Source organism: Staurois parvus, unplaced genomic scaffold, assembly GCF_062004578.1.
Source record: "Staurois parvus isolate SC_StPar_1 unplaced genomic scaffold, SC_StPar_1.0 ptg001590l, whole genome shotgun sequence".
NCBI lineage: Eukaryota > Metazoa > Chordata > Amphibia > Anura > Ranidae > Staurois > Staurois parvus.
The window spans coordinates 619,727-763,905 of NW_028319386.1; the positions used below are offsets into that span (position 1 = coordinate 619,727).

Consider the following 144,179-nt stretch of genomic DNA (forward strand, 5'->3'; position numbering starts at 1 on the left):
CATTCCTCTTTTTTTCTTTTTCTTTCTTCTTGTTCATCCCTCTTTCTTTTTCCTTTTCTTCTTCCTTCTTCTATTCTTCTTTCTTCTTCTTCTTTCGTCTTCTTTCTTCTTCAAAAAATCAGATTATAAAAAATTGGTAGCAGGTAAAGCTTTGTGTGTGATGAGGCTCTGTATGTCATTTCAGACATAAAACCTCTTTACTTGTCTGCTGTCAGTTTTTTGTTTGCAACGATTTTAAAGTGGGAATAAACTCCTTTTTTTTTGCTTTGTACCTTCAGGTAAGCCTATAATAAGGTTTTTCTATAGATACTGTAAATATTGTGCATGTTTAAGAGATATTTAGATGTGAAGCAGACAGTGACATCGCCTGCGCATGCGCACTGCATGCCGTTCATTGAGAGAGCTGTGCCACGGCCGTGACTACTGTGAGCATGTGCGGGATTGATGTCATCGTGGATTGGCCATTCTAGCGTCTGGAGCTGGCAAATCTGGAAGGAAGACCAGGTGAAAACGGATTCCCTGTCAGCGGTGGCAGGGCGCCGCTGGAGGGATTCATTTCACGGGTAAGTCTGTCATAATAAAAAAAATCAAAATCAAAACCAGCGCTCAGGTCTTCCTGCACCACAGGAACACGATATCCATCACTCTCTGGGGTGCAGCCCTCTAAAAGATCGGGGAATCTTGATGCTAATAAAAGAGAACACAAAGGGTGCACTCTCCTCGTGCATTACAATGATAAAAATGGATTTATTAAAAAATAGACAAATGAATACTCACAAACCAAGGGTCATGTGAACAAAGAGCGAAAGGTGACAGTCCCAGGTCGTGGAAGTCTGAGGAAGGGAGTTTGACTCCCGAAACGCGTTAGCATACTCTGTCATAGGACCTCTATTGCCTGGGACTGTCACCTTTTGGCTTTTTGTCTGTTCACATGACCCTTGGTTTGTGAGTATTCATTTGTCTATTTTTTAATAAATCCATTTTGATCACATTAATGCACGAGGAGAGTGCGCCCCTTGTGTTCTGTTTTGTTAAGTCTGTCATAATGGTCAAGTACAACCTTTCTCAACCAGGATGCCCTGGCACCCTGGGGTACCTTGAGCTTTCTTCAGGGGTGCCTTGGCAAAATATCCAAAAATTGCCCAAAATTTGTACACAGGCCAGCGATGGAACAAGCCTGCCTTCTAGTTACACAAAGCCACAGGTTTTCATTGTGCACCACTATCACCTTCTAGTGTTGGCATTCTGACAACTAATGACATTATCATTTGATAAGGAGGATGTCAGCTGCCTGTATAGCAACCTAGTTTGACCCTCCCCTGCCCTTCTCCATCTGTGCTGGGGTCACATCATTTTTCACATTTTAGAATGCGGTGCCCTTTAAAAATTATGGACAGTCTGGAGGCACCCCATTTTTAAATGGGGTGCCTCGGGACTGTCCCATCATTTTAAAGGGTGCCTAAGGACTGTTCATCATTTTAAAGGGTGCCTCAGGACTGTCCATCATTTTAAAGGGTGCCTTAACTGAAAAAAGGTCGAGAAACACTGGTCTAGTATGCAGTGCATGCTCACACATTATGACTTTACCCTGCATGGGGATCAGTTGTTTTTTTTTTTTTTCTCAAACGCAGTTTACTCCCGCTTTAAATCTGACCTCTGCCTTCCCTTCAGTCTTACACAGCTTTACAGGCTCCTCTCCTGTACTAAAGTAGCTTACTTAGACTTCACCGCACACTGTGAGCTTCATCTCTCAGTCTAGTGCTCTGCAGGTGAGAGCTACACAGTAATAAGATCTGACACATACACAAGCAGACAGAGCAATGAACAGAGAGCTCAAATCACCATGCAGTCTTTCATCACATTAGCACTCCCACATTTGTGATGCAATACAGAGGAAGTGGCAAGGCATGGATTGGACAAGAATTTGTCTGACCCTTTAGTGAATACGAACAAGATAGGCAAATTAATACGTGGAGATAGGGGAATCAACCAATCAGACACTATAAACTGCAGCCACAACAAGTATAAAGACTAAAGAAATGAAAGACTGGAAAGATAACTAATGCAGCCCCCACATCTAAGGACTGGTAGGCTGCAATATATACACTTTAACACTGACAGACCTTACACTGAAGGTGCGCCAATGGACGGGGTTAAATATGGGTGGATATTGCTTTAACAAATTGCAATCCTACATATCGTAGGAACTCTACCATCAGTTCTATATCTGTAAAAAGTTCTGCTGTCAGATGATTAATTGTGAGCTCTTTTGTCCACAGTGTGTGGAAAGCCTTCGAATCCCATCACCAGACATGGCCGCATTATCAATGGTGACAGCGCAGAACTGGGGAATTTTCCTTGGCAAGTGTTACTGCGCACAACTGGGCGTGGCGGTGGCATTCTGATAGGAGAGTACTGGGTGATGACAGCTGCCCAAGTGATAAATAAAGATGAAGAAAACCCAGATGGCGTCAACAACATATATGTTTTCATTGGTGACACGGATGTGGAGAAGCTAATCAGTATAGGTAATTTAGCAGTTCGGGAAGTTCATGTTCATCCAAGTTACATCCCTGGATACCATGACCATGACATCGCTTTGATTCGCCTCAAAGAGCCCGTAACCATGAATGAGAACACCTCTACCATCTGCCTCCCTGAAGACGGTGATGAGTCCTTGTATGATGCCGGTACTGTGGGGTATGTAAGTGGATTTGGAATGACGGAGCGGCGCAGAATTTCAAATATTCTAAAATCTGTGGCTTTGCCCATGGTTCAAAGGGACAAATGCCAGAAACAGCTAGTGGAAAAACAGAGAAACATGGGTCAAACCAGTAGAATCAAAAAGGAAAAATTCACAGACAACATGTTCTGTGCTGGTTATGCTGAAGCTAATAAATTGCAGAAAGACTCATGCCAAGGAGACAGCGGGGGGCCATTTGCCTCCATAAGCGAGGACAAGTGGGTGGCCACAGGTATCGTGTCTTGGGGCATTAGTTGTGGTGTTGGCTATGGGTATTACACCAAAGTCAGCAATTACATTGATTGGATAAAAAGCCACCTGAACAGTTAAAGTGTATGTAAAGCTGAAACTTTTTGGGATTAAGACAGAGAAGGAATTGAAAGCTTTATAAGTTTTTTTTTTTTCGTTTTTTTGGGGTTTTTTTTAGCTGCCTTTGCCATCTTGGGGAGATCTCCTTTTACTTCCTCTCCTGGGGATTGCACAGGAATTGAGAGGAAATCACCCCAAATCTTCACTGTTGGCACTTTGTGTAGGTACCACTCCAGAATTGCAATACAGGGACCAGCCTTCATCCAAAATCCACAACACAAAGATTAAAAAGATTGATGTGTTTCGCCCTTTACAGGAGTTAGATATTGGGCTACCTCTATGACTAACGCGTCAACGCCTGTGTCTGACAGGAGACACATTCACCTTTTCCATAAATCATTGATCTATGGAATTCAGCGATGGTGCATCTTACTTCTTCCTTGTTGCAAAATCACCCCAAAGTGAACATAATTCCCATCATAAAAAGCGTCCCAAATGGGGGACTCTCCTCACTTCTTGCTCAGGTTACATATCTAAAATTTTAGGATTTCCTGTCATGGTCACCAGAATAGATAGGGTAAATTTCCAGGGTGACTTGGATAGCAAAAAAACAGCTAATGGGTGATAGAGCCTTCCCCAATCCTGCTAATAATAGGTGTTTTCATTGATGTTTCTTTTAGAAAGGTTTCCTTTCTTCTCCCGTCTCAGTGACAACATTTTTACCAGAAAGGACCACCAAACCAAAACACAATGAAAATTGTCAAGTTGTTGCTTCATGTGGAGAACATAGATCTGTGAAGTCTGTTTTCCCTGAGTCCACCCAAGTTTTATTCTGTGTGGAGCCCTAATGAAGAGGAAGTGGTATTGCCCCCCAAAATGTTTTGCATGTAAATTATTAAATTTTTTTGCAGTAAACCAAAGAAGCAGAAGCTCCTGTAGCGTATTAATGTGCTTTACTTTTACTAAACAAGAAATATAAATGACTGAAAAGTTAATAAAGCTTGGGTTATACAGTAGTTCACAATTTTTGTAACAAACAGGATGCACACTACTCAAGCGATTTTTCCAGGAAACCAGGTGCTCTTGTAGTGTATATTCAATGTCATCCCAAGTGAAATTTCTTCTTTGGTTCTATGAAGTCTTCTATGGCACAGACTTTCCTTGGTGCTGTGGGCCCTTTCTGTCTTAGTTCCTCTCGGTGTTATGGAGCCCCTTTTCTTCTAGCCAGGTCTTCTTCTAGGCTCCCCCTCCCATGGCTATATTATCTCCTTTCCTTGCCATCACCACTTCCTGTTTTACTAGCTTTCATGAACCAGTTAAACAAGTTAATTAGCATTTGAATAAAGGAAGCCCTGCTTCTAAATTTTAGACGGAAGCTAAAATATAATATTTCATAAATTATGCTTTAAATAAAGCCCTAAACTAGCGATGGCAACACAGAACTGTTGGCTGTTTTATGACTTTTTTTCTACCAACAATTAAAACTATCCTAGACTCTTTCGTCTGCTTTTGGTCTGATACTCCTTTCTGTATTTCTATAGTTTGAACTACTGTTGGGTGGGCATTGAAGGAAGCTTTGTTATGTGGGAGCTGCCTCAACAGAGCTGTTGAACTTTTTTGAAGTTTTCCTTCATTTGGCTACACATGCAGGTCTAACATTTCCCTTAGCATCTTTGAATATGTTCTGGAGAACATTTTCACCAGGACAGGTAGTAATAAAAATCCCCTGAATGGAGCCACAGATAGCAAACAAAAGTACTGACAAGGGTTCTAACCATATCTTACTCTATTAAAATGTTTTGCCTAGACATATACACTCACCGGACACTTTATTAGGTACACCTTGCGAGTACTGGGTTGGACCCCTTTTGCCTTCAGAACTGCCTTAATTCTTCATGGCGTAGATTCAACAAGGTGCTGGAAACGTTCCTCAGAGATTTTGGTCCATACTGACATGATAGCATCACTCAGTTACTGAACATTTGTTGGCTGAACATCCATAATGCGAATCTCCCGTTCCACCACATCCCAAAGGTGCTCTATTGGATGGAGATCTGGTGACTGTGGAGGCCATTGGAGGACAGTGATCTCATTGTCATGTCCAAGAAACCAGTTGGAGATGATTTGAGCTTTGTGACATGGTGCATTATCCTGCTGGAAGGAGCCATCAGACGATTGGACACTGGAGTCATAAAGGGGTGTACATGGTCAGCAACAATACTCAGGTAGGCCGTGGCTTTAAATGATACTCAATTGGAGCTAAGGCTGGCCATACACTATACAATTTTCTTGAGAATTTTTGCTTTAGATTTACCAAAAACCATATAATATGAGGTCAAACCTAAACAACACTTTCAGTTGTATCCAGTCAGGCAGGCCCTTGCACTACATAGTTGAAGGTAAATCCAAAGGAAATTGGAAGAAAATTGTATAGTGTATGGCCAGCCTAAGGGGCCTAAAGTGTGCCAAGAAAATGTCCCCCACACCATTACACCACCAGCCTGAACTGTTGATACAAGGCAGGATGGATCCATGCTTTTATGTTGTTTACCAAATTCTGACCCTACCATCTGAATGTTGCATCTGAAATCGAGACTCATGAGGCCAGGCAACATTTTTGGTATCTGGCTTAGTGTTCCAGTTCATCCCAAAGGTATTCAATAAGATTGAGGTCAATAGATGTGTTCTTTAGGAAGGCAAGGATCAATGTACAAAGAGCAGTGACCAATGGCAATAGCCATCCTTCATTGTTCAGCCTGGCCTGATTGCATGCTAGGAGCTGCTGCCCACAATTGTTCCCTTGTACTGCCTTGCAACACCACTCAGCTGTTTTCCTCCAATTTGCATGAAGTAAGGTACGGCTTAGCGCTCTGCTGGTTGTACCCTACTGTGTAAAAGTTCAGTCGGTGGATTCCTGTAACCATAACACACCCATGTCACTGAGCCAGGATGATAAATCATCTGCTTGTTATTGAACCTAGTGGAAAATATACCTTCCAAGCTATGGATAGAAGGTGAAGGGTCACCTCACCGGTAAGTGAGAAGAGGGGAGCATGAGTCTGAGTGATTCCAGGGTCAGCCAATACAAGTGAAGGGATGGACGCTGCTCAACTGACCCCGGAAGTCCAACGTTGAAGAATGGCCTCAGCCAGCGTTCTGGCCAAGCTCTCTGATGCATTTTGCTCCGCTTGGTCACAGAGGTCTCTGTGAGGCTATTCCTCAACATTGGACTCCTGGGGTCAGTTGAGCAGCGTCCATCCCTTCACATGCTTGTTATTGAAGGCCCCTTCTTAAAGTGGAATTACAGCCAAAACAAATTATTTAGGTTTAGATATAGTTGGAAAGGGTTAGAACCTCTGAAGGGTAAGCACTGCTAAAAAAGCATGAGCAAATGAATGCTGAAACTCCTGCGCTGGACGATGAGCACCACAATGTCAGTAATACCACATGGAGTACTTTTTGGGAATGTAAGCCTTGCTGTCCTCAATGGACCAGGGAAATCCAAAGAAGCTGTGTGCAAAGAAACAAACACAGGGCACACGGGCCTAGTGTATCACCTTCTAAAAATGAGATTTATTGAATAAAAAGTAGCATACTCACAAAAGGATAAAATCAAAGGCACATTACAAAAAAGACAGCATGGTCCAATCTTCCTAGATGGTGGCTATTGGGAGACTGTAGGCTTCCAAATGGCTGGCGCATTTGGAGGTAGAACCTCTTCCTCAGAGCCAACAAGGAGGAAGAGGTTCTGCCTCGAGTATACTACTTTTTATTCAATAAATCTCATTTTTAGAAGGTAATGCACTAGGCCCGTGCGCCCTCTGTTTGTTTCTTTGCACACGGGTAAGGACTGCTGTCTGTATCCCTGCTCAGAAGAATCACCGTCACTTCCAAGTACTGATACTACCCAAAACACAAAATGACGGGAACATTTCTCCAGTGGGGACCTCATGGAGATTCTAACTCTTCCCTACTCTGTTCAAAACAAAGAAAAGGCTGGACTTTTATGTATTTCAGGAGGGTAACCACTAGAACACGCTTTGCAAAATTCAGTTATAACTATACAATATGTAAAACTACTGTATTTTGTGCTTGGATGTACTATATGGAAGAAAATAACAAAGTTCAATAAAACTTTTGGCCTCAGCCAGGCAATGAATCCTGTTCTGAACAATGTCTGTCACTTGTTGGTTCTGGACAGCAAACCAAACATGACGTATCTGAGAAGGTTCCGCTAGGTATAGGAGTGACCGTGCAAGCCAGGCTCCTGATTTAATATTGCCTGTCATTGATCAGACTGAAATATGCCGACCTTTCCTATGAGAAGGACAGACATTTTTCAACTTAATGGAAATTTCCAGTGTAAGCAGGTACTGATAATTCTCCACTGTCAGAAAGAATGAAAGAAAGGTATGATCCAGGGGCGGACTGACAACTCATGGGGCCCCCGGGCAATAGGGGATCATGGGGCCCCTGTGTCCTTGCCCAAACTCAAAAAAGCCTGTGAAAAAGGTACCAGGGGCATCTCATGGGGCCCCCTGCTGACCCCGGGCCCTCGGGCAGTGCCCAAGTTTCCATATGGTCAGTCCGCCCCTGGTATGATCACTCTTGTACCTATGTTAGAACATTACTTGTTCTTGGTGGGACATCTGTTGCTTCTACATTGACAACTTTAACCCCTACATACCTGAGGGTAAAACAAATCTAAATGCCTAAGCACAATTTTGCAACGTTGACTTGTGTTAGTAAAACTGTCCATATCATCACAACTACTTTGTACATCCAGGTGGATTATACCGCGTTTTTTTCAGGACACATTGGGCTTTCATTTGGTGGTAAATGGTAATGGATATCTCCTGATTTTTTTTTTTTATTTTCAAAGGAAAACTGGCCCAAAATAGTAAAAAAAAATCATTTTTTTTATTTAGCTGTGTGTTTCTTGTTACTACCATACCCTACCACCAAAGAAAAATTCTCCAGTTCTTGACGATCGCAGCGATACCATATATTGTTGACACATTTGCTGACTTGTGTAACCCGGAGGGGAAAGCCTTGCGCTGATCCTGACAGCAACACGGACGCTGATTTTATTACATGAAGCTCTTTTTTGCTGTATAGAATGTGTTTTCTACTCGCACGAATATGATTTCTCCAGTTACAAGAAGAGCAAACAGGAGGGTGCAAACGCCTAGTGCGTGACCAACGATTTATTATTCAGAAAACAAAATTGATGCCAAATGGATCCTCAGAAAAGTGGAGAATAAAATTGCATTGCAATCACAAGACGCCACAGCGTTGTTTGTCGCCTATCGACAAAACGCTTGAAAAAAAGTTCATGTTGCAATTTTCAGGCGTTTCCATTGAAGTTTTGATACAAGGACTATCCGGTTGCCTGACTGTTAGTGTCAGATTGCCCGCCACACTATCACAGTTCCACTATAAGTCGCTAATCACTGCCATTACTAGTATATAAATAAATAAATAAAAATCGCAGTATATATACCATTTGTAGACGCTATAACTTTCACTCAAGCCTATCAATATACACTTGTTGGGATTTTTTTTTTTTGCCAAAGACATAGCAGAATATATTTTGGCATAAATTGATGAAGAAATTAGATATTTTTTTTCAATTTTTAATGGATATTTATAGGTAAAGTTGATCCAGGGAATAACCAATTGCCTCTTGGGGGATCAGGAAGGAATTTTTTTCCCCTGCAGGAACAGATTGGATCGTGCTTTGCTGGGTTTTTTGCCTTCCTCTGGATCAATTCTGGGTGTAGGATTATAACTTTTTTTTTTTTTCTATGGTTGAACTGGATGGACTTCTGTCTTTTGTCAGCCAGACTAACTATGTGTCATAAATTTAGGCCAAAATGTATTCTGCTACATCTTTGCTAAAAAAAGAAAAAAAAATCCCAATACGTGGAAATGAATTGGTTTATGTGAAGGTTATAGCGTTTACAAATGGCGGTATAGATAATGGAATTTTTTTTTTTTTACTAGATCAGCAGCTTATAGCGGGACTGCGGCAGACATTCTGACTCTGGAGGGGAACTGACTTGGTGTCACTGACATCCCCAGTGACACCGATGCAGTGATCAGTGCTAATAAAAAACACTGACACTGTACTGGTGGCACTGGGCAGGAAGGGGTTAACATGTGGGGCGATCAAGGATCAGGGCCCTCCTAACCCTCTTGTATTGAACTGTATTGATGCTGTATTGTCTCCCTTTATATTGTAAAGCGCTGAGCAAACTGTTGGCGCCATAAATCCTGTATAATAATAATATGTATATGTTACTTGTTTGTACCCGTAGTACAGCCCAGAAACAATAGAGCACATTTTGTTTTTGTCTATTTTTACCTAAAACACACTGACACTAACTGACACTGATAGCAATTTTTTTTTTTAATATAAATCCTGAACTTTGACCCTGACCTTGACCCAAACACCTACCCTGGCAGTGAACTAGATCAAACCTTGATCTAGGTATTTTTTATTTTATTTTTAATATTTATTTATCTTTTTTTTCTTTACAAAATTTTTTCCCCTCTATGCCAGGAGTTAGAGAGATACAATGTATCTCTCTCCTCCATTCATAGAGAGAGAAAAAAACAAGGGGGCTGGGCTGTACAGTGACTGATCACTGTGATAGCCAATCAGAGGCGTGTCTTTGTAACTTCATGTGCACCAAAATTTTAAGCAATTCTCTACTTATGTTCTATGAACTACACAGCCTGTCCTCCCTATGTAATGGAAAAAGAGAGAAGAGGAAGCATATGCAGTCCCCACCTGGAGAGTAGCCTGGGTTCGCATCGCTGGTTCTCCATCAATAGAGTGTAATGGTTAAAGCGGAACTCTGGGCAAAAACCTCTTTACATGTCCTTGTTGCTGATTTCCTACCTTCACTGAATATGTCATCCATCTTCTGGTTCAGTCAGTAGTTGCTATGAAATAACTGATTCATTTTCAGATCAAACCATTCATTTTCTTTGGTTTCCTGTTTGTAAGACCAGCTTCCGCTATGCGTCCTATTCTCCCAGCCATCGGTCTTGGCACATCCCTTCTGTAGTTCTTTCTTCAGGAAGCATCGATGTAATTCAACCCCACTTGCAGTGGTGGGTGGACCGAGACTCTCAGACACAATCAACATGTACATGCCTAGTGTACCTGCTCACATTCCCTGTGGATGATGGGAACTGTAGTTTCCTTTTACTGCAGAGAGAAAGGAGAGGATATGATGTAATCCCAACTATTACGCCTCCTTGGCAGAGCAGGTGCTGTTTTATCTTTTGAATTACAGAGATGAGGTCATGAAAATTCAATTAGTCTTTTCTTATAAATGGTACGGATTTTCAACATTTTATTAACTGTTTAGTGTTCTGTGTAGGGGGGGGGGGTGTACTATTGAGTGATATTTTTTTTTTTTTTGTGCCTATCTTGAACTTCTTCTTTAACCTCTTCCCGTCTGCCCTATAGCAGAAATGGCGGCAGGGCTGCGCAAAATCACTTATATATACGTGATTTTGTATTTCCGGGTAGGGGGCGTGTGCCCCAATCCGCGCCACCGGCTGTCGATCACCGGGTCCCGGCCAGTGATTCCCCTTTGGCACCCGGCGATCGTGAAGTGTCACTGACGGGGGAGAGATCTGTATGTAACAATACAGATCTCTCCCGTCAGCTCCAACATGCTGCTTTGTATGGCTCTAGATAGCAGTGTGCTTACATATTAAAACACACACAGCACACAGTTAACCCTTTGATCACCCCTCATGGTAGCCCCTTCCTGCCCAGTGCCATTAGTACAGTGTCAGTGTTTTTTATTAGCACTGATCACTCTATTGCTGTCACTGGGGATGTCATTGACAGTCAGTTCCAACCCAGTGTCAGAATGCCCACCGCAGTCCCGCTATAAGTTGCTGATCGCCGTCATTACTAGTATAAAAGAAGAAAAATTCCAGTATATATCCCGCCATTTGTAGACGCTATAACTTTCACGTAAACCAATTAATTCACACGTATTAGGATTTTTTTTTTAGCAAAGACATGGAGCAGAATACATTTTGCCCTAAATTTATGACCAAATTTTATTTTTTTAATTTTTTTACTGGACATGTTTTATAGCAAAAAGTCAAAAATATAGTTTTTTTCTCAAAATTGTCAGTCTTTTTTTGTTTATAGCGAAAAAATAAAAACCGCACAACATTCAAATACCACCGAAAGAAAGCTCAATTTGTGGGACAAAAGGACATAAATTTCATTTGGGTGTAGTGTTGCATGACCACGCAATTGTCGGTTAAAGTAACGCAGCGCCATATCTCAAAAAATGGCCGGGTCAGGAAGGGGGGGGGGGGGAATCTTGGAGGGCAAGTGGTTAAGCATTGTCTCCCTGGGGCTAGTGTTGTGTTGCTGGCAAGAATTACCAGTGGCTGAATGGATTATCCAAGAAATGAAGGAAAAATACGCATGTGCTGCTGGTGCACAGTAAATCAGTGCACCTTTAAAGGGTAAGTTCACCTTATGTAACATGTTACACCCATATTCAGCGTGGAACATGTTATCAGCGAACCGGCCCCCGCTCCCCATTGTGACAGACTAGCAGGGGAACCTTCTCCTCCCCATTAGCTATCACAATATAAAAAAAACTGTTCTGTGAATGAATGAACTACAAGTCCCAACATCCTTTACTGCTGTCGGCTTGTGGCTCTCAATGAACTACCACAGCGCTGTGGAGCTCCGTGGTAGTTCATTGATTCTTCCTGTCAGTATATCTGCTTGCCCGTACATCCCGTATAGGCAAGGAGATACACTGACAATTCTGCAGGAGACCTGCATGGCACCAGCGATCTCCTGATCGCTGGTGCAATGCTTTAGAGCAGGGGTGTCAAACTGGCGGCCCTCCAGCTTTTGAGAAACTTCAAGTCCCATCATGCTTCTGCTTTTGGGAATCATGCTTGTAACTGTCAATCTTGCAATGCCTCATGGGACTTGTAGTTTGGCAACAGCTAGAGGGCCGCCAGTTTGACAACTGTGCTTTAGAGGCTCCAGAAAGAAAAAGTAATAAATGCACTTTTTTTTTAACCTGCATTTTATAATTTTGTAAAAAGGTGAACTTATCCTTTATGCTGGCTGTGCAGTTGCTGCTTAAAGTGATTCTAAAGGCTTTTTATTGTTTAAGAACAAAAAAAACAAATATGTCTATACTTACCTGCTGTGTGCAGTGGTTTTGCACAGAGCAGCCCAGATCCTCCTCTTCTCGGGTCCCCCTCCGGCGCTCCTGGCCCCTACCTCCTATCTGGTGCCCCCACAGCAAACAGTTTGCTATGGGGAAACCCATTGCTTTGTGTGTCCATCCACACACCGCCACGCCCTCTCTCTCTTCTCATTGGCTCACTGGCTGTGATTGACAGCAGTGGGCGCCAATAGCTCTCGCTTCTGTCTCTGCCAATGAGATAGCCGAGACTCCAGTGTACATCGCTGGATCAAGAGGGGGCTTAGGTGAGTATTAGGGGGGGGGGCTGCTGCACAAACCAGGTTTTTTACCTTCGGGCATAGAATGCATTAAGGTAAAAAAAAAAAAACTTTGAGCCTTTAAAACCGCTTTAATGCAACACAAACCATAATTTCACCTTTTATTAATCTAACCACAATCTAAACACAGCGTTCAACGATGGCCATTCACACATCCATGTTTCATGCAAACAATTGTTAGATCTGATCAATTTAATTGGTTAGATGTCTGAAACAATCCTCAAATGCAACACAAACAGAACATGGACTTTTACAATCAAACATTTTTTGGAAAACGCAAATAAAAATCAGGCAATCAGATGAAAATGTTGCATTCACATTCATCCTGAAGTCCAGATCTCCATTGCACCCGTCTGATGACCCTTATCTTCATCCTGGATTTAGGCATCAAGTCGTTCTGTTCACTAAATCCCTTTTTCTAGTAGTATCTTTTTTTTTGGCAATGGACTTCAGTCCCAACCTGCTAAAATTCAGACCGATGGTCCCTGTTTCTATGCAGTTAGCAGTTGCTGTATAAACACTGTTTCTTTCTTGTTCATTGAGGGACATAGGAGGTCTTTCACCCTTGGGTTATGGGTTTGGACAATGGCAAACAAAAAATAAAATTACTGCAGGAGCGCCCAGGATAAATACTCCTACTACCAGCTAATGTTCTAGAATGCCTTGTCTTTAGCTTTGCTGTGTGAAACACTTTCCCATTGCACCAGTCATTGCAACGCTTTTTTACATATTATTATACAGGATTTATACAAGAAGGTTAGGAGGGCCCTGATCCTAGGAGCTTACAATCTAAGAGGAAGGGGCTGGTGGTGCAAAAGGTAATAACTGGGGGATGGACTGGTAGAAGAAATAGAAGATTTCATTATGAGCTGAAGGCAGGATAGACTTCCCTGAAGAGATAGGTTTTCAGAGATCACCTAAAAGTGGGCAGAGTAGGCGATAGTCTGATAGATTGGGGTAGAGAGTTCCAAAGGATGGGGGTGGCTCTGGAGAAGTCCTGGAGATGAGCATGGGAGGAGGAGACAAGGGAGCAAGAGAGCAGGAGGTCATGGGAGGAGTGGAGAGGACAGTTTGGATGATATTTGAAGACAAGATTGGTGATGTAAATTTGGGGAGTTGTAAATGGCTTTATACGTTGTTGTTAATGTTTTGAATTGTATTCGTTGGGCAATGGGAAGCCAGTGGAGGGATTGGCAGAGAGGGGTGGAGGACACTGAGTGGAGGCCAGTGGAGGGATTGGCAGAGAGGGGTGGAGGACACTGAGTGGAGGGATTGGCAGAGAGGGGTGGAGGCCAGTGGAGGGATTGGCAGAGAGGGGTGACAGATATGGAAAGGTTAGTAAGGTGGATGAGTCTGGCAGCAGCATTCATGATAGATTGGACACACGCTAATCACCTGTTTGCTTGTCTCAATGCTTACTAGACTTGCAACTCTATAGGGAGGCTTTTGTACAAATGTGGTCTGCCCCCATTGTGGATCCAGCAGTGTCCCATCTTAACCAAGGCACCACCATACTGGTGGAGGATGCACCTGTCTTTAAGAACCCAACATATAAGAGATTGGAAGCCCTCTTTAGAACTCTGTTGCTGATGGGTCTTGTTCTTCACCCTGTCTTTACTTTGCCATGGTTTAGCACTTTACCGTGCCAAAACGTGGCTGACTGGACAAAATCTCTTAAAGGATATCTTACCACTGCTGCGGTTGAGCCCTTGAGTAAAGAACGCATAGAGCCAATGGCTGTAACTTTAAACTTCAGTTGTGATAGCCTGCTGGAGGCTTCCTGGCTTATTTTCCGTGTAAATCTCCTGTCAGTACACACAGGTGAAACTCAAAAAATTTGAATATAGTGCATTCATTCATTTATTTCAGTGCAGCAACTTAAAAGGTGAAACTAATATATGAGATAGACTCATTACATGCAAAGCAAGATAGTTCAAGCCGTGATTTGTCATCATTGTGATGATTATGGCTTACAGCTCATGAATACCCCAAATCCACAATCTCCTGAACAACAAACAACGTCAGAAGGGTCTTACCTGGGCTAAAGAAAAACAGACCTGGTCTGGTGCTCAGTGGTCCAAAGTCCTCTTTTCTGATGAGAGCAACTTTTGCATCTCATTTGGAAACCAAGGACCCCGAGTATGGAGGAAGAATGGAGAGGCCCAAGGACCCCGAGTATGGAGGAAGAATGGAGAGGCACAAGGACCCCGAGTATGGAGGAAGAATGGAGAGGCCCAAGGACCCCGAGTATGGAGGAAGAATGGAGAGGCCCAAGGACCCCGAGTATGGAGGAAGAATGGAGAGGCCCAAGGACCCCGAGTATGGAGGAAGAATGGAGAGGCACACACTGCAAGATGCTTGAAGTCCAGTGTGAAGTTTCCACAGTCTGTGTTGATTTGGGGAGCCATGTCATCTGCTGGTGTTGGCCCACTGTGCTACATTAAGTCCAGGGTCAACGCAGCCGTCTACCAGGAGATTTTGGAGCACTTCATGCTTCCTTCCGCAGACGAGCTTTATGGGGATGCTGACTTCATTTTCCAGCAGGACTTGGCACCGCCCACACTGCCAAAAGCACCAAAACCTGGTTCAATGACCGTGGGATTACTGTGCTTGATTGGCCAGCAAACTCGCCTGACCTGCACCCCATAGGGACTCTATGGGGCATTGCCAAGAGAAAGATGAGAGACATGAGACCGAACAATGCAGAAGAGCTGAAGGCCGCTATTGAAGCATCCTGGTCTTCCATAACACCTCAGCAGTGCCACAGGCTGATAGCTTCCATGCCACGCCGCATTGAGGCAGTAATTGCTGCAAAAGGGGCCCAAACCAAGTACTGAGTACATATGCAGCTTCTACTTTTCAGAGGTCCGATATTGTTCTATGTACAATCCGTGTTTTATTGATTGCATGGAATATTCTCATATTCTGAGATTGTGGTTTTCATGAGCTGCATTCACTATATCCGCTCTCCCCAGACCCTGCATACACTATATCCGCTCTCCCCGGACCCCGCATTCACTATATCCGCTCTCCCCGGACCCCGCATTCACTATATCTGCACTCCCCGGACCTCGCATTCACTATATCCGCTCTCCCGGGACCCTGCATTCACTATATCCGCTCTTCCCGGACCCTGCATTCGCTATATCCGCTCTCCCCGGACCCTGCATTCGCTATATCCGCTGTCCCGGGACCCTGCATTAACTATATACACTCTCCCCAGATCTGCATTCACTATATCCGGTCTCCCCAAACCCTGCATTCACTATATCCGGTCTCCCCGCACCCTGCATTCACTATATTCGGTCTCCCCGGACCCTGCATTCACTATATCCGCTCTCCCCGGACCCTGCATTCACTATATCCGCTCTCCCCGGACCCTGCATTCACTATATTCGGTCTCCCCGGACCCTGCATTCACTATATCCGCTCTCCCCGGACCCTGCATTCACTATATCCGCTCTCCCCGGACCCTGCATTTACTATATTCGGTCTCCCCGGACCCTGCATTCACTATATCTGCTCTCCCCGGACCCTGCATTCACTATATCCGCTCTCCCCGGACCCCGCATTCACTATATCCGCTCTCCCCGGACCCCGCATTCACTATATCCGGTCTCCCCGGACCCCGCATTCACTATATCCGGTCTCCCCGGACCCCGCATTCACTATATCCGGTCTCCCCGGACCCCGCATTCACTATATCCGGTCTCCCCGAACCCTGCATTCACTATATCCATTCTTTCCGGGCGCTGCATTCACTATATCCAGTCTCCCACAGTACACAACATGGAAATGCAATTATTTTAGTAAATATAAACTGCTATATACCTTTTCTCATCAGCAGTTAGAGCAGTCTGGTGACTTCAGCAGAGCACTGGTTAAAGCTTGTAGGAGGAGTTTTCTTTCTGCTCTAGGAGGATGTGAAACCCCTGAACCTCTGGACAGTGCTGATTGGCCCTGTGCTGATCACATGCACCCTCCCAAGAAAAAAAAAACCTCTTTAGCAACACACACCAAACTGAGCATGTACCTGTGATTCAGTCTGTATCAGGTGGTCATTTCAACAAGAGGATGGGCAGAGAAGACAGGATCAAACAGCCTTTTTACACAATGCGGAGGATTAACCCCTTTGGCTCCACAGTGAGTATAACCAGCATGCTTTCCTGTATATAAGGACTGATTGTACTGTCGTGGGTTTAGGAACACTTTTAAGTCAATGCTTTCCTTGGCCACGCTGTATTTTTCTATTTGTACAGCAGAGGTCAGCAAAGGACTGAGGGACAGAGACTGAAACTCCAGCAGAGATTTTGGCTCATTACTGTTCTGGGCACCCCTCTGATCTCCTCCTCTTCTCCACCCCCTCCCCCCTTCCCGATCCATCCGCTGTTTGCTGCTGAAACTTTCATTTCTAAGGAATAAACGCGCAAGAGAACAGAGAATGTAAGTATTACCGGCAAGGAGCAGATATTTATTATTTACGATTAGCGTGGATGAGATGCAATAGAATGCAGAACAGAATAGGATGAAATGATCTGTTCAGAGGTTCCATCGGTGTAGCTACCAGTAGTTCCAGAATTTAGGAATTTCAGAAATCATTTGTCCAGAAATATCCCTGACTTTGAACACCGAACGCTGTCCTTGTGTTCAAATGATACAATTATATCCTAATGTTTATTTATTTATTGTAGCTTTTTTAATAGCGCCAACAATTGTTTTATGCAGCAATTTACATATCATACCAGTCCCCGCCCTCATAGAGCTTACACTCTCCCATTCGTAGTTGGTAATACGTTTTATTGTCTTTTAAAGGTAGAACATTTTAGGGAAGGGCTATTAATGCAAAATTAAAAGTATTTTATAATCCTGTTTAGTAAATGAGCTGTAAAATCTCTGCCGGTAAAACTACAGCCATAGCAGATCATGTAGTGCTATGGGGCCCAGCAATACAGGGGACCCAGTACTGGCTGTTTCAGAAAGATTTATCCCTGTATTAAAAATATTCAGTCTATTTGTAGATATGAAATATATAGTTTAGATGCCTCTAAGATCCCTATAAAGTCACCTGGGGGTTGTTAACATGTGAGACTATTATTTCTGCTCTTCCAAGTTTCCAAATGGTCAGTCCGCCTCTGGTCATGGGGTGCATAGGGGTCAGTAGAGACACAGGATACTTTGGGATGCAATTCAGTCATGGGGTGCATAGGGGTGAGCAGGGATCACTAGAGACACTGGATGCTCTGGGGTCCTCTGGAGTTACAGGGGTCAGTAGAGACACAGAATGCTCTTTAGTACACTGCAGTCACGGGATGCATAGGAATCACTAGAAGACACTGGGTGCTCTGGCCTCCTCTGGAGTTGCAAATGTTGCACAGGGGTCAGTAGAGACACAGAATGCTCTGGGGTACACTGCAGTCATGGGGTGCATAGGGGTGAGCAGGATCTCTAGAAGGCACTATATGCTCTTGGGCACTCTTGAGTTGCGGGGTGCACAGGAGTGAACAATGATCACTAGAAGACACCACATGCTCTGGGGTGCACTGTAGTCATGGGGTACATAGGAGTACACAGGGATCACTAGAAGACCGCATGTTCTGGGGTGCACTGTAGTCATGGGGTGCACAGGGATCACTAGAAGACACCACATGCTCTGGGGTGCACTGTAGTCATGGGGTGCATAGGAGTGCACAGGGATCACTAGAAGACACCGCATGCTCTGGGGTGCACTGTAGTCATGGGGTGCATAGGAGTGCACAGGGATCACTAGAAGACACCGCATGCTCTGGGGTGCACTGTGGTCATGGGGTGCATAGGAGGGCACAGGGATCACTAGAAGACACCACATGCTCTGGGGTGCACTGTAGTCATGGGGTGCATAGGAGTGCACAGGGATCACTAGAAGACACCGCATGCTCTGGGGTGCACTGTAGTCATGGGGTGCATAGGAGTGCACAGGGATCACTATAAGACACCACATGCTCTGGGGTGCACTGTGGTCATGGGGTGCATAGGAGTGCACAGGGATCACTAAAAGATGATGCATTCTCTGGGGTGCTCGGTGTCAGTAGAGACACAGGATTCTCTGGAATGCACTGCAGTCATGGGGTGCGTACGGGTGAGAAGAGATAAGTAGAAGACACTGGATGTTCTGGGATGCACTGGAGTCAATGGATGCACAGGGACATGCTGGATTAAGTAGATGACATAGGATGCTCTGGCGTTCACTGAAATCTCAGGAAACACTGGATTCAGAGATATTGTGGACTTGGACTGCTGAGTTGGAACAGAGAAACACGCTAAGGGCTGGAGGCAAGCACAGATGAAGCACCCGGACACTGGAGCAGTGGAACTAAGGAGGCACGAAGACTGAAGTGGCAGGTTCCAAAGATAACTGGCACGAGGATACAGCTAAGAACCAGCATGGGGCTGGGCTTGGTGCATTGCTGGAACACTAAGCCACATGCTCCTTGAAATGAATGCCATTCCAATCAGGAGAGCTGCCAGGTAAAACCCAAAAGTGCCAGCATTCATGGGGAGAGAGAGCATGACAGGGACAGAGAAAGCAGAAAAACACTGTTTTTTCATAAGTGGGAAATAGTTTGAACGATTGTTTTTTTTATTGCTGTCTGTGTCTTCCTGTCCCGGTGGCACCTTCCCACTCATTTCTTGCCCTGTTGTCATATATGTGAGGGGGAGCTTCCCAATGACAGCAATAAACTGCTAACAAGTTCTTCCTTTGTGGCACAAATCATAATTGTTGCAGGTATGAAACCTTTGCCTTTGTTGTCTAGGTTCTTTTTGGCGCTTCTTCTTCTTGGAGGTATCTCTTGTTCTCCAGCCAAGAGATCTCAATATGGGCTCATCGCGTCCCCCAATTACCCTAAAACATATCCCAACAACAATCACAGCACCTGGAATATTGCCGTCCCCGATGGATACCACATCTCTTTGAAGTTCCTTGTATTTGACATCGAGCCATCAGATGGTTGTACCTATGACTTTGTTAAGGTATCAAAGGCACATATACATGCTAAGAAATGTGTTTTCCTTATTGTTTTTATTAATAATATTTACAGTCCAGGAAGAAAATGAATGTCTCTACCACAATCCTACAGACACACATTTAGGGCCATTCAGGTAGACACTAATCAAACTACCATTATGTTCTTGGGTTATGGCCAGAAACCAGTGTGTTCTTGTAGGAACCCCAACCAAGCATGGGAGAATTCACCAGCTTGCACACAGGACCCAAGTGCTGCTAGGTCAAAATGTTCATCATTCCTGTCCCCAGATATTTTACTAATTGGGGAAAGTGAAAGATAGCTCTGGAACTGCAAGGTTATCTTATTTGTATTACTATACATTCACAGAGCTCCACCCAAATTCTTCCTGTCAATTTCGAGTACTCGTTCCCGCTGCAGAAGTTGTCTCCTCCCTCCCCATAGTCTTCTGGAACACCTGCTGCATCGCAGAAGACTACAGAACCATTCAGAAAGTGCAGTGCTACTCGCGCATGCGCAGCGGGCACACGGCTGTGAAGCCACAAGCTTGCCCACACTGAAGATGCTGGAGCCGAGAACACAGGGCAGCCAGTAAAATGGGCTGTGTGGATGACACCACAGGATCGAGGGACATTTGAGTGGCTGTTTTTTTAAAAGTCAGCAACTACAGTTTTTGTAGCTGCTGACTTTCATTTTTTTACAGATTGACTGGAACTCCGCTTTAATGTAAGGATGTTGATGTAGGTGATCTGGTTCCTGGGCAGGCAGCTTCTACACTCCAGAGGATCTGCTTGGTCTCCTCAGATTGTCATGTAATGTGCATTTGTTTGCAGGTAGTAGAGTTGGATTCCCTTTAAGGTGACCTCCTCCCCCTGGGAGATAAGGCAGGACCAGGAAGGGAGGTGAGGCAGATGGAAGAGACAACATCTATTTGGGGCAGGGTACCCGGGGCTCCCCATCTTAACCCCAAGAGAGGAGACAACTACAGCAGGTCAGTGCAGGCCTAGAGAAAGACGTTGGGGAGTTGGTCTATCCCTTGGTACTTCCCCTCCTTTCCCAAGAAGAGTAGCAAGCCTACTGAGAGTGAGAACCTTCCTTCAGAGACACGAGCAGCCACCGGCAGGGCATAGGACCAAGTGTTCCTTAATACTGTTGAACTGTGTTGGGGTCTGTGATCCACGAAGAGCCATGTAGTTTATTGAACTTTTCAAGTAAAGAATATTCACCACATTCAGGCTTGTGGTTCCTTTATTCAATCAGAATGCTGCTTAGAAGAGAGTGAGAGTTCTGCAGGTGTCCCCTGGCTGTTGAGCCTGAGAAAGCTGAGGCCAGTGTCTGAAACCCCTGAGAGTGAGGGGGTGATGCTGCTCAGCCGGGGGGTCGGTCTCCGCCCACCACCCACACATTGGACCGTATTGTGGGCAAAGGTATCATATTGCCCAAAAGGTCCGTTAATTTTGGGGGTCAGCTCGACTGCTCACTATGACCACGGCCGAGGCAGCCTGCCACCCATCAACTAATTGAAGTGCCACACAACTACTAAAAGACCCAGATACTAGTTTATTCCAGTAAGGGTCAGGGGGACAATCGAAAGAAACGCCAAGGGTCCAAAAACATTCCTTTCATCAGGATTTGAGATGTATGTATTGGAAATGGATTAGTTATAAACTGGACCTTTCATTTTTTTTTTTCAATGTGATTATCTGCGCAGGTCTTGTCAGCCCTAATATTTTACTTCTTAGACATGACTTCTCTGTTGAACAACTCCTGAGATAACAGGATAAACCACAGCAACTGTTTCAGTTAGGTTAGTCTGTGTGACATAGGATTGCTCAGCATTGCCAGTCTACCTGTCTACCTCCTCAATTCTGTTGCTGCCAGACAACCTGACTTAATGAACTTTCTATCTACAGGTTACTGCGAATTAAACCCAAACATTACCCAACTCTTGATAGACTCACTTTTTGTGGCAAACAAATATTATGCTGTATCTAGACCAATCCCTATGGCTTGGTACTAATTTCACTTCACATACACTGACTCTCCCAGGGAACCTATAAGAGTCCCATCAGTCATAAAAGAGCTGCCTCAGTAATCAATTAATTCCCTTGAAACATCCACCAATTTTGAAGTCCAACACCCTAACTCAAGGTGAGGTTCAATTTAAATAAGTGAGAAAATGCAGAAATTACTTTTTTTGAAGTCTTCACGTTTTTGCAATCAGCTTCATACTTTGCACTCACCACTTTTATCCCAATCTTCTTTCGGCAGGTTTGGGCAGACAACAAGGAACTGGGGCAGTTCTGTGGCCCACCAAAGTCTAAATCTCACCCTGGTCATCGTCTTTTTGTCTCTGAAGGCAAACAAATGAGACTTGAATTCCAGTCTGACTTTTCCAATGAGGAGCATGGCTCCACCATCCTTTACCCAGGATTCCAAGCCTACTACCAGGCAGTGGGTAGGTAGTGGGCTTCTGCTTAGGTTTCCTTGTGGATAATCTGATTTTGTTCCTTACACCTCTCTGGTTGTGCAGACTACATAGTTGATTGGAGTAGTTGGTGATTTGCATTTTGTCATGGTCATACCATCTTCTCAAGGCAATATTTAGACATTACGCTGCTTTAGACTAATGATGATGTTGGACTTGGACCCAACATGGGTTCATCTGAACCCGGAAGACAGCTGTCATTCTTGGGCCAATCATTCCCTGATTGCAGCTGAACATATACAAAGAGGAAAGAATGTTTGTAACGTCATTGACATAATATGGCACATGGACATATTGGGGTTGATTTACTAAAAGTGGAGAGTGCAAAATTTGGTGCAGCTCTGTATAGTAACCAATCAGCTTCCATGATTTATTGTCAAAGCTTTACTGAACAATCTGAAGTTAGAAGCTGATTGGCTACCATGCAGAGTTGCGCCAGATTTTGCACTCTCCACTTTTTGTAAATCTTCCCCATTAGGTTAATGACATTGATGTAATAAGGCCATGTGGCCATATTAGATTAATGATGTCACAAACATTTCAACTCCTTTGTGTACGTGTATTCCTCTTTCCACAGCTCATTGGCCCGGCACTGACAGTTGACTTCTGAATTTACCTGAACTTGGGGCCAAACCCAAGCTCATTCCTACTCTGGACACAAAAGGATGATGAAGACCTTTTAAAGAAGCTCCATTCCTAGTGTCATGTGATTATTAAAGTAAATACTAATGTTAAAATACATTTGAAAGCAGTATGAGGTCTGCTTTATATGCAGAGCTATATTCCTAACAAAAAATGGTTTCACGTTTGCTGAACCATTAAGAGTCTTCTGACTTCTCAACATCCTATGTACCCCTTTGCCTCTACAATTCTATTACAGAATTTAGACAGAATTGTTCCAAGGTGGCCAGAAAAAGCACACAACGTAGGGAAAGCTAAAACAATTTATACATTTCAAGGCTCAGTGCTACCTCCTACAACCTTCTTGGCCTAGGCACTGGCCTACAGGCGCCATTATAATAAATATAGCCCTATGTCTATCAACAAAACTTGAAATGAGCATGCCCAGGGATATGGATGGAAGAACAGACAGATTTATAACACCTTCACCCTTATGTCAGCAACGATGATTAAAAATACCCAAGTCTGCTATATGAGAACACCTCTCAAGGGGAAAGTTGTATAAACATTTGATAAGCATTCTAAGGACAACCAATCCCTGCTGTGGTGTGTTTCTTATCTTCCATTTGCATGCTTTTTATAAATTTATTGCAATGTTCTAATTTTTCATCTTGCACCCTCTGTTGTCCCCCTATAGACAATGATGAGTGTGCTCTTCCCAATGATATCAGTGCGTCATGGACCCCACCATGCCAGCATGTCTGCCACAACTATATAGGGGGCTACTTCTGCTCCTGTCTGCCAGGATACAAACTACAGAATGACAAGAGAACCTGCAAAGGTATGTCTGATATCAGTGATGTTCAGCTTTGTTTAGACAAGACCCCAAGTTTCATTGTGTCATTGTTCTGGGACCTCAAAGTGTGTCATTGTTCTGCACCCCCAAGTGTCATTGTGTCATTGTTCTGGGACCTCCAAGTCTGTCATTGTTCTGCACCCCCAAGTGTCATTGTGTCATTGTTCTGGGACCTCCAAGTCTGTCATTGTTCTGCACCCCAAGTGTTAGTGTGTCATTATTCTGGGACCTCAAAGTGTGTCATTGTTCTGCACCCCCAAGTTGCATTGTGTCATTGTTCTGCACCCCCCAAGTGTTAGTGTGTCATTATTCTGGGACCTCCAAGTCTGTCATTGTTCTGCACCCCAAGTGTTAGTGTGTCATTGTTCTGGGACCTCAAAGTGTGTCATTTTTCTGCACCCCAAAGTGTTAGTGTGTCATTGTTTCAGACCCCCAAGTGTCAGTGTGTCATTGTTCTAGGACACCAAGTGGTAGTGTGTCATTGTTTTGAGACCCCCAAGTGTCAGTGTGTCATTGTTACAGACCCCCAAGTGTCAGTGTGTCATTGTCCAAGGACACCCAAGTGTCAGTGTTTCATTGTTCTAGGACACCAAGTGGTAGTCTGTCATTGCTTTGAGATCCCCAAGTGTCAGTGTTTCATTGTTAAGGACCCCCAATTGTCAGTGTCTCATTGTTCTGGACCTTGAAGCATCAGTGTGTCATTGTTTTGGGACCCCCAAATGTCAGTGTGTCATTGTTCTGCACCTCCAAGTGTCAGTGTGTCATTGTTTTGGGACCCCCAAGTGTCAGTGTGTCATTGTTTTGGGACCCCCAAGTGTCAGTGTGCCATTGTTCTGCAGCCCCAAGTGTCAGTGTGTCTTTGTTCTGGAGCCCCAAGTGTTAGCATGTCTTTGTTCTGGAGCCCCAAGTGTCAGCGTGTCTTTGTTCTGGGACCCTTAAGCTTCTTATGGAACATTGTAAAAAGGATAATAGATGGACAGTTCTGTATATTGTGTCTTCTCATTCAGTGGATTGTAGCAGTCAGCTGTTCACGGAGGAATCTGGATACATCTCCAGCCCAGGATACCCCAAGCCATACCCTGCAGACCTCAACTGCAACTACAGCATCCGCGTGGAAGAAGGGTTCCAAATTTCCATCTCTTTCGTGGAAACCTTTGACATAGACTTTCACCCGCGGGCTCCATGTCCCTACGACACTTTAAAGGTGAGGCTATAATTATTTCCCTCATTACATTCCAATGTTACTGACTAAAGGTGGCCACTTAACGTGCAATATTACTTTACAAGCTCAGTACCTACTCAACATTTACCAAGACCTGAGCAGTCCAATGACCTATTTAAATAATCAGGCGAGTCCTTATGCTACAAAGCTGTTGGTAAAAATAATGGAGATTGTGCAATCAAATTGGAAGATGTGTGACCAGCTTTAGGACCACGTTTGAGCAGGACCTCAACTGTGGAAGCTGTTCTCAAAAAGGCAAGAAGAGGGCAAAGGAATAGTCAATAATATTTCCTATGGCCTTCCTACTGCTGATGCTCCCTCATTACTGACTTGCCATACTTTGCTCTGTGTGGAGGCAGCCATCTTTAGTAGAGGCAGGGTTTTGCTTCCTCATGTCAGAGCTGTCTATTGATGACTGGATAGCTAAAGACTGGTAAGAGAGTGGTCAAGAAACAGCAGGTTTTGTTGAGGAAGCCCAGATCCACAGAATAAAGCAAGGAGATCCTTGTACTACAAGTCACCAGGAACAGCTTCCTCTCCAGCAAAGAGAACAGTGATCATCAGAATAGTGATATCCCCAAAAAGAAATCCAAATTTCCTGAGACTATCAGACAGAGGCGTCAGTGCCTTAGATCATCTCACACTGCAGATATGCAGCTATGAGGATCAAGGCACAGGAAGTGCACTGCTATTTTTCAGGAGAAATTTAGGACAAAAGGTAAAATTTTCAGGGTGCTGCTTAACAGCACAGTGCCAGGTAGATGTGCCCTATAAGATAGCAAATCAGTTGAGTTCAGGTCCTTATTAAAGGGTGTACACATTTATTTTTCTAATGTATACCTGTTGTGATTTTGACATTTTTACACATTTGAGGCTTCGTATTTTATCATTTGTAGTACATATAGTTTTGTGGGGTTTCTCCTCCGTGTCTGTATTCTATCCAGTCTGACAAATACCCTCATTTAACAAGTGCTGATATAATATAACGTATTCAGAAGAGGATGATTCATTAGGGGGGTATTGATAAAAGAATTGCATAGCGCTGAATGTAATAAAACTGCATGTGAATTAGTTCTGGGTAAATTGGGCAAAATCAAATGGTTTTTAAAGTGGAGCTCCACCCAAAAGGGGAAGTTTCCGCTTTAAAGACTGGTCCCCTGCTCCCTATTAAGGATTGGCACCTTTTGGGGAGCGGGTATCCGAAATTGACAGGTACCCGCTTTCACTTCTGCTGCGATCACCTAGGCAATCGGAAGCAGAAGTTGTCCTCCCTCCCTCCCTCCCTGTAGTCTTCTGGGGCACATGACAGGTCCCAGAAGACTACGGGCCCATTCAGGAAGCGCAGCGCTACTCGCGCATGCGCAGTGGGCACCCGGCTGTGAAGCCGCAAGCTGTCAAAGCTGGGTTCCCACACGCTGAAGATGCCAGTGACTGGAACACCAGGCGGCTGGTGAAACGGGCTGCAGGGAGGACACCGCAGGATCAAGGGACAGGTGAGTGGCTGTTTTATTTTTTTTTACAGAGTGAGTGGAACTCCGCTTTATGCAAAATTACCACATTATGGCCTCTAGATGGTGCAGGCTATAATAGAAAATAACTATGCTCCTCAGCTCCATCTGATGGCCTTATTGCTGTATTTTCTGCATTTATACATTTAAGTTGCAGATGATGTAGCCTAAGAACATTAATTTTGCCGTATTTGCAAAGAACAAATTTACATGCAATTTTATAAATAGGCACCTAAGTGTTGATTGTTGTAAGAGAATTACATTTTTGTGATATTTTAAATTATAGTGCCTGCTACTGATTTATCAGAAAATTGGAAAGTTATTGGTCAGTAACGCATACGAAAGCTGTCCAGCTTAGTTACCTATAATCCTTGGTATATGGAGGGTTGCTGGGGAAGCTAACAATCTTGGTTGTATAATGCTACATACCATTGTTGGCTTTGATCTTCTGGGTCAGCTGCTGTGAGTTCTGCTGCCAGTACAGTAATGATAGGGGTTGCTTGCTCTTTAACTCCTCTATTCAGAAAATGACTTGTATCCTTGTCACAGAATACAAGGCTTTATCTGAATGGACAAGCTGAAGATTCCACAGCATATTTTAAGCTACTAGTACACTGTAACTTTACAGATTGGTATGCAGTGGAAAACGTTTCACATACAATATGTTCTCGTCTGGATCAGCCTTTCTTAAGCAGAATTCCTCCAGTGCTTGTGGCTGATTTACCTCCCAGCTGAGGGTGTCTGTCTAAATACAGGTCCAACACTACTTTGCAGATCTTCTTTCTATAGCTGTCTATAGAGGTGCATTCTTTCCACTAACCACCAACGTAAGGGGTATTCTTGTCAATGGCCACCAATGTAAGGGACATTCTTCCCACTGATCACCAATGTAAGGGACATTCTTCCCACTGATCACCAATGTAAGGGACATTCTTCCCACTGATCACCAATGTAAGGGACATTCTTCCCACTGACCACCAATGTAAGGGACATTCTTCCCACTGATCACCAATGTAAGGGACATTCTTCCCACTGACCACCAATGGAAGGGACATTCTTCCCACTGATCACCAATGTAAGGGACATTCTTCCCACTGATCACCAATGGAAGGGACATTCTTCCCACTGATCACCAATGTAAGGGACATTCTTCCCACTGATCACCAATGGAAGGGACATTCTTCCCACTGATCACCAATGTAAGGAGCATTCTTCCCACTGACCACCAATGTAAGGGACATTCTTCCCACTGATCACCAATGTAAGGGACATTCTTCCCACTGATCACCAATGGAAGGGACATTCTTCCCACTGATCACCAATGTAAGGGACATTCTTCCCACTGATCACCAATGGAAGGGACATTCTTCCCACTGATCACCAATGTAAGGAGCATTCTTCCCACTGATCACCAATGTAAGGGACATTCTTCCCACTGATCACCAATGTAAGGGACATTCTTCCCACTGATCACCAATGTAAGGGACATTCTTCCCACTGATCACCAATGTAAGGGACATTCTTCCCACTGATCACCAATGGAAGGGACAATCTTCCCACTGATCACCAATGTAAGGAGCATTCTTCCCACTGACCACCAATGTAAGGGACATTCTTCCCACTGACCACCAATGTAAGGGACATTCTTCCCACTGACCCCCAATGTAAGGGACATTCTTCCCACTGATCCCCAATGTAAGGGACATTCTTCCCACTGACCTCCAATGTAAGGGACATTCCTCCCACTGACCACCAATGTAAGGGACATTCTTCCCACTGATCACCAATGGAAGGGACATTCTTCCCACTGATCACCAATGGAAGGGACAATCTTCCCACTGATCACCAATGTAAGGAGCATTCTTCCCACTGACCACCAATGTAAGGGACATTCTTCCCACTGATCCCCAATGTAAGGGACATTCTTCCCACTGACCTCCAATGTAAGGGACATTCCTCCCACTGACCACCAATGTAAGGGACATTCTTCCCACTGACCACCAATGTAAGGGACATTCTTCCCACTGACCACCAATGTAAGGGACATTCTTCCCACTGACCACCAATGTAAGGGACATTCTTCCCACTGACCAATGTAAGGGACATTCTTCCCACTGACCACCAATGTAAGGGACATTCTTCCCACTGATCACCAATGTAAGGGACATTCTTCCCACTGATCACCAATGTAAGGAGCATTCTTCCCACTGACCACCAATGTAAGGGGCATTCTTCCCACTGACCATCAATGTAAGGGGCATTCTTCCAACTGATCACCAATGTAAAGAGCATTTTTCCCCTTGATTGCCAATATAAGGGGCATTCTTCTCACTGACCAGCATTGTAGGAGATGTTCTTTCCACTGTCCACCAGTGTAAGTAACATTCTTGCCACTGACGACCAATTTAAAGAACATTCTTCCCACTGACCACCAATGAAAGGGCTTTCTTTCTAATAACACCCAATATAAGGGGCATTCTTCCCAGTTACCAGCAATGTAGGAGATGTTCTTTTCAATGACCACCAATGTAAGAAGCATTCTTTCCACTGACCATCAATGAAAGGGGCATTCTTGCCACCAACCACCGATGAATTAATTTTAGCCCTTGAAAGTCACTTCAAGGGTTCCTCCTAGGTCAACAAATGTTGAGTCCTGGATGATGCCTGCAGACTTTGTCAAAAGTGGACCTAAAGTCAAGGACTGGAATGTATGGACCATTAGAATAAAAAAGGGAATTAGGAATGTACATTTGATAGAAGCTAGTTATAAGGTCCTCTCACGTTGGTACCTAGTCCCAGCCAGGCTACCCAAAATGTCCCTCGAGGTGTCCTCTAGGTGTTTTCGAGGTTTTGGCCAGGAGGGAACAATGCTCCACACATGATGGACTTTACGTAGGCTTAGGCACTTTTGGACGAGAGTGTAAACTTTAATGTATTCAGTGACAAAGATCAATCTTCCTAAAACAAGCTCATGTAGCTGTTCTACACGAACCTGTGGACAGCATTCCCAAATACAATTTGATGGCTAAAATTTCTGTTGCCAATGCTTGGAAGATCCCTATGATAGACCTATCTATAATAAAGCCTAAACCTACCTGGATCATGTTGCTTGAAAACCTAGTGTCCTTTGGGATAAACATGCCAAACTTAAAAAAAAATGGGATCCATTGTTGTGCTGCTTGTCCAATGTCCATCTTAGTCCATCTTGTGCAATGTCCATCTTGTGCAATGTCCATCTTGTGCAATGTCCATCTTAGTCCATCTTGTGCAATGTCCATCTTAGTCCATCTTGTGCAATGTCCATCTTAGTCCATCTTGTGCAATGTCCATCTTAGTTCATCTTGTGTAATGTCCATCTTAGTCCACCTTGTGCAATGTCCATCTTAGTCCATCTTGTGCAATGTCCATCTTAGTTCATCTTGTGTAATGTCCATCTTAGTCCATCTTGTGCAATGTCCATCTTAGTATGCTGGTCGGTGAGTAGGGGAGTGTGGGATTGTGGTCAGGCATTTTACCCTTTTTACCATTCTTTCTTTTTCTATTTTCCTAATTCTTTACCTACCACGCCTTTTTCATAGTCTTTGAATTGTTTTTATAAGGGCACCTAATGGCTATTATTCTGGATAAGTTGGGATGGTTCTTATGAAGGGAAGAATTAGGTTCTTATCCTTATTTTTCAAAGTTACGTCAGGTTACATATGCATCTCTCATGAGATACTTTTCAATTCTATGTTTACTTGAATTGTCTTGGATATCTGTCAGGGTCCTTGTGTTTCTGTCTACTTATTGGAACTTACCTTGTATTGTGGTGCCTACTTGGCATATACCGTATACGGCCTATATTATGCAGTCATATGGACATTGTACACACTGAATGTTCATATTTTGTATATTTTTTGTCTTCTTTTCTTCTTTTTTTGTGCTAAAAAACTTATTGAAGGATAAAAGTGGACCAAAATTCGACAACTAAAATAATAAGTGAAGGGACAGGCTGATATTATGTTAATAATTCTTTCTAAGGCCGGAGTTTTTCTTTTGGGAGACAGAACACAGAGTCAAGTATCAGGGCCACGAAGGTCGCAATTCAATAAACAAAACAGTTGGTGAATATTTAATTTCCATTGCACATAAATGGACGCTGGGTCAGGTCTGGTTTGATGAACTTGCTCGGTGAAAAACAATGAACGTGAAATCTTTCAGGCGAATTGACAAATAAAAATGATTAAATTAGATGGAAATCCTAACTGGACTACATTGTTTGCACCTTGTTAGCTCCCTTGTGATAGTAAAAAAGGTTAAAAAAAATTACGAAAAAGAATGACATAAAATAAAGAAAAAAAAATTAAAAGTACCCCTGTCACCCCCACACATATCCCATATAAAAAGCTTAGCGAAGGGCAAGCACGTGTATGTAAATAGCAATTGCGCCACACCTGTGAGGTATCGTGAACGGCGGCGTGAGAACAATAATTGTGGGGCTATCACTCTTTTGTTTACTCTAAACTGATGACCTGTAAAGGCTTTTAAAGTGTTGCCTATGGAGAATTTGGGGTACCATACCTTTTTCCAGTTACATGGACATGTGCAATTTTCAGACTTGACATATTTGGTATCTATTTACTCGATGCAACCCCATCTTTTATATTTTGTCAAACAAATTGGTGTAATGTGTTTTTTTGCATTAAAATCCATTTTAGTGTATTTTATTTCAGAGAATATGAGTTTGATAAATAACTGGTTGGCTGCATTGCCTTCAGATGACCCCTGGTGGCCATCTTAGGTCAGCAGAGCCTTTATAAGTCCCTGCAGCTAGGATCTGGCATGCATTTTGTGAGGTGGCCAGAGTAGGAAAAGAGGATCCGTCTGTCAGAGAAAAGTGATTAATGGGAAGGAAAGGTTCCTGACGTGTGAGAACAGGATAAGGACACACAATCCTGCATGGAAGCCTCCCAATTGGGGCTGGACAGGCCGCATTTTACCCCCTTGAGACAGACACTGTCGGTGCATCTTTACCAGCTGCATCTATACATTATACAGCACTGTGAGAGGTTACCCGGAGCGGAGCTCTCCCGCTGGGGTTGTTTATAATTGAGTATTTTCTGCAATACAAGTTTGAGTTATCTGCAATCAGCCTCTGTGTCATTACTGCTGCCACACCATGCTGCACCTAGCCACACACATCCTCTACCTTACTCTGTTGCTGTTTTCTACTTCCATCTAGCAGTGTGCCTCCACAGTAACTATTTCCAATTTTTGTATGTAATATGGCACCAACAGTGCTTCACAGAGTACCCTGAGAAATTCACATCAGCCTCAGAAGAGTTGAAATTCTCATAAAACACAGTCATATAAGTGCACAACTAAGGGCTTAGTTAAAGAGAGTGGTGTCCCTGGTTGTAACTGAGCCTACAACCCCAGTGCACTAAAGTAGGTGATAACACTGTGCTGTGCTCTATTTGGCTCTAACATTCTTGTCCCTGCTCTCAGGTGTTTGCCGGCGGCACCCTGCTGGGTACGTATTGTGGACGGAAGTCTCCTGGAACTCTGAAGACTCTGAGCAACAAGGTGGACATCCTATTCCACACTGATGACTCCGGTGACAGCAAAGGGTGGAAACTGCGCTACACGACCCAAAGTAAGACTAGGCGCTGTCCATCCTTCAGCCTCATTATAATTGATTTACCCGCTTCATTATAGTCAAATGCCCCCACAGTGCACCAACTACCAGAGCCATGTCTTGCCTTTAATGGCTTCAAGAAGGCTTTGCCAAAAAGTTTTGCTGAAACATTGTAAATGCTTTACACACCACCGCTCGTCTTCATGTTTCCTTGTGTGTATGGCCAGGAAGGATGAACCAAACTGATTTTCACTTTCCCCAAAGCTTGTTTTCACTTCCCCCAAACCTTGGAAAAAATCAGGAGATTTTGCCATTTTCATGATATGCATTGGACTGGAGTCAACATGGAAGACAAAAATGACGGTAGTTTTACAGGCTGATTCACAAGTCCTGAGGCTTATTCACAAGTCCTACATCGGTGTAGTATCCTGCAGATACCCAAGACTGGATCCCAGCTGCTCAGCCTGTTGGACTCAATGACAGGCTGAAAGGAGCTGTGGCTGTAAGCATATATCTGCATATCCAGCAGTTACCTGCCTTTAGGGACAGCTGTTCAATCCTGGTCACAGGTTTAGACTTTTGTCCCTATCCGCGGTTAATTAATGGTTGTTTGGACACATGATCTTCACATTTGCTCTTCCAGCCCTGACATACATGTTCCACACAGTGCAAGTCCATTAATACCACAGGATGGCTGCCCAGCTCCTCCATGGTCCTCACTGTCCCCTGTAGGTGGGTTCTCCATCAGAGCTTGTTATGGACTTACCCCGAAGGGTTCACTTCCAAAGGCCACAGGCTTACATGTCTGTATAACAGGGGTAGCCTTTTCCCATGACCCTTTGCCTCAGGCTCTTACTACCCCATAACATATAAAGTTACTAACTCCACCCACCATACCCACCCAAGGGAGGGACCTTACAAAAAGTTGAACTAACCCCTGATTGCAAAAAGTAACATCAATAAATATAAGGAAAATACCCGAATCACAGAGTACTTAATTTAAAGTGGAGCTGCAGTCAAAAAGTTAAAAAAATAAAAGTCAGCAGCTACAATTTTGTAGCTGCTGACTTTTAAAAAACAGCCACTTACCTGTCCCTTGATCCAGCGGTGTCCTCACCGCACCCAGTTTCACCGGCCGTCCTCTAACCCCAATGCCGGCATCTTAAGTGTGGGCACCCATCTGTGACAGCTGCGGCTTCACAGCCAGGTGCCCACTGCTCATGTGCGAGTTGCGCTGCGCCTTGTGAATTGTCCCGTAGTCTTCACTTGTTACAAAAGACTACAGGGAATATAGGGGGGGGGACCACTTCAAATTCTGATCGCTTAGGTGATCGCTGCAGAAGTGGGGAGCGGATACCTGTCAAAATCATGTACCTACTTCTCCCCCCGGCCCCCTCCCTACCCCCCACTCCCCAAAGGTGCCAAAAATAAATTTAAACAAATTACAATTCTAAGAAAATAAAAAAATAATCTAAGGACTCAGTTAAATGTGCTTTGCTCCCTGAAGAGCGGTCAGCATTTGGATCACTCCTTAGAGAGCATTTAACAGGCAGTGAGGAGGCATATTGCCTCCTCACCACCTGCTTTAACCCCGCACTAGCACTCTGCTACCACGTGCTTTGCCCACGGATGCGGAGCGCTTACAGAGCAGTGCTAGTGACCTTTGATGGGTCTTGTTCAATGGGGGTATAATTTCTGCCATGGCTGTGAAGCATAGCATTGCAGCCGAGCCATTTTAGCGAAAATATCATTTGATATTGTCGTAGAGGGGCCCTAAGTGAAGTTCCACTTTAAGTAGCTCCAAGACTTATTCCCAGGAAAAGGTAATTATTAAGAACATATCATTTGTAACCTGTAGCAGTTCAGCTCTGATAACAGATTCCTAAAATTTTACTTATTTTCCCCCAGCTGCCAAATGTCCAACTCCCACCACCCTGGATACATTTTCCATTGTCAGTCCTGTGCAGAGGGAGTATCAGATGAGAGACTATATTGTGGTGTCTTGCAAAACAGGATATCAGCTGATGGAGGTCAGTATAACCGTTTGAAAAGCTTCTGGAAATCTGTCTTGTACGGTTTGTTGGGATTTGATTGCATGCATATTATTATTATTGTACAGAATTTATATAGCGCCAACAGTTTGCTCATCGCTTATATAACGGGAGACAATACAGCAGCAATACAGTTCAATACAAGAGGGATTTGAGGGCTCAGCTCCTTGGAGCTTACAATCTAGGAAGGAGGGGCTAGTGGTACAAAAGGTAGTAACTGTGGGGGATGGACTGGTAGGAAGAGTAATAATTCCATTATTAGCTGAGGGCAGGATAGGCTTCCCTGAAGAGATAGGTTTTCAGGGTTCGCCTAAAAGTGAGCAGAGTAGGCGATAGTCTGATAAATTGGGGTAGAGAGTTCCAGAGCATGGGGGAAGCTCTGGAGAAGTCCTGGAGATGAGCATGGGAGGAGGAGACAAGGGAGCTAGAGAGTAGGAGGTCATGCGAGGAGCAGAGAGTCCGTTTTTGTGATATTTAGAGACAAGATCAGTGATGTATTTTGGGGCACAGTTATAAATGGCTTTATATGTTATTGTTAGTGTTTTGAATTTTATCTGTTGGGCAACTGGAAGCCAGTGGAGGGATTGGCAGGGAGGGATGGAGGACACTGAGTGGAGGCCAGTGGAGGGATTGGCAGGGAGGGATGGCTGATACAGAACAGTTAGTAAGGTGTCTGATTCTGGCAGCAGCATTCATGATAGACTGAAGAGGGGATAGCCTGCGATGAGGTCGGCCAGTAAGGAGGGAGTTACAATAGTCGAGGCGAGATATGACAAGGGAGCGAATAAGTTGCTTAGTGGTTTCCGAGGTTAGGAACTGTCGTAACTTGGAGATGTTGTGGAGGTGAAGTCCACAAGATTTGCACAGTGATTGGATTTGGGACTGAAAGGACAGATGGGAGTCTAGGATGACACCTAGTACCCTGGCATGAGGGGAGGGACTGATGACTGTGTTATTGATCTTGATGGAGAAGTCAGGGGAGGGGACACGGGATGGGGGGAATACTAAGGTCTCGTTCACACTTGGCCGTTTTACCAACGCTTGCCAAACGCCCCTATAGTGTTTGGCACGCTCCGCAAACGCCGCATGCACGGTTTAGCGGAAGTTGCTAGGCATTTGCCGAGTGTTAAAAACGCCCCACAAACGCCTATAATGCAGTTTGAATGGTGTTACCGCTCTGCAAACGCGTCGCAACCGCACCGCAAACGCCGGCCGGGCGTTTGTGGAGCGGCACCATAGACTAGAATAGGAGGCTTCAACGCCTCCTGACTCGACCAGAAGCGTCCGTTTTGCCGCAACGCGACGCGATGCAAACACTCCCGTTAGAACAGCACCATGTGCTGTAATGTGCAGAATTGGCAGAGGCGTTTGGGAAACGGTAAAAACGCTTCCCAAATGCCTCTCTGCCGCCTGCACACAACGCTAGTGTGAACGTAGCCTAAGAGCTCAGTTTTGGAAAGATTGAGTTTGAGGAAGTGGAGTGACATCCATGCCGATATGTCATTTAGTAGGTTAGTAATGCGAGAGGAGATTGAAGGGGTGAGGTGAGGGGTAGAAAGATAGATTTGTGTTTCATCAGCATAGAGATGGTAAATTAAGCCGTGCAAGTTTATCAAGTGACCAAGGGAGGAGGTGTAGATGGAGAAGAGAGGGGGTCCAAGGACAGAACCTTGAGGGACCCCTACAGAAGGAGGGAGTGAAGAGGAGGAGGCAGTGTTATAGGTAACATTGAAGGAGCGCTGCGATAGGTAGGAGGAGAACCAGGAGAGAGCGGAGTCTCTGAGGCCAAGAGCGTGGAGTTTTTTGAGGAGGAGGGGTTGGTCAACCGTATCAAAAGCCGCAGAGAGGACAAGTAGTAAAAGTACGGAGTAGTGGCCATTGGTTTTAGCAGTTAGTAGATCATTAGTGAGGTTTAGTAGGGCAGTTTCAATGGAGTGTAGTGAGCGAAAGCCAGACTGTAGAGGGTCAAGAAGTCTTTTGTCGGTGAGGTGGGAGCTCAGGCGATTGTAGACTAAGCGTTCTAGTTTAGAGGTAAATGGCAGCAGGGAGATGGGTCTTAAGTTGTTCAGGTCGGTGGGGTCCAGGGAGGGCTTTTTAAGTATGGGAGTGATCTGTGCGTGCTTTAGAGGGGAGGGGAAGGCACCAGTAGAGAGGGAGAGATTGAAGATGTGAGTAAGGGAGCATAGGATGGAAGAAGAGGGTGACCGTAGTAGTTGTGAAGGGACAGTATCCAGGGGGCAGGTAGTGAGACAGACTTCTGAGAAAACCTTAGTGACCTCTTCGGTAGTAGCGAGGTCAGAAGAGGAAAGTGTTGAGGGAGGTTTAGTATAAGGTATGCTAAGTGGGATGGATGTCTGTGCAGTGGAGATGCCCCTACGAATTGCATCAATCTTGTTTTTGAAATGATTTGCAATCTCGTGAGCAGTGAATGAGGTACTGGGTGGGGGTGGAGAAAGTAGAGAGTTAAAAGTAGAGAAGAGACGACGAGGACAGGATGACAAGGTATTAATAAGAGTGACAAAGTAGGCTTGTTTGGCAGCATGGATGGAGGAATTGTGTGTTAAGAGAGCAGATTTATATAGGGTGAATGCTTGTTGAGATTTGGTTTTACGCCACAATCGCTCCAGCGCACGACTATGTCATTTAAGATTTCTGGTGTCGTCAGTCTGCCAAGGTTGTAACGGTCGTGGCCTGATGCTTCGTGTAGTTAGAGGAGCAAGTGAATCTAATGCAGATAAAAGCGAACTGTTATAGACAGCAGTGGCCAGGTCAGGGCAGGACAGGGGAGAGATTCTGTCATAGAGTTGGTCAGTTGCAATGTGGAAAGGAGCAGGGTTCAAGTTGTGAAGGTTTCTGCGGGTAATTGTTTGCTGCTTGGAGGGATAGGTGTTTGAAGATGAGGAGACTGATGGTGATGAGATTGTGATCAGAGAGAGGAAAGGGGGTGTTTGTGAGGTTGTAGGGAGTGCAAAGACGGTAGAAAACAAGGTCTAATGTATTCCCATCAGAGTGAGTGGAGGACTGTATACATTGTGCTAATGCAAAAGATGAGGTTAGGTTGAAGAGTTGGGATGTAGCCGGGTTGTTGACATTAATAGGGATGTTAAAATCTCTGAGAATGATAGTGGGTAGTTCAGAGGAGAGAAAGTAGGGTAGCCAGGCAGAGAAATCATCAAGAAAGCGGGACACCGGTCCAGGAGGCCGATAGATCACTGCAATCCTCAGAGAAATGGGAGAAACAGCCAGATGCAGTGAGTCTCGAAAGAAGAGAAGGATAGAGAGGGAGGGTTATGGAGGACTTAAAAGGTGCCCAGTGGGGATAGAAGCAAACCAACTCCACCACCTTTGCAACCACTGGGTCCGGGTGAGTGGGTCCAGAGAAGGCCTCCATAGGAAAGTGCTGCGGGAGAAGCAGAATCTGCTGCTTGAAGCCAGGTTTCTGTAATTCCTAGCAGGTTAAGGGAGCGGGAGACAAAAAGGTTATGGACAGAGGTGAGCTTATTACAGACAGAGCGGGCATTCCAGAGCGCACTTGAAAAAGGGAGGGTGGTTTTTGGGAGCACGGGAACCAATATTAAATTGAGGGGATTGCGGCTATTCCCGGAAGAAAGAGGACGCCTGGTGTGGGGGTGAGATAGTGGAGGACCAAGGTTTGGGGAGATATCCCCAGAGGTTAGGAGAAGGAGGGTGAGGAAAGTAAGATGGGAGCGGGATGTACACGAATGCACATGCCTTCCAGTCCTGGTGTTTGGGTCAGCAGGAGAGTAAAGTATCAGCAGGAGGTGATGAGAGCAGTAGTAGGGAGATGTACAAGTTTTGGGGTGGAGCAGAGGGGTAAAGAAGTGAGATTTTGGGACCGCAGGAAAGTAATATGAAAAGGAGGAGTAGATGGGACATATTAAAAAGGTACACAGAGTGGGTCTCAGACTTGTAAGAGATGTTTCCCAGGGTGCTTGCTTGGAGTTTGTTCAGCGTGCAGTAGAGCTTCTTGCTGTTGTTGTATCTTCCTGCTGTTTAAGTTATCCTGCTTTAGTTAAACTGCTATGTTTAACTGCGTCTTAGCACTCCATCAATGGAGCATTCACCCAAAAGCCGCACCCCATCTGTGACTGAGCCCCCCAATCTGTGATTCCCCCCATGAGCTGATCTAACTCCAACAGGGAAACTGCAATGGCAAGATGTACTCCACCTAAAAGTGTTAAGTCCTTCTTATGTCTTCTGTCTTTAGGGCTGCTAAAATAAGGTCACATGTTTGTAAGGGTGGTATAGCTTGCCTACCAGAATTCCTACTTTGACCAATCTCACTATTGTTCTATTGGTGTTGCAACCTCCTGATGGATTCTCCATAAAATAGATCTACCTGTAAGACAGCAGTATCTTTATGATGGCCATATGGAAAACAGTGTGAGACACAAAGTATTTTTGGGAATTCTTGCCGCTGGAGTCTCTGTAAGATTCCCTATACGGCCAAAAGTATGTGGACACCTGACCATCACACCTATGATATGGCCAAAAGCATGTAAACATCCTTCTGAATGACTAGGCTCAGGTGTCTCAAATGAAAGGTCCCATTGATTGTACAGCATACAAAGACGCTTTAGACAACTGTGTTTTTCCAACCTTGTGGTAACGGACCCTTTTCTTTTGCCCCTGTGTACAAAGCCAGTTCCATAAAGACATGGTTCGACTAGTTTGTGGAGAAACTCCACAAAGCCCTGACCTCAACCCTTCTGAACACCATTGGGATGAATTGGAACTCCCAATGGTGAGCCAGATCATCAGTACCATACCTCAATAAATGGGCACAAATTCCCACAGACATTCCAAAATCTTGTGGAAAGCCTTCCCAGAAAAGTGGAGGCTGTTATAATAACTATGGAGAGCAACTCCATATTAATGGCCATGGTTTTTTAGAATGTCCAACAAAGTTGTAATGGTCAGGTGGTCACAAAAATGTGGCCATAATGTGTATATGATTAGTCAGTACCCACCTACAATAAAAGTAAGGCAAACCTAAAGGATAAGTTCACTTTTGAGAACATGTTACATCCATTTTAGGGTGGAACATGTAACAGGCTCCCATAGCCGCGGACACGCCCGCCGCCCCCCTCCCTCTGACAGATAGCAGGGTGAGAAATTTCCCCTTACTATCTGTCAAATTTGAAACAGGGCGGCTGTGCGGGGCTCCACCCACACGGCCATGTCACTCATTCACAGAGTTCTCTGAATGAGTACCTACAAGTCCCGGCAGTGTTTGTGTTCTTCTTTACAAACTCAAACATTCACTATATAAACTGAGAAATGTTTGAAGATTTTGCTTTCCTTTGAATGACTTCATGAATATTTGGTTGTAGTCGCACTGTTTCTGAGAACTGTTGTACATCTGTGTTGCATGGAGTCACCCAACTTCTGGCCCCTGTGATCAGGTATTCCAGCCCAGGATGATTGGACCACATTCCACAGTTCTTCACTATTTCTTGGTTTTGCCTCAGAAACGGCATTTTTGATGTCACCCCACAAGTTTTCTATTGGATTAAGATCCGGGGATTGGGCTGGCCACTCCATAACGTCCATCTTGTTGGTCTGGAACCAAGATGTTGCACGTTTACTGGTGTGTTTGGGGTCGTTGTCTTGTTGGAACACCCATTTCAAGGGCATTTCCTCTTCAGCATAAGGCAGCGTGACCTCTTCAAGTATTCTGATGTATTCAAACTGATCCATGATCCCTGGTATGCGTTAAATGGGCCCAACACCGTAGTATGAGAAACATCCCCATATCATGATGCTTGCACCACCATGCTTCACTGTCTTCACAGTGTACTGTGGCTTGAATTCAGTGTTTGGGGGTCTGACAAACTGTCTCCGGCCATTAGATCCAAAAAGAACAATCTTACTTTCATCAGTCCACAAAATGTTGCCCCATTTCTCTTTAGGCCAGTCAATGTGCTCTTTGGCAGATTATAACCTCTTCAGCACACGTCTTTTTTCCAACAGTGGGACTTTGCGGGGGCTTCTTGCAGATAGCTTGGCTTCACATAGGCGTCTTCTAATTGTAACAGTCCTCACAGGGAACGTCACACCTTCTTTCATCTTCCTGGAGCTGATTGTTGGCTGAGTCCGTGCCATTTTGGCTATTCTTCTATCCATTCCAATGGTAGTTTTTCGCTTTCTTCCACGTCTTTCAGGTTTTGGTTGCCATTTTAAAGCATTTGCCATCATTTTAGCTGAGCAGCCGATCATTTTCTGCACTTCTTTATATGTTTCCCCTCTCCAATCAACTTTTTAATCAAGGTACGCTGTTCTTCTGAGCAATGTCTGGAACGACCCATTTTCCTCAGAATTTCAGAGAGAAATGCACTGTAACCAGCATGTACAATATTTGCTGCCTTCCTTCCTTAAATAAGGGCAATAATTGCCACCTGTTTTTCAAAGAATGAATGACCTCACTAATAGAACTCCACACTGCTATTATTTTGAACACGCCCCTTTCAATGAGTGATTCAATGACACAGAATCAGCAGCATGCATGTCATGACTGTTGGGTCTGTTGGATTTCTATGACTCTACTACACCTGCTAGGAAATTATTTGCCATGTAGAAATATCATTTCCACCAAATACAGTGATTGATCCGGTTAGTGATGTCTGACTGCTATTATTTTGAACACAACTGTATGTTTGCTGTCTCCTTCTCCTGCAGAATGACAAGGAACTGAAGACCTTCACCTCCCTCTGTCAGAAAGATGGAACCTGGCACCGTCCTATGCCCCGATGTCAAAGTAAGACTACCGGTTTATGCTACTGTTGTTGTCAGTGTTAGCTTTGAGCCCTGTTCACACCTTTTCAAAGTCTTGATGTGTATTGACATGTTTAATGAATTTTGCTGCAAAACACAAGAAGGGGCATGCAGACACATGCTAAGAATTCACAGAAATCAGCAACATGTGTTCCTGCACTGGACTCTGGGACACAGCCAGGATCTGCTGAACCCCGAGACTTTGCTTAACCCCCAAGACAGTCCTGCAGAATGCTGCAAAACAACCTCCCCCTGGTACAAGGACGCCTGCGCATGCACAAGAATTGAGCCATTCCATCACACAGGCAATGTGCCGGAAAGTAAACTGAGCAGGCAGGTAGGTTTCTTTTGTTGCAAAGTTCTCACCTTGCCCAAGGCTGGTGTGCCTGTGACATTAACGTATGTCATCACAAATTGTAAAAGTGCACAATTGTAAAGTTTCATAATGACTATAAGGCAGGTTTTTTTCCTCAGAGAATAGGTGCAGTAACTCCCCTTACAAGTCACCCCCTTGTCTCCACCACCTACCCACCTCCGAGCACCATCCCTTGTCTCCACCACCTACCCACCTCTGAGCACCATCCCTTGTCTCCACCACCTACCCACCTCCGAGCACCATCCCTTGTCTCCACCACCTACCCACCTCCGAGCACCATCCCTTGGTTCCACCCCTATCCACCTCAGAGCACCATCCCTTGGTTCCATCCCCTACCCACCTCCGAGCACCATCCCTTGGTTCCATCCTCTACCCACCTCCGAGCACCATCCCTTGGTTCCATCCTCTACCCACCTCCGAGCACCATCCCTTGGTTCCACCCCCTATCCACCTCCGAGCACCGTCTCTTGGTCCCATCCCTTACCCACAGCCCAGTACTGCACCTTTTAGAGAATGCAGAGCCAAGTATCGTTTTGTGGTGCCAAGTAATTTGTATTGAGTTTGTTAATGGTAACAAGAAAAGCAGTAAAATAGATCCCCTGCAGCCAGCAACAATAGACTTCCTCCCCAGCAACAATACATCCCCCCCCCACAGTAGACCCCCCCAGCAACAATACATCCCCCACAATTGACCCCCTTAGCAACAAAATACCACCCAAGCAACAAGAGACCCTCTCGGCAACAACTGACCCCCCCCCCCCCCAGCATCATATGACTCTGTTCCCAGCAATAATAGATGCCCACCAGCAACAATAGACCTCCCCAGCAACAATAGACCCCCATACAACTATAGATTCCCTCCAGTGACAATAGATCCCCCAGCAGCCAACATCAATAGACCCTCCAGCACACCCCAGCACCCCTTGCTATTACATACATACTGCGTTCCCCTACGTTCCTGCTAAAAAAAAAAAGCTCTGCTATAAGGTCACGTGTTGGTTGGTTGATTCATGTTTCGATAATTATCTCCAATTGAGAAAGAAACGCTGAGCCATTCTTTAGAAAGGAATATCTTTCTATGTTATTTTTTCCTTGTGAGCTCCTTCCCTGTACGAAGCCCAATTTGTGAGCGCTCCTGTTGTGGAGCTCAAGCAGAGGTCAGTTGCTAGCGCCCCCTCTATTGTGAGCACCTATCTTGCTGTGCTATGGTCAGTCCTGTGTATGTGCTCCACTGGAACCAGGACAGTCATGCTGTCACGTCCCCTCCCCCACGAATGATAATGGTGCTGGTCTTGGGCACATGCCTGCTGGAGTAACATGGTCGAACAGTGGTGGGAGGAGGAGGAGCATTGTCGACCTTTACTAGCTCAGCATCCACATCAGCCATCAATGTGGGAAAAAGTATTATGTCTTCTTTATACCCGGTAGAGGAAACTATGATGCATATAGTGAGACGTCTTCTTTAGATGCATTCATGCAAAGTAATGTCAACACTTCCAGGCACTTAATACCTCTTACAGAGATCACAATGCCTTCATCTTCCATTCCTTTCCAGAAGGACAAAGCCATCTTTGTTCAGGCATCATCCTTGGTCATCATCTCCTTTCCTGAACCGGGATATTGGCTCAAAGATGGCACAGTCATGTAAATCAGTGGCAGAACTACCAGGGTCACAAAGGTTGCACTTGCAACCGGGCCCTGGTGTTCTGCCACCATGGAGGGCCCAAGACAGCTGCAGAACACGTGAAAGTGGGCAGCACAGTGGCTAAGTGGTTAGCACGTCCGCCTGGCAGTACTTGGGTCGCCAGTTTCGAATCCCAACCACGGCACCACCTGCCTGGAGTTTGCATGTTCTACCTGTGCCTGCGTGGGTTCCTCCGGGTACTCCGGTTTCCTTCAACACTCCAAAGACATGCTGGTAAGTTAGTGTACAAATAAAAAGTGCGCTAATTATTCACAAAACATGCAAGGATAAATAATAAAAATAAATGAATTCATAAATATAAACATAAGTCCAGCCACCATAACAGTGATAGTCCAATATCAACTTTATGTCAATCTTGAAAACAAACACCCCGTGTGCAAATCCGACACCAGATGAAATGAATACACTCACCAGAGCTATATGCTGATTATATTATAAACCAGCATGATAGCATTTTGCTCTGGGAGCGATGATCTGCAGGATATCCCAGTAGAGGAACAGCAACCAATAGTGATCCAATCAGCACATATGGAACAGCTAAGCAGCACATATGGAACAGCTAAGTAGCAAATGATCTTCCAATAAAATGGGCAAAGCTCGAGGAATAAGAAGAGATATGATGGCGCAGTACGTTTAAAACCAGTAAAATTTTATTAATAAAGTATTGCACTCACAAAGAAGGTGTCTAGCCGACACCAGCAATGACAGCCTCTAAAATGCCACATCCACAAGGGAAAAACCAAGGGACGAACCTCCTGCACTGCGATCAAACAGCCGACAGCTGGGAGGAACGTTCCAACGTCACATCCACTAGTGCTCACTCCGCCCCTTGAAGACGTCAAGTGACAAAACGCGTTGGGCCTGGCCTAGTGGATGTGACGTTGGAACGTTCCTCCCAGCTGTCGTCTGTGTTGATCGCGGTGCAGGAGGTTCGTCCCTTGGTTTTTCCCTTGTGGATGTGGCATTTTAGAGGCTGTCATTGCTGGTGTCGGCTAGACACCTTCTTTGTGAGAGCAATACTTTATTAATAAAATTTTACTGGTTTTAAACGTACAGCGCCATCATATCTCTTCTTATTCCTCGAGCTTTGCCCATGTTATTGGAAGATGATTTGCTGCTTAGCTGTTCCATATGTGCTGATTGGATCACAATTGGTTGCTGTTCCTCTACTGGGATATCCTGCAGATCATCGCTCCCAGAGCAACATGCTATCATGCTGGTTTATAATATAATCAGCATATAGCTCTGGTGAGAGTGTTCATTTCATCTGGTGTCGGATTTGCACACGGGGTGTTTGTTTTCAAGATTGACATTAAGTTGATATTGGACTATCACTGTTATGGTGGCTGGACTTATGTTTATATTTATGAATTCATTTATTTTTATTATTTATCCTTGCATGTTTTGTAAATAATTAGCGCACTTTTTATTTGTACACTAACTTACCTTTTTTGGTTAGAGGTGCTGCTTATTTGATTTATTTTGCATTTTCTGTGGCGCTTCTTATATCTGCTACATTATGCTGGTAGGTTAACCCCTTGACGCCGACGTAACACAAATATGCGGCCTCACGGACCTGGGCTTTTTTCCTTGGGGCCGCATATTTGCGTACCTGTCTTTGTGCTGGGAGCGCGCCGCTCGGCGCGCTCCCAGCACCGAGACCACGGTGTCACTGAGAGCCCCGGGTCCCGTTCTAACGATCGGGACCCGGGACTCCCGAATCCGGGTCACGTGATCGCTGTGATAGCCTCTGATTGGCTATCACAGTGATCAGTCACTGTGCAGCCCGGCCCCCTTGTTTTCTCTCTCTCTATGAATGGAGAAGAGAGATACATTGTATCTCTCGAACTCCTGACAGAGAGATAAAAAAAAGTTTGTAAAAAAAAAGATAAATAAATAAATATTAAAAAATAAAGAAAAATACCTAGATCAAAGTTTGATCTAGTTCAGTACCAGGGTTAGTGTTTGAGTCAAGGTCAGAGTCAAAGGTCAGGGTCAAAGGTCAGGATTTAAAAAAAATTTGTATCAGTGTCAGTTAGTGTTAATGTCAGTGTCAGTGACAGTGTGTTTTGTGTAAAAAACAAAAAACAAAATGTGCACTATTGTTTCTGGGCTGTACTCCGGGTACAAACAACAAATAACATACACATATATGGTATCGCTGCGATCGTCAAGAACTGGAGAATTTATTTTGAGTTGTTCTTTGGTGGTAGGTTATGGTCATAACAAGAAACACAGTTAAATAAAAAAAAACGATTTTGTTTTTACTATTTTGGCCCAGTTTTCCTTTAATAATAAAAAAAAAATTAGGAGCTATCCATTACCATTTACCACCAAATGAAAGCCCAATTTGTCCTGAAAAAAACGCGGTATAATTCACCTGGATGTACAAAGTAGTTGTGATGATATGTACGGTTTTACTAACACAGGTCAACGTTGCAAAATTGTGCTTAGGCATTTAGATTTGTTTTACCCTCAGGAGTGAAGGGGTTAATTGGCTCCTGTCTAAATCCTCCCTAGTATGTGTATGTATGAATGTGAGTTAGGGACCTTAGATTGTACACCCCTTGAGGGTTAGGGACTGATGTGAATGTACAATATATAAAGCACTGCATAAATTGACAGCGCTATATAAGTACCTGAAATAAATAAATAAAGTTTCCCACTGTGGGACTTTAATAAAGGGCCCCAGGCACAGAGCTTAGGGCCCCTTGACCAGAGGAAAGGGTGTTGGCTGGGGAAGGGGGGCCCTTCATGTTTCCTTGCACCAGGGTCCTGAAGGTTCTAGTTAAACCTCTGGTGTAAATCCTGGTACCACTGCAGTTCTTAGTTATGTTAACAAATTCCAGGCACAGATCAGCCCCCTGCTGCAGCCTCTAACCGTGTGACTTGCTGCAACATTACAATGCAGCAGTCTCCTAACTGGGGGAGGGGAGACTGAGGAAATGCTTCCTACTGCCTGCAGCAGACTGATGACATCATCTCAGCCTAGGCAATGTCACTGGAATGCACTGCTTTTTAATGATTAAAAGTGGACTTTTGTTTTTAGAAATGATACTTTTTCTGTATACAGTGGCGTGTCAGGTATTTATTCATGCAGACTTTATAAAGTTACTGAAAGATCCACTCTAAGGTGTGAATGGGGCCTTAGTTAGTATATTGTTTATTCTTGTATCTTTTTATATGATTATTTTCATGTTATTTAGGGCAATAGCGTTTCGTGTTGAGTATAATTGGTGGCTCAGATGTGAAAGTTATGACGATCAGTGTCAGCCAGGGGCGGACTGACCATTTGGAAACTCGGGCACTGCCTGAGGGCCCGGGGTCAGTAGGGGGCCCCATGAGATGCCCCTGGTACCTTTTTCATAGGCTTTTTTGAGTTTGGGCAAGGACACAGGGGCCCCATGATCCCCTATTGCCCGGGGGCCCCATGAGTTGTCAGTCCGCTCCTGGTGTCAGCACTGACATGTATGCTGTGGCCTCGGCATTGTTGGTGTCACTCTGTGTTACTGTCACAGTCAGTCATCATCAGTATTACATCTCTCTGTTTTTTTGCAGTCGTAAGCTGTAAAAGTCCGGATGATCTGCGCAATGGTCAGTACGCCTTCCTGACCGAGCTGAACACACTGACGTACCTCTCCGCCATCACCTACAGCTGTAACGAGCCGTACTACAAAATAGTGACTCAGAGAGACAGCGGTACGCACATGGCGGTCAATTCTGTTATTATTATTATTATACAGGATTTATGGCGCCAACAGTTTGCTCAGCGCTTTACAATATAACGGGAGACAATACAGTTCAATACAAGAGGGTTAGGAGGGCCTGATCCTGGGAGCTTACAATCTAAGAGTTATAAGGGGGTTTGGGTGAAGGGGTAGTTATCGGGCTATATCTTGGTAGTGTGGGTCTCTGGCCACCTACAGTATGTCCTGGTATAGGTTTGATTTTCCTGCCGTATTTATAAAGCGGTTTGGGTGGAGGAGACATTATGGGGTGTACATTCTGAGCACCATGCTAGTTGTGTGGCTTTCTGGGCATAAGTTTTTTTTTTCCTTCTGTTATTAAAAAGGGGTTTGGGTCAAGGGGACATTATGGAATCTACATCCTGGGCTCCGTACTAGTAGTGTGGGTCTCTAGGCACTTATGTCCTGGTATAGGTTTTATTTTCCTGCCATATTTATAAAGGGGTTCTGGTGAAAGAGGCATTTGGGGTCTACATCCTGGGCACTGTGCTAGTAGTGTGGTCCTCCAGGCACTCCTGTCCTGGTAAAGGGTATGTTTTACTGCTCTATTTATAAAGGGGTTTGGGTGGAGGGGACATTATGGGGACTACGTCTTGAGCACCATGTTAGTAGTGTGGGTCTTGGGGTACATATGTCCCGGTATAGGTTTTATTTCCCTTCCATATTTCTAAAGTGGTTTGCGTAGAGGGGAAATTATGGGGTCTACATCCTGGGCTCCATGCTAGTAGCAACGGATTTTTGGGTACTCGTCCCTCCCTGTATACAGTAAGTTTTATTTTCCTGCCACATTTATAAAAGGGGTTTGGGTGGAGGGGACATTATCAGGTCTACATTCTGTTCACCATGCCAGTAGTGTGGGTCTCTGGGCACCTATGTCCTGGTATAGGTTGATTTTCCTGCCGTATTTATAAAGCAGTTTGGATGGAGGAGACATTATGGGGTGTACATTCTGAGCACCATGCTAGTAGTGTGGCTTTCTGGACATAAGTTTTTTTCCTTCTGTTATTAAAAAGGGGTTTGGGTCAAGGGGACATTATGGAATCTACATCCTGGGCTCCGTACTAGTAGTGTGGGTCTCTAGGCACTTATGTCCTGGTATAGGTTATGTTTTACTGTTCTATTTATAAAGGGGTTTGGGTGGAGGGGACATTATGGGGACTACGTCTTGGGCACCATGTTAGTAGTGTGGGTCTTGGGGTACATATGTCCCGGTATAGGTTTTATTTCCCTTCCATATTTCTAAAGTGTATATAAAGTGCAGCGCTATAATGAACCAAGAGATTGTTAAAAACAATATAAAATCAATAAAAAATAGTAAATCAATAAGATAGGATGGGTGTAGATAAATGATCCTTAGTAAATCTAGAGCTCTGTATATATATTTATATATATGAGTTCAAATGGAGATGCGATCCAGAAAGTCAATAAAATAATAGTGCTCAGGTGACATTAAAGTCCGGTATCCATGCAGTAATGATAAGACAATGCGCACTCACCGGACGCGCATATTAAGGCCAAGGGAGTGTAGTTTATTAAGGAGGAGGGGGTGGTCGACTGTGTCGAAGGCCACGGAGAGGTCAAGCAGCAGGAGGACTGAGTAGTGGCCATTAGCTTTGGCGGTTAGCAGATCATTAGCGATTTTGAGTAGGGCGGTTTCGGTGGAGTGTGGGGGACGGAAGCCAGATTGTAGGGGATCAAGGAGGTTGTTGTCGGTGAGGTGGGAACTCAGGCGATTATGGACTAAGCGCTCAAGGAGTTTGGAAGTAAATGGCAGCAGGGAGATGGATCTAAGGTTGTTCAGGTCGGTGGGGTCCAGGGAGGGTTTTTTGAGTATGGGGGTGATGTGTGCGTGCTTTAGGGGGGAGGGGAATGCGCCAGTAGAGAGGGAGAGATTGAAGATGTGGGTGAGGGAGCGTAGGATGGAGGAGGAGGGTTACTGGAGGAGTTGTGTGGGGACAGGGTCAAGGGGGCAAGTGGTGAGGTGGGCTTCTGAGAAGACCTTAGTAACCTCCTCAGTGGTAGCAAGGCTGAAGGAGCGGGAACTCCAGGGGGAAGATAGATTGGACCCGCTTAGATTTGGGTTTTATTGTCTGGCGGGCTGCTGGGGATGCTATATTTTTCATTTGAATTCCATGCTAGATACAGTGTGAGCCTCCGGTCTTGTACAACTATGATAGGGGGTCGCTCTCTCAGCACCTCCTCTATTTAGAAAACTTCTTGTATTAGTAATGAATACAAGGCTTTCTGTGATTGGAGGAGGACAGACCACAACGTTCATCCTTCTCTGTTCACCCCACGTCCCATCACAGAATGTCTTGTATTCATTGAAAAGAATGCAAGACCTTTTCTGGATGGACCGGGTGCCAAGTGAGTGACCCTCTATTATGTACAAGATGGGAAGTCACGGTAGCACTGCCCAGGAGATCATAGTGCACACTGTATCTGTGACAGAATACAACTGCCAATTACAGCATCCCCAGCAGCCCTCTGGATGTTAGACACCAAAACTAAACTAAGCCAATCGAACTTACAAAAATCTTTTCTTTTTTTTTTTTTTTTGCTGGATTTCCACTTTAAAACCATTGTTTCTAGATATAGTTTGACGTTACCTGTGAACATGGTGGCAGCTGTATTCATTCTGATGTATTTACACCTTATTTCTTGCTTTTGCAGCGCTACCCAGTGGTTGTGCCTTACAGCTCTCCTGCACAATTCAAGTCAATGAGATGGCGCTGCTCTAATCTTTGCTAAAAATGATGACTCCAGAAATTCCTGCTACCTGTACTAATCCCATAATGTTTGTATGTTCTCCAGCTAAGTTCACCTGTACAGAGGATCGAATCTGGAAGGATGAGAACGGGGGAGCCATTATTCCCATTTGTGTGCCAGGTAAATATTAGAGTGCAGATACAGTCCTGGACCCACCTCCGGGACTGAACAGGGGAAGGCCAGGTTATACCATCAGGGTTTCTTCTTCCTTCTACTTCTTTCTTTTTTCTTCTATGCCTTTTTATTTCTTTTTCTTCTTCATTCTTTTTTCTTTATATTCTTTCTTCTTTTTCGTCATCCCTCTTCTTTCTTTTTCCTTATTTCTTCTTGTCACTTCTTCCTTCCTTCTTCTTCCTTCTTCTTCTTCTTTCTGCTTCTTTCTTCTTCCTTCTCTTTCTATTTATTCCTTCTTTGTTTTTCCTTTTTCTTCTTTCCTCTTCATCCCTCTTCTTTCTTCTTCCTCCTTCTTCTGCTTCTTCGTCTTCTTCTTCTCTTACTTGTTCTCCCTCTTCTTCCTTCTTCTTCTTCCTTCTCTTTCTAATTCTTCCTTCTTTGTTTTTCCTTTTTCTTCTTTCTTCTTCATCCCTCTTCTTTCTTTCTCCTTCTTCTCTCTTCCTCTTCTTCTTCATCCCTCTTTTTCTTTCTTTTTTTTCTTCTTTCTTTTTCCTTCTTCATTATTTTTCCTTTATATTCTTTCTTCTTTTTCTTCATTCCTCTTCTTTCTTTTTCCTTATTTCTACTTCTTCCTTCTTCTTTCTTCTTCTTCTTCTTCTTTCTTCCATCTTCTTCTTCATCCCTCTTCTTTCTATTTCTTCCTTCTTTGTTTTTTATACTTTCTTCTTCTGCATCCCTCTTCTTTCTTTCTCCTTCTTCCTCTTCTTCATCCCTCTTTTTTCTTTCTTTTTTTCTTCTTTCTTTTTCCTTCCTCATTATTTTTCCTTTATATTCTTTCTTCTTTTTCTTCATTCCTCTTCTTTCTTTTTCCTTATTTCTTCTTCTTACCTTCTTTCTTATTCTTCCTTTCCTTTCCTTTTCCTTTTCCTTTTCCTTTCCTTCCTTCTTCAAAAAATCAGATTATAAAAAATTGGTAGCAGGTAAAGCTTTGTGGGTGATGAGGCTCTGTATGCCATTTCAGACATAAAACCTCTTTACTTGTCTGCTGTCAGTTTTTTGTTTGTAACGATTTTAAAGTGGGAATAAACTCCTATTTTTTGCTTTGTACCTTCAGCTAAACCTATAATAAGGCTTACCTGTAGATACTGTAAATATTGTGCATATTTAGGAGATATTTAGATGTGAAGCAGACAGTGACATCACCTGCGCATGCGCACTGCATGCCGTTCATTGAGAGAGCTGTGCCACGGCCGTGACTACTGTGAGCATGTGTGGGAGTGACGTCATCGTGGATTGGCCATTCTAGTGTCTGGAGCTGGCAAATCCGGAAGGAGGACCAGGTGAAGATGGATTCCCTGTCAGCGGTGGCAGGGCGCCGCTGGAGGGATCCATTTCACAGGTAAGTCTGTCATAATAAAAAAAGCAAAATCAAAACCAACGCTCAGGTCTTCATGCACCACAGAAACACAATATCCGTCACTCTCTGGGGTGCAGCCCTCTAAAAGATTGGGGAATCTTGATGCTAATAAAAGAGAACACAAAGGGCGCACTCTACTCGTGCATTACGGTGATAAAAATGGATTTATTAAAAAATAGACAAATGAATACTCACAAACCAAGGGTCATGTGAACAAAGAGCCAAAGGTGACAGTCCTAGGCAATAGAGGTCTGAGGAAGGGAGTTTGACTCCCGAAACACGTTAGCATACTCTGTCATAGGACCTCTATTGCCTGGGACTGTCACCTTTGGCTTTTTGTCTGTTCACATGACCCTTGGTTTGTAATTATTCATTTGTCTATTTTTTTATAAATCCATTTTTATCACATTAATGCACGAGGAGAGTGCGCCCCTTGTGTTCTCTTTTATTAAGTTGTCATAATGGTCTAGTATGCAGTGCATGCTCACACATGACTTTACCCTGCATGGGGATAAGTTGTTTTTTTTTTCTCAAACGCATTTTACTACCGCTTTAAATCTGACCTCTGCCTTCCCTTCAGTCTTACACAGCTTTACAGGCTCCTCTCCTGTACTAAAGTAGCTTACTTAGACTTCACCGCACATTGTGAGCTTCATCTCTCAGTCTAGTGCTCTGCAGGTGAGAGCTACACAGTAATAAGATCTGACACATACACAAGCAGACAGAGCAATGAACAGAGAGCTCAAATCACCATGCAGTCTTTCATCACATTAGCACTCCCACATCTGTGATGCAATACAGAGGAAGTGGCAAGGCATGGATTGGACAAGAAGTTGCCTGAACCTTTAGTGAATATGAACAAGATAGGCAAATGAATACATGGAGATAGGGGAATCAGCCAATCAGACACTATAAACTGCAGCCACAACATGCGAACCCATCATTACAAGGTGAAGCAAACAAACAACGAAAGCTTTTGGAAGTGTACAATGCCTTTAGTCTTACCAGAAAGGCAGACTTCCTTCCATGCTATCCTTGCTAATGTAATGTAATGGGAGGACAAGAAGAGCATAGCCTAGTGACAACCATGGCTCCATTCATAGATACAGTGCAATGAGTGATTGTTGTCATTCTAGGACATGGAGCACCGGGAATTGATGCAGCACTTTACATATTGCATATTCACATCAGTTGTTGCCCTTTAAAGAGCTTAAAGTCTCAGGTTCCTATCTCCAATACATAGCTGTGATATTTGGGATGGGGGGGGGGGGGGGGGCACTCAAGGCGTAGTGCTTGCCAGTGAGTTCAGATCAGCCAGGAAATACAATTTCAGGGCTTGATGGCTCACTTTTAATAAAGAAAGTAAAAGTTCACATCCAACACATATTAAAAGGTTACCCTTACAGGGGTGTTCAGCATTCCTCCTCAAATGCTATACAAAAACACTGGTGCTTCCTCCTGCCTCCTAGCTCACTCTCGCAGTGTTGCTGCTCTGGCCTCAACCTTAGGCCCTTGTCTGTTCCTTCAGACCACCTCACGGCACTACTATGCTCATGTGCAATGTCTGCACTGTTCCCACAGCTCCATGCTGCATGGGCCCTGAGCTCTGGAGGGACCCCCTGTCTCTCGGGTGGAGCCCTAACCACCATCAGGCCCTTGATTGTAATGTCTGTGCATAGCTGCACACACAGCCTGCTGGTCCCCAGTAAAACCTGGACCCAGTGTTACATGCTTTATCTAAACTCTTTGAAGCCTCTGGACTCCAGAACCCAATCCAAGAATTACAAATGCCAGAGAAAAACAGAAATAAAAGCCAATTTTCTCCACTCAAAACTGACATTCTGGAGTCCCTCAATCTGCATCCTTTGTGACCTTTCATCCTGCTAACATAGTGGCAGGGTACAGCACTGTAGCTATACACATACAAGGGTCAGTTTAGACAGGAGCCAGTGAACCTACCAGTATGTCTTTGGAGAGTGGGACGAAACCTACACAAGCACAAGGGGAACATGCAAACTCTACTCTGGGTTCAGAACATGCATCCTAGTGCCACAAGGCAGGAGTGCTAATCACTAAGCCACTGTGCTGACTGATAAAGTATAAAGACTACAGAAATGAAAGTGTTATGGACCGACCGGCGGTAGCCTCTAGCGCTCCACAGACCGAGATTCCCCAGGGCGTGGAATCTAAGCCCTGACCTGCTTGTTCACCAGAGCCCCTGATGGTGGGGATGGACTTGGCGCAGGCCGAAACCAGGTTGCGGCCCCTGTGTGCAACCAGCTGTGGTAGAGGCACTTGCCGGTGGTACGTAGCAGGTGAGAGCCTGATGTGAGGAGGCGGAGTGAGCGAAGTCAGACAGGCCCGGTCGGTAACGGTGGAGGCAGAACGGTACAATGCGGCAGGCAGAAGGATAAACAGGTCACAGGCCAGGTTGAGCAACAGAAGGTCAAACGTATGGGATAAGACAGGAGAATGGTCAGACAAGCCAGGGATCAGAGCAGGAGACAGTCAACGGACAGTCAATCGCGAATGCGCATGCGCGACCGCCGTTGCGGGCGCCCAGGTCCTAGTGCCTGCATGCTAGTGCGCCCGGCATACCGCATATGCGCAGACTCGCGTGTCACGCTAAAGCCTGAGGTCCCTGGCAGACACTGAAAGATAACTAATGCAGCCACCACATTTAAGGACTGGTAGGCTGCAATATATACACTTTAACACTGACAGACCTTACACTGAAGGTGCACCAATGGACGGGGTTAAATATGGGTGGATATTGCTTTAACAAACTGCAATCCTACATATCGTAGGAACTCTACCATCAGTTCTATATTTGTAAAAAGTTCTGCTGTCAGGTGACTAATTGTGAGCTTTTTTGTACACAGTGTGTGGAAAGCCTTCGAATCCCATCACCGGACATGGCCGCATTATCAATGGTGACAGCGCAGAACTGGGGAATTTTCCTTGGCAAGTGTTACTGCGCACAACTGGGCGTGGCGGTGGCATTCTGATAGGAGAGTACTGGGTGATGACAGCTGCTCATGTGATAAATAAAGATGAAGAAAACCCAGATGGCGTCAACAACATACATGTTTTCATTGGTGACACGGATGTGGAGAAGCTAATCAGTATAGGTAATTTAGCAGTTCGGGAAGTTCATGTTCATCCAAGTTACATCTCTGGGTACCATGACCATGACATTGCTTTGATTCGCCTCAAAGAGCCCGTAATCATGAATGAGAACACCTCTCCCATCTGCCTCCCTGAAGACGGCGATGAGTCCTTGTATGATGCCGGTACTGTGGGGTATGTAAGTGGATTTGGAATGACGGAGCGGCACAAAATTTCAGATATTTTGAAATCTGTGGCTTTGCCCATGGTTCAAAGGGACAAATGCCGTAAACAGCTAGTAGAAAAACAAAGAAACATGGGTCCAACCAGTAAAATCAAAAAGGAAAAATTCACAGACAACATGTTCTGTGCTGGTTATGCTGAAGCTAATAAATTGCAGAAAGACTCATGCCAAGGAGACAGCGGGGGGCCATTTGCCTCCATAAGCGAGGACAAGTGGGTGGCCACAGGTATCGTGTCTTGGGGCATTAGTTGTGGTGTTGGCTATGGGTATTACACCAAAGTCAGCAATTACATTGATTGGATAAAAGGCCACCTGAACAGTTAAAGTGTATGTAAAGCTGAAACGTTTTGGAATTAAGACAGAAAAGGAATTGAAAGCTTTATAAGTTTTTTTGTTTTTGTTTTTTGTTTTTTTAGCTGCCTTTGCCATCTCGGGGAGATCTCCTTTTACTTCATCTCCTGGGGATTACACAGGAATTGAGAGGAAATCACCCCAAATCTTCACTGTTGGCACTTTGCTGGAGGTACCACTCCAGGATTGAGAATACAGGGACTAGCCTAAAATCCACAAAACGAAGATTAAAAAGATGGATGTGTTTCGCCCTTTACAGGAGTTAGTCATAGAGGTAGCCCAATATCTAACGCGTCAACGCCTGTGTCTGACAGGAGACACATCCACCTTTTCCATAAATCATTGATCTATGGGCAAAACGCGTCAACGCCTATGTCCGACAGGAGACACATCCACCTTTTCCATAAATCATTGATCTATGGGCAAAACACGTCAACGCCTGTGTCCGACAGGAGACACATCCACCTTTTCCATAAATCATTGATCTATGGGCAAAACACGTCAACGCCTGTGTCTGACAGGAGACACATCCACCTTTTCCATAAATCATTGATCTATGGGCAAAACACGTCAACGCCTGTGTCCGACAGGAGACACATCCACCTTTTCCATAAATCATTGATCTATGGGCAAAACACGTCAACGCCTGTGTCTGACAGGAGACACATCCACCTTTTCCATAAATCATTGATCTATGGGCAAAACGCGTCAACACCTGTGTTCGACAGGAGACACATCCACCTTTTCCATAAATCATTGATCTATGGGCAAAACACGTCAATGCCTGTGTCCGACAGGAGACACATCCACCTTTTCCATAAAGCATTGATCTATGGGCAAAACGCGTCAACGCCTGTGTCCGACAGGAGACACATCCACCTTTTCCATAAATCTTTTATCTATGGGCAAAACACGTCAATGCCTGTGTCCGACAGGAGACACATCCACCTTTTCCATAAATCATTGATCTATGGGCAAAACACGTCAATGCCTGTGTCCGACAGGAGACACATCCACCTTTTCCATAAATCTTTTATCTATGGAATTCAGCGATGGTGCATCTTCTTCCTTGTTGCAAAATCACCCCAAAGTGAACAAAATTCCCATCATAAAAAGCGTCCCAAATGGGGGACTCTTCTCACTTCTTGCTTAGGTTACATATCTAAAATTTAGCATTTCCCATCATGGTCACCAGAATAGATAGGGTAAATTTTCAGGGTGACTTGGATAGCAAAAAAACAGCGAATGGGTGATAGAGCCTTCCCCAATCCTGCTAATAATAGGTGTTTTCATTGATGTTTCTTTTAGAAAGGTTTCCTTTCTTCTCCTGTCTCAGTGACAACATTTTTACCAGAAAGGACCACCAAACCAAAACACAATGAAAATTGTCAAGTTGTTGCTTCATGTGGAGAACATGGACAAGCACATGGCAGTGAACAATGGACAACCACATGGCAGCGAACAATCCCCACACCAATACACAATACTAGGGCATGGACATTCACACCCTGTACCCCTTAACAGGCACAGGATGGGTTAAACATAATGAAGGGAACATGAGCTGACACAGGGGTCCCCCCACCCCCAAAATTCACTCCCGTCACACAGTAGTTCACTATTTCTGTAACAAACAGGACACAGGCTACTCAAGCGAATTTTTCAGGAAACCAGGTGCTCTTGTAGTGAAGATTTATTGTCATCCCAAGTGAAGTTTCTTCTTTGGTTCTATGAAGTCTTCTATGGCACAGACTTTCCTTGGTGCTGTGGGCCCTTTCTGTCTTAGCTCCTTTCGGTGCTATGGAGCCCCTTTTCTTCTAACCAGGTCTTCTTCCAGGCTCCCCCTCCCTGTGTTTAGCACATGGCTATATTATCTCCTTTCCCTACCATCATCACTTCCTGTTTTACTAGCTTTCATAAACTAGTTAAACAAGTTAATTAGCATTTGAATAAAGGAAGCCCTTTTATTGTCCAGTTTTGGTGAGCCTGTGCGAATTGTAGCCTCCGTTTTTTGTTCTTTGCTGGCGACAGGAGTAGCAGCCGGTGTAGTCTTCTGCTGCTGTAGCCCATCTGCTTCAAGGTTCGACATGTTGTGCGTTCAGAGATAGTATTCTGCATACCTTGGTTGTAACGAGTGGTTATTTGCGTTACTGTTGCCTTTCTATCATCTAGAACCAGTCTGCCCATTCTCCTCTGACCTCTAACATCAACAAAGCCTTCACACAACTGCCACTCACTGGATATTTTCTCTTTTTCGGACCATTCTCTGTAAACCTTAGAGATGGTTGTGCATAAAAATCCCAGTAGATCAGCAGTTTTTGTAATACTCAGACCAGCCCGTCTGTCATAAACAACTATCCCCTTTCTTCCCCATTCTGATGCTTTGCTTGAATTTCAACAAGTCATCTTCACCACGTCTAGTGCCTAAATGCATTGAGTTACTGCCATGTGATTGGCTGGTGAGCAGTTGACCAGGTGTACCTAATAAAGAGGCCAGTGAGTTTTTATTAAATAATGAAATAATAACTACATTGGCTAACGTGTGCCTTACATGTGCTATACTAGATATATAGCAATACTAGATCTGTCACCGACCTGTAGCCAAACCCATAGCTATGGTGGTGAGAATTGATTATCCAGCCATGCATATAGGGTAGGATATCAGGGGTATTTGCCCAGGAAGGACAGAAGACAGGTAGCTCAATGACATGCTGGTAAAAAAAAAAGCCTTTGTGGCAGAGACTTGTGATCACAATATACGCTATTTGACCAAAAGTATGTGCCGACCAATCATAGCTATTAGATATTATTGGACATACCACTCCAAACCATTATCAATAAAACTGAGGTGACTATACCAGTCTCCACTTATCTGGAAAGACTTTCTATGAGATTGTAGAGTGTTTGTGGGAATGTGTGCTCATCAGTCTAAGGAACCTTTGTGAGGTTGGGTAATGATATTTGGTACCTGGCTTGGCATTCCAATTCCTCCCAAAGATATTCAATTAGATGCAGGTCAATAGATGTGTTCTTTAGGAAGGCAAGGATCAATGTACAAAGAGCAGTGACCAATGGCAATAGCCATCCTTCATTGTCCAGCCTGGCCTGATTGCATGCTAGGAGCTGCTGCCCACAATTGTTCCCTTGTACTGCCTTGCAACACCACTCAGCTGTTTTCCTCCAATTTGCAAGGAGTAAGGTACGACTTAGCACTCTGCTGGGTGTACCCTACTGTGTAAAAGTTCAGTCGGTGGCTTCCTGTAACCATAACACACCCATGTCACTGTGAGCCAGGATGATATATCACCTGCTTGTTATTGAACCTAGTGGAAAATGTACCTTCCAAGCTATGGATAGAAGGTGAAAGGTCACCTCACCGGCAAGTGAAAAGAGGGGAGCATGAGTCCGATGGATTCCAGGGTCAGCCAATACAAGTGAAGGGATGGACGCTGCTCAACTGACCCCGGGAGTCCAACGTTGAGGAATGGCCTCAGCCAGTGTTCTGGCCAAGCCCTCTGATGCATTTTGCTCCGCTTGGTCACAGAGGTCTCTGTGAGGCTATTCCTCAACATTGGACTCCTGGGGTCAGTTGAGCAGCGTCCATCCCTTCAACTGCTTGTTATTGAAGGCCCCTTCTTAAAGTAGAATTACAGCCAAAATTACTTAGGTTTAGATATAATTGGAAAGGGTTAGAACCTCTGACGGGTAAGGACTGCTAAAAAAGCATGAGCAAATGAATGCTGAAACTCCTGCGCTGGACGATGAGCTCCACAATGTCAGGAACCCCACATGGAGTACTTTTTGGGAATGTAAGCCCTCAGCCGACCGGGGAAATCCAAAGAAGCTGTATGCAAAGAAACAAACACAGTGCACACGGGCCTAGTGCATTACCTTCTACAAATGAGCCCTCGGTTTCTTTGCACACGGGTAAGGACTGCTGTCTGTATCCCTGCTCAGAAGAATCACCGTCACTTCCAAGTACTGATACAACCCAAAACACGAAGTGACGGGAACATTTCTCCAGTGGGGACCTCATGGAGATTCTAACTCTTCCCTACTCTGTTCGAAACAAAGAAAAGGCTGGACTTTTATGTATTTCAGGAGGATAACCACTAGAGCACGCTTTGCAAAATTCAGTTATAACTATACAATATGTAAAACTAATAATCTAGATCTGTATTTTGTGCTTGGATGTACTATATGGAAGAAAATAACAAATAAAATGCCTCAGCCAGGCAATGAATCCTGTTCTGAACAATGTCTGTCACTTGTTGGTTCTGGACAGCAAACCAAACATGACGTATCTGAGAAGGTTCCGCTAGGTATAGGAGTGACCGTGCAAGCCAGGCTCCTGATTTAATATTGCCTGTCATTGATCAGACTGAAATATTCTGGAATTCCTATGAGAAGTACAGACATTTTTCAACTTAATGGAAATTTCCAGTGTAAGCAGGTACTGATAATTCTCCACTGTCAGAAAGAATGAAAGAAAGGTATGGTCACTCTTGTACCTATATTAGAACATTACTTGTTCTTGGTGGGACATCTATTGCTTCTACATTGACAACTTTAAATATTTAGTTTTTCTCAGGCTACATTTTTTGCACATGCAGAAATAATTTCCTGTTGATTTTGCTGGAATTCCGTGTCATTGTAACTAGATGTGCACCAAAATCTTAAGCAATTCTCCAGTTATCTTCTATGAACTACACAGCCTGTCCTCCCTATGTAATGGAAAAAGAGAGAAGAGGAAGAATATGCAGTCCCCGCCTGGAGAGTAGCCTGGGTTCGCATCGCTGGTTCTCTATCAATAGAGAACCCTTCTGTAATTCTTTCTCCAGGAGGCAGTGATGTAATTCAGCCCCACTTGCAGTGGTGGGTGGACCGAGACTCAGAAATCACCTAAAAGTGGGCAGATTAGGCGATAGTCTGATAGATTGAGGTAGAGAGTTCCAAAGGATGGTGGAGGCTCTGGGGAAGTCCTGGAGATGAGCATGGGAGGAGGAGACAAGGGAGCTAGAGAGCGGGAGGAGCGGAGAGAACCGTTTGGATGATATTTGAAGACAAAATTGGTGATGTAATTTGGGGCAGTTATAAATGGCTTTATATGTGATTGTTAATGTTTTCAATTTTATTAGTTGGGCAATGGGAAGCCAGTGGAGGGATTGGCAGAGAGGGGTGGAGGACACTGAATGGAGGCCAGTGGAGGGATTGGCAGAGAGGGGTGGAGGACACAGTGGAGGCCAGTGGCGGGATTGGCAGAGAGGGGTGGAGGACACTGAGTGGACGCCAGTGGAGGGATTGGCAGAGAGGGGTGGAGGGATTGGCAGAGAGGGGTGGAGGACACTGAATGGAGGCCAGTGGAGGGATTGGCAGAGAGGGGTGGCAGATATGGAACGATTAGTAAGGTGGATGAGTCTGGCAGCAGCATTCATGATAGATTGGACACACGCTAATCACCTGTTTGCTTTTCTTAATGCTTATTAGACTTGCAACTCTATAGGGAGGCTTTTGTACAAATGTGTTCTGCCCCCATTGTGGATCCAGCAGTGTCCCATCTTAACCAAGGCACCACCATACTGGTGGAGGATGCACCTGTCTTTAAGAACCCAACATATAAGAGATTGGAAGCCCTCTTTAGAACTCTGTTGCTGATGGGTCCTGTTCTTCACCCTGTCTTTACTTTGCCATGGTTTAGCACTTTACCGTGCCAAAACGTGGCTGACTGGACAAAATCTCTTAAAGGATATCTTACCACTGCTGCGGTTGAGCCCTTGAGTAAAGAACGCATAGAGCCAATGGCTGTAACTTTAAACTTCAGTTGTGATAGCCTGCTGGAGGCTTCCTGGCATATTTTCCATGTAGATTTCCCATCAGTACATATGTGTAGGATACTTTAGGTAACTTTCTGGACTGTGCAACTTACGTCCAAATAGCCTCTGATAAGTATGGTCTTTGAGGGACAAGGCCTCTTCAGATCTTATCAATATCAAGGACGCTACTGGTGGCAAGAGCACCCATCTTCCTCAACAACAGAAGCCTAAGGAGCAGCCTGCAAAGTTTGTTCTCTGTCTCTCCTTCTCTGTTAAGAAATGAATGTCATGATTCTCCACTCTGGTACCCTTAATGTCAAAACCCTCCAATCTTGGCTCCCAATCCACTCTCAAGCTCTGGGGCTCAAAGTACGCCAAATCCTCAGACAAGTCTTCCTCGGCATATAGGTGCACCCTCATTTTCCAAAGTGGGGGGATGATTGTATAGTCCTGCCCTCATTGGGGCCGCTGTGTTTCCAGATCTCCCTAAGCTCCACACAACCAGCCAACGCGCATTTTCCACACTTGCATCCACAGTCAGTGAACAGTCCTTGAACTTGGTTTTAGTTATTTTATTAGGGGAAATAACTTGGATAGGGTAAAAGGGATTATGGGATGCCCAATTTTTCTAAATCAGTGCATGAGGACAACTTCCTTCCTATTTACAGAAACAGATCCTGGACTGTTCTTTTTCCTGGAAAGCCATCAGTCTTTGCCGATCAGCAGCAACTGCCCCTTACAGGCTAAGCCCCCCTTGAAAATTGGCTTAGCTTGCTGCAAACTACATGCAGAGATGTCTCCTCTGCCCAGTAGGACTGTTCCCAGCTCAACAGCCTGCAGACACTACCAGCCCTCCTGGCTGCTCTGAAGATCTCCCAGGACAAGGATAAAGGATTAAGCACAATGCTGACATGGTCACCAACAATACTCAGGTAGGCCGTGCGTTTAAACGATGCTCAATTAGTACTGGGGGCCCAAAGTCTACTAAGAAAATCTCCTCCACACCATTACACCACCCCCACCAACCTGAACCATTGATGGATCCATGCTTCCATGTTGTTTACGTTGAATTCTGACCCTACCATCTGAATGTCACAGCTGAAATCATGAATCATTAGACTAGGCAACGTTTTTCCAATCTTCTATTGTCCAATTGTGGCGAGCCTGTGCGAACTGTAGCCTCCGTTTCCTGTTCTTAGCTGACAGGAGTGGTACCCGGTGTGGTCTCAGCTGACAGGAGTGGTACCCGGTGTGGTCTCAGCTGACAGGAGTGGCACCCGGTGTGGTCTTCTGCTGCTCTAGCCCATCTGTTTCAAGGTACGATCTTCTATTGTCCAATTGTGGCGAGCCTGTGCGAACTGTAGCCTCCGTTTCCTGTTCTTAGCTGACAGGAGTGGTACCCGGTGTGGTCTCAGCTGACAGGAGTGGCACCCGGTGTGGTCTTCTGCTGCTCTAGCCCATCTGTTTCAAGGTACGACGTGTTGAGTGTTCAGAGCTGGTATTCTGCATATCTTGGATGTATGAGTGGTTATTTGAGTTACTGTTGCCTTTCTATCATCTCCAACCAGTCTGCCCATTCTCCTCTGACCTCAACAAGGCATTTTACTTCACACAGCTGCCACTCACTGGGTATTTTCTCTTTTTGGACCATTCCAAAAAGATTAGCAATTTGTGTTACCAAGCAATTGACCAGGTGTACCTAATAAAGAGGCCAGTGAGTGTTTATATAAATATGGTCAGCAGTACAAGACAACCAGAGCTCTACTGCATTGCCAAGACAGCCTGCCATCTCCAAAAGGAACAAAGTGGTTGTAAAGTATCTTTATTAATAAACACACAAATCTGACATGCAGAAAGATGCTTGTTCATTAATGTTTGCAGCCTTTGTCAATATTGTAATATTATTATTGTTTACATGAATGTACTTAGATTAGTTCTATTACAGTGAAGGAAATGCGTATTTGCTCCCCTGCTGATTTTGAATGTTTGCCCCTCACAAAGAAATGATCGGTCTAAGAATCGAATGTTCGGTGTATTGTAACACTGAGAGACAGAATAGCAACAAAAACTTCAAAAGAAATGCATGTCTAACAAATTATGCACTGATTTACATGTTCATGAGGGAAATAAGTATTTGATCCCCTATCATTCAGCAGGATTTCTGGCTCCCAGGTGTCTTTCATACAGGTAACAAGCTGAGATTAGAAGCAGTCTCTTAAAGAGAGTGCTGTTAATCTCATTTTGTTACCTGTATAAAAGACACCTGTCCACAGGAGCAATCAAACCATCAGATTCCAAACTCTCCACCATGGCAAAGACCAAAGAGCTGTCCAAGGATGTCAGGGACAAGATGGTAGACCTACACAAGGCTCGACTGGGCTACCAAACTATTGCCAAGCAGCTTGGTGAGAAGGTGACAACAGTTGGTGCAATCATTCACAAATGGAAGAAACACAAAACAAGTGTCAGTCTCCCTAGGTCTGGTGCACCGTGCAAGATCTCACCTCGTGGAGTGTCAATGATCATGAGAACAGTGAGGAATCATCCCAGAACTACACGTGAGGATCTTGTCAATGATCTCCAGGCAGCTGGGACCACAGTCACCAAGAAAACAATTGGTAACACACTACGCCAACAAGGACTGAAATCCTGCAGTGCCCGCAAGGTCCCTCTGCTCAAGAAAGCACATGTCCAGGCCCGTCTGAAGTCTGCCACTGAACATCTGAATGATGCAGAGGAGGACTGGTGGGAAGTGTTGTGGTCAGATGAGACCAAAATCGAGCTCTTTGGCATCAACTCAACTTGCCATGTTTGGAGGAGGAGGAATGCTGCCTATGACCCCAAGAACACCATCCCAACTGTGAAACATGGTGGTGGAAACATTGTGCTTTTCTGCTAAGGGGACAGGACAACTGCACCGCATCAAAGGGATGATGAACGGGGCAATGTACCATCAAATCTTGGGTGAGAACCTTCTTCCCTCAGCCAGGGCATTGAAGATGGGTCGTAGATGGGTGTTCCAGCATGACAATCACCCAAAACACACGGCCAAGGCAACAAAGGAGCAGCTCAAGAAGAAGCACATTAAAGTCCTGGAGTGGCCTAGCCAGTCTCCAGACCTTAATCCGATTGAAAATCTGTGGAGGGAGCTGAAAGTTCGATTTGACAAACGTCAGCCACCAAACCTTAATGACTTGGAGAGGATCTGCCAAGAGGAGTGGGCCAAAATCCCTCCTGAGATGTGTGCAAACCTGGGGGCCAACTCCAGGAAACGTCTGACCTCTGATTGCCAACAAGGGATTTGCCACCAAGTACTAAGTCATGTTTTGTGAAGGGGATCAAATCCTTCTTTCCCTCATGAACATGCAGATCAGTCATCATTTGTTAGACGCATTTCTGCTGAATTTGTTGTTGCTATTCTGTCTCTGTGTTACAATACACCAAACATTCGATTGTTAGACCAATCATTTCTTTGTGAGGGGCGAACATTCAACATCAGCAGGGGAGCAAATATGCATTTCCTTCACTGTATCTGCAGATCAAAACAGCATCATTTATCTACACATGCCCCGTACACATGATAAGAAAATTGTACAAAACATTTTGCGGAACCATTGATCGAACGATTTTCTCTTCGTTGATGAGCAGGATGTTTTAACCGATAACGATATTGTGAACGAAAAAATCCGGTTGAACAACAGTGAAAAATTTTGCCGTTTCACATACGAACGACCGATTTTCTATGCGGCAGTATGATGACCGTACGAAAAAAAATCTATCAAGCGCTATCACGCATGAGCGGAAACAGAGGATGACCCGGATGTTCATGTCCGAGGAATCTTCGTAAACAAGAACGAAAAATCCAAATGTTAAAAGTAGATCGGCCGAATGAGATGATGAAAGCAGAATTCTGCGTATTATATTTTATGTATCACTATTTATGTATATAGATCATGGAATAAACTATATTATAATTGTGTAGATCGCTCATTCTGGCTGGAAGGGCGTGGCGACAAGGTCACACGCACACCGCATCACTTCCACTTGGAAGACGTCAACACTATGTATTGCCCGACGAATGATTTTTTTTTTTAGACTGGTCAATGTGGGCCACGATTTTGACCAACGAACGAACACCTCTCGGTCGTCAGATGACCGATCGGTCGATTTTCTAATCGTGTATTCCCACCTTAAGTTTCAGCAGTCTTGAAAGCAGAAAAAAAGTTTTTATGTAATAAAGATGAATCCTTTGTAATCTCTACCTAATCCTAATTATTGCTAGTTTCCCCTAATTTACTCCCTTTTAATCTTACTTCATGTAAAATGTGTTTTAATTATGTTCACTTGTATTTTTTTTAATGGGATAGTATAAAATAAAACTTTGTATGCTTCATCGAAAGAGGAAATGTGCTGCCCCAATAAACGTGTCTGTTTCCCTATTTACCCCTCTTGTTTGTAATTCGCTATCACAGCCTCTAGATACCACTGTCAGTCTCGCACAGGGGCGGACTGACAACTCATGGGGCCCCCGGGCAATAGGGGATCATGGGGCCCCTGTGTCCTTGCCCAAACTCAAAAAAGCCTATGAAAAAGGTACCAGGGGCATTTCATGGGGCCCCCTACTGACCCCGGGCAGTGCCCGAGCTTCCAAATGGTCAGTCCGCCCCTGGTCTCGCCCTCACCTCACCCAGTGTTCCTGTCCATATAGAGTAAGGCTGGCCATACATTATACAATTTTCTTGAGAATTTTGGTTTAGATTTACCAAAAACCATATAATAGGAGGTCCATGCACTACATAGTTGAAGGTAAATCTAAAGGAATTTGGGCAGAAATCGGACAGACAATTGTGAGAAAATTGTATAATGTATGGCCAGCCTAAGAGGGTTTTTTTTAGAGAAATATCTTTTCACCCGCAAGAAACAAAAAAAAAAAACATCACCCCCAGACACAGTGGAACACTGATCATTGTACGGGACCTCTGTGCGAAGTCCCGATCATGTGATCGCTGATTGGCTAATCAGCGATCACATGAATAGTAATAAGCAAGATGTCACTTCTGACATCATTGCTTACTACATGTGAAATCTGTGAATGATCACAGAGATCACATGGTACAGGGCTATTCACAACAGCTTTGTACCATGTGACAAGCTGTGACCAATCACAGCTCACACAGTATTTCTCAATGGCTTCAAGAATCACATCCTATCAATCCTATCACATCTGAGCAGCCCATGTGCCTATAGAGTCACATGTGTGGGTATATTTACAGTGGTAAAAGACAGCCCGCTCCCTCTCTCTTGTTCCATGCCCACTAACCAGCTAAACACAATGGGGTCGGGATATTACATCTTGATTGACGGAGGATTCACCTCCCTCTTATCCAAAGACACAGGCTGAAGGGCTGTGACACAGCCTGCGACTGACAGAAATTCATCCATACCATGTTATTGCCAAAAAAATAATAAAGATTTGATTCCAAATATATATATATATATATATATATATATATATATATTTGTATGAAGGTTTAAAACCATTTATTGATCTGAATTATTTATATTTAATCTGCCCCAAAGGCTTTTATTTTACTTTGAACATGTGACCAGTAGCAGAGGGACTAGAAGCTTCTCCTGCCACTGTTTCCCTGTAGACAGGCTTGGAAAGAGCTGGGTCATGTGACAGCTATATATCGACTAGGATAAAAGGTACTTAGATTTTTTTTTTAATTAAAATAATTTCGGAGCCATCACCCACATACAGAATGTAATGTATGTTTAGTATCACTTTAAGTGCAATATTTCAGGGCTGCACAGTACCCCTTGGTCGGGCATGTCTGATCACTGCCTGATGAAGGGGTCCTGCATGGCCCCGAAATGCTGCACTTAACACTGTGATGTGATCACCAAATTAATGTTTGGATTTTATTTAACCGCCTCCATATAAGGAAATGACGGGCGCAAGGCGGTTCTCTCGTTCTAACCACACATACGCGGCTCCGGCGATCGGTGGTGCGCTGTATTCTCAGACACAGCGGATCACCGATCAACAGAAAGAGCCGAAGACATCGGCTCAGTCATGTGATCAGCTGTGTCCAATCACAGCTGATCGCATGTAAATAAGGAAATGCCGGTTATCGGCATTTCTCTCCTCTCGAGCTGTCACGCTGACAGAGGAGAGGAGAGCTGGTAATCTGCATTACTCAGAGGGGGCATCTGATGATCAGTGTAGCCCCATCAGTGCCACCTGCCAGTGTCCATCAATGCCACATATCAGTGCCCATCTGAGCTGCCTTTCAGTGCCATCTATCAGTGCCAGTTAGTGCCACCTATTAATGCCAGTTAGTGCCACCTATCAGTGCTGCCAGTGCCAACTATCAGTGCCAGTCAGTGCCGCCTATCAGTGCGCATCAGTGCCCGTCAGTACTGTCGATCAGTGCCGCGTGACAGTCAGTGCCGCCTATCAGTGGCAGTCAGTGCCATATATCTGTGATGCCTGTCAATGCCCATCAGTGCCACCTACCAGTGCCTCCTCATGAGTGCCTATCAGTGCCCATCACTGCAGCCTCATTAGCGCACATCAGTGAAGGAGAAAAATCACTTATTTACAAAATTGTATAACAAAAACTAAGAAAAAAATTTTTTTTTTTCAAAATTGTCTGTTGTTTTTGGTTTGTTTAGCAAAAAATAAAAAACCTCGAGGTGATTAAATATGACCAAAAGAAAGCTCTATCTGTCTCAAAAAAATGTTAAAAATTTCATATGGGTACAGTGTTGCATGACCGCGCAATTGTCATTCAAAGTGTGACAGCTCTGAGAGCTGGAAATTGGCCTGGGCAGGAAGGGGGTATAAGGGCCCAGTAGGCAGGAAGGGGGTAGAAGCGCCCGGTGGGCAGGAAGGGGGTAGAAGCGCCCGGTGGGCAGGAAGGGGGTGGAAGCGCCCGGTAGGCAGGAAGGGGGTGGAAGCGCCCGATAGGCAGGAAGGGGGTAGAAGCGCCTGGTAGGTGAGGGGTTAAAGGATCCTTGGTGTGCTGGTCACAAATACTTTGGCTATACGGTTCCGGTCTCCAGCTGGCAGTTGCCGCAGCACCTGATTGGCCTTTTACAGGAAAGTGTGCTAACACCATAAATGACACACACAACATGTACAATATGTAACGCACTACGACAATGATTGGAGCCATAAATACCTGAAATAAGTAAAATATATATCGATTTTATTGTGATGATAATTTTTGGCTTTGTGCTCATATATCCCATTTCATATTCATCATTTGGACAGGAAATGATGTCACTTCCTGCGTTCCATACCATTCTACTTACAAATCTTCAGTAGTTCGGCCTTCTGCTCACCATCTTCCTTTTCGGTCTCCTTTATTGTCTCTTTGATCCACTCCACATAATTCTTCACTCTGGTGTACATTCCGAACTCTCCACATTTAAGGCCCCAGGAGACAATACCGCCAATATATAATTTTTTCTCCTTAACGTCTTCTGACTTATATCTGAACATGAGCGGACCGCCGCTGTCACCTTGACAACTGTCTTTATTGCTTCCACCTGCGCAGATCATGTTTTCGGTAAAGACTTGGTTGGTGACTTCTGAATTCTTGCAGTCTTCGGTTTTGCGGACAGGAACAGGAACGTACTGCAGAACTGCCGTTTTCAATCCTCTGAAATTATCGCTCTTCCTTCCCCAGCCTGCCACGTACCCGACTTCATTTATCTCTGGGGACGGGTCCGTTATAATTTCCGGCAGACATACCGGAGATATGCAGGGACCCATTTCAATCCTACGATTCAGCTGGACAAGGGCAATGTCATTGTCATAATTCATTCTGTTATCATTATTTCCTACGGTCCAGTTGGGGTGGAGAATGACTTTCTTGGTCAGCAGCTCCTCTCCTTTACGGTGGGAGACATCTCCGGCAAGTAATCTGGGTTGGAGATGGTCTTGGACCACGTGGGCAGCTGTGAGGACCCATTGATCAGATATGAGTGACCCCCCTCCAAGGTCTCCTGATGGAAAATGCATGACCCAAGGGAAGAACCCGTTCTCTGCTGCGGAGCCACCATATATTCTGGATTGAAACTCCAAGGTGGTTTTGCCACAGACTAGAAGTAAAAAGCAGACAGATATTAAGGAATTCTTAAAAAAAAGCAATAAAGTGATGCACGGTCATTAATGTCATATCTTTGGCATTGAGCAGGCAATTACCATGGATGCAATATATACAGTTGTGTTCAAAATGATAGCAGTGTGTTGAAAGAAGTGAATAAAGCTGAAAATCCTGCTAATGGCTTTTATTTCCATCCACACAAATGCATTGGGAACACGACACATTCTATTCCAAATCACAACATGAAGAAAAATACATCAAATTTGTGTTGTTCCTCTAAAAAAAATGGAAGAAAAGTGAATATTAGACGGTTCAAAATAATCGCAGTGTTTGTATTCTTCTTTACAAAGTCAAACATTCACTATATAAACTGAGAAATGTTTGAAGATTTTGCTTTCCTTTGAATGACTTCATGAATATTTGGTTGTAGTCGCACTGTTTCTGAGAACTGCTGTACATCTGTGTTGCATGGAGTCCCCCAACTTCTGGCCCCTGTGATCAGGTATTCCAGCCCAGGATGATTGGACCACATTCCACAGTTCTTCTCTATTTCTTGGTTTTGCCTCAGAAACTGCATTTTTGATGTCACCCCACAAGTCTTCTATTGGATGAAGATCCGGGGATTGGGCTGGCCACTCCATAACGTCAATCTTGTTGGTCTGGAACCAAGATGTTGCACGTTTACTGGTGTGTTTGGGGTCGTTGTCTTGTTGGAACACCCATTTCAAGGGCATTTCCTCTTCAGCATAAGGCAGCATGACCTCTTCACGTATTCTGATGTATTCAAACTGATCCATGATCCCTGGTATGCGATAAATAGGACCAACACCGTAGTATGAGAAACATCCCCATATCATGATGCTTGCACCACCATGCTTCACGGTCTTCACAGTGTACTGTGGCTTGAATTCAGTGTTTGGGGGTCGTCTGACAAACTGTCTCCGCCCACTAGACCCAAAAAGAACAATCTTACTTCCATCAGTCCACAAAATGTTGCGCCATTTCTCTTTAGGCCAGTCAATGTGCTCTTTGGCAGATTGTAACCTCTTCAGCACACGTCTTTTTTCCAACAGTGGGACTTTGCGGGGGCTTCTTGCAGATAGCTTGGCTGCACATCGGCATCTTCTAATTGTAACAGTCCTCACAGGGAACGTCACACCTTCTTTCATCTTCCTGGAGCTGATTGTTGGCTGAGTCCGCCCCATTTTGGCTATTCTATCCATTCCAATGGTAGTTTTTCGCTTTCTTCCACGTCTTTCAGGTTTTGGTTGCCATTTTAAAGCATTTGTGATCATTTTAGCTGAGCAGCCGATCATTTTCTGCACTTCTTTATATGTTTTCCCCTCTCCAATCAACTTTTTAATCAAGGTACGCTGTTTTTCTGAACAATGTCTGGAACGACCCATTTTCCTCAGAATTTCAGAGAGAAATGCACTGTAACCAGCATGTCCAACATTTGCTGCCTTCCTTCCTTAAATAAGGGCAATAATTGCCACCTGTTTTTCAAAGAATGAATGACCTCACTAATAGAACTCCACACGGCTATTATTTTGAACACGCCCCTTTCAATGAGTGATTCAATGACACAGAATCAGCAGCATGCATGTCATGACTGTCGGGTCTGTTGGATTTCTATTACTCTACTACACCTGCTAGGAAATTATTTGCCATGTAGAAATATCATTTCTACCAAAAACAGCGATTGATCCGGTTAGTGATGTCTGACTGCTATTATTTTGAACACAACTGTATATAGCACAGGGACTTCGAACTAACCAGTATCATGGAAGTCAGTTATATTTGTGGGGGCGCAGGGTGAATTATCGCACTATATCTGAAGTCTACACCTGTGGAGAGATGCTGTAAATTGGAAAAAGACTTTACATGTGAACATGTTCCCAAACTATAGTACATACAATTTCTTCTTGTATGTGTTTTTATGCTGTGTTTGTTATCCACCGCTGTTCACACCAGTGCAGGGTGGCCTGTAAGACTCTATCCCAAACAGTTTGGAGGCTTGGGGGTTCCTCACCTCTTATGGTACCATAGGGTGGCACAGCTGACCCAACTGGTACAGATTTACTCCAATAATTACAGGTCAGAATGGATGAAGCTGGAATCTCAAGCTTGTAGGCAGGTGCAGTTTACTCCCTCCACTGTAGGTGGCGCTCAGCCATAGTGGCTCTGCAGCTGGAGAGGAAGCCATGAGGAACATGATTCCTCTATGGTTTCCTGGGTCACTGGGGCAGCAATCCGGTAGGAAGCTGTTGTGCCATGTGACTCTGGCAGCCATCTTGGGTCAGGCAGAACCTATTTAAGGCCCTGGCTCCCACACTTGGTGTGCATTTTCAAGTTGGCAGGGTACCTGTCTGTAAGGGACAGTACTAGCTTTAGGGAAAGGTTCCTGAAGAGGAGGGAAACCCTTATGGACACCTTCCCGACTGGGCCCGAGCTAGCCAGGCTGCATTGTGCCCCTCTCAGCAGATGCTGTCAGTCCGGCCAGTATCTGCTTTGTTCACGTTGCTAGAAACCATGAGTGCACCCGGCTGGGTAGACTTCCCATTGGGTTCATTTTGAACTGATGCTGCGTTACTTCAATACAAGGTTACTTTGTACCTGTCTGTGTGAATTATTGCCCACCTACAAGCTGTCCACCCTCTACCACTTGACCTCCGTATGTGGATACCATTTAAACATTACAAGGCCATTCTATGCCCCACGTTGTCACTCATAGTGAGTTTGGGGCACAGTACTGAAAACCAGTTGCACCAATCTTCAATAACCCAGCGTTCCCTCTTGGTCTGTGCCCACACTAGTTCACCTAGTGGATGAATAAAGGCCTATACTGCATTGCAGGGGAATTCACTCTCCGGAATACTTCTGCCAGACGCTTGAGATGCCCCCCCCCCCCCCCCCCGGAATCTTTGTGCCTGAATCAAATATTCCACTTTCTATGATCTCTAAAACAATCTACTGCAGATATCACCACCAGAACGTTATATGAAAGCAGATGCTTGTGGGACACAGACCCTCAGGGAAGCTTCTCAACTTTTATATCAGTTTTTCTCCACCTTATCAGACAAATTAGCCCACCAGCGGGTTTGGGAAGCAGACCTAGGGGAGGAAATTTCACCTGAGAGCTGGTCCAGTTGGACAGTTAGACTACACCACAAGGTAAACAAGGCATTTTTCAGGGGGGCAGCACCTTCCCCCCAGAAAAAGGGATGAAAGAAGGGACATGGCACCATAGGAACCAGGTGGGATCCAAGAGAGGCTGCTTGATGGTCTATGTAGAGCCTGACTCTCATTCCCAGGGATGTCCGGAGCTGTGAAGATGAGTGTCTCTCTCAGTGGTGGACTGGCAACTCATGGGGCCCCCGGGCAAAAAGGGATCATGGGGCCCGTGTCCTTGCCCACACTCAAACCACACCCAAAAAAGCCTATGAAAGGTACCAGGGGCATTTAATGGGGCCCCCTACTGACCCGAGTGCCGGAACGGTCAGTCCGCCCCTGGTCTCTCTATCGCCGGGGTGGGTTTTGGAAGGCTCTCCCAGGTGGGGGGCAGGGGTGTTGCTGGTCACTGTCAGGCTCTTTGGGGTGGTGTTGGTCGATGTCCATGGGAGCAGATGATTATTGTGTTGCCTAGGGCAGCACAAAACCTAAATACACCACTGGACTACACACTGGAGTACTCAATACAACCCTGGTTGAAGGGAACTATAAAATGTCCTATTGGTACCTATCCAAGATTTATCCTGACACGTCTCCTATTGCAGGGGGGCAATATGTTCCATGTCTGGTGGACTTGCCCCAAAGGGGGGCAGCACCTTCCCCCCAGAAAAAGGGATGAAAGAAGGGACACGGGCGCCATAGGAACCAGGTGGGATCCAAGAGAGGCTGCTTGATGGTCTATGTAGAGCCTGACTCTCATTCCTGGGGATGTCCGGAGCTGTGAAGATGAGTGTCTCTCTATCGCCAGGGTGGGTTGTGGAAGGCTCTCCCAGGTGGGGGGCAGGGGTGTTGCTGGTCAATTTCAGGCTCTCTGGGAGTGGTGTTGGTTGATGTCCATGAGGGAAGACGATTTTTGTGTTGCCTATGGCAGCACAAAACCTAAATACACCACTGGACTACACACTTGAGTACTCAATACAACCCTGGTTGAAGGGAACTATAAAATGTCCTATTGGTACCTAGTCAAGATTTATCCTGACACATCTCCTATTGCCGGGGGGCAATATGTTCCATGCCTGGTGGACTTGCCCCAACGTCAAACAATTCTGGACTAGAGTGTTCACTATGGCTCTTACGGTGACTAATGTGAAAGTCCCCATAACTGCCAAAATTGCACTTTTGAACGAGTCCCTGGAGGACATCCCTAGGCATACACAGTCCCACATATTTTACATTTTTCTGGTGGCTGAAATGACCATCACCAGGGCATGGAAGTCGCCCGTTGTTGATTTCACCGCAATGAATAATGCTACACAGATAGCCAGTCTGCTTAAGGACAAAAAGGCCAGGTTCAAAAAGGTGTGGGACCCCTGGCTACCATATCTACAACCGACTCCCCTGGCTACGGCCTACAACCGTAGGCTCAGAGAGAGGGATTGACAGGCCCCGAACCGAGGGGGGGCGACTCCTCGTTCTCATTTCTTCTTCTCCCCACTTCATTCCGATGATTTTATTCTCTCCTTTACTCACCCCACTTCTTTATATTCTCAATATCATTTGGTCAGCTTTAAACACCCCATGTGTGCAAAACCGAGGCCTATCCAACAGGCGCCATACCTCCTGACTTCATATAAGCATCATCAGGGCCGTGTATAAGGGGGTACCACTGGTCCTCCTGTACGGGGCCCAGACCAGCAGGGGGACCCAGGCAGCTGGGTGAATCAGATGTGGGCAGGGAGTGAGATCAACACAGTGGGGGGAGAGGGACAATTACTGGAACTGATCCCCTGTATGGCTCTCTCTGCAGCACCTCCCAATGCACTATACATTTCCCCATGCTGCCCAAGCACCCCCCTGTGCCCCCAACCACTTTCTCTTCTCTCCTTCCCAGCTGCAAACACACTACAGGATCCTTAGGATGAAGAGTCCATAAATATGTCACATTTACCAGCCCCTTCTTTTCCTGAATGAACACAATGAGTGATTGGTACCAATCAATCACTGTGTTCATTCATAACTGAAGCATAGTAAACTTTGCTTGCTTCACTGTTTCTGTTTTCTTTTTTACAACAATAAAAATTTTGAAACAGAAACATTTTAGATAGGGTAAGGAAGGGTTATAATTCCTGTTGTTGTTTCTTTTGCCTTCTGTGTCCCATTAGGGAGGTTTCCCTTCACTTCCTGTCCCATAGCCAAAACAGGAAGTGAGAGGAAATCTCTCCAAAGTGAAGGAATCCCTGGTTGTCAACAAAACTGGTGATCCCATTGGATGACTTCCCATCTCATTCCTTTGCTGGTGACAACCCAAAGTTGGGGATTTTCTTTGACTTTCAGTGATAACAGTAAACAGGACAAAAAAGAGGGTGAATCACTCTAATGGAGATACAGACAACAATAAAACCTGACAGGGGTTTAATCCCTTTCCACTGTATAAAACAAAAACAAAAAATCCTCTGCATTGTGTAAAAAGGGCTGTTTGATCCTGACTTCTCCGATCCTCCCATTCTTCTACTGCCCCCAATCTATCTGCTGAGAGAACAAAGCCTTGAGGGCAAGCTGCACATGCTCGGTTTGGTGTGTATTGCTGGAGAGGTAGTCTTTTCTTTTTTTGGCAGAGTGCATGTGATCAGCACAGGGCCAATCAGCACTGTCCAGACAGAGGGTCAGGGGTCCTGCAGCCTCATAGGACAATCGGGAGAATGAAAACTCCTTCTACGTGTTTTAACCAGTGCTCTGCTGGACACTGATAGAAGTCACAAGACTGATATATACTGCTGATGAGAAAAGGTATTTAGCAGTTTATATTTACAAAAATAATTGCATTTCCAAGTTCTGTGTACTGTGGGAGACCAGATATAGTGAATGCGGGGTCCGGGGAGAGTGGATACAGTGAATGCGGGGTCCGGGGAGAGCGGATACAGTGAATGCGGGGTCCGGGGAGAGCGGATACAGTGAATGCGGCGTCCGGGGAGAGCGGATACAGTGAATGCGGGGTCCGGGGAGAGCGGATACAGTGAATGCGGGGTCCGGGGAGAGCGGATACAGTGAATGCGGGGCCCGGGGAGAGCGGATACAGTGAATGCGGGGCCCGGGGAGAGCGGATACAGTGAATGCGGGGCCCGGGGAGAGCGGATACAGGGGATGCGGGGTCCGGGGAGAGCGGATACAGCGGATGCGGGGTCCGGGGAGAGCGGATACAGCGGATGCGGGGCCCGGAGAGAGCGGATACAGCGGATGCGGGGCCCGGGGAGAGCGGATACAGCGGATGCGGGGCCCGGGGAGAGCGGATACAGCGGATGCGGGGCCCGGGGAGAGCGGCTACAGCGAATGCGGGGCCCGGGGAGAGCGGAAATATCGAATGCGGGGCCCGGGGAGAGCGGAAATATCGAATGCGGGGCCCGGGGAGAGCGGATATAGTGAATGCGGGGTCCGGGGAGAGCGGATATAGCGAATGCGGGGCCCGGGGAGAGCGGATATAGCGAATGCGGGGCCCGGGGAGAGCGGATATAGCGAATGCGGGGTCCGGGGAGAGCGGATATAGCGAATGCGGGGTCCTGGACTGTTTCCTGGAAATTACATTGTTATATTAGTTAATCAACTTACATACAAACAATGGTCTCCATTAGATGACAATCGCCAAATCACATTTTTATAAAGACATGAAAATAAAAACCATGGAATATAAAACCCCACATACAAATATATTCACCTGGTTTACATACGGGGAGATCAGTTTGTTTTTTGCTGTTCACCCAGTCTCCATCCAAAGAGCAGTGATAGGTGTCTGCAAAGATGAGAAACAAGAATGTATGCTGAGCACCTAAAGAGAACCTGTCTTCTAAACCATTGATATGTCATCTGTGCCATGCAAACAACCCATAGTAGTCCTCTAGCAGGAAGGGAGAAGATGAAAGTGAATTGATCGATTCCACGATGAAATAACGATGGATGATATTAGGGTTTTCTACGACTATCAACCTGAAACAGAACTTTTCTGTGCTGGGCGGCCGGTGAACAAAGCCCAGTCTACTGTGCTTTCGGATAAAACATCTATCCAGGGACAAAATAATTCTCACTAACCCTGTGTGCATGGTAGAGAAATGAATATAAATGTATTATATGCAGGGTTTTTGTTTTTGTGGACAGAACGTGGTGATGCTCCATGCCTTGTGCTCATCGACTTGTTACCTGTAAACACAGAAGTCGGTACTCACTTCCCCTGCCGTCTTCTGTGTTTGCAATGATGGTGTGCTACTCGGGAAGCTTCGGTGCAGAACTCTCCCAGCCACAGGAAACACAGAGGAGGAGGTCAGCGGCACCAGCCTTACATCAGCAGCTCCTCTAACAGCCCTCACCACTAGCCAGGACTGAGGACTTCAGAACCTATTTCTGGGACCCTCTGTACTGGTAAGGGGCGGGGAAGGATAGGGCGAGACCTCTGTATTGGGAGAGGGGTGGAGAGCTCTGTACTGGGATGGTATGGGGGTAGAGCTCTGTACTGAAGGGGATATTGGGGGGAAGCTATGTACTGGGGGTGTATTGGGGGAAGAGCTCTGTACTGGGGGGGTATTTGGGTAAGAGCTCTGTATTTGGGGGGTATTGGGGGACAGCTCTGTGCTGGGAGGGTATTGGGGAAAAGCTCTGTACTGGGGGGGGGGGGTTATTGAGGGGAGAGCTCTGTTCTTCGGGGATATAGGGAGGAGGCTCTGTACTGGGGAGGGATATTGGGGGGAGAGCTCTGTACTGAGGGGGATATTGAGGGAAAGCTCTGTACTGGGAGGGTATTGGGGGAAGAGCTCTGTATTTGGGGGGTATTGGGGGAAAGCTCTGTACTGGGAGGGTATTGGGGAAAGGCTCTGTACTGGGGGGGGAGCATTGGGGGGAGAGCTCTGTACTTGGGGGGTATTGGGGAAAAGCTCTGTACTGGGGGTATCGGGGGAAAGCTCTGTACTTGGGGGGTATTGTGGGAGAGATCTGTAGTTAGGGGGTATTGTGGGAGAGATCTGTACTTGGGGGGTATTGGGGGTAGAGCTCTGTACTGCGGGGGAATTGGCAGGAGAGCTCTGTATTTGGGGGGTATTGGAAATAGGGCTATGTACTGAGTGGGGGTATTGTCGGGAGAGTTCTGTACTTGGGGGGGGTATTGGGGGTAGAGCTCTGTACTTGGGGGGTATTGGCAGGGGAGCTCTCTACTTAGGAGTCAGAGTTCAGTACTGAGAGGAGTTTTGGGGTCAAAACTCTGTACTGGAGGGTGAGATTGGGGGAGAGCTCTGTACTGGGGAGGGTATTTGGAGGGAGAGATCTGTACTGGGGGGCTATTGAGGAGAGAGCTTTTTGTATTTGGGGGGGATAGAGACCTTAGTTTGCCGGCTCCTTGAAGGCAGAGATTGATGTAAATCATCTGCTATATAAATGCTTGTAATAAATAAATGGATTATTCTAGCTGTAGGCACTTGTGTTATGAGGCCTTTTTTGGGTGTGTTGTTATTCTTTGACAATGTCAAATATATAAAATACCACAGTTGAGTTGTTCCATTTCTCACCTTCACCAAGCAGGGTATAATAATCCAACTTGCAGTTATATTTGGCTTCTGACTGATAAGTGGTCGATTTAAACTCCACTTCCGCGAAGTCAGCTTTGTAAGGCTCTCCACAGTCCACGGCTGGAGAAAAATGAGAAATATTACATCCCAGGTTCTCCAGAAGGCTGAGGGTGGTCAGGTTTATAGTCAATCTTCTTGACTATGTGCTCTGAGCTGAGCACGCACATCTCAGGGTACACTGTCAGCATCTGCCGGGATGAATGAACTCCCATGTATGTACTGGAGGTACATTAACCAGGCATGGCCAATCAACACGAGTGAAGATCCTGAACCTGGCAGAAGACTGAGCCGCATCAGCGTGGAAGCCCTTGGACCTCACATCACTGAAGGAGAGGCAAGCATAGTTCTGCTTTAATTCCTTGTCTGCCAAGGTCAATGATGGGGCTCTATTCCTTCCACTGAAACCAATGATGGGGCACTATTCCTCCCATTGAGACCAATGATGGGGCACTATTCCTCCCATTGAGACCAATGATGGGGCACTATTCCTCCCACTGACACTAATGATGGGGCACTATTCCTCCCACTGACCCCAATGATGGGGCACTATTCCTCCCACTGACACCAATGATGGGACACTATTCCTCCCACTGACACTAATGATGGGGCACTATTCCTCCCATTGACACCAATGATGGGGTACTATTCCTCCCACTGATACCAATGATGGGGCACTATTCCTCCCACTGACACTAATGATGGGGCACTATTTCTCCCACTGACACCAACAATGGAGCACTATTCCTCCCACTGATACCAATGATGGGGCACTATTCCTCCCATTGATACCAATGATGGGGCACTATTCCTCCCACTGATACCAATGATGGGGCACTATTCCTCCCACTGACACCAATGATGGGGCACTATTCCTCCCACTGACACCAATGATGGGGCACTATTCCTCCCACTGATACCAATGATGGGTCACTATTCCTCTCACTGACACCAATGATGGGGCACTATTCCTCCCACTGATACCAATGATGGGGCACTATTCCTCCCCCTGACACTAATAATGGGGCACTATTCCTCCCACTGACACCAACGATGGGGCACTATTCCTCCCATTGACACCAATGATGGGGCACTATTCCTCCCACTGACACCAATGATGGGGCACTATTCCTCCCACTGAAACCAATGATGGAGCACTATTCCTGCCATTGACACCAATGATGGGGCACTATTCCTCCCACTGATACCAACGATGTGGCACTATTCCTCCCCCTGACACCAATAATTGATCAATTCTCCCCCTGACACCAGTGAAGGGGCACTATTTCTCCCCCTGACACCAATGATGGGGCACTATTCCTTCCACTGTGACAAATGATGGAGCCCTATGCCCCCCACAGATACCAACAATGGGGCTCTGATTTTTTTAGCCAACTCTCAGCTGTCATGTATAACTGACTCCAGCCATATATTGCCTATAAAGGCTGAATAATGTCCAAATATGTGAATCTCTTTGTCGCCATTTTGACCATGTGCTCTCTATGTGTTGGTGGTGTGATAATTGGACTGGGATCTTAGATTCACATATTTGGACATTATTCAGCTTTTATAGGCAATATATGGCTGGAGTCATAGATCCAGTAATTCAGTGGAGACGTGCTGGTAATGACGTTATATCCGTTCTTGAAGTCTGTTAAGTTATAAAATCTTGATATTTGACTAGTCCCTTGAAAGTGTTGCTAAGATCGTTGTGTTTCACAATTAAGTCCCTCCCCACGGGCCCGGCAGGCATTTGTCATTGGACACCCATTGTCACACATGTGAACATAAGTTTGTATATAACAAAATCCAAGGCCCCGAGGAAGCGGATTTTCCCCGAAACGCGTCGGCTATTTAACTACATGCCTCCCAGCCACTGTACATATACGGCGGCAGGGCGGCACTCACAGGCTAAACCACGTTTTAAGACGTGTGTTTTGTAAACAAATAGGGGGCGCGCGCGAGGCGCGCCGTCGCCCTATCTGTCCTGCGGATCACCGACGCAGATGTCAGTCGCCGGGACACAGCCGCTCGTTAGCGGCTATGTTCCGGCGATCGGCGGCAAACAGTGACAGAGAGCACAGCTGCAGTAGCTGTGCTGTCTGTCACTTCCCTGTCAGCTCAAGGATGAGCTGATCGAGAAAGAACAGTTTCTCTCTCCCGATCAGCCTTGTCCCGTCCAGCACACACCCCCGCCCTCTAGTAAAACACTCCCCTCACTCCTATAACCCTTCCCTGCAAAATAAAGTTAACCCCTTCCTCCCCATTGCCATTAGTACAGTGTCTGGGTTTTTTTTTTTGCACTGATCACTGTATTATTGTTTTTGGGGATGTCAGTGACCCCAAGTCAGTACCCCCCAATGTCAGAATGTCCGCCGCAGTCCTGCAGTCCCGTCATAAGTCACTGATCGCTGCCATAATTCGCTGATCGCCGCCATTATTAGTATAAAAAAAACCCTAAAAATCCCAGTATCTTTCCCGCCATTTGTAAACGCTATAACTTTCACGTAAACCAATTAATTTACACATATTGGGTTTTTTTTTTAGCAAAGACATCACAGAATGCATTTTGGCAGAAATTTATGACTAAATTTGATTTTTGCATTTTTTTTTACTGGACATGTTTTATAGCAAAAAGTCTAAAATATTGTTTTTTTTTCCTCAAAATTGTCAGCCTTTTTTTTTATAGCGCAAAAAATAAAAACCGCACAGGCGATCAAATACCACCGAAAGAAAGCTCAATTTGTGGGGAAAAAAAGGATGTAAATTTAATTTATGTACCGTATTGCATGACCGCGCAATTGTCCGTTAAATTAGAACAGCGCTGTATAGCAGAAAAATGACGTAAATTGCAGTATCTATACCAGGGGTGGGCAAACTTTTTGACTTGAGGGCCGCAATGGGTTCATATATTGGACCCGGGGGCCGGACCAAGAGTAGATGAATGATGTGTATGTGTCATCCATAGTAAGTATAGTAATATTCCCCCATAGTAAGCATAGTAATTAATCCCCCATATAGTAATTCATCCCCCATAGTAATTCATCCCCCATATAGTAATTCATCCCCCATAGTAATTCATCCCCCATATAGTAATTCATCCCCCATATAGTAATTCATCCCCCATATAGTAATTCATCCCCCATAGTAATTCATCCCCCATATAGATTGTACGCTCGAAAGAGTAGGGCCCTCTAACCCCTCGTGTGCTGTTTGATGTTACTGTTCTGTTTCATGTATTGTCCCCCCTCTATTGTACAGCGCTGAGCAAACCCTTTGGCGCTATATAAACTCGATAAATAAATAAATAAATAAAATATAGTAATTCATCCCCCATAGTAATTCATCCCCCATATAGTAATTCATCCCCCATATAGTAATTCATCCCCCATAGTAATTCATCCCCCATAGTAATTCATCCCCCATATAGTAATTCATCCCCCATAGTAATTCATCCCCCATATAGTAATTCATCCCCCATATAGTAATTCATCCCCCATATAGTAATTCATTCCCCCTATAGTAATTCATCCCCCATATAGTAATTCATCCCCCATATAGTAATTCATCCCCCATAGTAATTCATCCCCCTTATAGTAATTCATCCCCCATATAGTAATTCATCCCCCATAGTAATTCATCCCCCCTATAGTAATTCACCCCCCCTATAGTAATAAACTTACAGAAAATCCCCCTGCGCTCCACAGAACCTAGTGACCAAAAAGTCAGCTGCTATCACCTCTTCTTTATACCTCAAGATAGTGCACACAAATAATATTAATGATGAAGCGCTCAACTTATATACAAATGAAAATTATCTCCTACCTAAATATTAATAAATTATTCCCAATAAAATATCTAGTGCAACGTCCCCACATATAAATTATACACCCCCTGGTGGTATAGTGATAATCAACTAATGCTTTATAAGCTGTGCAAAGTGATACATATCCAAAAACAATTCAATGAAAAATCAAATACAAAATAATTAGTGATGCCACACTGTGCAAAAATAATGAAAAGTGTTCAATAACTCCACTCCATGCTGTAATTGTGCTCTTCGTGATAATCTTGATGTGACTCCACTCAATAATAGCCAAAGTGCCCCCTCACCTTCCAAATTCGACCCTTGCGGGTCACAAAGCTTTATATATAATATAATATATCTCTGCCAGGTTTTTCCTCCTCCACTGCCTCCACCGACTTAATCCTCCTCCAGGCAATGAGTTCCATCCTGAAGAAGCCACGTGATCGTGGCGCAACGCGTCGACGTATTTCCGGTCACAGGGGTGACGTACTTCCGGTTCCGGGTTCGGACGCCATCTTTGTACACCTGAATACACCCATAGCACATGGGGAACTGCTTCTCTCTGTTGGAGGATATGTGAGTGCGTTTTTGTCATATATCTCTGAGTGCATTAAAACAGTATTGCACTATGGAGGTCTGTTTTTTCTTGCATATGCGCCCTGTGTCTGTGTCCGTATTGTGAGGGGAGTGATTTGAGTGGAACTCATTGCCTGGAGGAGGATTAAGTCGGTGGAGGCAGTGGAGGAGGAAAAACCTGGCAGAGATATATTATATTATATATAAAGCTTTGTGACCCGCAAGGGTCGAATTTGGAAGGTGAGGGGGCACTTTGGCTATTATTGAGTGGAGTCACATCAAGATTATCACGAAGAGCACAATTACAGCATGGAGTGGAGTTATTGACCACTTTTCATTATTTTTGCACAGTGTGGCATCACTAATTATTTTGTATTTGATTTTTCATTGAATTGTTTTTGGATATGTATCACTTTGCACAGCTTATAAAGCATTAGTTGATTATCACTATACCACCAGGGGGTGTATAATTTATATGTGGGGACGTTGCACTAGATATTTTATTGGGAATAATTTATTAATATTTAGGTAGGAGATAATTTTCATTTGTATATAAGTTGAGCGCTTCACCATTAATATTATCCCCCCTATAGTAATTCATCCCCCATATTAAGTCCCCAAGTCCCCCCTGTGTCAATTCACTTACCTTTGCTCCGCGCGTTCCTCTCGCCGTGTTCCCGGGCCGTTCCGGTGTAGCATGAAAATCTGTCTCCTATGAGGATCTGTCCCCCTCGACGTATCTGCGCATATGCCAGTTTCAGGCATTAGCAGCCGATCGGCGATCTCCGGCACATGCGCAGTTTCGTCGAGGGGGACAGATCCTCATAGCTCCGCGGGCCGGATTAAAAGGTCCGCCAGGCCGTATACGGCCCGCGGGCCGTGGTTTGCCCATTGCTGATCTATACCATAGTTTGTAGACGCTATAACTTCCACACAAAGCAATCAATATACACTCATTGGGATTTTTTTTAACAAAAACATGGAGCAGAATACATTTGGGCCTAAATTTATAACCAACTTTGAGTTTACTATATATTTTTTATAGCTGAAAGTAAAAAATGTTGTTTTTCTTCAAAATTTTTGGCCTTTTTATGTTTATAGCGTGAAAAATAAAAAGCGCACAGATGATCAAATACCACCGAAAGAAAGCTCTATTTGTGTGAAAAAAAGGACGTAAATTTAGTTTGGGTGCAGCATTGCATGACCGCGCAATTATCAGTTGAATTAGTACAGCGCCGAGTAGCAAAAAGAGGCGTGGTCATTAAGGGGGGTAAATCCTCCGGAGCTCAAGTGGTTAAGATGAGGATCTTATGAACAGATATATGGTTATACTTCAAGTGACAATATTCATTTTAGAAGTCTTTTACAATGTTTATCTGTGATATATGTATATGGCAACAATAAAATACTGTTTGATGCATTGATATTCTTGTTTCTACTATACCTCGGGAGGTACATTTATAGTCCCAATTACAAGTGTTATATTTAATACCAATGATGAGGCACCACTCCTCTTCCTAGGACCACAGGTGCTGTGTAATGTATTTACCCCCATTGACCACCAAGCCTGATGCATGGTGTTGTCGCACTGATGCTGGGAACTTTTCTACTCCTACTGGCCACAGTCCAGCCCTCCTCTGAAGGACAGTCAACTCCCCCTTTGTATAGAAAGTCTGGAGAGCCACGGTATAAGATACCATCCTATAGGTAGCATCGCCCCTAAGTTCTAGAGGACCCCGGGATGCCCATAATCCAGCATGCTCTCATATGCAAAACTTCAGCTAGGAAGTCATCACTTGAGTTGGCCCTTTCTATGCCTTTCTATTGGCATATCACTGTATTGAAGAACTTCACTTAGCAGCGGGGAAGGCAAGGTTCCGATTTCCTAATTGCACGTTAGAGCAACTGAGGTTCCAGGAAAATACAGTTTCTAATGTCAGTTCACTTTAAATATTTCCAGCAATGTAAAATATTTCATGCGATGAGCACTTACGCTGGCATTGCAGGTGGGAGTTGCTCCAGGTTCCATCTGCTTGGCATTTGGCCAGGAACGATGGTATTTTTGTCTGAAAAGAGGAGAGGGGAGAGGATTCATGGTAGGAAGCCATCTACAGCTTCGTTGTCTGCACACTCTTTCCATGATGGCCACTTACGTCTGCCACAATCTCGAATCCTTCCTTGCAGCTGACAGTCACCATGTCTTTATATAAATATTTGTCATTCTGAGGATCCAGAATAGAATTCTCTGTTATCTGATTGGGGCAAGGAATTGCTGTAGAGTAAGGAGAATAACTGGAAAATTAGATACATTTTATTATTAGTACATTGAAACAATTTAAGGCTAATTATTCAGATTCTTGCAGAAGTCCCATGGTGACCCTTTCTCTTTAAGCCCCGCCCATTGATCAAGCTACCAGTTTAAAGAGGATGGAGGTTTGAATGGGGGGCACCATAGAGGGAGCTCCAATATAACCCAATACCCATTCGGTGTATCCCTTGTGCCCAGGGGCGGACTGACCATTTGGAAACTCGAGCACTGCCCGAGGGCCCGGGGTCAGTAGGGGGCCCCATGAGATGCCCCTGGTACCTTTTTCATAGGTTTTTTGAGTTTGGGCAAGGACACAGGGACCCCATGATCCCCTATTGCCCAGGGGCCCCATGAGTTATCAGTCCGCCCCTGCTTGTGCCTCACCATCGGTGTCAATTCATATGTCACAGTCTATGGTCACACATTTCAGTCACTTTGTGCTTCCACCCGCATCTGTATCTGTCAATACATTACAGTTTGAGTTTTGGTGTGTTATAAGAAATGATAAAATATTAAAGATATTAAAATCTACACCCAGAAGTACCATTCATTGAAGGCTCCTGAGTTTATAATCACATAGCCACAATGTGTGTTGAAAATTTGGGGTGACCATCAGGTGGTTGGAGGTCAAGACCCAGTGTATATCAAAGTGCCACGTCCCTAAAGTTACATATTGGAAAGAAGGAGATTGGATAGCCACAATGTGGTTTTATATTCAATGGCCGCACTGTTAAAAAATGTCCAGACAGGAGAAGCCTGCACACTTCAGGGGTATGGAAGGACCCCCTTCATCAGGGCTTTATACATTTGACTGCATAGAATCTGGATAAACATAGTGATCATCAAGAAAAAAACAATATCCCTGTAATTTACACAGGTATGCAATGTCCAAAATTAGATATAAAAAAGAAAGAACGCCCTACCAAAGACGTTTTTTGCCCTTGTCTGTGACTGTCATGCTATGTGTATGGGGATGTTGGTACCATTTCCATTTTGGCCACTAGGCTGTAGCCTCTCCATAAATAAATATTGGGTCCATGAGACAGATGAGTTTGGGCAGGAAGTTGACAGAATAGGAGTGGGACTCTGGAGCTGGCCCCCACAGAACTTGGTGGGGCTTATTCTACAGAGACGTTGAGCTTCCAGAGATTAGCATTCTCAAGCTGGGGAATACAAGGAGAGGTCCTGGTGTAATGGATAGAAGAGAGTTGGGGACAGGACATAGAGTGACTGACCTGCGAAAATGCTGATGTCTACTACCATGATGGTGAGAAGGTGTATTCCGTGCAATTGAATGTCTTGAAGTTGCCTACCTTAAAGTGCAAAGTTTATTGGACTCCCCTCTTCTTGTTACTAATGGCCTAACCTAGGAACTGGTACCTGGTTCTGCTGGGAAGAATTTGGGGTGAAGTGTTGGGCATGGTACTGTACTTGTTCAGGTGAATGTACACTATTTGGCTCCCCCTAGGAACTGGGACTCACAAAACCGCGCAACCGGGCAAGAGGCTTCTTAGCAGTCCCCGGTAATGAAACGTTATGTCCACGTTCAAATGGCCCTCCCCACATATTGTATGTAGTTGCTTCAAATTGGTTTACAACAATAACATTGTAAATGGAACTTGACACAGACACAAAATTAATGCACATAGAGAAATGGGAAAGAGATATGGGAAGAAAAATAGAGGAGGAGGAGCAGAGGAAAATGTTCACATTAATTCACGAAAATATTAGTATGAGGGAAGTAGAAATAAGTGTTTGAATAGATGGCACATTACCCCCAACGTGGAGCACAAGATGAATACGGAAATTTCACAGATGTGTTGGAGAGGTTGCGGAGAGGTGGGCACGTGGTATCATATGTGGTGGGAGTGTCCAGAAATACAGGTGTTCTGGCGGAGGATAGTTTATTTGATAGGGAAAATTACTATAATCAATATAGGATTAGATCCAGAAGTATGTCTCCTCCATATCTCAGAACTTTCAGTGAAAGCATATGAGAGTTCGGGGATATGGCATTACTTGACCGCAGCAAAGAGCCTGATACCCAGGTTCTGGAAGAAAAGAGAGGTGCCAACTGAGGAGGATTGGATGGGTAAAGTAAATCAGATTTCTGGGACAGAAAGATTGTATTATATGCATGAGGACAAGTTGGAGATGTATAATAAAAAATGGAAAGGCTGGGAAGAATATAGAGAAAAGGGGAAATATATGAAGAGATAATATCCCTGGAAGTCGGTTTAGAATTGGGTGCAGGAACAACAGAATTATATGGAGTTAATGAGGGGGGGGGAGAGCGTGGGAGGGGGGGGGGAGGGGAGGGGATGGGGGGATGGAGGGGGGGATGGTGGGAGGAGAAAGTTATGTATGGGAATGGGTAGTGTGGGGAGAAAATACGTTTTTTTGATAATTGTTTTAGTGGAGATGTTGAAAAGATTTGTATATGAACTGAAAAATTAATAAATATTTATTAAAAAAACAAACAAACAACAATAACATTGTTTCCTTTCTCTTCCAACTCTATCCACAACTAAAGAAAAAAAATCTATGGTTAGACATGTACTTCCAAATTTTTTTCATACATGTGGTAAAAAACATTCCACTTTCAAATAGTCCATCTCTTATGCAATAGGCACATCTGCTATTGTGAACATGTTGGATGATTTCCAGTAGTGCTGGTCATCTTTAGTTATCTCACTAGAGAGAAACGAGATCAGACTGGAAATAAACAATCCGCCCTATCGCTAGTGATGCGCACAATGGTTTATGCACCATATACAACCCATCCACTACACAGTACACTGTACTTTGCATCTATATATGTCTATGCTTTTACCTACAATCTGATGCACTGATTTATCTAATAATTGGTTAAAGAATGAGACAAGGATCAGGGTCAGACCTTAAGGATTGACAGCTATTGTTGCTTCTTACGGTCAGGCTGCAGGTACAGTATCTGTTATTCAGGATTGGATGGAGCCTCTAAGCAACTGTGATATAGATCCTCTGTTTTCCTAGTGGTAGGCCTGGGTTGCTGTGTAAAGCTGATTTGAAGTGCCTGGCCTTTGCATTATTAGCCCACAAGAATTCTTGGATTTTACTTGCGGTTTACACTACTGGGACAAGTTGTAAGGCTGGAGACCACTAAAATAAATCTATAGAATCACCAAGCAAAGGGTATTCCATAAACGGACAATGGTTGAGGCAAGTGATATTCGGATACAGACCCAATACAACCAGAAGGGAAATAGAGTCTCAACTCAACCAGAAGGTCAGTAGAGGACCAACAAGCAGAAAGGTCAACATAGTTACAACACAACCAGAAAGTCAATCATAATACAACCAGAAAGTCAAAAGAGTCTCAACACAATCAGAAGCTCAATAAAATCTCAACACAATCAGAAGATCAATAGAGTCCAGGGGCGAACTGACCATTTGGAAACTCGGGCACTGCCCGAGGGCCCAGGGTCAGTAGGGGGCCCCATGAGATGCCCCTGGTACCTTTTTCATAGGCTTTTTTGAGTTTGGGCAAGGACACAGGGGCCCCATGATCCCCTATTGCCCGGGGGCCCCATGAGTTGTCAGTCCGCCCCTGATACAGTCCCAGTACATCCTGCAAGCCAATAGAGTCTCAACACAACCAGAAGGTCAATAGAGGACCAAAGCATAGAAAGGTCAATATAGTCCTAGTATAATCAGAAGGTCAGTAGATTTCCAACACAACCAGAAGGTCAATAATCCTAATACAACCAGAAGATCAACAAAATCTCAACAAAATCAGAAGGTCAGAAGAGTCCCATTACAATCAGAAGGTCAATAGTCCCAACACAATCAGAAGGTCAATAGTTATAATACAACTAGAAGGTCATTAGAGTATCAACACAATCCGTAGGTCAATAAAATCTCAACATAACCAGAAGGTCAATAAAGGACCAACACATGGAAAGGTCAATATATTTCCAGTACAACCAGAAGGTAAGTAGATTTCTAACATAACCAGAAGGATTCCTAATACAACCAGAAGATAAACAAAATCAGAAGGTCAAAAGAGTCCCATTACAACCTGAAGGTCAATAGTTCCAACACAACCAGAAGGTCAATAGTCTCAATGCAACCCGAAGGTCAATAGTTCCAACACAACCAGAAGGTCAATAGTTCCAACACAACCAGAAGGTCAATAGCCTCAATGCAACCAGAAGGTCAATAGAGTCCCAACACAACCAGAAGGTCAATAGCCTCAATGCAACCAGAAGGTCAATAGAGTCCCAACACAACCAGAAGGTCAATAGCCTCAATGCAACCAGAAGGTCAATAGAGTCCCAACACAACCAGAAGGTCAATAGCCTCAATGCAACCAGAAGGTCAATAGAGTCCCAACACAACCAGAAGGTCAATAGCCTCAATGCAACCAGAAGGTCAATAGAGTCTCAACACAACCAGAAGGTTAATAGTCTTAATACAACCAGATAGTCAATAGAATCCCAACACAACCAGGAGGTTGATAGAGTCTCAATACAACCAGAAGGTCAGTATGTTCCCAGCACAACCATAAGGTCAAGAACAGGATAAAAGCAAATTAGAGAATTAACCAAAGTAGAACACTCAGAAGTAAAGTGCTGGGGGAAGGCAGTCCATACAAAGCAACAGCATACCTTGAGTAGCAAAGAGTTCTTAAACATCCTTAGCCAGGTCCCATGTACCAACTACAGGAGAGGCAAGGATGGGCACAGAGTAATGCCAGCTAACAAGTAAAAGGTTTTCAATTTTATCTGAAACCAAAACTTGAGTTTTTAGTAAGGTGTGCAAGGGTTGGAAGGATTAGAACCAATCTTAAATTTTTATTGCTGTCTTTTTCTCCACTGGAAGGATTCATCCCTGTCACCATGACAGAAAAATATGAAAATTTCAAATGAAACAGGAATTTAACAGCAGGACATTTTCCAGTTGGCACCCCTGTTTTGGAAAAATCTGTCTAAATTGGGACGACCCCTCGTTTTGGGCAGCTTTCCTTTTAGTTCCTTTACAGGGTTTGAACTATCCCATGCTCTATCCAAAATATTTTGGCTTTAGATGTGCTTTAAAGAGACATTGTCACTTTGCCCTTTGGCATCCCCCTAGACCACCGGTGTCACACTGGCGGCCCTCCAGCTGTTGCCAAACCACAAGTCCCATGAGGCATTGCAAGATTGACAGTTACAAGCATGACCTCCAAAGGTAGAGGCATGATGGGACTTGTAGTTTCGCAACAGCTGGAGGGCTGCCAATTTGACACCACTGCCCTAGACCCACTGATACTCATCTCTCCAGCAATTTCTCGCTGCTTTTTTCTTGGCAACCAGAAGAAAATACTTGGTACTTCCGAAAATGAGGGGCCTCTTCTCATGATACAGTAATTGAGACCAGCAGTGCACAGAAAATCAATCCCCAGTTGCATGAGCAGAAGATTAACAGTCCATCTTGATACACTCATAAAATCCAGCTAGCACAGAATGGTACTTTGTACAGGGCCACAGGACACAATTCCACCATATAAATCATGAATAGTAATAATAAGGGGAACAACTTTAAAATGTTAGTTGCCATGCTTTATACTGTAATGGGGCCACTTTTTAGGTCCACTCTGACATTGCTGATATACAACTGTTGGATGCATTTGCAAAATCTTGACCAGTGTTTTTGAACCAGGGTGTCCCAGAGCCCTGGGGTGCCATCTGAGTTCCTCCAGGGTGCAGCAAGCACAGGACCCAGTTTGCCCTCGATCAGTGTCATGAGATGCCATGGTGTGGGCTGGCAGGCTGCTAGCACCATAACAACCAATGATGCTCTAGGACCAGGATGCACAGTATCATTTGTTGCTATGGTGATAGTGGCCAGCTCACCAACACCATGGCAATGTATGACTATGATCCAGGACAGGTGACGACCTGTGGGGCCACCCCCACATTCCAGAGAAGATAGATGTCTACCTCCTCCAGGCCTACTCTACTTTCCACCCTCTACTGGACACAAAAGGTAGAGCTCTGATGTGAAGAGAGGATTGTGTGATTGGGTGGTTCTTTGATGGGGGGTCTTGATGGAGGGGGGGTTCTGATGTGATGGTGGGGGACCCTGATGTGATGGGGAGGCTCTGGTGTGATCAGGGCCCTCTGACATGATGGGGTTTTTCGATGTGCAGGGGGAACTCTGATACAAAGGGGGAACCTCTGATGTGAAGGGGGGCTTCTGATATGAAAATCATTTCATCAAGGTGGCTGTGTGCATTGTCCCAGGTTCAGGTTTCCCATTAATAAAAACTAGCAGCTGAAATACGATTGGTTCAAGGAGACAACACAGACACTTCCTTCTGCCTTTGTTTCTGTACATTAGTTCCCTTTGAATTCCTGCATTGGTCTGATATTCACTTACAATCTTCCGAGTAGCGTAACTTCCAGCCTTTGTTGTCCCCGCCGCTGTCTGTTTGGAAAATTATGTCCACTTCGTAGCTCGCCGTCTCAATGCGGGGAGGGGGGGTTTTCCCACAGAAAGGACCAAACTTGCGACCTTTGGCTTTTATCTGAAAGGGGAATGAAACATAAGCTCCAATTAAACGTTATTACTTGTCATGGGTCATGGCCTGTTTGCTGATAGGCATTCATTTTGTACACCTGGATGTCCCATTCGGTAATCCCCTTGGGCTGTCGATACCGATATTTCCTGATTGACCCTGAAAGTGAACTTTGAGAAAACACAGGTGAAGTGTTCCCTGATTCCAGCACCACCCTTCTTGTGAGCAGGGGCGGACTGACCATTTGGAAACTCGGGCACTGCCCGAGGGCCCAGGGTCAGTAGGGGAACCCATGAGATGCCCCTTGTACATTTTTCATAGGCTTTTTTTGAGTTTGGGCAAGGACACAGGGGCCCCATGATCTCCTATTTCCCGGGGCCCCATGAGTTGTCAGTCCACCCCTGCTTGTGAGCCCCCCATTGGTCCTCCTCCTCAGTTAAACATGGGAAGAGGAAGCTGTACGGTGCAGAATCCTAGAAAAGAGGTAGTAAGTTCATGGCAAAGGCATGAAACTAGTAGAGAAACTTTTTAGTGGACCTTACTGATGTCTTCATTATCTTGCGCACAAGACAAGGCTGGTAGAATTAGTCTTTGATGGACACAACTGTCAACTGATTGATGCATGTGTCCTTCACACCTGATTTCCGCACAGGCTAACTTGCAAGTGTTGTAATTTTAAGAGGCAAGCAATATGAAAGTACACTAAAAAAAGAGGAGGCCATATTCACAACACTTCCAAAATATGGTGTAATGCCCTCCAGGTTAGTTAGATTTATTTACCTCAAGACAGGCTGGGAGGCTCTAACAGGTCAGGGCTTCTGGAGCCCTCCCACCTTTCTAGAAACTTGAGAGTTTTCTGGGGGAGGAGGCCCTGATCTTCAGGTTTGAGGGAACCTGGCTAATACCCTGGCAGGAGGAATGGTGACCAGGGCAACCCTCATATATGACATGGGGAGCAGTGGGCAGTGTTGGGTGGAAGATGGGCTGAGAAGAAGGTTGGAGTGAGGAGTCTAGGAGGGGACCCCAGGGAGGTGAGCCCACCTGCAGGCAGGATTCTGAAAGGGATAATCTCCTCTGTCCCACCGTTCCTTGGGAGGACAGCCTGTGAAGCAGGAAAGGAGCCAGCCCAGCATAAGGCCTGAAGGCAACCACCAACCCACCAAGCAAACGTGGAAAGACAGAGTGAGTACTCCTACACCCCCTGGGCCAGATAAGGAGAGAGGGCAGTCAGATGCAATACCCAACTAGTGTTCATCTGGGATTGTTCTAAAACTACAGCTCTTGGGCCGCCTTGCCCAGGAAATACCCTCAGACAGCTGGGTGAAGAGGAGGCTTCATCGGGGGTCTGAGGAGGTACACCAAAGAGCTTTGGATGTTCTTAGAGGAGAAACTATTCTTGGTCCACATATTTGTACATCTAACTTGTCCTCAAGTTCACAGTTTCCTTGGGCATCCCATATACCTCTAGACCCCATCCTAGTTGTTAACCCCTTAATAAAACAACAAAACCAAGCTCAAGGACTATTTACTGTCTCCAGTGTGCAAAGTGTGGAAGAAAATGCGTGTTGCCTGGCTGTGCAGAGCTTTAGGGGGGACCCAAAATTCAGCGACTCCTAAGGGGGTAGTACTACATTATCTTCCTTGGTACCTTCTTTCCCCCTCATGTTAATGAAATTGCTGGCGATGGGTCCCTGTGATGGCTTGTGGTTGAACTAGCAGTTGTTCTTTGGGGTATTGGCAAGCACAGGTGGGTCGATCCCATTGGCTATAGTTACCTGCATGAGCTTTCATTTGGGTTTACCCAGCCTATGTTCCCGTCTTGCCTGAGGATCTATATATGCCTGTAATTAATGAACACCCTAGTTTCTCTTCCTACTTTAGGAAAGTTATTGTGCTTTGGGACTGAGGACACACCTTGCAGGTCTATTTCAGCCTAAGGACATTTATGCCCAAACTTTCATAGGTTGATCCAGAGGTTTTTGAGTCTGTGCATATGAGGTCCATCTGTTAGGCTGGTTTTTGCCCTGGGGTGGTCTTCTTTCCCCTCTATGTGCTCCTGTGTCTGCCCCCAGGACCTGTATTCGAACCATCCACCTTCCAAGCTTATATGTTCTGATCAGCAACACCCACCCAACCAGTCCTGAGAAAGTGATAATCTTCACGAAATGCGTTGACTTATGAGTATGGAGAGCTTATGGACACCGATACAGAGGACTGAGGCTTCTATGATGCTACCAAGCTACTCTTATGTTTTTCAATCACACAAATTAATATTTGTCCCAGCCACAGTACCCTTTTTTAGCTCCATCTCAGGGTTGGGTAATATTGAGTATCAGACATATGGTGGTCTGGTGGTGTTACGGTTTATCTTGTTTTTTTTTCGGAGACTTTTATTTATGTTTTAATAAAATATGTGATATGATGCTAAACTGCCTCTTGTTGTGCCAATAAAATCCACCTTTTTCTTTGATAACAAGTACCTTGTTCCAAATAATTTTTGTCTAGTTCGAGGATGTGACTTGGTGAGGGTCTATATGCTATTTAATTAAATTATGAAATAAAACCTTTCCATTTTCATTACATGTCCTATTTAGAACCTGTAGTGACCCATCACTGGTTCTCTATACTTCTCTATTAAATGCAGGCAGATCATGGATGGTGGGAGGAGCAGGCAAGGTGCTGAACACAGCGTCTTGAAAACTGGAAGCTGTGGTAATGACCACATGTGTTCCTGAGCATCTGTCAGGAATGGACTCAGCACTGGTGGTGGGACTCACCTGCCGTGTGGGCTGCAGTACCAGGGCTGGCCAGCGGGTGCTCTCAGCAGCCAGAAGCTCACTCCTGCAGTCAGCCATCACCTGAGGCTGATTGCAGGAGGTGTATTTAAGGAATGGCCAGACCTGCAGTCAGGGCCTTGGTGTATTGTGCCCATGAGCACCTGTATCCTGAACCTGATCCTGTTGTCTGCCTTCCTGATCCCTCTTCCTGACTCCTGACTTTGGTAGAACTCTGCCTGCACCGACCCCGGCTATTCCTGACCACTCTCCTGCCTGCTCCTCTGATACTTTGTCCGCCTGATTGTTTCTGACCCGGCCCATCTGACTACGCTCTGCCTGCTCCTTTGTACCTTGTCTGCTCGATGGTTCCTGACCCGGCCTGCCTGAGCACTCCACCTCACCAGCCCTGACTACTCTTGTCTGTGTGCATTCCGTTATCAGCTGGCGGTTTGGATTTTTGTATATTGTGCGTTTAAATTTGTGTATAGCCTTTAATAAATTATATTCTTATACATCACTCCTGGAGCCTGCGTTTCCCTGTGTCAGTCCACACACCTCTGGTCACACCGGGAGCCCTGACAGCATCCATGATTGAAAGAACTGAAATCCAATGAATGAAAGAGCTAGATGGTGCTGGACATTGTGCAATAGTGAAGGTATGGCTGGAGTTAGGATGTCTTTTTGGAATGAGGTTCCCCAATGATACTCACAATCAAACTGTCGTAAGAACAGCTCCCGTCATTTGCCTCCTCGATATCAAAATCTGTTGGCTGGAAGGTGAGGATGACCTGGTACCCGGGTTCGAGCAGAACTTTATATTCACAGAGAGAGTTCTCAGGGTACGGCGAGGGGTATCCAGGGCTGCTAATCTGACCCCTGAGTTCTGTATACAGACCCCCGCTACAGTTCACTGCAAAATATAAAATCATATTTGGTTTGCATTACATATTAATCAGTATTTTTCTTTCTTTAATTCTTTTATCACCACAAAATTCTATAGGACATTAGCAGCCTCCCACTCACAATAGATCCTCTAAGTACCTCTCTTGGTGGCCCTTGATATTGCAAAAGGAGCTTCCCAAAATGAGTTTGCTCTCTGGTTCTAGGACAGTAATGAGGTCTCCATCCAGGAGCAACATTAGATAAACTCTCCTTGACATTTTTTGGGCATAGTAGACCCCTCTGAAGATGCTCCAGATAGACAGTCATCTTCTTAGTTCTCCAGGCCCTAATACAGGCCATCTTAGATTCCTTCCTTCTTCTGGACATTCTTTGCACATGGTAGACTCTCTTAACATGCTCCAGATAGGCAATCATCTTCGTAGTTCTCCAGGCCCTAACACAGGCCATCTTAAATTCCTTCCTTCTTCTGGACATTCTTTGCACATGGTAGACTCTCTTAACATGGTCCAGATAGGCAATCATCTTCGTAGTTCTCCAGGCCCTAACACAGGCCATCTTAGATTCCTTCAGCCTTGGCTTCGGTGTCTTGGCAAAGGTCCTAAGGAACATCCATTTCACACTGACATCCTCTGGCCTGCCAGGGAAGACTGACTCACAGCCACATCCTCTCTAGGCCAAAGCCTGGGTGGGGAAGATCCTTCTAGGAGGTTGCTCCAAATATTTCTTCCCTGCTCTCAAATCACATCATTGGAACAAAACCCTCAGTGATTGGCCAAGTCAGATAAATATTCATAACTCAATACTTTGTTACTTCTCACAATAACTTGAATCACCTCCACCAGATCATCCCCCACAGCTATCACCTTTTGTATCCCCTCCCCCTTCCTTTAGATTGTAAGCTCCATGAGTCAGGCCCCCCTATTCCTTCTGTACTGAAATGTATTGTAATTGTACTGTCTCCTCGCTGCGAAAACTGTTGGCGCCATATAAATCCTGTATAATAATAATAACTACTCAAGACAACTCAACAGCAACAGAGAAAAATAAACAACGTCCTCAACTTAGGAGGAACCTAAAGAACCCAAAAACATAAACGACACTCAGGCTGGTTACAGCCTAGCAGCAGGCAACACTTGATTCTGGTTGGGACTCTCTAGCCAAGGGTTTCCCAACCAGGGTTCCTCCAGAGGTTGCTAGGGGTTCCTAGGGATTCCTTGAGCAATGGGCAATTTCCGACTCTCAGATAAGTTCCTACTGACACCATTGATCTTTTTAGCTATCTGTAAGAGGATAATTCTTCTCAACGACCGCAAGTGTAAGGAGCATTCATCCCACTGACCAACACACTAATGTATAATGAATTGTAATTATAGGAATTTTTAAGCAGGAGTTCCCCGAGACTGGAAAGTTATTTCAAATTTTTTTTTTGCTTTGAAGAGGTTGAAAAAGGCTTGACTATTGCACCAGAGATAGGATTGTCCACTCCCCATTACCACTATGACCGTTCCGTACAAACCCCCCTTTCCCCTTAACCAATTATACTTACAGAACACATGACACCAATTTTGGAGTAAATGGCCAACATGGCCTTTTATTAACAACACAAATTTAAATACACCAATCTTTCTTTATAACAGAAACCCAAAGAATTGTTGTTGGTCTTCGAAGGCACCCCGAAACAATCCGAAATGCACCTGCGGACAACCATATACACTAGGCCTCCAGCCGCAACCAACCAGCTCGGAGACAACCATACCGTTCGCAGTGCAGCACCACCACCTTCCAGTTAAACCTTGGTTAACTGGGAATGTCCCCGGGCACCCCATACCACCGATGGGTCCCACACCATTGTTTTACCTTCCAAGATGAGAACCGCCTCCAAAGACCAACAACTGCCCAGGAACCAACATAACCCCCCTTTACCTGGAGGGACCCAATACTCACCAAATCAGGGAGGGCGGGAGGGAAGCTCTCACTCCTGACTTCCAGCTCAACTGACGCCCCCTCACTGAAACCCCCCACCCTAAAGTGCAGGAAACCCCACCTACTCTCAACCTTCCACCAACCAAATACCCCCACTATCAAAACAAACCCCTTGGATCTGCCTTAACCCTTTCTGTTCCTCCTTCCCCACTCTGGGCCTAGTCATGTATGCCCTGCGCCATTTCTTCTTTCTTTTTTTCTACGGGCATTTCTGGTCTAGCTTGAGGCAGGGCTTCTACATTTGCTATGGGAAACAAAGATGATAGGATCGTCAGGTATGTTGATAAATGAGGCTGAATATAACCATCCAGTGCCGGATAGAGGGCTTCTTAGAACCTGAACCTAGTTTTATTTCACAAAACTGTGTCTGGGATTTGGGATTACAGAAACGAAACCCATTTCATACTGCAGATATAGTCTCATGCAGCAATTCTTACCCATGACGAAGGGTTGGCACAGAAAAATGGTCAAGTTGTTACATGTCCTCTGCTTGGCCCTGGATGGCTTTTAAATCTTCTCTAAATAAAAGTAACATTTTATCTGGAGATTGTAGAAGCAAGATAAAAAAACGAAGTCATCTTCCAATCTGCCCTTTCTGTTTGGTTTAAAGAGTACCTGTCCTGGTATATTCACGTGCATTTGTATATTTCTCATGCATTTGTTCAGCTGGATCTTCAAACACAAAATCACACATATAATAAATGGAGAGTATAAAAAGTATCTCTGTCACCCATAGAACCCAGTATAATCCCTCCATTCTGTTGTGTGTTTATATATATATATATATATATATATATATATATATATATATATATATATATATATAAAATACTGTGTATGTGGCAGGGGCGGACTGACAACTCATGGGGCCCCCGGGCAATAGGGGATCATGGGGCTCCTGTGTCCTTGCCCAAACTCAAAAAAGCCTATGAAAAAGGTACCAGGGGCATCTCATGGGGCCCCCTACTGACCCCGGGTCCTCGGGCAGTGCCGAGTTTCCAAATGGTCAGTCCGCCCCTGGTATGTGGATATTTAATACCATAAATCTGAAGCCTTTATTCAGGGTCGTATTTAGCCATCAGGCACACCTGAATAATGGTGTCCTATTCTTTAAGCCCCCCCCCCTTGTGTCGTCACAAAAATGAATGCTAGATTGTGCTGTTGGAGGAAGCATGGGGTCTGCCCTGTAGTCATGACTGCTTTTCAACTGTACAGACCATCTTAAAGGGAAAAAGAGTTATGGTTTCATATTTTTCAAACTTCAGAGTTTCGTGTCTCCTCTCACATCTGCACCTCCTACAGTTCCGTTTGGAATTTAAGCTCCATTCACAATTGCGCGACTCCCAAGTCGTGCGGTTTCCGTTGCGACTTTACATTGCGACTTTGACTGAACTTAGATGCAACTTCGTATGGATGCAACTTTGGATATTGACTTTGGCTTTTACTGTTGCACTGATAACATTAAGATGGGACTTTCATGTGGCTTTTGAGAGTTTACATTGCAGCCTAGGGCACTCGAGACGAATTAAATTTGCATCAAATAAGTGCAGGAACCTTTTAAAAGTCAAATAGATTTGAACGGGTTCCATTGAAATACACTTTTCATGCACCTTTATGTGTCCAATGTCACATAACGGGTTGCACAAGTTTGAATGGAGCCTTAAAGTGTTACTAAACCCCAGACCCCGCATTCACTATATCCGCTCTCCCCAGACCCTGCATTCACTATATCTGGTCTCCCCGGACCCTGCATTCACTATATCTGGTCTCCCCGGACCCTGCATTCACTATATCCGCTCTCCCCAGACCCTGCATTCACTATATCCGCTCTCCCCAGACCCTGCATTCACTATATCTGGTCTCCCCGGACCCTGCATTCACTATATCCTCTCTCCCCGGACCCTGCATTCACTATATCTGGTCTCCCCGGACCCTGCATTCACTATATCTGGTCTCCCCGGACCCCGCATTCACTATATCTGGTCTCCCTGGACCCCGCATTCACTATATCTGGTCTCCCCGGACCCCGCATTCACTATATCCGCTCTCCCCAGACCCCGCATTGACTATATCCGCTCTCCCCGGACCCCGCATTCACTATATCCGCTCTCCCCGGACCCCACATTCACTATATCCGCTCTCCCCAGACCCCGCATTCACTATATCCGCTCTCCCCGGACCCCACATTCACTATATCCGCTCTCCCCAGACCCTGCATTCACTATATCTGCTCTCCCAGGACCCTGCATTCACTATATCTGCTCTCCTCGGATCCCGCATTCACTATATCCGCTCTCCCCGGACCCTGCATTCACTTTATCCGGTCTCCCTGGACCCTGCATTCACTATATCCGCTCTCCCTGGACCCTGCATTCACTATATCCGCTCTCCCCGGACCCCGCATTCACTATATCCGCTCTCCCCGGACCCCGCATTCACTATATCCGCTCTCCCCGGACCCTGCATTCACTATATCCGCTCTACCCAGACCCCACATTCACTATATCTGCTCTCCCCAGACCCTGCATTCACTATATCCGCTCTCCCCGGACCCCGCATTCACTATATCCGCTCTCCCCGGACCCCGCATTCACTATATCCGCTCTCACCGGACCCCGCATTCACTATATCCGCTCTCCCCAGACCCCGCATTCACTATATCTGCTCTCCCCAGACCCCGCATTCACTATGTCCGCTCTCCCTGGACCCTGCATTCACTATATCCGCTCTCCCCGGACCCGCATTCACTATATCCGCTCTCCCCGGACCCCGCATTCACTATATCTGCTCTCCCTGGACCCCGCATTCACTATATCCGCTCTCCCCGGACCCCGCATTCACTATATCCGCTCTCACTGGACCCCGCATTCACTATATCCGGTCTCCCAGGACCCTGCATTCACTATATCCGCTCTCCCCGGACCCCGCATTCACTATATCCGCTCTCCCTGGACCCCGCATTCACTATATCCGCTCTCCCCGGACCCCGCATTCACTATATCCGCTCTCCCCGGACCCTGCATCCACTATATCCGCTCTCCCCGGACCCCGCATCCACTATATCCGCTCTCCCCGGACCGCGCATTCACTATATCCGCTCTCCCCGGACCCCGCATTCACTATATCCGGTCTCCCCGGACCCCGCATTCACTATATCCGCTCTCACCGGACCCCGCATTCACTATATCCGGTCTCCCCGGACCCCGCATTCACTATATCCGCTCTCACCGGACCCCGCATTCACTATATCCGCTCTCCCTGGACCCCGCATTCACTATATCCTCTCTCCCCGGACCCCGCATTTACTATATCCGCTCTCACCGGACCCCGCATTCACTATATCCGCTCTCCCAGGACCCTGCATTCACTATATCCGGTCTCCCTGGACCCTGCATTCACTATATCCGCTCTCCCCAGACCCCGCATTCACTATATCCGCTCTCCCCAGACCCCGCATTCACTATATCCGCTCTCCCCGGACCCCACATTCACTATATCCGCTCTCCCAGGACCCTGCATTCACTATATCCGCTCTCCCCGGACCCCACATTCACTATATCCGCTCTCCCAGGACCCTGCATTCACTATATCCGGTCTCCCATAGTACACACAACATTTAGTGTTTAGTAAATATAAACTGATAAATCCCTTTTCTCATCAGCAGTATATAACAGTCTTGTGACTTCTATCAGTGTCCAGCAGAGCCCTGGTTAAAGCTTGTAGGAAGAGTTTTCATTCTGCTCTGACTGTCCTATGAGGCTGCATGATCCCTGACCCTCTGTCTGGATAGTCCTGATCACATGCACCCTCTCAAAGAATAAAAAAACTCTCTAGCCATACACAGTAAACTGAGCGTGTGCTGTGTGACTCATAGAGCTCTGTACTTTTAGCAGATGGATTGGGGACTGTGGAAGAAGGGGAGGGTCAGAGAAGACAGGATCAAACAGCCTTTTTACACAATGCAGAGGATTAACCCCTTAGGTTCCACAGTGAGTATAACAAGCACGCTTTACTGCATCTACAGACTGATTGTACTGCTGGGGGTTTAGTAACACTCAAAAGTGAAGGTACTATTCACCCCCCCCCCCCTCCCCCCCCCAACACCTTTGAAGCTTCTTTTTTATTGGCTCCCACAGTTCTTGCCTAATTGAGAATGACGTCACTGGGGGAATATCAGGCCTCACCAGTGATGAGGCTCATTCACATTACAAGAAGCAGATAGGTGGTACAGGAAGATACAACAGTGCATAGTGGTGTCATCCTCCTGACTATGCAGTGTGAAAGGGATTTGTGAACCACAAGAGCATTCATTCGTCCAGCAGGAGTTTCACTCTAAGGACCAGGAGCGGACTGACCATTCGGGTGCTTGGGCACTGCCCGAGGGCCTGGATCAGTAGGGAACCCCATGAGATGCCCCTGGTACCTTTTATAGGCTTTTTTGGGTGTGCTTTGAGTGTGGGCAAGGACACATGGGCCTCATAATCCCCTATTGCCCGGGGGCATCATGAGTTGTCAGTCCGACCCTGCTAAGGACGGAGCCCTTACCTCCACAGGTGTGCTGGTCTTCATGCAGGTCATATTCGGGTGGGCAGGAGCAGAAGAAACCTCCAATGTAATTGTTGCAGAAATGTGAGCAGGGATTGATGGAGCTATCTTCACATTCGTCCACATCTGAGAATAAAAGACAGGAAGGAAAAGATCATGAAGAAGAAGGAGTCACCAAAGCTTCCATCCTTCCCAGAGCACCAGGTGGACTGGATGGACCTGCCATGGTCATCACCCCGCAGAGGACACATGGAACTTTGACCTTCCCTTCTCTCTATAGCAAATGAAGGGAGAAGACCACTCTTGGAATGCTTCAGTTTTCATGATGCTTTTCTCTATCCAACCTTCTACTAGATCAGATACATCCAAAATTTTGATGAGGCCCCCAGGCATCCTCTCTCTCTGTGACACCGGGCTGTGTCAATGGAGACAATAGAGTATTTCACTTTACCATGAAATCAAGGATGGGTAGTAGGAGGTCTGTCAGCATAGTCAGTGCACTATAGGGCTCGGCGCTGAGGATTGAGGTTGTCGGAGAAGAGCAGCAGTGTGGAGAATTCACTTTAAATTTACTCAACAGCTTATCAGCAGTTTTCGACATCAGCTGATCTTCATTGGAATATAAGGCTTTGGTGTAAATTCTAAGCCCTTCCACCCTTCCAGCCAGCAAGTCCTGAACTTTGCTGTTTAGTAGTCACCAATATAAATACATTTTATACCATTGCATAATGGTCATCACTCCTATGAACAATTACTGTACCCTTTATTAAACTATGGTTTCTTTTTTTCAGAATTACAAACCTCGAGCTCTTGGTTTTTTAGCCTTGTTAGCCGTTTCTGGGTTAATATCCAACTGGTGGTCAAGAAGACCAGAAGCTCTGTAGGCAATACATCTACAGTTGCAAGAAAAAGTATGTGAACCCCTTGGGATTACGTGGAGTTTTGCATGAATTGGGCATAAAATGTGCTCTGAACGTCATCTAAGTCACAACAATAGAAGAACACAGTCTGCTGAACATAATACTACACAAACATTAGATGTTGCCATGGTTTCATTGCACATAACATTCACAGTGCAGGGAGGAAAAAGTATGTGAACCTTTGGATTTAATAACTGGTTGACCCTCCTTTGGCAGCAATAACCTCAACCAAACGTTTCCTGTAGTTGCAGATCAGACCTGCACAACGATCTGGAGTCATTTTGGACCACTCCTCTTCACAAAACTGTTTCAGTGTAGCAATATTCTTGGGATGTCTGGTGTGAATCGCCACAGCATTTCAATCGGGTTGAGGTCAGGACTCTGACTGGGCCACTCCAGAAGGCGTATTCTGTGCTGTTGCAGCCATTGTTTTGTTGAATTACTTGTATGCTTTGGGTCATTGTCCTGTTGCATCACCCATCCTCTGCGGAGCTTCAGTTGGCGGACAGATGGTCGTACGTTTTCCTGCAAAATGTCTTGATAAACTCTGGAATTCATTTTCCCATCAATGACAACAATCCATCCAGGCCCTGAGGCAGCAAAGCAGCCCCAAACCATGATGCTCCCTCCGCCATGTTTCACAGTGGGGATGAGGTTTTGATGTTGGTGTGCTGTGCCTTTTTTTCTCCACACATAGTGTTGTGTGTTCTTCCCAAACAACTCAATCTTGGTTTCATCTGTCCGCAGTATATTTTGCCAGTAGTGCTGTGGAACATCCAGGTGCTCTTTTGCAAACTTCAAACGTGCTGCAATATTCTTTTTGGACAGCAATGGCTTCCTCCGTGGTGTCCTCCCATGTACTCCATTCTTGTTTCATGTTTTCCTTATTGTAGATGTGTCAACACAAATGTTAGCATGTGCCAGAGATTTCTGTAGGTCTTTAGCTGACACTCTGAGATTCTTCTTTACCTCATGCAGCATTCTGCGCTGTGCTCTTGCAGTCATTTTTACAGGACGACCACGCCTAGGGAGAGTAGCAACAGTGCTAAACTTTCTCCATTTGTAGACAGTCTGTCTTACCGTGGACACATGAACATCAAGGCTTTTGGAGATACTGTTGTAACCCTTTCCAGCTTCATGCAAGTCAACAATTCTTGATCGTAGGTCTTCTGAGAGCTCTTTTCTGCGAGGCATGGTTCACATCAGACAGCGCTTCTTGAAACCAGTAAACCCAAAACAGGTGTGTGTTTTTTAAGGGCAGGACAGCTGTCAGCAACACATCCAATATCATCACACTGATTGGAGTCAAGGTTGGCTCACTCCTGGCTCCAATTAGCTCTGGGAGAAGTCATTAAGCTAGGGCCTCACATACTTTTTCCTCCCTGCATTGTGAATGTTTACATGTTATGTGCAATTAAACCATGGCAACATCTAATGTTTGTGTAGTATTATGTTCAGCAGACTGTGTTCTTCTATTGTTGTGACTTAGATGACGTTCAGAGTACATTTTATGCCCAATTCATGCAAAACTCCACGTAATCCCAAGGGGCTCACATACTTTTTCTTGCAACTGTACATGTGAAGGAAGCCATGGAGACCTGTGACTAAGGACCACTCAATATCAGGGTTAAGGATACAGTACCGGATCTGTATTATCTTTGCATCAGCAGTCATTGTCTAAGTTCAAGCTGCCCCAATAAACTCCCTAGTGGGGCCCCCTCCCAACTCTGGGCCCCATAGCAGTTGCGTAGGTTGCCATTTGTAGACGCTATAACTTTCACATAAACCAATTATTATACACTTATTGTGATTTTTTTTTAGCAAAGACATGGAGCAGAATACGTTTTGGTCTAAATTTATGAAGAAATGTGATTTTTTTAAAATTTTTTTTGGACATGTTTTATAGCAAAAAGTCAAAAATATAAATTTTTTTCAATATTGTCTTTTTTTTTATAGCGAAAAAAATTAATAGCACACAGGCGATCAAATACCACCGAAAGAAGGCTCGATTTGTGGGGAAAAAAGGACACAGATTTCATTTGGGTGCAGCGTTGCATGACCGCGCAATTGTCAGTTAAAGTAACGCAGCACTGTATCACAAAAAATGGCCTGGTCAGGAAGGGAGGGGAATCCTCTAGAGGGCGAAGGGGGGGGGGGAGAATCCTCTGGAGGGCGAGGGGTTAAAGAACGGCCCTTTGCTGGCTATATCCACTACTAGCCAGAGCACAGGTAAGACACAGATGTGTACAGGGCTGCTGTTAGAAATCATGGGGCCCTGTACAGCCTACCTGACAGTCCCCCCACCCCGGGCCTGGGTGTGTGGGTTCAGGTGTATGACCCCGCACCCGGCTCCAGCAAACCACTTATTCATGTGGCCAGGGCACCCGTGTGAAAAAGCCCTTAATTGTGTTTTTTTCAATAAATTTTTAGAATTTTCATTTTTTTTCTTTCATTAATAATAGCCCTGGTGATATATTGGAGGTCTAAACAGATCCCCGATTTCTCAGTTCTGAGACAGAAGAGGTAATTGAGGACACAAATCCCCAATCCTTGCTCAGCTGCTACAGAATGAAAGGATAGGAGGCACTCTATACAGAGGCTCCCTGTTCATTCACAAACTGAAGAAGCATAGTAAACACAGGAGGGAGGGGGCTTACAGGGGGATCAAAGCTTCAGATGATGGGGATCCTGGACAGGAGAGGGGGTGATCAGAACAGCTATTCCCAGAAACCGATCCCCCCGTGGTTCCCCCTGCAGCAGCTGACAGAGAAGTCAGTTGTGCTGCAGGGAAGGGGAACTGCCTGCATTATAAAGTTGCTCGGGCCCCCCTGTTGAACTGATGGGTCTTGGGCCCCATACAGGAGGGCCAGTGCTACCCCCTTATGAGTGGCCCTGGATGTAGTAAACACATACCGACTGCTATGTAGTAGGCAGAGAATCCTGTGTATCTCTCCTGGTTGGAGAAGTCAGACGTGAAGGTCAGTTTTAGTCTTCTGGAAGGGTAGTATCTCTCTTTTATGGGGTGTCCCGGGACTCCACCCAAATTGCGTCCACACAGCGTGTCCTGCACGGCATCTCCGATTATTACCTGAATCAGAAAGAGACCCGTTAGATCAGGATCTGTGATACAGGCAAACTTAAAGTGTTACTAACCCCACAACAGTACAATCAGTCTGTAGATGCAGTAAAGCATGCTTGTTATACTCACTGTGGAACCTAAAGGGTTAATCCTCTACATTGTGTAAAAAAGGCTGTTTGATCCTGTCTTCTCTGATCCTCCCCTTCTTCTACTGTCCCCAATCCATCTGCTGATAGAACAGAGCCTTGGGGGCAAGCTGCACATGCTCAGTTTGACATGTACTGCTAGAGAGTTATTTTTTTTCTTGGGAGAGTGCATATAATCAGCATAGGGCCAATCAGCACTGTCCAGACAGAGGGTCAGAGGGTATGCAGCCTCATAGGACAATCAGAAGAGAATGAAAATTCCTTTAACCAGTGCTCTGCTGGACACTGATAGAAGTCACAAGACTGCTATATACTGCTGATGAGAAAAGGTATTTAGTAGTTTATATTTACTAAAATAATTGCATTTCCATGTTGTGTGTACTGTGGGAGAGCAGATATAGTGAATGCAGGGTCCGGGGAGACCAGATATAGGGAATGCGGGGTCCGGGGAGAGCGGATATAGTGAATGCAGGGTCCGGGGAGACCGGATATAGTGAATGCGGGGTCCAGGGAGAGCGGATATAGTGAATGCGGGGTCTGGGGTGAGCAGATATAGTGAATGTGGGGTCTGGGGAGAGTGGATATAGAGAATGCAGGGTCCGGGGAGAGCGGATATAGTGAATGCGGGGTCTGGGGAGAGCGGATATAGTGAATGCGGGGTCCGGGGAGAGCGGATATAGTGAATGCGGGGTCCTGGGAGACAAGATATAGTGAATGCAGGGTCCGGGGAGAGCGGGTATATTGAATGCGGGGTCCGGGGAGAGCGGATATAGTGAATGCGGGGTCCTGGGAGAGCGGATATAGTGAATGCGGGGTCCGGGGAGAGAGGATATAGTGAATGCGGGGTCCGGGGAGAGCGGATATAGTGAATGCGGGGTCCGGGGAGAGTGGATATAGTGAATGCAGGGTCTGTGGAGAGCGGATATAGTGAATGCGGGGTCCGGGGAGACCAGATATAGTGAATGCGGGGTCCGGGGACAACGGATATAGTGAATGCAGGGTCCGGGGAGAGCGAATATAGTGAATATGGGGTCCGGGGAGAGTGGATATAGTGAATGCGGGGGCCGGGGAGAGCGGATATAGTGAACGCGGGGTCCGGGGAGACTGGATATAGTGAATGCATGTCCAGGGAGAGCGGATATAGTGAATGCAGGGTCCGGGGAGAGCGGATATAGTGAATGCAGAGTCTGGAGAGACCGGATATAGTGAATGCAGGGTCCGGGGAGAGCGGATATAGTAAATTTGGAGTCCTGGGAGAGTGGATATAGTGAAAGCGGGGTCCGGGGAGAGCGGATATAGTGAATGCGGGGTCCGGGGAGAGCGGATATACTGAATGCGGGGTCCGGGGAGACCGGATATAGTGAAAGCGGGGTCCGGGGAGAGCGGATATAGTGAATGCGGGGTCCGGGGAGAGTGGATATAGTGAATGCGGGGTCCAGGGAGAGCAGATATAGTTAATGCGGGGTCCGGGGAGAGCGGATATAGTGAATGCGGGGTCCGGTGAGAGCGGATATAGTGAATGCAGGGTCCAGGGAGAGCGGATATAGTGAATGCGGGGTCCGGTGAGAGCGGATATAGTGAATGTGGGGACCGGGGAGAGCGGATATAGTGAATGCGGGGTCCGGGGAGAGCGGATATAGTGAATGCGGGGTCCGGGGAGAGCGGATATAGTGAATGCGGGGTCCGGGGAGAGTGGATATAGTGAATGCAGAGTACGGGGAGAGCGGATATAGTGAATGCGGGGTCCGGGGAGAGCGGATATAGTGAATGCGGGGTCCGGGGAGAGCGGATATAGTGAATGCAGAGTACGGTTAGAGCGGATATAGTGAATGCGGGGTCCGGGGAGAGCGGATATAGTGAATGCGGGGTCCGGGGAGAGCGGATATAGTGAATGCGGGGTCCGGGGAGAGCGGATATAGTGAATGCGGGGTCCGGGGAGAGCGGATATAGTGAATGCGGGGTCCGGGGAGAGCGGATATAGTGAATGCGGGGTCCGGGGAGAGCGGATATAGTGAATGCGGGGTCCGGGGAGAGCGGATATAGTAAATGCGGGGTCCGGGGAGAGCGGATATAGTGAATGCGGGGTCCGGGGAGAGCGGATATAGTGAATGCGGGGTCCGGGGAGAGCGGATATAGTGAATGCGGGGTCCGGGGAGAGCGGATATAGTGAATGCGGGGTCCGGTGAGAGCGGATATAATGAATGTGGGGACCGGGGAGAGCGGATATGGTGAATGCGGGGTCCGGGGAGAGCGGATATAGTGAATGCGGGGTGCGGGGAGAGCGGATATAGTGAATGCGGGGTCCGGGGAGAGCGGATATAGTGAATGCGGGGTCCGGGGAGAGCGGATATAGTGAATGCGGGGTCCGGGGAGAGCGGATATAGTGAATGCGGGGTGTGGGGAGAGCGGATATAGTGAATGTGGGGTCCGAGGAGAGCGGATATAGTGAATGCAGGGTCCAGGGAGAGCGGATATAGTGAATGCGGGGTCCAGGGAGAGCGGATATAGTGAATGCTGGGTCCGGGGAGAGCGGATATAGTGAATGCGGGGTCCGGGGAGAGCGGATATAATGAATGCGGGGTCCGGGGAGAGCGGATATAGTGAATGCGGGGTCCGGGGAGAGCGGATATAGTGAATGCGGGGTCCGGGGAGAGCGGATATAGTTAATGTGGGGTCCGGGGAGAGCGGATATAGTGAATGTGGGGTCCGGGGAGAGCGGATATAGTGAATGCGGGGTCCGGGGAGACCGGATATAGTGAATGCGGGGTCCGGGGAGAGCGGATATAGTGAATGCGGGGTCCAGGGAGATTATTTTTTTACATAATTCTACATTTTCATATCTGCCTCAAGTTTTGTTTCAAGGCTAGCAGTGATCACTTTGTTTTCTGGATAGCATAAGTTCCTGGAGTTCCTCTATAGGCTTATAAATGGCTTGAAGTTAAGGCAGGTCCAAGTTTACCTTCAGGGAGTCGTACTCGCACCCATCGGAGGGCTCGATGTCCAGGTGAATGAAATACAATCGGATGCCGTAGCCCTCGGGCACCTGAACATCCCAGGATTCCTCGGCGTTATCAGGGTAACCTTGTGGGAAATTGGGAGACGTGATCTCCCCAAACGTAGGGGGGGAAGCCGCACTGACACACCCCAGGAGAGCAAGAAGGAGCCACCTGCTAAAAAATAAATAAATTAATTAATTAATTCATCAAAGGAGCTGAAATTAAAACTGTCTCTATTGCTTTATAGCCACCAGTTAAAAGTCAAGATTTCATTCCTTAACTTTGTAGTGCAGACCTAAATCTCATTGGTTGATTGAGTCGGTTAAAGTGTCCAATCAAAACTGCTTTTTTAAGTTTTGGAACAGGTGAGATAAAAAAACCTCTGTCAGGATAGTATGATCAATAGAGAGATTTCTCAATACTTCTTGGTGACAACCAGACAGGAAGTGAGGGGAAATCTCCAACAGCGCCACAGACCAAAAAATATAAAATTATATATATATATATATACACATTTATATATAAAAAATAATATAAGAAAATAAATATAAATAAATATCTATCTATATATTTATATATATATATATATATATATATATATACACACACTTTATATATACATATATATATGTGTGTACATATATATATATGTGTGTGTATATGTTACATATATATATATATATATACACTGTGTGTGTGTATATATATATATATATATATATATATATATATATATATATATATATAAATTATTATTAATATTTAGCAGAGTAAGGTATAATCCTAGAACCCCACCCAGCTTGCTATACTGCCTGTGACTCCGTTGCAGATTTTGCAGAAATCTCATTGGTTGATTGATTCGGGTAAAGTGTCCAATCAAAACTGCTTTTTTATGTTTTGGATATCTGTCAGGATAGTATGATCTCTGGGTCTCCAATAGAGAGATTTCACAATACTTCTTGGTGACAACCAGACAGGAAGTGAGGGGAAATCTTCGACACCGCCACAGACAAAAAAAAAAAAATATATATATATATACACATATATATATAAAAAATATATATATTTTTTTTAAAACTGTCCATTTTGGTTGCGGTTTTCTGCCAAATGCATCTTGAATTTTCGGTTCGGGTCGAAAAATATTCATTTCGGTGCAGCACTAGTTATAACCCCCCTTGCTCTATCCAAAATGAAATAAAAAAGTTGTACCTCTAGTTCTACTTGAACCCTTCTGTAGGCTCCTGCCAACATTCTACTGAGAGTGGAGTGCTGCTAAAAAAGAACTGGATTGTTGTCTTCTTGGTGGATTACGGATTTCTCAGGCGTTGAAATCTGCCAAGAGAGTTCAAGGGCTCCAACGTCAGCAGGAGAAGCTAAATCCTTCACTGGCTGGCGTCTTGGACAGGGACTGAGATTCATAGAATTTATAGGAGTTGGCTCAACACATGGTGTCGCTCAGAGAATATCAATGAGTTGGCTCAACACATGGTGTCGCTCGGAGAATTTCAATGAGTTGGCTCAACACATGGTGTCACTCTGAGAATTTCAATGAGTTGGCTCAACACATGGTGTCGCTCTGAGAATTTCAATGATTTGGCTCAACATATGGTGTCCCTCTGAGAATTTCAATGATTTGGCTCAACATATGGTGTCCCTCTGAGAATTTCAATGAGTTGGACATGGTGCCCAGCAGGAACTAAGATTCCTAGTTTCAATGAGTTGGCTCCACACATGGTGTCGTTCAAAGAATTTCAATGAGTTGGCTCAACACATGGTATCACTCGGGGAATTTCAATGAGTTGGCTCAACACATGGTGTCGCTTGGAAAATTTCAATGAGTTGGCTCAACACATGGTGTCACTCAGAGAATTTCAATGAGTTGGCTTTACTATAGACATGTAGGCCACCCTTACTATAGACATGTAGGCCACCCTTACTATAGACATGTAGGCCACCCTTACTATAGACATGTAGGCCACCCTTACTATAGACATGTAGGCCACCCTTACTATAAACATGTAGGAAGCCCTTAGTATAGACATGTAGGAAGCCCTTACTATAGACATGTAGGCCACCCTTACTGTAGACATGTAGGAAGCCCTTACTATAGACATGTAGGAAGCCCTTACTATAAACATGTAGGAAGCCCTTACTATAGACATGTAGGCCACCCTTACTATAGACATGTAGGAAGCCCTTACTATAGACATATAGGCCACTCTTACTATAGACATGTAGGCCACCCTTACTATAGACATGTAGGAAGCCCTTACTATTGACATGTAGAAACCCCTTACTATAGACATGTAGGCCACTCTTACTATAGACATGTAGGCCACCCTTACTATAGACATGTAGGAAGCCCTTACTATAGACATGTAGGCCGCCCTTACTATAGACATGTAGGCCACTCTTACTATAAACATGTAGGCCACCCTTACTATAGACATGTAGGAAGCCCTTACTATAGACATGTAGGCCGCCCTTACTATAGACATGTAGGCCACTCTTACTATAGACATGTAGGCCACCCTTACTATAGACATGTAGGAAGCCCTTACTATAGACATATAGGCCACTCTTACTATAGACATGTAGGCCACCCTTACTATAGACATGTTGGAAGCCCTTACTATAGACATGTAGGCCGCCCTTACTATAGACATGTAGGCCACCCTTACTATAGACATGTAGGCCACCCTTACTATAGACATGTAGGCCACCCTTACTATAGACATGTAGGAAGCCCTTACTATAGACATGTAGGCCACCCTTACTATAGACATGTAGGAAGCCCTTACTATAGACATGTAGGCCACTCTTACTATAGACATGTAGGCCACCCTTACTATAGACATGTAGGAAGCTCTTACTATAGACATGTAGGCCACCCTTACTATAGACATGTAGGCTGCCCTTACTATAGACATCTAGGCCACCCTTACTATAGACATGTAGGAAGCCCTTACTATAGGCATGTAGGAAGCCCTTACTATAGACATGTAGGCCGCCCTTACTATAGACATGTAGGCCACCCTTACTATAGACATGTAGGCCACCCTTACTATAGACATGTAGGCCACCCTTACTATAGACATGTAGGAAGCCCTTACTATAGACATGTAGGAACCCCTTACTATAGACATGTAGGCCACTCTTACTATAGACATGTAGGCCACCCTTACTATAGACATGTAGGAAGCTCTTACTATAGACATGTAGGCCACCCTTACTATAGACATGTAGGCTGCCCTTACTATAGACATCTAGGCCACCCTTACTATAGACATGTAGGAAGCCCTTACTATAGGCATGTAGGAAGCCCTTACTATAGACATGTAGGCCACCCTTACTATAGACATGTAGGCCACCCTTACTATAGACATGTAGGCCACCCTTGCTATAGACATCTATTGAAGACACTTTGATCTTTGAGACTTAAAATTACCCCCATCAGATATTGCAAAAAAGGAAACGGTAAGAGTTACCTTTATCCAATGAGATTGAGGCTTTTCGCTATCTAAGTGCAGTCAGAACAAGAAATGTGGCCTAAGGGGTTATGGTATTTCCTGCACTTTCTTTTATACAGGAGGCGGTCTCTGTTTCATGCTCAGGACTGGAAAGTAGTGTGCAGCAACCAATAGACAATGACCATATGGCACATTGTGCAATGACATTACATTTTGGCAGCACTGCGTTCCAGGGTCAGCAGACAGGGCCGTGGATAAGGGGGTACCATCATTCCTCATGTAGGGGGCCCAGGCAGCTGGTTGAATTGGATGTGGGCAGGGAGGGTGATCGGTATGGTGGAAGGGGGTAGGTACTGGAACCGATCCCCTGTATGACTCTGCAGCAGCTGAGAGCTGGCTTCTTCTCCTCTCCCTCCCGCTGGCTTTCAGCTGCTGCAAAGAGAACCATACAGGGGATCAGTTCCAGTAATTACCCCCCAGTGCACCCATCACCCTCCCTGAGCACCATAAGTTTCCCCCTGATGCCCAGGCCTCCTGTGTTCCCCCACAATGCTGCCGTTTCCCATCTCTCCTTTCAGCAGATCTTTCAGGATGGAGAGTAGGAAAGGGTCCGATAAATATGTCACATTTACCAGCCCCTTCCTTTCCTAAATGATCACAACGGGTGATCGGTACCAATCTCTAACTGTGTACATTCATAACTGAAGCAACACCTTTGTGCTCTGCGAAGGTCTGCTTGGAGGGTTTTCTCTTGGATATTCCATATGACTCAGGGGTCTCCAAACTATGGCCCTCCAGCTGTTGAAGTACTACAAGTCCCATCATGCATCTGCCTCTGGGTGTCTTGCCTTTGGCTGTCAGAGGCTTGCAAGGCCTCATGGGACTTGCAGTTCCTCAACACCTGGAGGGCCGTAGTTTGGAGACTCCTCTAGCACCTTGGGTGAAGCGGTTCTTTTAGTCTCCTCATGCCCGGACTGACCAGAATCCGAATATCTCATAAAGTCTGCCCAGGGGCGGACTGACCATTTGGAAGCTCGGGCACTGCCCGAGGGCCCGGGGTCAGTAGGGGGCCCCATGAGATGCCCCTGGTACCTTATTCATAGGCTTTTTTGAGTTTGGGCAAGGACACAGGAGCCCCATGATCCCCTATTGCCCAGGGGCCCCATGAGTTGTCAGTCCGCCCCTGGTCTGCAGCCAGCTGTAACTTCGGCTTCCTGTACACGAGCCTACTCTGACCGCCGGCTGCTGGGAAACACAAATCGCGGGAAAAACGCAGTACCACGGTTGCCGCGTTTTGCCACGCTTTTACTGCGTTTTCCCGTGTTGGCATTCAAAACGATCCTATCCTGAACGTGATTCTTTTACGTTCATTAGAGGGAGGTTTAACTTTACCTAAACGTGGCAGCTCTTACCCGGGTTCACGCTTATGCGTTTTGCAGAAACGCAGTAAAGTCCATTTAACATGATTTCCTATGGGACACGTTCTCATCTCTGTGTTTTCACCCCGGTGCGTTTTTTGGAAAGGGCCAGGGCAGGGGCGGACTGACCATTTGGAAACTCCGGCACTGCCCGAGGGCCCGGGGTCAGTAGGGGGCCCCATGAAATGCCCCTGGTACCTTTTTCATAGGCTTTTTTGAGTTTGGGTGAGGACACAGGGGCCCCATGATCCCCTATTGCCCAGGGGCCCCATGAGTTGTCAGTCTGCCCCTGCAGGGGCCCCATGATCCCCTATTGCCCGGGGGCCCATGAGTTGTCAGTCCGCCCCTGGGTCAGGGACATTTTTAAAAGCAAAAAGTTGCGTGTTTGGTTCTATAGACTTCAATGAAGACGCTGCAGAAAAGCATGTAGTGCGTTTTTGATGCATTTTGCATTTTAATCTGCCTAGCAACCAGAAAAAAAGCATAAAAAATGCAGCAAAACGCATGTGCAAAAACGCACCGCAAAAATAACTGCAGAAAGGGATCAAATGCAAACTGCATAGGTGGGAACCTAGCCTTTAAAAAAAAAAAAAGCTGAACAAAACGCAAAATGCGGTAAAAACGTGTCAAAGACGCATCAAAAATGTGTGTAGAAAAAAGCAAAACGAACTGCGGAAAGCACTGAAAAACGAACAAACAGCAAACTACATAGGTGTGAATGGAGCAGGGGCGGACTGACAGCTCATGGGGCCCCCGGGTAATAGGGGATCACGGGGCCCCTGTGTCCTCGCCCACACTCAAAGAACACCCAAAAAAAGCCTATAAAAGGTACCATTTCATGGGGCCCCCTACTGACCCCGGGCCCTCGGGGAGCGCCCGAGTGCTCGAATGGTCAGTCCGCCCCTGGAATGGAGCCTTAGTTCAGCGTTTTTCAACCACTGTGCCGCGGCACACTAGTGTGCCGTGAGATATTGTCTGGTGTGCCGTGGGAAAAATTGCAATTTCATCCGTAACATAGACCTTTTAATCCGGCCCGTGGAGCGTGATACTGTCAGGATGATCTGTCCCCCTCGACGTATCTGCGCATGTGCCGGAGATCGCCGATCGGCTGCTAATGCCTGAAACTGGCACATGCGCAGATACGTCGAGGGGGACAGATCCTCATAGGAGACAGATTTTCATGCTACACCGGAACGGCGCGGGAAGACGGCGAGAGGAACGCGCGGAGCAAAGGTAAGTGAGTTGACACAGGGGGGGCTTGGGGACTTAATATGGGGGATGAATTACTATATGGGGGATGAATTACTATGGGGGATGAATTACTATGGGGGATGAATTACTATATGGGGGATGAATTACTATGGGGGATGAATTACTATATGGGGGATGAATTACTATGGGGGATGAATTACTATAGGGGGGATGAATTACTATGGGGGATGAATTACTATATGGGGGATGAATTACTATGGGGGATTAATTACTATGGGGGATGAATTACTATATGGGGGATTAATTACTATGGGGGATGAATTACTATATGGGGGATGAATTACTATATGGGGGATGAATTACTATGGGGGATGAATTACTATATGGGGGATGAATTACTATAGGGGATGAATTACTATATGGGGGATGAATTACTATAGGGGGGATTAATTACTATGGGGGATGAATTACTATATGGGGGATTAATTACTATGGGGGATGAATTACTATATGGGGGATGAATTACTATGGGGGATGAATTACTATGGGGGGATGAATTACTATATGGGGGATTAATTACTATGGGGGATGAATTACTATATGGGGGATTAATTACTATGGGGGATGAATTACTATATGGGGGATGAATTACTATGGGGGATGAATTACTATATGGGGGATTAATTACTATGGGGGATTAATTACTATAGGGGGGATTAATTACTATGGGGGATGAATTACTATATGGGGGATTAATTACTATGGGGGATGAATTACTATGGGGGATGAATTACTATATGGGGGATTAATTACTATGGGGGATGAATTACTATGGGGGATGAATTAATATATGGGGGATGAATTACTATGGGGGATGAATTACTATATGGGGGATGAATTACTATATGGGGGATGAATTACTATATGGGGGATGAATTACTATGGGGAATGAATTACTATGGGGGATTAATTACTATGCTTACTATGGGGGAATATTACTATACTTACTATGGATGACACATACACATCATTCATCTACTCTTGGTCCGGCCCCCGAGTCCAATTATAAAATACTTTATTATTTCATAATAAAGTAATTATAAAATAATTTCTTTGTGTTTGTTTCCTATTCAAGAGAATTACTTTATATATAGTCAATATAGGCACAGAGGTAAATTTTTTTAACATTTTCTAATGGTGGTGTGCCTCGTGATTTTTTTCATGAAAAAAGTGTGCCTTTGCACAAAAAAGGTTGAAAAACACTGCCTTAGTTAACATTCCAGCATGCGTTTTCAAATGAACGCTCATCCTCGGCTCGGGCTTGATTTGCATGCATGCGTGCCAGGAACATTTCCAACATGCACCGAAACGCGCTGCTAAAGAGCTGAAATCCTGATGTCCCCTCCCCCCCTCCACACATCTGCCGCAGCTGCGCAGCACCATGCGGTTCAGTGTGGCAGGATTTCTACAAAAGGGTCGGGGACTTTTTTTCCCTGCGTTTCTCGCGGGTGGGGCAGCCCAATGAAATGAATAGGCTCCTGGACACGCGACATGCGGGGCCCCATAGTGTGAACCGAGCCGGCAGCAGGACCGCACAGAATAAAAATCATCGCAGACTTCTCTTGCTGTAGTCAGATCAGAAAGGCCGGGTTCACACCTATGCAGTTTGCATTTGATCTGTTTTTGCAGCGCGTTTTGCGTTTTTGATACGTTTAAAATAAAGATTATTCTTGCTAGTCTCATATAGACCGCAAAACGCATCACGCCTATGCGGTTTGCAGTTTTAATTCTTTTAATTCTTGTTGCACTACATGCTTTTCTGCAGCGTTTTCATTGAAGTCTATAGAACCAAAAATGCATCACACCTATGCAGTTTGCGTTTCATCCCTTTCTGCGGTGCTTTTTTGCGGCACATTTTGCCGCGTTTCTGATGAGTTTTGCATTTTTTATTCTTGTTGCTAGGCAGATTAAAACACAAAATGCATTAAAAAACGCAGCAAAATGCACTACATGCTTTTCTGCAGCGTTTCCATTGAAGTCTATAGAACCAAAAACGCAACACACCTATGCAGTTTGCGTTTGATCCCTTTCTGCGGTGCTTTTTGTGGTGCATTTTGCCACGTTTTTGATGAGTTTTGTGTTGTTTTTATTCCTTTTGCTAGGCAGATTAAACCGCAAAATGCATAAAAACAGCAGCAAAAACGCACTACCTGCTTTTCTGCAGCGTTTTCATTGACGTCTACAGAACCAAAAACGCATCACACCTATGCAGTTCGCGTTTGATCTGTTTTTCCAGTGCGATTTGTGTTTTTGATGCGTTTAAAAAAAAAATTCTTGTTGCTAGTCTGATTTAGACCGCAAAATGCATCACACCTATGCAGTTTGCATTTGATCCCTTTCTGCAGTACTTTTTGCAGTGCATTTTGCTGCGATTTTGATGCATTTTGCATTGTTAATTCTTGTTGCTAGGCAGATTAAAATGCAGCAAAAATGCAGCAAAAACACACTACATGCTTTTCTGCAGCATTTTCATTGAAGTCTATAGAACCAAAAACACAACTTTAAAAAAATCCCTGACCCTGTCCAAAAAACGCACCGGGTGCAAACCAGATGGGGACCTGTCCCATAGGAAATCATGTTAGGTGGACTGCAGTGCGTTTCTGGAAAACGCTGCGGAAAACGCTTAGGTGTGAACCCGGGGTACAAAGGCTACTGCACTTAGCACCTGATTGTGGCTCCTTGCTTCCCTTAGCATGCAAGCTCAGTGGGTAGCATGGCAGCTTTTCCTGCTTTCCTTGTTTGAATGTAGCAGCACCCTGTAAAATAAAGATCCAAAAGCGCTTGCCGTTGATCGCTAGCTCTTTGGGCTTACAAGCGCTTCCTGACGATCGCTAGCTCTTCAGACTAACAAGTGCGTCCCGCTGATTGCTAGCTCTTTGGGCTACAAGTGCCTCCTGCCAATCACTGATCGCTAGCTCTTCGGGCTAACAAGTGCATCGTGCCGATCGCTGATCGCTAGCTCTTTGGGCTAACAAGTGCATTCTGCCGATCGCTGATTGCTAGCTCTTCGGGCTAACAAGTGCATCGTGCCGATCACTGATTGCTAGCTCTTTGGGCTAACAAGTGCATCGTGCCGATCGCTGATCGCTAGCTCTTCGGGCTAACAAGTGCATCGTGCCGATCGCTAGCTCTTTGGGCTAACAAGTGCCTCCTGCCGATCGCTGATCGCTAGCTCTTCGGGCTAACAAGTGCATTCTGCCGATCGCTGATTGCTAGCTCTTCGGGCTAACAAGTGCATCGTGCCGATCACTGATTGCTAGCTCTTCGAGCTAACAAGTGCATCGTGCCGATCACTGATTGCTAGCTCTTCGGGCTAACAAGTGCATCGTGCCGATCGCTGATCGCTAGCTCTTCGGGCTAACAAGTGCATCGTGCCGATCGCTAGCTCTTTGGGCTAACAAGTGCCTCCTGCCGATCGCTGATTGCTAGCTCTTTGGGCTAACAAGTGCCTCCTGCCGATCGCTGATTGCTAGCTCTTTGGGCTAACAAGTGCATCCTGCCGATCGCTGATTGCTAGCTCTTCGGGCTAACAAGTGCATCCTGCCGATCACTGATTGCTAGCTCTTTGGGCTAACAAGTGCATCCTGCCGATCGCTGATCGTTAGCTCTTTGGGCTAACAAGTGCATCGTGCCGATCACTGATTGCTAGCTCTTCGGGCTAACAAGTGCATCGTGCCGATCGCTAGCTCTTTGGGCTAACAAGTGCCTCCTGCCGATCGCTGATCGCTAGCTCTTCGGGCTAACAAGTGCATCCTGCCGATCGCTGATCGCTAGCTCTTTGGGCTAACAAGTGCATCCTGCCGATCGCTAGCTCTTCAGGCTAACAAGTGCATCCTGCCGATCGCTGATCGCTAGCTCTTTGGGCTAACAAGTGCATCCTGCCGATCACTGATCGCTAGCTCTTCGGGCTAACAAGTGCATCCTCCTTCTGGGGGTTAAAAGAGACAGCTACTCACCTTGTGCCCATTGCTAAGCCACGGTGTCACCACAAAGCCAGTGTTGGAGGGCTCGGGACGGCTGAGCGAAGGGAAAATTCGAGCAGTAATTTAGATCGCCCTTTATGCAGTTGTGATGAGCTCGCCCCGCGCACAGACGCATCTCTGGACCCCCTCCTACCGGGGAGTGCAGGATGAGGGACTTTTGTGCTGAACTTTGGAGTCCCCCAGCGGCCAACAACGACTACAGCTCTCCAGCAGAACAGACCAGAGTGGGGGGGCGGCTCACGACGACTTGGAGCTCCGGGGGAAATTCCCAATTTTATAACAAGAAGAGGGAAAACAGAAAAGCGGAGGATCCAGATGTAGGAGAGGGTGGGGGAGCCGGCCTGGGGGGAAAAAACCGGGTCAAGTCCAAACAGCCAATGGGATTCCGGATGGAAATGTCCAGGATTTCACAAGACTAGGGAAGAATTTGCTGGAAAGCGGCTGATTTCCAATAAATGAGGGTGGAGGGGGCAGGAGGACAGCCAACCACCCGGCCAATCACATTCATCCATCTTTAAATACACAAACTCATGGACTGATTCCAGAACCCAGCAGGGGGACGAAAACCAACGTGATAGGACTTGTTAAATAAAAAAAAAAAGAAAGAAAAGGACTGCAAGGAAATGTGTGAGACTCCGGGGAGCCGGAGAGGGGCATCTTAAAGCTGAACTCCGGGAATGAGACAACACCTACCCTTTGCAGAGGGTTGCGGGGGTGAGGTGTATTACTTGGCGCACTCCTGGCTGCAGCAGGCTTCCTCCGTTTGTGCAACCGGTCCCCTGCAGTGTCCTTTCTAGGCAGGTTCGGGCTGCAAGGGTTAAATGCTCATTTAGTCTAGGGGTGTGAGGACGGGTGCAGGGGTTAGGTGTATTACTTGTCTTTATCCTGGCTCTGGCAGGCTTTCTAAATTCATGCATCCAGTCCCCTGCAGCATCCCCTCTAAGCAGCTTCCAGCTGCAAGTGTTAAATGCTCATTTGGTCTAGGGGTGCAGGGGTAAGGTGTATTACTAATCTCTTTACTGGCTCTAACAGGGCTTCCAAAGTTCATACGATTGGTCCCTCACCATAGCACGCCCTCTAAGCAGCTACAGGACGCAAGGGTTAAATGCTCATTTAGTCTAGGGGTGGGAAGGACGGCTGCAGGGGTTAGGTGTATTACTTGTCCTGGCTCTTGCAGGCTTCCTAAATTCATGCATCCAGTCCCCTGCAGCATCCCCTCTAAGCAGCTTTAGGTTTCAAGGGTTAAATGCTCATTTAGTCTAGGGGTGCAGGGGTTAGGTGTATGGCTAAACTTATTAATGGCTCAGGCAGGCTTCCTAAATTCATGTGACCTGTCCAATACTGAAGTGTCTCCTCTAAGCAGCTTTGAGTTGCAAGGGTTAAATGCCCACTTAGTCTAGGGGTGCAGGGGTAAGGTGTATTACTTGTCTTTATCCTGGCTATGGCAGGCTTTCTAAATTCATGCATCCAGTCCCCTGCAGCATCCCCTCTAAGCAGCTTTGGGTTTCAAGGGTTAAATGCTCATTTAGTCTAGGGGTGTAGGGGTTAGGTGTATGGCTAAACTTATTAATGGCTCAGGCAAGCTTCCTAAATTCATGTGACCTGTCCAATACTGAAGTGTATCCTCTAAGCAGCTTTGAGTTGCAAGGGTTAAATGCCCACTTAGTCTAGGGGTGCAGGGGTAAGGTGTATTACTAATCTCATTAATGGCTCTAACAGGGCTTCCAAAATTTATACGACTGATCCCTCACCACAGCACGCCCTCTAAGCAGCTACAGGATGCAAGGGTTAAATGCTCATTTAGTCTAGGGGTGTGAGGACGGGTGCAGGGGTTAGGTGTATTACTTGTCTTTATCCTGGCTCTGGCAGGCTTTCTAAATTCATGCATCCAGTCCCCTGCAGCATCCCCTCTAAGCAGCTTCCAGCTGCAAGTGTTAAATGCTCATTTGGTCTAGGGGTGCAGGGGTAAGGTGTATTACTAATCTCTTTACTGGCTCTAACAGGGCTTCCAAAGTTCATACGATTGGTCCCTCACCATAGCACGCCCTCTAAGCAGCTACAGGACGCAAGGGTTAAATGCTCATTTAGTCTAGGGGTGGGAAGGACGGCTGCAGGGGTTAGGTGTATTACTTGTCCTGGCTCTTGCAGGCTTCCTAAATTCATGCATCCAGTCCCCTGCAGCATCCCCTCTAAGCAGCTTTAGGTTTCAAGGGTTAAATGCTCATTTAGTCTAGGGGTGCAGGGGTTAGGTGTATGGCTAAACTTATTAATGGCTCAGGCAGGCTTCCTAAATTCATGTGACCTGTCCAATACTGAAGTGTCTCCTCTAAGCAGCTTTGAGTTGCAAGGGTTAAATGCCCACTTAGTCTAGGGGTGCAGGGGTAAGGTGTATTACTTGTCTTTATCCTGGCTATGGCAGGCTTTCTAAATTCATGCATCCAGTCCCCTGCAGCATCCCCTCTAAGCAGCTTTGGGTTTCAAGGGTTAAATGCTCATTTAGTCTAGGGGTGTAGGGGTTAGGTGTATGGCTAAACTTATTAATGGCTCAGGCAAGCTTCCTAAATTCATGTGACCTGTCCAATACTGAAGTGTATCCTCTAAGCAGCTTTGAGTTGCAAGGGTTAAATGCCCACTTAGTCTAGGGGTGCAGGGGTAAGGTGTATTACTAATCTCATTAATGGCTCTAACAGGGCTTCCAAAATTTATACGACTGATCCCTCACCACAGCACGCCCTCTAAGCAGCTACAGGATGCAAGGGTTAAATGCTCATTTAGTCTAGGGGTGTGAGGACGGGTGCAGGGGTTAGGTGTATTACTTGTCTTTATCCTGGCTATGGCAGGCTTTCTAAATTCATGCATCCAGTCCCCTGCAGCATCCCCTCTATGCAGCTTCCAGCTGCAAGGGTTAAATGCTCATTTGGTCTAGGGGTGCAGGGGTAAGGTGTATTACTAATCTCTTTACTGTCTCTAACAGGGCTTCCAAAATTCATACGATTGGTCCCTCACCATAGCATGCCCTCTAAGCAGCTACAGGATGCAAGGGTTAAATGCTCATTTAGTCTAGGGGTGCGAGGACGGGTGCAGGGGTCAGGTGTATTACTTGTCTTTATCCTGGCTCTGGCAGGCTTTCTAAATTCATGCATCCAGTCCCCTGCAGCATCCCCTCTAAGCAGCTTCGGGCTGCAAGGCTTAAATGCTCATTTGGTCAAGGGGTGAGAGGACAGTTGCAGGGGTTAGGTGTATTGCTTGAATTTAAATGCTAATTTGGTCTAGGGGTGCAGGGGTAAGGTGTATTACTAATCTCTTTACTGTCTCTAACAGGGCTTCCAAAAGTCATACGACTGATCCCTCACCACAGCCCGCCCTCTAAGCAGCTACAGAATACAAGGGTTAAATTCTCATTTAGTCTAGGGGTGCGAGGATGGGTGAAGGGGTTAGGTGTATTGCTTGAATTTATCCTGGCTCTGGCAGGCTTCCTAAATTCATGCATCCAGTCCCCTGCAGCATCCCCTCTAAGCAGCTTAGGGTTGCAAGGGTTGAATGTTCACTTAGTCTAGGGGTGCAGGGGTTAGGTAGGTGTATGGCTAAACTTATTAATGGCTCAGACAGGCTTCCTAAATTCATGTGATCTGTCCAATACTGAAGTGTCCCCTCTAAGCAGTTTGGGTTTCAAGGGTTAAATGCTCATTTAGTCTAGGGATGCAGGGGTTAGGTGTATGGCTAAACTTATTAATGGCTCAGGCAGGCTTCCTAAATTCATGTGACCTGTCCAATACTGAAGTGTCTCCTCTAAGCAGTTTGGGTTGCAAGGGTTAAATGTCCATTTGGTCTAGGGGCGCAGGGGTAAGGTGTATTGCTAATTTTGTGATTGGCTCAGGCAGGCTACCTAAATGTATATGACCTGTCCAATACTGAAGTGTCCCCTCTAAGCAGCTTCGGGCCGCAAGGCTTAAATGCTCATTTAGTCTAGGGGTGCAGGGGTAAGGTGTATTACTAATCTCTTTACTGGCTCTAACAGGGCTTCCAAAATTCATACGACTGGTCCCTCACCACAGCATGCCCTCTAAGCAGCTACAGGATGCAAGGGTTAAATGCTCATTTAGTCTGGGGGTGCTAGGATGGGTGCAGGGGTTAGGTGTATTACTTGTCCTGGCTCTGGCAGGCTTCCTATATTCATGCATCCAGTCCCCTGCAGCATCCCCTCTAAGCAGCTTTGGGTTTCAAGGGTTAAATGCTCATTTAGTCTAGGGGTGCAGGGGTTAGGTGTATGGCTAAACTTATCAATGGCTCAAGCAGGCTTCCTAAATGCATGTGACCTGTCCAATACTGAAGCGTCCCCTCTAAGCAGTTTGGGTTGCAAGGGTTAAATGCCCATTTAGTCTAGGGGTGCAGGGGTAGGGTGTATTGCTAATCTCTTTACTGGCTCTAACAGGGCTTCCAAAATTCATACGACTGGTCCCTCACCACAGCATGCCCTCTAAGTAGCTACAGGATGCAAGACTTAAATACTCATTTAGTCTAGGGGTGCGAGGACGGGTGCAGGGGTTAGGTGTATTGCTTGAATTTATCCTGGCTCTGGCAGGCTTCCTAAATTCATGCATCCAGTCCCCTGCAGCATCCCCTCTAAGCAGCTTTAGGTTTCAAGTGTTTAATGCTCGATTAGTCTAGGGGTGCAGGGGTTAGGTGTATGGCTAAACTTATTAATGGCTCAGGCAGGCTTCCTAAATGCATGTGACCTGTCCAATACTGAAGTGTCCCCTCTAAGCAGCTTCGGGCTGCAAGGCTTAAATGCTCATTTAGTCTAGGGGTGCAGGGGTAAGGTGTATTACCTACCTTATTCCTAGCTTCTGCAGGCTTTTTTCAATTATTACAACTGGTCTCCCACAGTGCCCCCCCCTACTATATTCTCAATTAGGCTTGGGATGTGGTCTATTACTTTACCTAATGCTTTGTTCCAGCAGGCTTCCTCAATTCGTGTGTCCAGTCCCCCGCAGATTCCTCTCGAAGTAGCTTCAGGTTACAAGGGTTAAATGCTCATTTAGTCTAGGGGTGTAGGGGTAAGGTGTATTGATAAACGTATTAATGGCTCAGGCAGGCTTCCTAAATTCATGTGACCTGTCCATTTCCAAAGTGTCCCCTCTAAGCAGCTTTGGGTTGCAAGGGTTAAATGCTCATTTAATCCAGGGGTGCAGGGGTAAGGTGTATTACGTACCTTATTCCTGGATTCGGCAGGCTTCCTCAATTTGGACAACTGGCCCGTTGCCGCAGCGTCCCCTCTAAGCAGCTTCAGGACATGAGGGTTAGTCTTGGGGTGCGGGGGTAAGGTAAGTATACTTAGCGTATACCTGGCTCTGACAATCTTCCTCAATTCATGCAAATGATCCCCCACGGCATCCCCTCTGCAAAGGTTAAATCCTTATTACGTCTAGAGGTGCAGGGGTAAGGTGTATTGATTACTTTATGCTTGGCTCCAGAAAGCTTCCTCAATTTGTGTGTCCGGTTCCTCACAGCTTTCTCTCTGAGCAGCATTAGGCTGCAAGGGTTACATGGTCATTTAATCTAGGGGTGCAGGGGTAAGGTGTGTTAATTACCTTATTCCTGGATCCAACAGGCTTCCTCAATTTGTGCAACTTGTCCGTTGCCGCAGCGTCCCCTCTAAGCAGCTTTGGGAAGCAGGGGTTCAATGTTCATTTACTGTAGGGTTGCAGGGGTAAGGTGTGTTACCTTATTACTGGCTTTGGCAGGCTTCCTCAATTCAGCTGACTGACCCCCTGCTGTGTCCCCCCTAAGCAGCTTTGGGATGCAAGGGTCAAATGCTCATTTCATCTAGCGGTGCAGGGGTAAGGTGTATTAATTAGCTTATTCCTGGATCCGGTAGACTTCCTCAATTTGTGCAACTGGTCCATGCCGCAGCGTCCCCTCTAAGCAGCTTTGGGATGCAGGGGTTAAATGCTCATTTAGTCTAGGGGTGCAGGGGTGAGCTGTATTACTAGTCTTACTACTGGCTATAGCATGCTTCCTAAATTATGCGGCTGGTCTCCCACAACAGCGCCCCCTTTAAGCAGCTTCAGGACGCAAGGGTTAAATGCTCGTTCAGGGGTGCAGGGGTAAGCTGTATTACTAGTCATATTACTGGCTATGGTAGGCTTCTTAAATTTATGCAACTGGTCCCCCGCCACAGCGTCCCCTCTAAGTAGCTTTAGGCTGCAAAGGTTAAATCCTTATTAATCTAGAGGTGCAGGGGTAAGGTGTATTCAGTACTTTATGCTTGGCTCCAGAAAGCGTCCTCATTTTGAATGTGCGGTTCCTCACAGCTTTCTCTCTAAGCAGCATTAGGCTGCAAGGGTTAAATGATTATTGAATCTAGGGGTGCAGGGGTAAGGTGTATTCCTTACCTTATTCCTGGCTCCAGGAGACTTCCTAAATTAGTACGACTGGTCTTCCACAGCGACCCCTCTAAGCAGCTTGGGCTGAAAGGCTTAAACGCTCATTCAGTGCAGTGGTAAGGTGTATTACATAGTTCTGGCTCTGGCAGGCTTTCTAAAGTAATCTGATCATCTAAGCAACTTCAGGTTACAAGGGTTAAATGCTCAGTCTAGGGGTGCAGGGGCAAAATATTGCAGGGCTGCAGGGGCAAAGTATTGCAGGGGTGCAGGGGCAAAGTGTATTGCTCACTGTATCCTTGGCTCTGGCAGGCTTCCTCAGTTCGTGCACCTAGGTTCCCTGCTGTGTCTGCCTAAGCAGTTTTGGGCTGTAAGTATTAAATGCGAATTTAGTCTTTGGGTGCAGGGGAAAGGTGTATTACCTCGATCTCTTTGGGTGCAGGGGAAGGTGTATTACCTCGATCTCTTTGGGTGCAGGGGAAGGTGTATTACCTTGATCTCTTTGGGTGCAGGGGAAAGGTGTATTACCTCAATCTCTTTGGGTGCAGGGGAAAGGTGTATTACCTCGATCTCTTTGGGTGCAGGGGAAAAGTGTATTACCTCGATCTCTTTGGGTGCAGGGGAAAGGTGTATTACCTCGATCTGTTTGAGTGCAGGGGAAAGGTGTATTACCTCGATCTGTTTGAGTGCAGGGGAAAGGTGTATTACCTCGATCTGTTTGAGTGCAGGGGAAAGGTGTATTACCTCGATCTGTTTGAGTGCAGGGGAAAGGTGTATTACCTCGATCTCTTTGGGTGCAGGGGAAGGGTGTATTACCTCGATCTCTTTGGGTGCAAGGGAAAGGTGTATTACCTCGATCTCTTTGGGTGCAGGGAAAAGGTGTATTACCTTGATCTCTTTGGGTGCAGGGGAAGGGTGTATTACCTTGATCTCTTTGGGTGCAGGGGAAGGGTGTATTACCGTGATCTCTTTGGGTGCAGGGGAAAGGTGTATTACCTTGATCTTTTTGGGTGCAGGGGAAAGGTGTATTACCTCGATCTCTTTGGGTGCAGGGGAAAGGTGTATTACCTCGATCTCTTTGGGTGCAGGGGAAAATTGTATTACCTTGATCTCTTTGGGTGCAGCGGAAAGGTGTATTACCTTAATCTCTTTGGGTGCAGGGGAAAAGTGTATTACCTTGATCTCTTTGGGTGCAGGGGAAAGGTGTATTACCTCGATCTTTTTGGGTGCAGGGGAAAGGTGTATTACCTCGATCTCTTTGGGTGCAGGGGAAAGGTGTATTACCTCGATCTCTTTGGGTGCAGGGGAAAGGTGTATTACCTCGATCTCTTTGGGTGCAGGGGAAGGGTGTATTACCTCAATCTCTTTGGGTGCAGGGGGAAAAGTGTATTACCTCGATCTCTTTGGGTGCAGGGGAAGGGTGTATTACCTCGATCTCTTTGGGTGCAGGGGAAGGGTGTATTACCTCGATCTCTTTGGCTGCAGGGGAAAGGTGTATTACCATGATCTCTTTGGGTGCAGGGGAAAGATGTATTACCTTAGTACAATCTAAGGTCCCTAACTCACATCATACATACACATACTAGGGCCAATTTTGACAGGAGCCAATTCACCTACCAGCATGTCTTTGGAGTGTGGGAGGAAACCGGAGTACCCAGAGGAACCCCACGCAGGCACAGGGAGAACATGGAAACTCCAGGCAGGTGGTGCCATGGTTGGGATTTGAACCGACAACCCGTGTAATGCCAGGCGGAAGACCCACAAACCAAAAATGCAATTTAATTAATTGTCAATATTCAAAGCAAACTCCCCCACCCACCCACCCATTTATATATGCATAGATCAGATATGAAGAAGCACCTTAGGAGAAGGGGGGGGGGGGGGGCTTGCCAGTGGAAATAACGAGCCCGAGAGAAAAAAAGCTCCAATAGTGTAGTAGTTTTAATGCTTGAGATAAAAATGACATCAGAAAACGAAAAATTCCAAACACTTACATCAATCAATAAAAACGTCGTCAGCCCTATGGGAGGCCGTGTGGTGGAATGGTTAGGGGCACCTCTCTAACGCGTTTCGTGTAACGCAGCCCTTTGACAAAGTGTGTGTTACACGAAACGCGTTAGGGAGGTGCCCCTAAGGTGCTTCTTTATATCTGATCTATGCATTATTGCATTATCCCCTTCGATGGTTGAGACCGGTATTGCTGGAGACTGATAACCTGTCCTGATGGCTGTGATTCACACTGCTGGAGTCCTGGATGGATGACCCCTGGTGGCTGATCCTGCCTTGACGACTTCATCCGTGTTACAGGTTCCATTCCCTGAGTACCAAGGAGTAGGTCTTATATACTGCAATGGTTAGTGCATTGTACACCTATTTTCACAGCCACACCAATCTCGGGTATTTGCTTTATCTACTATATGGACTAGAGCACTATTGTCACCATTTGCACCCAAGAAATGATATCCTAGTCTGGTCTTTTTCACCTCGTAGTGTTGCTAAACGCCATTTCTCTGATTATTACTGCACTTGTGTCTCCTCTATGTGCATATATAAGGACTAGAGTGTGATTATCATCATCCGCTCCTGTGAGATTATTCCTCATACTGGTCTTATCTGTTACCAGTGTTATATGCCAGTTTTGTCTCTTTTGCCTACTTTTATACATGTACATTTATTTACTCATCAATGCTATTCTAGCGCTGCATATTTTTACTTGTTTACATATTTTCTTTGGAGGATTTTGAGGTTTCCCTCTTTATGCTGGCAGATCTCCACTCTTACCTTAACCCAGCGCTCGTATATTTTGTGTTTTATAGATCCTAATGTACGGAGGGACTCTTATGGGGACCCTAATGTACGGAGGAACTCTGATGGGGACCCTAATGTAAGGAGGGACTCTGATGGGGACCCTAATGTATGGAGAGACTCTGATGGGGACCCTAATGTTTGGAGGGACTCTGATGGGGACCCTAATGTAAGGAGGGACTCTGATGGAGACCCTATTGTAAGGAGGGACTCTTATGGGGACCCTGATGTATGGAGAGACTCTTATGGGGACCCTAATGTAGGGAGGGACTCTTATGGGGACCCTAATGTACGGAGGGACTCTGATGGGGACCCTAATGTAGGAGGGACTCTGATGGGGAGCCTAATGTAGGAGGGACTCTTATGGGGACCCTAATGTACGGAGGGACTCTTATGGGGACCCTAATGTACGGAGGGACTCTGATGGGGACCCTAATGTATGGAGGGACTCTGATGAGGAGCCTAATGCAAGGAGGGACTCTGATGGGGACCCTAATGTATGGAGGGACTCTGATGGGGAGCCTAATGCAAGGAGGGACTCTGATGGGGACCCTAATGTAAGGAGGGACTCTTATGGGGACCCTAATGTACGGAGGGACTCTGATGGGGAGCCTAATGCAAGGAGGGACTCTGATGGGGACCCTAATGTACGGAGGGACTCTGATGGGGACCCTAATGTACGGAGGGACTCTTATGGGGAGCCCAATGTACGGAGGGACTCTGATGGGGAGCCTAATGTAGGAGGGACTCTGATGGGGAGCCTAATGTAGGAGGGACTCTGATGGGGAGCCTAATGTGCGGAGGGACTCTGATGGGGACCCTAATGTAGGAGGGACTCTTATGGGGACCCTAATGTACGGAGGGACTCTTATGGGGACCCTAATGTACGGAGGGACTCTGATGGGGAGCCTAATGTAGGAGGGACTCTGATGGGGAGCCTAATGTAGGAGGGACTCTGATGGGGACCCTAATGTAAGGAGGGACTCTGATGGGGAGCCTAATGTACGGAGGGACTCTTATGGGGACCCTAATGTACGGAGGGACTCTGATGGGGACCCTAATGTACGGAGGGACTCTTATGGGGAGCCTAATGTACGGAGGGACTCTTATGGGGACCCTAATGTACGGAGGGACTCTGATGGGGACCCTAATGTACGGAGGGACTCTGATGGGGACCCTAATGTACGGAGGGACTCTTATGGGGACCCTAATGTACGGAGGGACTCTGATGGGGACCCTAAAATACACCTGGACACAGAATAGCTCCGGAGCTCTGAGAACACCTGATCAGAGTTTAGAGGAAATGTTTTTTTGCTTTTTTGTTCTTTATTTTCCATTCTGCTCAGGATGAGGACATCTCCAGGTTTCTGAGGCTGCCATGTGACCGGCTTCATCCCAATACTTTCCGCTGTACAAACTGGCCGCAACAGCAACAAAAACCCACTAGATGGTGTCACTGCCTCTCCGAAGGTCTGTTCAGCACCGACAGCGTCCAGTGCAGGGAGTACAAACCCCTCTGTACCTCACGATTCCCCCGGATTCACCAATAGAGGCGTCTTGTAACTTGTTTCATAGGCAGAACCCAGAATCACCAGCCAGCTGCTTGTAAACGTGAACAGTCCTTATTGCTCTTCCAAAATCAGAAAATAAAAACAGCTTTTCTTGAGCAAAGGAAATAGAAACAGTCCATAATTCTGGTGCAAAGAAAACAACGTAAGGGCTCACCGCCAGTATACCAGTCCTGCACTAGGGTTTGGGGGTTCCCATCTGCTTCAGGGTACCGCAAAGGCCGCAGGAGCTCGGAAAAAACAAAATGTTACAGGTTAGAGATAGGGGTGGGTTTAGGGTTAGGCGGTATATTTATTTATTTTTATTCATTTATTTCAGGTTAGGGGTTCATTTATTAATATTTATTTATTTTGGTTAAGGGGTTAATTAAGTGAAATATTACTTATTTATATTATTATTAATAATAATAATAATAATAATAATAATAATAATAATTCTTATTACATATTATTTATAATTATATATTTTTATCAAATTATATATTATTAATAATAATAATAATTCTTATTATATATTATTTATTTTCTGAGTATTATTATTTATTCAATTTAATATTTATTCATTATTATGATTTTTAAAAGAATTGTTGCATGCGAGCAGAAAAACGCTCAAAAACACCTGAAAGCACTAAAAAAAAGTGCAAATGGTTTCATAGGCAGAACCCAGAATCGCCAGCTCCTTGTAAACGTGAACAGTCCTTATTGCTCTTTCAAAATCAGGAAAATAAAAACAGCTTTTCTTAAGCAAAGGAAATAGAAACAGTCCATAATTCTGGTGCAAAGAAAACAACGTAAGGGCTCACAGCCAGTATACCAGTCCTGCACTAGGGTTTGGGGGTTCCCGTCTGCTTCAGGGTACCGCAAAGGCCGCAGGAGCTCGGCAAAAAACAAAATGTTACAGGTTAGAGTTAGGGGTGGGTTTAGGGTTAGGCGGTATATTTATTTATTTTTATTCATTTATTTCAGGTTAGGGGTTCATTTATTAATATTTATTTATTTTGGTTAAGGGGTTAATTTATTTTGTTTTGGTTAAGGGGTTAATTAAGTGATATATTACTTATTTATATTATTATTAATAATAATAATAATAATAATAATAATAATAATAATTCTTATTACATATTATTTATAATTATATATTTTTATCAAATTATATATTATTAATAATAATAATAATAATAATAATTCTTATTACATATTATTTATAATTATATATTTTTATCAAATTATATATTATTAATAATAATAATAATAATAATAATTCTTATTATATATTATTTATTTTCTGAGTATTATTATTTATTCAATTCAATATTTATTCATTATTATGATTTTTAAAAGAATTGTTGCATGCGAGCAGAAAAACGCTCAAAAACACCTGAAAGCACTAAAAAAAAGTGCAAAGGGTTTCATAGGCAGAACCCAGAATCGCCAGCTTCTTGTGAACAGTCTTTATTTACTCTTTCAAAATCAGAAAAATAAAAACAGCTTTTCTTGAGCAAAGGAAATATTATATATTAATAATAATAGTTCTTATTATATATTTATATATTATTTATTTTCTGAGTATTATTATTATTTATTCAATTTAATATTTATTCATTATTATGATTTTTTAAAAGAATTGTTGCAAGATTTCTGATGGTCTTAGGAACTGAGACACTGCTCCTCTATCTGTCTCCAGACGGGTCCGCCCACATACGAGTACCCGGCGTGATGACATCATCGCGCCAATCCCATCACATACACCCCGTACAACTACAGGTGTATGTGACAGGGTTGGCACCATAATGTACTTATGTGGACCAGTCACACGTGTAAAGAGCAGCTACTGTGTAGAGGGCAGCTACTGTGTTGAATGCAGCTACTGTGTTGAAAGCAGCTACTGTGCTGAAAGCAGCTACTGTGTTGAAAGCAGCTACTGTGTTGAATGCAGCTACTGTGCTGAAAGCAGCTACTGTGTTGAAAGCAGCTACTGTGTTGAAAGCAGTACTGGAGGTAAAACGACACTTCATGAATTATGATTACTGGGTAAATGTAAAATTATGAAGTAGCAACGAAAATAATTTTATGGTTGGGGGTCACCACAACGTGAGGAACTGTATTAAAGGGTCACGGCCTTAGGAAGGTTGAGAACCACTGGCTTTGAGGATTGGTTCACATCTACAAGTAGGGGAGTATTTACCACAAGGCAAACAAGGCTTTTGCCTAGGGCGGCATTTTTCATGGGGGCAGCAGCATCTTTCTGGGGGGCAGCAGCATTTTTCAGGTGGGCAGCGCTGCCCCCCAAAAGAAGGAATGAAGGAAGGGACACACACAACATGGGGACCAGGTGGGATCTAAGAGAGTCTGTGGGTTGCTTGATAGTGTATGCAGAGCCCGACTCTTGTTCTGGAGCTGTGAAGGCGAGTGTCTTATCTCTCGCAGGGTTGGGGGTCGTTGCCAGTGTATGGGGGGCAGTAGTAATAGAAGGCTCTCTCGGGTGGGGGTGTTGTTGGTCAATGTCAGGCTCTCTTCGTGGGGAAGGGGGGTGCTGGTCAGTGGTTCTCTGTGGGGGGGACCAATTTTTGTGTTGCCTAGGGCAGCATGAAACCTAAATACACCACTGCCTACATGTGCAGGTCCATTGGCATGCATTCCTGCCTGTTGTGTGTGGGGCAGCCCATTCATTGCAATGCGAAAAAAAAAAAACGGAAAAGAAGTCGTCTTTTGCAGACGCATGGGAGTGCCATGAACGATTAATGTCACCACTGCACACCTGTCAATTGGCAGCACATTTCTCTGCATGTTGGGAAACACACAATTTAGCACGTGTTCCCAACATGCATAGATATGAACCTAGCCTCATACTACACGCTGTCATCCCTACAGACACGTAGGGCTGCTAAGGCCGCGAAGCTGACCTTTGTACCTGTGGTCCCACTGACTGATGATCTGTTCTCACCTGGGACCATTCTCCGCCCAGTCTGGCAATCAGTGACTCTGATCGGCAAGGTCTGTCCATGTGTCGCCAAACACTTCACGACTCCTTGTCCTTTGAAGTTGCATTGTGCAATCTGCTCACCTGTCCCTTAGCAATCCTGCATGCTGGCCAGTACCCTGTCCTTGGAAGTTCGGCTGTGTACTCGGCTTACGTGGCTCTAGAAAACCTGTGCTTTGAGCCGTAACCCGTCCCTGGAAATCATGTATGCTGTAAGTCTCCAGTCGCTTTGTACTCAGTCCATTGAGTGTAGTATTGATCCACTGCTCACAGAAAGCATACAGGATGTCCCCAGCAGGGAACGCCCCTCCTATATGCGTTTCACCGAAATCGGATTATTCGTACGGAATAAGCCCATTAGGATAAAACGCGTCAAAGACGGGTGGTCCTTGGGTGGGGACATTCTGTATGGTGTCTGTGGCTGAATAAAGATGGCTCCTTAGACAGCACCGGGAATGCACAGGACAGGTCTCAGACTATGGAGTGGTGCTTTTGGGTTTGGATCATTCAACACTAATCCACCTCTCATCATTCCTGTGGCTGGCACCCCTCCAGAGCCTCTCACTTACCTTGGCTGATAGTACCTGGGGTAGTGACCTGGGAGTGGGAAGCAGCCAACCCATCTCCACCATCAGGAGCTCTGGAGAAGACCACCCATTCCCTAGACTCTGCTTGTCATTCCAGTGGCCAACACCCTTCCAGAGTATCTCACTTACCTTGCCTTGGCTGATAGTACCTGGGGTAGTGACCTGGGAGCGGGAAGCAGCGAACCCATCTCCATCATCAAGAGCTCTGGAGAAGACCACCCGTTCCCTAGACTCTGCTTGTCATTCCAGTGGCCAACACCCCTCCAGAGTCTCTTGCTTACCTTGCCTGATAGTACCTGGGGAAGTGACTTGGGAGTGGAAAGCAGCCAACCCATCTCCACCTTCAGGAGCTCTGGAGAAGGCCACCCATTATCTTGACTCTGCTTTTCATTCCAGTGGCCAACACCCCTCCAGAGTCTCTCTCTTACCTTGCCTTATAGTACCTGGGGTAATGATTTGGGAGTGGGAAGCAGCCAACCCATTTACACCATCAAGAGCTCCAGAGAAGACCACCCGTTCTCTCGACTCTGTTTGTCATTCCAGTGGCCAACACCCCTCCAGAGTCTGTCTCTTACCTTGCCTTAAAGTACCTGGGGTAGCGACCCTGGAGTGGGAAGCAGCCAACCCATCTCCACCAACAGGAGCTCTGGAGAAGACCACCTATTCCCTAGACTCTGCTTGCTATTCCAGTGGCCAAGACCCCTCCAGAGTCTCTTGCTTACCTTGCCTTGGCTGATAGTACCTGGGGTAGTGACCTGGGAGTGGGAAGCAGCCAACCCATCTCCACCATCAGGAGCTCTGGAAAAGACCACCCATTCCATAGACTCTGCTTGTCATTGCAGTGGCCAACACCCCTCCAGAGTCTCACTTACCTTGCCTTGGCTAATACTACCTGGGGTAGTGACTTGGTAATGGGAAGCAGCCAACCCATCTTCAACATCAGGAGCTCTGGAAAACATCACCTGTTTCTTAGACAGTTCCTCCTGGTTTGAATGGATCTACCTTGTCTGGCCAGGGAGGCAGAAAGTCCACGGACCAGTGTCCCCTGAGAGTAGTCGCTTCAGGGGTGCTCCCAGTAACACTTGGGGGTGGAATCCCAATATGTGAAACGTGCACATGGTCACTGTTCCAAACACTTTTTCTGCACTGCGCCTTTTAGGGCTAGGCCTTTTGGCTAAGTCCAGGGCAATTTTTATGCTACGGGCCTCAGGGCCTATCCAGTGCACAATTGCACGGCCACTTTTTTATTTTTACTCATTTATTTATTTTTTCTCCCCACGTTTGTCACTTTTCACTTATGTGTTCTTTTTTCTCGTGGATTGTAGGGTGTGGGTACTCGGGCCTACCCTGAAGTCTAGGGGGAGGATGTGTGGCCTTTTGGTTCCTTCCTCCCCTGTCCCTAGGGGGTTTTCTCTTCGGGAGAGCCCCCTTACCAAGTACTTGGTGGCTGGCTTAGGCTAGTCACAAGGAACGGTGGTCCGCCAGGCCTTTTGACTAGGTGGACCACATGGGAACCTTGTCCCTGTCAGGAGCTTCGTGCCCTGGGGGATCAGGGTAGAGATCCAACCCCTTCGGGGGGTGGACAAAGCACACCCCTAAGTGCACTTTTTTGTGTTGGTTTTGCACTAGCACATTTTTTGTACACTTACGGGTTTTTCGTTTTTTCGCACGTTCGCGGACTTAAAAAAAAACAAAAAAAACCTGTTTCTTAGACTTGCTTGTCATTCCAGTGGCCAGCGCCTCTCCAAAACCTGTTTCTCACTTTGCCTTGGCTGATACTACCTGGGGTAGCGACCTGGGGGCGAGGAGCATCCAACCTATCACCATCATCAGAAGCTCTGGAGAAGACCACCCGTTCCTTAGCCTCTGCTCCTCTGTGATCCCAGCTGTGGTCATGGTAGCTTCTCTCCGGCTATGGTCAGCAGGTCTGTGACACCCTCCCATAGTATAAGTTGATTATTAAATATTGCACAAGATATTCAAGGGAAACCAGACTTTTGCATTCTATAATTTACAGTAAGATGTTTTAAAGCCAAGAGTTTTTGGCACTCTCTTGAAGTCACTAGTTGTCTGACTTTTGCCAACTCAGATACTTATAACATGGCCGATGACTTATTTAGTTTTATGGAACGAACCTTCGCCTATACCAGTGGTGGGCAACCTTTTTTTTCAACTGAGCCAAATCTCGCCAAAACCACGATTGAAATTTATTTTGAGAGCCACATTTTTAAAACTGAAAATACATCCCCCATATAGTAATTCATCCCCCATAGTAATTCATCCCCCATAGTGTAATTCATCCCCCATATAGTAATTCATCCCCCATAGTGTAATTCATCCCCCATAGTAATTAATGCCCCATATAGTAATTCATCCCCCATATAGTAATTCATCCCCCATAGTAATTCATCCCCCATATAGTAATTAATCCCCCATATAGTAATTCATCCCCCATATAGTAATTCATCCCCCATAGTAATTCATCCCCCATATAGTAATTCATCCCCATATAGTAATTCATCCCCCATAGTAATTAATCCCCCATATAGTAATTCATCCCCCATAGTAATTCATCCCCCATATAGTAATTAATCCCCCATATAGTAATTCATCCCCATATAGTAATTCATCCCCCATAGTAATTAATCCCCCATATAGTAATTCATCCCCCCTATAGTAATTCATCCCCCATATTGTGTCAATTCACTTACCTTTGCTCCGCGCGTTCCTCTCGCCGTGTTCCCGCGCCGTTCCGGTCTTCAGGGCGGACTGTGAGAGGAGAGGAGTTCGTCACGCTGCCCCGCCTACATTCTGGCTGCCCCGCCTACATCCTGACAGCCAATGTTTGCCACGCTCCGCGGGCCGGATTAAAAGGTTTGCCGGGCCGTAGTTTGCCCATTGCTGGGCTAGCTGCAGAGTCCTGACCTTTGGGGCGGCCGCCCGAGAGGAGGGAGGGGAGCGGGCGCCCGGCACACAGAAGAGCCGCATTAAAATGTGTAAAGAGCCGCATATGGCTCGCGAGCCGCGGCTTGCCGACCACTGGCCTATACCATATATCCCATTCAAAAGATTTCCTCCATGTCTAGCACTAGAAAGGTTTTTGCCCAACATAGGGATCTCTCTACGTTAAATGAGCAATAGAACTCCAACTTCTCAATTTACACCCATCCGTCACAGAACTCTCCTATGGACTGGACCTGGACCAGGGAAATACAAGGCCTTGTAAATTATACAGCAGTTTGCCTCCTTGCCTTCGGGTTGAAGGGTACGGTGTAATGTGCCATGTGTTAAAGAGCTGGTGAAGTGAGATCAGGGTTCAGTGCCATCTTGCTTGAATTACCTTTGTAGTCAGTGCCGGGACAGGTGTTACTGGCGGGAAAAAGGACGTTATCCATCTGGTGTGAGGCCCGATGAACAAGTTGGCCACCAGCCATGAGAGGAGTTAACTCACGCACTATATGGTTGTTTTGCAAACACTGAGAAATATACAATAGGGCCGTAGCATGCTGGTTCCCCATGCTAAAGGGAAGGCTGCCCCAGGACTCAGGATGCTTTCTTCTTGATTTCTTTTGTCAGACTTTAATGAATATGTCCCTTAATGTTAGGTGTAACCAAAGACAAAAGGGCCTAAGTGTAAAAAGTGTGCAACCATTTTATTGCCCCTATCCTTACAGCCCCTCAGGGTTTTCAGAATATTATTATTATACAGGATTTATATAGAATATAACCTACTTGCCTAAAATGCAACACCCTGGTTATTGTCTCTGGGTCGCTCGAGCCCACAGAGCAACTCTTCAAAACTTCAAACTTACTCAGGACTGAAGACCCTCTTCTTGCCCCCCGTGCCAATGCTGAGTGCCTGAATGGCCAATTACCATGCACCACTGCAGTCATGTAGGAGGAAGGGTAGTGAATGACAAGCTCTCCAATCCATACCAAGAAGCACCAAGTATGTCACTTGGCATCCCTGGGTGCACGGAGCACTGGAGGAGGGAAGGCCAGTATAATTACCGGCAGTGATTGGCATCCACGTCAACCTTACTATACACACAAAGATCACGCTGGTAGTTCTAGAGGAAGCAGCTGGCAAAAACAATTAAATGAATTGGATACAAACGTGTGTGTGTATATATACAGTTGCAAGAAAAAGTATGTGAACCCCTTGCGATTACGTGGAGTTTTGCATGAATTGGGCATAAAATATGCTCTGAACGTCATCTAAGTCACAACAATAGAAGAACACAGTCTGCTGAACATAATACTACACAAACATTAGATGTTGCCATGGTTTAATTGCACATAACATGTAAACATTCACAGTGCAGGGAGGAAAAAGTATGTGAGGCCCTGGCTTAATGACTTCTCCCAGAGCTAATTGGAGCCAGGAGTGAGCCAACCTTGACTCCAATCAGTGTGATGATATTATATATGTGTAACTTTTCTATGAACAGAATAAAACAAATCAAACCAAAATATAGAAAATAATGTCCAAAAGTCCCACCGTGTCCAAAAAACAAAAATAAATAAAAATAAAAATAAAACAAAAAAAGTCCCACAAAAAAATAATCCTCACAAGTGTAAACTCAAAACACTTAAACTTTTTCTTCTTCTTGCATCACCACAAACCTTCTTAATACCCGCAGATCCTGATATTCATGCACCTCAAAAAGAAAAAGAACTCGACATAGTGTCATACCTTAAATAATGTAAACACACGTGCCACTATATGTGCCGCATGCAAAATCAATGTGTATACTCCAACCAAGTGTCAGAACACATAAGAGTGAAAACACATTCCCATAGAATATGTCATATAATGTGTGAGAAACCACTTCACAGATAAACTGCCAGTGTATCACACTACACCCTATGTATATGTAAAGTGGAAGCCAACACCCAAAACACCGCTCTCCAACTCTAATAAGGATGGGTAATTACCCTATAGAACAGTGGTTCTCAGCCTTCCTAATGCCGTGACCCTTTAATACAGTTCCTCATGTTGTGGTGACCCCCAACCATAAAATTATTTACCCAGCAATTATAATTCATGAGTGTCGTTTTACCTCCAATACTGCTGCTTTCAACACAGTAGCTGCTTTTAACAGAGTAGCTGCTTTCAACACAGCAGCTGCTTTCTACACAGTAGCTGCTATTTACACTTCGGAAATATGTTTTCTGATGGTCTTAGGGGACCCCTGTAAAAGGGTCGTTCGACCCCCAAAAGGGTCGCGACCCACAGGTTGAGAACCACTGCTATAGAAGAATCAGCAGGGCAGATTAACCACTCAGGGTTACAATCTCCTCTCATTGATTTTCTCCAACGGTTAGGGTCACCTCCTCCACTTTCCTCCAGAAAACCAGTCAAAATAAAAGGTATTCTTCTTTATTAATAACTCACATAACATTCCGTGGTAACAGCTCCTCACATAATATTCCGTGGTAACCGCTCCTCCTCACAAGCAGTGTGTACATGGACAGGTTCAGGGAAACATAAACCGCATGTTCCCACTTCCAAGATGGCCACGATCGCACTTCCGGTCAACGTCGATGCGTATGACGTCACGTGTCCTGACGCGTTTCGTCACTTCCTTTGACTTTTTCAGAAGTACCCCATACCAGCATCCTGATCACCACCATACCCCATACCAGCATCCTGATCACCCCCATACCCCATACCAGCATCCTGATCACCGCCATACCCCATACCAGCATCCTGATCACCACCATACCAGCGTCCTGATCACCTCCATACCCCATACCAGCGTCCTGATCCATGTTATACCTCATACCAGTGTCCTGATCACCACCATATCTCATGCCAACGTTCTGATCAATGTTATACCCCATACCAGTGTCCTGATCACCGCCATACCCCATATCAGCGTCCTGATAACTGCTATACCTCATGCCAACGTTCTGATCAAAGCTATACCCCATACCAGTGTCCTGATCACTGCCATGCCTCATACCAGCATCCTGATCACCGATGTACCCCATACCAGCGTCCTGATCAACGTCATACCTTATACTAACCTCCTGATTAATGCTATACCCCATACCAACGTCCTGAGCACTGTCATACCACAAACCAGCTCCTTGATCAGCACCATACCTCATAGCAGTGTCCTGATCACCACCATACCCCATACCAGCGTCCTGATCACCACCATACCCCATACCAGCGTTCTGATCACCACCGTACCCCATACCAGCGTCCTGATCACCTCCATACCCCATTCCAGCGTCCTGATCACCACCGTACCCCATACCAGCGTCCTGATCACCTCCATACCCCATACCAGCGTCCTGATCACCTCCATACCCCATACCAGCGTCCTGATCACCTCCATACCCCATACCAGCGTCCTGATCACTGTCATACCCCAAACCAGAGCCCTGATCACTGCCATACCCCATACCAGCATCCTGATCACCTCCATACCCCATACCAGTGTCCTGATCAATGCCGTACTCCATACCAGCATCCTGATCACCACCATACCCCATACGAGCGTCCTGATCACAACCATACCCCATACCAGCGTCCTGATCACCGCCATACACTATACCAGCATCCTGATCACCTCCATACCCCATACCAGCGTCCTGATCAATGCTATACCCCATACCAGCATCCTGATCACTGCCATACTCCATACCAGCGTCCTGATCACCGCCGTACTCCATACCAGTGTCCTGATCACCGCCATACCCCATACCAGTGTCCTGATCACCGCCATACCCCAAACAAGGATCCTGATCACCTCCATACCCCATACCAGTGTCCTGTTTACCACCACCGTAGGCTTAAGGGACTCTTACTGGAACATGTGGATCATACCAGCGTCCGGATCACCGCCATACACCGCACCAACGATCTGATCACTGCCATACCCCATACCAGTGTCCTGATCAAAGGTAAACCCAATACCAGCGTCCTGATCACCACCACACCTCATGAAAAGTTCTGATCACCGCCATACCCAATACTAGTGTCCTGATCACCGCCATACCCCATACCAGCATCCTGATCACCGCCATACCCCATACCAGCGTCCTGATCACCGCCATACCCCATACCAGCGTCCTGATCACCACCATACCCCATACCAGCGTTCTGATCACCGCCATACTTCATACCAGCATCCTGATCACCACCATACCAGCATCCTGATCACCTCCATACCCCATACCAGCGTCCTGATCCATGTTATACCTCATACCAGTGTCCTGATCACCACCATATCTCATGCCAACGTTCTGATCAATGTTATACCCTATACCAGCGTCCTGATCAACGCCATACCCCAATACCAGCATCTTGATCAATGTTATACCCCATACCAGTGTCCTGATCACCGCCATACCCCATACAAGCATCCTGATCACCGCCATACTCCATACCAGCGCCCTGATCACCGCCATGCCCCATACCAGCGTCCTGATCACCGCCATGCCCCATACCAGCGTCCTGATCACAGCCATACCCCATACCAGCGTCCTGATCACCGCCATACCCCATACCAGCGTCCTGATCACCGCCATGCCCCATACCAGCGTCCTTATCACCGCCATACCCCATACCAGCATCCTGATCACAGCCATACCCCATACCAGCATCCTGATCACCACCATACCCCATACCAGCGTCCTGATCACCACCATACCCCATACCAGTGCCCTGATCACCGCCATACCCCATACCAGCACCCTGATCACCACCATACCCCATACCAGCGTCCTGATCACCGCCATACCCCATACCAGCGTCCTGATCACCGCCATACCCCATACCAGCACCCTGATCACCACCATACCCCATACCAGCGTCCTGATCACCGCTATGCCCCATACCAGCATCCTGATCACCTCCATACCCCATACCAGCGTCCTGATCAATGCTATACCCCATACCAGCATCCTGATCACTGCCATACCCCATACCAGCGTCCTGATCACCACCATACCCCATACCAGCGTCCTGATCACCGCCATGCCCCATACCAACATCCTGATCACCACCATACCCCATACCAGCGTCCTGATCACAGCCATACGCCATACCAGCATCCTGATTACCACCATACCCCATACCAGCGTCCTGATCACAACCATACCCCATACCAGTGTCCTGATCACTGCCATGCCCCATACCAGCATCCTGATCACCTCCATACCAGCGTCCTGATCACCGCCGTACTCCATACCAGTGTCCTGATCACCGCCATACCCCAAACAAGGATCCTGATCACCTCCATACCCCATATCAGTGTCCTGATCACCGCCATACCCCATACCAGCGTCCTGATCACCGCCATACCCCATACCAGCATCCAAATCATTGCCATACGCCATACCAACATCCAAATCATTGCCATATGTCATACCAGCGTCCAGCATTTTAGGGTCTCAACTGATCAATTTTCAGATATATATCCTATAATTTATAGACTCTATACTCTGTTTTGTGTTATTTTTACCCAACAAATGAAGCAGAATACATTTTATCCTAAATTTATGAACAAAGATTATTATTTTGCAAAATTTAATAACAAAAACTAAGCAAAAAAATTTATTTTTTTTCAAAATTTTCGGTATTTTTTCATTTACATAACAAAAATAAAAGTGTTGATCAAATACCAAAAGAAAGCTCTATTTGCGTTAAAAAAATTATTAAAAAATTTCATTTGGGAGCCGTGTTACATTCAATTGTCATCTAAAGTGCGGCAGTGCTGAAAGCTGAACATCGGCCTGGACTAGAAGGGGGTGAAAGTGTCCAGACTTGAAGTGGTTAATAAGTAATTTACGTAATGGGTCCCCTGCAGATGACTTATTGGAACCAAAGCTCACTCCTCTACAAATGTCCCTCTTTTAGTTCAGGTGTAAAGATCTGTATAAATAAATGTATCCTTACACCAGATCTATTATGGAAGAGAATGCAGATTTCCTCCTGCTTTGCCCTCGGAATGGTGCACATTCCAACACGGACAGATCAGGACCTGTATGGCAGCATTCCAGGAAGGATTAAGGCGGGCTTGGAAGCAAACGTGACTTTATGAGGTCTCAGTAATGTATTGTTGGGATATTATTTAGTCCACTTCCTGCAGAGGAATGGGATAATGAGAAGGCGAGGTCTGAGCTTTCTCAGCACTGTTTACCCAACCAACAATGGCACCTTCTGGGCTTTTTCAGCACTAGTTTCCCAACCAGCAATGGCACCTTCTGGACTTTTTCAGCACTAGTTTCCCAACCAATAATGGCACCTTCTGGGCTTTCACATTACTAGTTTCCCAACCAATAATGGCACCTTCTGGGCTTTCACATTACTGGTTTCCCAACCAGCAATGGCACCTTCTGGGCTTTCACATTACTGGTTTCCCAACCAGCAATGGCACCTTCTGGGCTTTCTCAGTACTGGTTCCCCAACCAGCAATGGCACCTTCTGGGCTTTCTCAGTACTGGTTCCCCAACCAGCAATGGCACCTTCTGGGCTTTCTCATTACTAGTTTCCCAACCAGCAATGGCACCTTCTGGGCTTTCTCATTACTAGTTTCCCAACCAGCAATGGCACTGTCAGGGCTCCCAAGTGTGACCAGAGGTGTGTGGCTGACGCAGGGAAACGCAGACCTCAGATATGTTATAAACAATATAATTTATTAACACTAACAATACAAACATAAATGCAGTGCAATACTAAAACATAATACAGTGCAACCAAACCAAACCAAACCAACCACCCACAGATAACAGTACATACAAGCAAGCGTCGTCAGGCAGGCCGGGTCAATATCAATAGGGAAGGTAGGTACAGGGGGAGCAAGCGGAGATTGGTCGGGGTCACAGGCCAGGTTCAGCAGGTAGCAAGCAGCGTAGTACAGAGGGTCAGGCAGAGGGATGGTCAGGGTCACAAGCCAGGGATCAGAACAGGTAGCAAGCAGCGTGGTACAGAGGGTCAGGCAGAGGGATGGTCAGGAGCGAGCCGGGATCAGAGCAGGAGAAGTCAGCAGCGGTTCAGAAACAGGATGCAGGACAGAAACAGGATACAGGGCCCAGGACAAACACAACACCAAGGCAGAGTCTGTGGGTCTGGCCATCCCTTAAATACCCCAGCATAATCAGTTCCAGGTGTTAGCTGGCTGCAAAGTTGAGTCTCTGATTGCTGGGAGCATCCGCTGGCCAGTCCTGGTACTGCAGATCAAAAGGCAGGTGAGTCCCACCATTGCTGGCCAGTCCATTCCTGACAGGCACTTTCTGGGCTTTCTCAGTACTCGTTTCCCAACCAGTAATGGCACCCCATGGACTTTCTCAGTACAGGTTTCCCAGCCAGCAATGGCACCCTCTAGGTTTTCTCAGTACTGGTTTCCCAACCAGCAATGGCACCTTCTAGGCTTTCCCAATACTAGTTACCCGACCAGCAATGGCAGCTTCTGGGCTTTCTCAGCACTAGTTTCCCTACCAGTAATGGCACCTTCTGGGCTTTCTCAGTACTGGTTTCCCGACAAGCAATGGCACCTTCTGGGCTTTCTGAGCACTGGTTTCCCAACCATCAATGGCACCTTCTGCCCAGTATAGGCTTCCCAACCAGTAATGGCACCCTCTAGGTTTCCTCAGTAATGATTTCTTAACTAGTAATGGCACCCCATAGACTCTCTCAGTATTGGTTTTCCAACCAGTAATAGCAGCCCATGGACTTTCTCAGTACAGATTTCCCAGCTAGCAATGGCACCCTCTATGTTTTCTCAGTATTGGTTTCCAAACCAGCAATGGCACCTTCTGGGCTTTCTCAGCACGTTTCCCAACCAGTAATGGCACCCTATGGGCTTTTCAGTACAAGTTTCCCAGCCAGAAATGGCACCCTCTAGGTTTTCTCAGTATTGGTTTCTGAACCAATAATGGCACCTTCTGGGCTTTCTCAGTACTGGTTTTCCAACCATTAATGGCACCTTCTGGGCTTTCTCAGTACTGGTTTTCCAACCAGCAATGCTACCTTCTGGGTTTTCTCAGGGAATGGATGACACAGGGACAGGAAGATGAGCAAATAGGTGTCACCGGGACAGGAAGATAAGGTAATGGGTGTCACTGGGACAGGAAAATGAGGGAATGGGTTTCACTGGGGACAGGAAGATGATTAAACATGTGTCACTGAGAAAGTAGGACAAGAGAACAGGTGTCACTGGGACAGGACGGTAAGGGAAGGAGGGTCCCTGGGACAGAAAGATGAGGGTACAAAGGTCACCGGTACAGGAAGATGATGGTATGAGGATCATTGAGACAGGAAGATTAGGGAACGGGTGTCAATGGGACAGGAAGGTGAGGGTATGAGGGTCGCTGGGACAGGAAAGTTAGAGAACGAGGATCACTGGCAAAGAAGGACAAGAGAACAGGTGTCACTGGGACAGGAAGATGAGGGTACAAGGGTCACCGGTACAGGAAGATGAGGATACAAAGGTCACCGGTACAGGAAGATGAGGGTACAAAGGTCACCGGTACAAGAAGATGATGTTATGAGGATCATTGAGACAGGAAGATTAGGGAACGGGTGTCAATGGGACAGGAAGGTGAGGGTATGAAGGTAACTGGGAAAGTAGGACGAGAGAACAGGTGTCACTGGGACAATCAGATAAGGGAAGGGGGGTCGCTGGGACAGAAAGATGAGGGAACGGGTGTCAATGAGGCAGGAAGATGAGGGTATGAGGGTCGCTGGGACAGGAAGGTTAGAGTATGAGGGTCACTGGGAAAGTAGGACAAGAGAACAGGTGTCACTGGGACAGGAAGATCAGGTTGCAAGGGTCACCGGTACAGGAAGATGAGGGTATGAGGGTCACTGAAACAGGAAGATGAGGGTACAAGGGTC

The 144,179-nt window shown here is 45.6% G+C and overlaps 3 protein-coding genes across 8 annotated transcripts in view; 2 read left to right on the forward strand and 1 right to left on the reverse strand.

Moving 5' to 3' along the window:
- Positions 1 to 7,211, forward strand: part of LOC149435179 (complement C1r subcomponent-like) — a 100,746-nt gene extending 93,535 nt beyond the window's left edge. For all 5 annotated transcript variants that reach the window (XM_089662943.1, XM_089662941.1, XM_089662945.1 and 2 more), the window contains one exon: positions 2,280 to 7,211. In XM_089662943.1, coding sequence (XP_089519069.1) covers positions 2,280 to 3,073 — 794 coding nt within the window. In that variant the 3' untranslated portion in view covers positions 3,074 to 7,211. The remainder of the gene's footprint in view (positions 1 to 2,279) is intronic.
- Positions 7,212 to 16,699: 9,488 nt separating this feature from the next.
- C1R (complement C1r) lies at positions 16,700 to 58,831 on the forward strand. The gene is made up of 12 exons (XM_089662940.1): positions 16,700 to 16,730; positions 16,847 to 17,030; positions 19,379 to 19,595; positions 21,860 to 22,046; positions 23,395 to 23,538; positions 24,561 to 24,757; positions 31,771 to 31,918; positions 33,809 to 33,930; positions 40,651 to 40,729; positions 46,386 to 46,526; positions 49,388 to 49,462; positions 53,756 to 58,831. Coding segments are annotated over exons 2-12 (2,106 nt in total). The 5' UTR covers positions 16,700 to 16,730; positions 16,847 to 17,028; the 3' UTR covers positions 54,550 to 58,831.
- An 8,751-nt stretch (positions 58,832 to 67,582) lies between these two features.
- On the reverse strand, positions 67,583 to 118,358 carry C1S (complement C1s). Of its 2 annotated transcripts, none has more exons than XM_089662948.1 (11): positions 117,976 to 118,358; positions 107,823 to 108,030; positions 104,552 to 104,726; positions 100,719 to 100,844; positions 93,998 to 94,197; positions 90,372 to 90,519; positions 83,815 to 83,933; positions 83,655 to 83,727; positions 77,221 to 77,340; positions 75,387 to 75,461; positions 67,583 to 68,501 (listed from the first exon to the last, which is right to left on the reverse strand). In XM_089662948.1, exons 1-11 carry the CDS (start codon positions 117,984 to 117,986, stop codon positions 67,702 to 67,704), a joined length of 2,055 nt encoding a protein of 684 aa, XP_089519074.1. In that variant the 5' UTR covers positions 117,987 to 118,358; the 3' UTR covers positions 67,583 to 67,701. The 2 variants fall into 2 exon arrangements, with proteins under 2 accessions (XP_089519074.1, XP_089519073.1); XM_089662947.1 differs by having other exon boundaries at positions 107,823 to 108,033; positions 117,976 to 118,357.
- Positions 118,359 to 144,179: the final 25,821 nt, after the last annotated feature.

Bases quoted from the DNA above. Each gene is read 5' to 3' on its own strand.
- C1S (XM_089662947.1), bottom strand. The intron at 100,845-104,551 runs GTATGTGTTTAC...TTTTATTCTCAG, and splicing joins TGCCTACTACATAGCAGTCG to ATGTGGACGAATGTGAAGAT. The intron at 90,520-93,997 runs GTGAGTATCATT...TTCCCCTTTCAG, and splicing joins GTTCTTACGACAGTTTGATT to ATAAAAGCCAAAGGTCGCAA.
- C1R (XM_089662940.1), top strand. The intron at 33,931-40,650 runs GTCAGTATAACC...CTTCTCCTGCAG, and splicing joins CAGGATATCAGCTGATGGAG to AATGACAAGGAACTGAAGAC. The intron at 40,730-46,385 runs GTAAGACTACCG...GTTTTTTTGCAG, and splicing joins TCCTATGCCCCGATGTCAAA to TCGTAAGCTGTAAAAGTCCG.